Raw genomic sequence first — 119877 nt, forward strand, 5'->3', positions numbered from 1 at the left:
GCCTCATTCGCCCATCCCGCCCCACCCCTCCTACCCGCCCCTCCCACCTCCGTCGCCCCACACGCCCCTCAGCCCCCACTCTCCGGCCGCCCCCACTTCTCCGCTGCCCCAGCACATTCCCATGCATCAAGGGGGCCCTCAAGCCATGCCCTCCCAAGGGCCCCCCAACCCCAAACAGAAGCCCGTCAACAGAATCAGCACCGTCGTTTGAGGAAGGAGCAACGCTGCGTTGGGGGTTGATAGTTATAAATATATAAATAATAGAACCAGGGGCTCCTCCCAGTCCGCCCAGTTGCTGCCGAGGGGTAGGCCAGGGGGTCGGGAGGGTGTCTCGACTTCGGTGCCATCCCCCTTCCTCCTCCCTGCTCCATGCCCGCTCCTCTTTTCCTAGGATCAGGACTGAGAGGGGGCGTCTCTGAGACCGGCTCTGAAGGAAGAACTCCAGACCTGCGGCACCAGTTGTGATCTGAGGGTGGCATCAGTGTCAAATTTGGGCTGTGAAGCATAGGGGCCCCGCCCTCCTTTCTCCCCTCCCCACTGGAGAATGCAGTTGGGCTGTGCAGAGGCAGGATTTTGTTCGAGAACACGGACGCTGAACGCTCTCTTCAGCACGTGCTGGCGAAGGAATCTGTCTCCTGTACACGGTTTGCCATGTGGGCCGTAGACGGAAACGGTTTGGTGTAGGGTCAAAGTGCATAGAACCCCCAAGTTCGTATAAAGAGTAGACCATGTGCTTCCAGACCGCGTCCCTTCCCGCTGGAGGTGGGGACCTAAGGAGTGCCTCTCCCCACACGTAAAAAAGCAGATGATGGGGAGAAGACCACAGACCGGTTCCCTGAAGTGCTGGCGGTCCTGCATTCCTCCCACCCCCCTCTGATGCGGCAGGGCCCATGAACAGCCACCGCTTGCCAGCCGCTGTTTGTATGAAGCAGCACCTCCATGCTGCAGGCGTGTGTTACTTGGAGGTCTTGAACGGGTTGAGTGTCGTCGGCTGGAGTTTGCACCTTTGCCTGCTCGTGTTTTCCTGGGAACCCTCCAAGCATGAAAGAGGGGTCCCCTTCACTGCCAGCCATTTCTTCTGCTGTAGGAGTTGAACTGGACGCAAACATTTGTTCAGCTCTATAAAACCAAGGGCCCTGGACTAGGAGATGCAAGCCAAGTAGCAGGGAGTTCCTGTGGTTGACTCCCATGCACCTTGTTGACGTGACCGCTGTTGCTTTCTGGAGAGTGCCAAGGAGAGAGAGACTCGTTTTTTATTCCGAACAACTTTTCAAGTCTCCAGTTGCCCCTGTTTTAAGAGGAGCTTCTTTGTCCTAGAACTCAGGTAGCATGAATGTTGCAAACAAAGCCAGGGAGGGCAGAGGGATACTCTCCCCTCCCCTTTCTGAGCTGCGGGACAGGAGAAAGCCGGCGGGTTTTGGCCCTGCCCTGAACTCTTCAGTGGGCTGAATAGGAAGCACGTACTTCCTGGATCCCCCTGGAGCCGTGCGGCTGAAGCCGGGCTTGCTCTGCCATTAAGCATGGCCAATCGGGCCCTGTGTGAGCCACAACTCTGGCCCAGCCCCGTCCTCCCAGTGCCCATAGGCTGCCTGGTATCTTGGAGTTGCTGCAGATTTTTCTTTATTTTTTGAGTCAGTGGTCACTACGCTCTCCCATTGCTTGCAGGACTAAAGCTTGGCAGTGCACACTGTTTCCTGGGCTGTCCCTGGCCATTGCTTTGAATTGAGACCTGACGGGAAGGCCACCATCCTCGGAGAGGGGCAAAGGTGGCAACCAAATGCAGGTGTTTCTGCCCTGCTCAGACGCGGAGCATGCCCAGTGCATGGCAGGAGAGCAGGGCCCCTCTCCTCTCCCACACGCCAAGGGCTGCCGGGGCCAGTGACCTGCAGCTGCTGTTTTTCTCCCCTCCCCTTTTATCAGAAGGCATGGCACACATCTGGGCTCCAAGGGGGTCAGCATGGAGCGTATCCCTCCTCTGCCACCTACAGGCCCAGCTCCGTGCTGAACCAGCACTTGGTTCCTCCTGACAGCTTCCTACTCTCTCCCAGTCAGGTGGAACAGTTCCACGCAGCCACTGCCGTGGCCTGGCCCACTGTGCATTTGCTAGCCCCACTTGGCGGTCGAATTCCTGGAAGGTCTCAGGCGGCAGCAGAGCGCTGTGAGGGCTTAGGGCCAAACACAGATGTTGGACAGTCAAGGGTGGGGAAACACACCGGCTGTGAACAGCTCCTCACCAGCAGGGGGGAAGTCAAGGGTGCAAAGCAGCAGTTGGGGGAGAGGGATGCTTATTCGCTAACCCTTCTCTGCTCCTTCCGCCCTCGCAGACCCCCCCCCTCCAAATCCAGTCTCTCCTCCCCCCAGCTGGTTCTGTATTGTAGAAAAAAATGACTGGGAAGAGGGGGCATCAAGGGGAAAGGGAAGGGCTGTGAAGCCGCCAGCACGTGCAGCTGTCCTCCAGAAGCATTGCAGGGGAGCGTGGGCCTTCGCATGTGTTGCAAGGTTGCATGACACGGCGTGGGGAGAAAGACTCCCTTCTCCTTGCCTAGTGCTTGCCGGCTTTGATGGTTGTGCAGATGTTTGGCTTGAGTGTGAAGCCTTTGCCCAGGAGTTCCTATTCTGAATTGTCCCCCAAGGGGGGGTCCCCAAGACTTGGCATCTGCAGGCAGATCCTTGCGTCTTCAAAAGCCCCCCTCCCCCCGTGCTTTGTACAAGGGCAGACACCTGTGCAGGTTGTTCTCTTCACGCCTCTTACACATCTGGTGTTTGACTTTCTGGACGCCTCTAGCACGAGACCCCCCCCCCCCCCAGGAAAGTTCTTCTTTCGGAAGAGATTAGTTCCTCATCCTCTAATATAGTCTCCCCCACAAGGGTGGCAAGTGACACCTCTGCTTGCTGGTGCCACTTTGGCTGGGGTGGGGGGGCGAAGAGGCCACCCCTTTTTAATTTGCACAGTGTTTGTGAGTTGCTGCTCTTTGCATTAAGGAAAGGAGAACGGCAGGGGAGGGGGCTGGCCCTACGTATTCTTGCAAACGGGGAGGCGGCGGAGGGGCTGTCTCGTGCCCTCCTGGTTCTTATTCATAAAGGGCTATTCTTATTCCACTCCCCACCCACCCCACCTCTGCCCTGGGGTTTGCACTGAATCAATGAAGGAGGCTGTGTGTGTATTATCCCTTGCCTTCGATGACCCTCATCTTGTTCCTCAGCTGGGGAAAGAGGAGTGGTGGGTGGGATGGATCCAACCCCACATGCTCTTTTGTCGTCTTCAGGGGTGGGGAGCAGCTGCAAAGCCCCTTCCTCCTTTCCTCCTGGTTCCTGAGCTTAGATGCACTTTAATCCCCACCTCCCAATGCCTTTCCTTCTAGAAGAAGATGGGTTCTGGGGTCTCATGACCCGACTCAAGCCTGTGGGCTAAGGCAGGCCAAGCCTTCCCCTTCCCCACTCCAAAGATGTTCCCGTAGCTAACTAGCCAGCCCGCCCTCTCCTAGCTAGTCCGAGGCTGATTATGAAGAGGGCTCCTCAGCTGTGCTTCTCGGTCTCTGGGCGCAAGGCTGCTTAGCTAGGATTTTAAAAAAAAATAAGGAAGCAGTGCCCCATCATGTATTCTGAAATGGTGCTGTTGACTTTGGATGGAATGAATTATTTTAATGCTTAATTAAAGCAGTGCTTCCCAAACTACTACTAGTAGGAGATAATTATTTTAATTAAAGCTGGCGGTGCAAGCCAGTGCAGTGACTCATACAGAGTTGCGCCAGGGCCCTTCTGCATGGGGTTTGATTGGCTCATTGATTTCCCACTGCAGTGAGGACCTGTGAGGAGGCCGCTTCCTTCCGATCACCCAGTAGCTCTTCATTATTTAATAAATGTATTTCCCACATGGGCACACACAGGTTTCCCCGTGTCTTTCCCCGTGTGCCCTGCTCCCCCAGTTTTAGAAACAGCTGCTCTGAAGGGAGCAGGCCTACTGCACGGCAAGGTTTCTGTCCTCCAGATCTTGGTGGGGGTGGGGGATGCAAAACAAGGGTCCACTAATTGCCAGTCCAGGGAGTTCCCAGGGCCGCTGTTTCCATTGCCAAACTTCCAAGTTCTGTATCTCAGTTTCTCCACCCTCTGCTACCTGACTAGACTCCAAGCCTAAAAGGGAACCCGGGAGTCCTGTCTGTAGTAAGACGGTGATGGTTTCGCTGAAGCTACTCCGAGTTCCCCCTGCACTTGGCCCGGGATCCCCCCTCCCCGTCAGGTCTTCCCACCCTGTTGCCCCCCTCCCCCCAGCATGCACTTTGTCCCTGCCCTGCACTGCATATCCTGTGTTGGGTTCGTTGCTGTACAGAGATTCCCGTGTACATACTATATATTATAAATATCGGCCTCTGCAGGCAGGAGGAGGGGATGTCCCGCCCGTGTGTTTTCTGTGGCATGGGGGCCCCACCCACCTCGCCTCTTGGCACTCAGGGCTGGAAGTCTCCAGACTGGCTGTATTTTTGGTTCCTTACCTTCTCCCTCCCCCCAAAAAACTCTGCTCCACTTTGTATATAAGAAACTGTATATTTGATGCTTCATAAATTGACTAAATGTCCTTGCTGTGTGACGAAGTGGGTGTCTTGTGTGTTCTTTGGCTCCAGCGCTGGGTTCAGGGTGGGAGGTGCAAGGGTTGGGAAAGAGACCAGGTAGGAAAACACCACGTCCTTCAGCAGCTAGCCAGGGAAGGTGGGAGGCAAGCGCTTCCAGCTGCCAGTAGGAACTGCCGCAGAACCATTCTTTCTAATGCTAGGGGTTGGGGTTGGGTTTTTTTTTTTTGCGGGAGGGGGTTAGTACAAAGAATCATTTGGTCAGACAGCTCCCTGCCTCCCTCCCCTATCAGTAGGTTGCCAGACAGCTGTAGGTAACTCAGGCACTGCCGCTAGTCTCCCTTAGATTGCAAGGAGCTTCCCGGTTGTCGTTCGCCACAAAAATGTTCCCACCTGATTCGTAACGGCCCAGAGGTACGGAAGCAGAGAAGAACCCACTTTTATTACCTCCAGCAGCTCGCCTGAGATGTGAATCCCAAATTGGGGCTTGCATCCTAGCAGGCATTGGGGGCAAGCCTCCTTGAAACAGGCAGCAGAAAAGCACATGCCACGTGCCTCTGTGGGCATCGAACTTACCACTGGATTGCACCCTGGCGGCAGAGCCCTTCCGGGTAGGGCTGACACATACCGTGGGAGCAGGCGCCACAAAGGCCAGGAGAGGGGAGCCATTTACAGTCCCCCTTCCTCACGGAGCTCCAGGGTGGATTACCAGGCGTGGGGGTGAGCAGGCCTGGGGGGGGTGGGGAGCAGCTGGGATCCCACCTCTGCTTTTAGTGCAGATGAGATGAGAATTTGAGTGGATAGGGGGAGCTAAGTAATAGGGCAAAGATGCTCACCTAGCCCGCCCCAAAAGCACGTCCCACCTTAAAGGTGACACTTGGTCCTCATGCTTGGGGTTTACCATCCTTGTTCAACTAGTTCAGCCTGTCTCCCTGTGTCTGGGGAGGAAACTGCTGATCTTCACGACCCCACTGAGGACGTTCGGCCTTTTCTGGCTTCCTACAGCTTCACCTGTATAGGAACGCAGGACTCGATTTAGCTTCTCGGGCAGGGGTCAACGTCTAACTGCCGGAGGTGTGAAGATCCCTGTGCCTCGGCTCTGACAAGGGCTGCAGAACTTGGGAAATGCCTGAGGGATAAGTAAGTGTCTCTTACGGTGAAAACTTCCACACACCACACCTTGATGCTTCTTGCCACTCCCCGGGAACAGTAAAGCCAAGCCCTGCTACCCAGAAGTAAAATATGACGAGAGAGACACACCCCTTGAGTACGCTGCCATTGTGCAGGATTTGAGGGCCCAATGACCGAATTGTTAAATACTGACTGAGTGTTACAACAGTCCTGCCACCAACCACCAAAGGGACGACTGCACAGCAGCATGAGATTACTTGGATCGGATGTTGAAATCCTGCCCGATTCCCCAAGGTAATAGATGTGCGGCAACACGGGTATGTGGAACCAGACAATTTTATTCTGTGACATTTACAGGCCCAGTGCAGAAATGCATGCAGACAGGCGCACTGTGCTTTCCCCACTCACATCTAGGCAGCATAATTCAGTGGCACGATGGCACATGGCTCTTGAGTAAAGGTGAGAGCAGGGGCCCGTTTGAAGAAGGCGGCGGCCTGCATTGCACACTTTGCTCTGGACTCACCCAGGCAACTTTTGCCCACCCAGAGCACAGAAATGAAAACGCACAACTATTCACCTTTAGGTGCACTCACACACACACACACTCACCCAGCAGCTTCAGTACAGGCTACTCTGACATACACAGACAACAAATTATTTCACTTCTTCCACTATACAGCCCACGATCTGGGGCATTGGAAAAACTGGCCTAGCAAATCCCCCACCCTGGACTCAGGAGGGGAGAGCTGCCATGAACAAAACCGGGGCCCAAACCAGTAACCAAAGGATGCAGATTGGGGAGGGGGAGTTCAAACCATACAAGAACCGTTTTAATAGTTAACCAGCAAGGATGAAATGCACGAATGACCGGTCAGGGAGGAGGCAGGCCAGGGAAGCAACACTGGCTCCGGGTGGTGGTCCAAACACGGAGACTGGTTCTTGCTTCAGGTTGGAATGTGTATGGAATAGCCTCCCCCACCCCAGAGACCCAAGCCAGTTGTGGAAATGAGTGGCTGGCTCTGGCCCAGCCAGTCTTCTGAAATGTCGGACGTTCCTCACCACAGCTGAGTCTCCCGTATCTCAGAGATGGTCTGGCTGGCTTTCTGTAATGCCTGCAAGAGAATGGAGAGAAACCACCTAACTGATGTTTCTGAAATAATGAAGTTAGTCAGGTGTCTGGAGGCAAGAACGACTCTCGGAATAGACACAGCCAGTCAGGTGCTTCCTGCCCAGGCCACGATTCGTGATCACGAGGAGCCAGGACTGATTCGGACAGCAAGGGGATCTACTGCCGGCAGTGTTGATGGAGTACAGGGTTCCCCCCAAGGGGTGGATCCTGCCCGTCTAGAGTTGTGGCTTGGCTGGTAAACAGCAGTTCTTTCAACACCGGGAGAAGCAACAAACCAAGTCTTCTGCTACTGCCAAGCTAGAGACAAAAAGAAGGGCAGGGGAGGGGTCCCCTCCAAGCTCATCCGGCCCAACCTGGACGGCCCCTCCCCAGCCCCCTCACCTTCAGCATGTTGGCAGCCTCGTTGCGTTGCTGGGCCATGTCCTCGGACTCGGTCAGCAGCGTGTCCAAGAGCTGCTGTTTGTACAGCTGGCCCACCAGCTCGCTCTGAAGGTGGTCCTTGACGTAGTTCACCAGGAAGTGCATCACCGTCTTCGGGACACTGCAGGAGTGGAGCAGATGACTGTCCAACAAAACCCAGGTCTTGAACAGGGGCTAGGAGGCTTTCCTGCTAGGCCTCCGATTCCCCTTCCTCTCCACACATTCTTGTGCTAGGCCTTACCCCTACAGGAATGAAGCAGATTCATCCACAAGGAACAGGCTCGCCCCTCCCAGTGCCCCCACCACAGCTGGCCCTTCCTTCATGGGGAAGCAGCCAGGGTGGGGTGGCGGTCAGAGTATTAGACCAGGATCAGGGAGGCCCAGGTTTGAATCCCTGCTAGGCTATGGAAGCTTGCTGGGTGACCTTGGGCCAGTCATACACTAACCTACCTCACAGGGTGGTTGTGAGGATAAAATGAATGAAAGGAAACTGACATAAGCTGCTTTGGGTACCAACTTGGGAGAAAAGGCAGATGTATGTATAAGTAAATAAAGGTACGTGCCATCTTGCCTAAAGTATCTTCAGCTACAGGCCAAGAAACCCAACTCCTCTGCTCTTGGTTGTTAGTTGCATCCTTTGCTGATTACAATACTCGAGTGTCTATAAACCTCTGAAATGGTAGTAACTCACACATTCCTTCCCCTGCCCCACCCTGTTTATAGACGACAGCATCAGACCTGAAAGTTCCTGTAGATGGATAATTTGAATGCAGACACCCCCCCCTGCCCCCCTCATCCCGGCTCCCTTGGCCAACCCTGTTACCTGTCCTGGATGCTTTTCCGCACGATGAGGAAGTAGGACTTGATAAGACGCCGGATGACCTCACAGTCCCGCTGTTCCCGCTGACTCAGTTTCCGCGTGGCTGGCATGGGCTACGGCAAAGAGGGACGCCTGACGTGAGCCACCTCTGCCGGGGGGGGGGGGGGGGCGGCGCAAGGGCAGCACAGCAGCTACTCAAGGCCCTGCACTTTTTGCCAAGCTGTAATACTTCCCCTCCCTCTGCCTCGGCCACAAGGCCATCTGTCCTTGGCCACAGGGGCTGCTCGCACGTAGCTTTCGTTCCCACTAAAGAGTGTGAGCAGGCTAGAGCCAAAAAACCTTGCCCCCCCCTTCTGTGTTGCCATTCCTGCCCCTCCAGCTCTCACGTCTATGCCTCCGCCAAGCTGCTGGCTAGAGCTGCGTGCCTCCTTGGCCCACAAGCAGCACAAGAGGGACTCCCCTTCCTCACGGACACTCGTCTCTTCCCTGAGTTCTTCAGTACTCAGAGGACTTGGAGGGGAAAAGGGGGTAAGTTGTAACTACAAGTTTGTGGAGGCCTGGTTGGGAAGAAGGGAGCGCTGACTCTGGAAAGCTTCCACCCTGGAAATCTTGTTGGTCTCTAAGGTGCCACTGGACTCCAATCCTGCTGTTCCAGGAACCTGGCTCATTGATCAATTTCAAGTGTCGTGTCTGTTCTCCGGGGTCCACAGCGCAGCCCCCGGACTTGCTGGGAGGAAGAGACGGGAGGCAGCTGGGAGACAGCCGCCCAGTCTCCCCAGCAGACTCCCAGGGCCAGAACCTACCTACACAGGAGGGAGGGAAAGAAGCACCCAAGCCTCAGAGGGTCAGAAGGGGCAGGTGGAGGCCAGCTAGCCCCACCCTCCAGTGGAAGTCTAGGAGGCCAGGCAGGGAGAGTGGGGTCAACCCAGAGGGGGCCAGAGCAGAGGGAGAGGGAAGAGGCAGTGGGGACAGACAGACAGCAGCTGACCAAACGGAAACCTTACCAGCCAGGGAGGAGAAGCAGCCTCAGCAACTCAGCGGGGACAGGCAACCAGCAGCCAGGCAAACGGAAGCCTTACCAGCCAGGGGGGGGAAAGCAGCCTCAGCAACCCAGAGCCACGCCCCAGCCTGCAGCCCAGCTTGAAAGGAATAACCTAGCCCAGGGGAGGCCAGGAGCAAAGCAACACCAGGTGGAGCTGCCTGAGGCAATCTGGGGGAGAAGAGGGGCAGCCAGCCAAGGAGTCTCAGCTGGACCTGCCTTCAGCCGTCAGCCCAGCCAGAAAGGCTGGATAGCCAGCCAACAAGGCACAGGTGGACCGGCCCAGGGCTTCCAGCCAAACGAGCACAGGTGCAGCTGCCTAGGCCAGCTAGGGCCATGGTTAGGAGGCAGCAGGAGGGCGTGGCTGGCAGGTAGAGCGTGGCAAGGCTGAGGGGATAAAAGGGAAGCCCTCCCAGAGGGTGGGGTGATGGAGTGGAGGTGAGAAGGAGAGTTGACGAAGGAGGCGATGGCAGAGATCAAAGGGGGTGAGTGGCACAGGTTGAGCAGGCTGGTGAGTGGACTGAGAGGGAGTCTGGGTGAGGTATACCGCCCCTCCTTCCACAGAGCAGGGTCCTGCAGCATCCCTGGCGCCCCTTTGAAGTCAGAGCCAGGCCTGCCAGCACCCCACCCAGTGGCACCTGCAGCAAGCCCTGACATCTGTGCATTATATTATTTCTAATTTGAGTTTCTGTACCAGAGGGGGAAAGGCTCCACAGGGCCTTACCACCACTCAAGCACAACAACTTCAAGGGGAGGCTCAGCTCGTCACGACGCTTCCAAGTGTTGCATGAAGCAACTAACCTCTAACAGCCTCATATCTGTCACTATACTAAAGCGTCCAGTAGCACCTCTAAGACTAACCAACTGACATGCATCTGATGGAGAGCGCTGTGGTACAATAAAATTGGCTAGTCAAAAAAGTGCTACTGGACTCTTTACTATTTTGCAACGACAGACTAACGCGGCTCGCTCCTCTGCAACCATCACTGCCCCGCAAGCCATCTGGCATTCCAGCCTTCCCTCCTCCTCCTCCTCCTCCTCCTCCCCAGCTGACCGTGTCCAGCAGATTGACAGCGTGGGATCGGCTCGGGCTGGAATAGAGGGAGACCTGGGAGGAGGACCCTTTGGGCTTGTCGTCGGTGCCAGCCTCCTCCGCCTTCTCACTTTTCCACCGCCGGGCCCCGTCGGGAAGAGGTTCATTCTGTGCAAACACATTGAAAAACTGGCGGTGTGTCCACCTTCAGGGACAGAGGGCACCGCTTCTCACGCAGCTGGAGTGCGGGGGGGGGGCATACCTTGGAGTTGCTTACAGAGGCAGAGACCAAGGCTGTATCGATGAAGTCCGGGTGTTTCGTGTTGATGTAGGCCAGCTCAATCGCAACTAGGTTGTGGACCTAGGAGGAGGTGCAGGGCATCATGGAGCGGGCGCTCATCCTGAGCTAAGAAGGGGCACTCCCCCACCGCCAGATCTCGGGGCAGAGAGGCCAGCCTTCCTTACCATCTCATTCGTGATGGGCAGCCTCCGGCGAAGGACGGCCGTCACCACCTCCACAATGGCCTCGTGCAATTTGGGGAAGCGGAGCAGCTCCTGAGAGGGAAAGATGGAAGAGAAGAAGAAAGGCAGGGGACGTGGGATTGTTAACCTGGCCTTAACAGACTAGATGCCTCAATGGCCCTGATTGGGCAGAAAGGCAGGGCAAAAATGTTGTCAAAATAAACATAAATAAGGGAACACTCAGCCCCTTAGATATACACAAACACACTCACACACACAAATCAGCAGCAGCATCAAGCCACAGAGAAAGAGGAGGCATAAATGCTTTGATAAGCATAAAATAATGGCAAAGCTTATTTTAAAAAAGAAGGTTTTGTTCTTTCTCACGGTGCAGTGACTAGAATGTCAGGCCAGAGTCTGGGAGACTGAGTCCCCACTCTGCTGTGGAAGCTCGCTTGCTGGGTGACCCTAGGCTTGTCACCCTCGCTCTCCGCCTCACCTACCTCACAGGGTTGTTGTGAAGATAAAATGGAGGGGAGAAGGATGTTAAGTTGCTTTGGGTCCCCAAGGGGAGAAAGGTGGGGTATAAATTAAGTAAGTAAATAATATAAGAAGCTGACTAACTGAGGTTCCATTTGGCACCACTGCAATTCTTCAGTTACCTCAGTAGGTCAACACATCTTGCCCACAAGATATTGAAAATGTTGTTAAGTGTGAAATCTCCAAATGGAAAGCTTCACCGAGTCCATTAGCCAAAGAATAGCCTGTATATATCACCCAGGGCATCTCAACGGTGTCAGCTGTGAGACGCTGGCTTGGATATCATGGGCTGAAATGGCTTTGATGTCTCTGTTCGGAGAGCTGTCTGTACACATGAGTGGGAGATTTCCCCTCTCTCTCTTGCTAAACTCAATTGCCTGCTTCCATAATCTCAGTCTCCCTGCCAGCCACAGCTCATGGGTTTTCTCAACCGAGATCACATGGACCACGGGAGCCACACACAGCTGCATTAGACCAAGTCAGGCCATTGGCGCAACTACCTCGCTGAGAGATCTGCTCTAACTGACAGCAGCCCCCCAGGGCCCCAGGCAGAAAAACAGCCCTTACCTTCTGCCCCCTGAAATCCATCCCCTGCTTCCCAGCAGCCTTTCTGTGGAAATGCCAAGGACTGAAGCTGGCAGGGGTGCCTCCAGGGCCCTTTCTCCAGCCTTCTTCCAAGCTTACCCAGGTCAGGACGCACGGGCTCCCCTCTGAAGGCTTCTTACAACAGCCAGGGCTGCTGCCCAGTGCAAGGGGGGAGACTCGTTTCTCACAGCAGACGCGAAGAAGGGTGCCGAGTCTGCCCCCAGTAGCACATTCCAGGCACCGCTCAGAATGAACTATAGTCACTTCTAGAGGTGTGCACCCCAAAAATATTCGGGTTTCCTGCTTCGGGAAGCGGGAAAACAATCTGTAATAACCGGAATCCCGAAGCTTCCCGAAATGGGAAACCCGAATATTTTTTCGGATGCAAATCTCTATTTGCTACACAAGCCCCACGGAGAGGAATGAGGGATGCAAGCGCAATTCCCACTGAAGTCAGTCAGGAGGGCTGCCTGGGGCCCCGGGGTTCCTTGGGCTCCCCTTGCCCCATCAAGCCCCCGCCCAGCTCCCATTCACATCAATGAGACCTTCCCAGGGAAGGCGCGCCGTGCTTATTGGAGGTGGGGGTGCCGTTTGGTTACTCAAGCTCAGGTATTTATTTTATTTGTACCCCAAAGTGGCTTACGTCCTTCTCTTCTCCATTTTATTCTCACAAAACAACCACCCTGTGGTGTACATTAGGCTGAGAGCGTATGATTGGCCCAAGGTCACCCCGCGGGTTTCCCCAGCAGAGCGGGGATTCCAACCTGGGTCTCCCAGATCCTAATCTGACACTCTTAACGCCACGCTGGCTCTGGAAAAAAGTGGGAACTGGGCTGTGCCAGAAGTTGCATTTCCCAAAGAGCTGAACTCCTCCTCGCCCCTTCCCAGCTTCCCTACAAGCCTTCAGACAGGAAATTAAGCTGACAAACACTGCCCTCCACTCCCGCTGCTGTGGCAAAGGGGCTGGGCTGTGCAGTCTGCACAATCATGCTAGCTTTTCCAAAGCGGAATCACTCGCAAATGAAGAACATCAGGCCAGAACTCCCCTTCAGAAGCAAATGTCCTTCCCACGGAAAGCTAGCCTCGCCAGGACGTTTGCAGCAGTCCCCCTTTCTGTGTGCAGGGAGTTCCTTACGGAGAGCGACACTGAGATACGCCACCCCAAGCTGCCCTCTGAAGCTGTTCCTGCCACCCCGGGGTGGGGGCTAGCCATGGAGCCGGCGGGGCCGCACCTGCGTGTTGTAGGTGGAGCAGTGCTGGATGATGCGCTGCAGCTCCTCGTGCACCAGCTCCACGCAGCGCAGGCTGGGCTCCTCCAGGCGCTTGATCTGCCGCTTCACCAGCAGTTCAAAGGAGACTTCTGGGACAAAGAGGGCGGGACGGGGACCCTGCCGAGGAAGCAAGAAGCCGCCTCAGCAGCAGCAGGACGGACCCACACCCACAGCACAACCCAGCCCGTTCCAACCTCCAGCTCTGCTAACGGAAAGGACGCCTCGGGTGTGTTCCTGCTCTCGGCTTTTCAAGAGTCCGGCAAGTTTCGATGTGTGCACAGCAAAGATTCCAAGAGCTCCTGGGGGCTGCTCCGTTCTCTAAAGGAGAGCAGCCTCCACTACGTGGTCCTAAAGATCCCCCCCTTGGAAGGCAGGCCAGTATCCTTGTCCCCCAGTACAGCGGGGGCACCAAGGCTGAGAGAGAAGCTAGCTTGCCCCCCGCCCCCTGGAGTGTTTGTGGAGACTTGGAACCTGGGCCTGGCTGGCTCATGGCACCATCTCCTCACCCCCTTTGCAATAGCAGCTCTCAGAAAGAGGGCGCTGCTTCCCTGTGGCACGTGGGGCTCCAGTGGTTGACGGGGGCAGCAGAACAGAGGTGGAAAGCTAAGCTGCCGCCGCCTCCACCCCCCCCCCCCCCCCGCTGCACACACCACTTCCAGCTTCCCCGCCTCCCAGGCCCTGGGCAGACGCTTACTGTGGCATTCCGGATGGCCGTCAAGATGTCCAGCATTGTCAGGCCAGCCAGCGGATCGATGGACTCCAGCGTGCGGCCAAAGGTCTCGTGGAAGATGTAGCACATCCGGGCCCCTCCACACCTAGGCGGGAGGACAGGCAGTCGGCCCCAGAGAGATCCCGTGTCCCTTTCTCGCCCTGCCCTCGGCTGTGTTCCTACTTTCCTCCCCAACCCCCTCCCTGTAGGGAGAACTGCCACTCACAGCTCTGACGTCTCGATGTTGCGCGCTGTGCCCTCGATCGTATTACAGTATTCAGTGGCAAACTTGGTGATGATCTGAAGCAGGGTGGCGTTCTTGTCCTCAATGGGCTGCCCGTAGCTTTGCATCACCGACTGATACTGGGCCGTCAGCACGTTCACGCGGGTCTTCAGCTCGGGCAGGCAGTCCCGAATGTGGTGCATCAGCAGCCTGGAGGCAGGGAGAAGGGCAGCTTTCGCACAACTCTCCAAGGACATGCAGGCTTGGTCTGCACCCGCCTTTCCTTCAAGGCCTGGCGTGGAGGTGTCCCTCCTATTTTATTCTCACAAAACCCTGCGGGGGGGGGGGGGGAATCAGGCTGAGAGATGGGCCAGGGCCAGGGCCAAGAAAGATCTCGCATTGCTCAACACCACAGACAAAGGCAGCCAGGGCAGAGAGCGGCTGTCGGAACGGACACCGCTTGGCCGCACGGACCAGCAATCTGACTCGCAATGGCGCGTCAGATGAAGACGCCTAGAAGGCCACTACATGAGTCGCAGGGCTGAGCAGTAATCGGAACGTCAGTCTCCCCGGGGGTATTTCGTCGGCTCTACCACCCATTCTCCTTTCCCCCTTGCCAAGCAATTTCACAGATTAAAGGAACGGGGCAGGGGGGTTTATTTCCCCTGGAACGTGAGGCACAACAGCCCAGGAAAAGGAAGCCCATCAGAGTCCCCATCTCTGGCTAGTCTGAGAAGGGGAGAACAGAGGAGGAGCAAGCAGGGGATTTCTGACTTCACACCACCAAGCGTTTCTCTTCAGGAGCCAGGGCGGTTTGCCCTTGGAAAATTCTGCACTGATATTACCAAACATCATCTGAAAGGCAAGTTTCCAGTTCTGATGTTTGTGGAGTTTTTCAGAAAGCGCACCTGATAAAGATTTCAGTGCTGAGCACAAAATCAAGGATATCCTTTTAGAACAGAGGGCCCAAGCAAGAGACGTTGCCTGCCCCAGACATTCTGCGACCCCTTCCAAATCGCCAGCTCTCCCCAGCACTCATTCAGGGAACCTTTTTGTAACTCGCGAAGGGCCTTTCCTAGCATGGTCTCTCTCTCACCTATTGAGGGTCTTGGCCAGGTGCCGGGTGCCGTTTCGGTTGGCAAGGGACGGGTACCTCTTCTGCAGGAAACCCTGCTCATCTTGCAGGGACTCGCCGATGCTCTTGTTGCTGTTGATATCGTGTTGGCTCCTGAGGGAGGAGGCGGAGGGGGCAGGATAGCAGAATCAGCCAGGAGGGACAAGGACGCAACCGCCTCACAGACAGACAGGCTACCCCGGCCCCGCCACTGCTCCAGCTCTGCCGCTCGGTGCAATGTAGGTTTCCGCCCCCAAGAGATTCTGCAGTGGTGGGAGAGGGCTCTTGCCGCAGGCCCCTGGCCTGACTTCAGCTTCCTCTTCCCCGCTAACCCGGCACCAACCTGTTGACCACCCCAATGATGCCCAGCTTGACGGGAATAACACGGCCCATCAGCACATCCATGGCATCTGTCCCGGCGTCCATCAGGTCCAGCTTGGTGACAACAGCCAGCGTCCTCCGCCCTGCAGAGGAGAACCGTGGCTCTTCTCCCATCTCAGGCATCAACACTGCCTGACGGAGGGGAAGACCTTGGCCACACCACTTCCTGCTCTGCACCCCAGCCTGGGTGCTCCTTCCTGCTCATCCCTCCAGCTTCCACAAGCACACACACACACACCCCTCCAATGTTCATTTCATTCCCATCGTTATTCCTCTGCAGATCTCAGACAAAGAGCACATGCACACCTGTTCAGCACCATGCTGCTCTAACCACTACACCAGACTCCCTTTCCCTCACCTGGGCAATCTCCCTAGTGAAGATACCCGAGCTCCAGTGAGCCACCTCTCCCTGGGGACCAAACTGTGACCCCCCAACCTCCAGCACTGCCCCACCAGACCACAGTCCGCCTGTGCAGGCAACGCGCCGTACCGTCAGGGTCCACATCTCGGGCCAACTTGAGTGCTTCCGAGGTGGCCATGTCCGTGTTGGCGGCAGTCACAGCCAGGATCAGGCAGTTGGGGTTGGAAATATAGGAAAGGATCATATCCCGGACCTGGACCTCGATGTCAGGGGGCTGATCCCCAACAGGCACCTGCAAGACAAAGCACAGCCTGGAAGCACAAAGGGCCAGGGGAGAGGGGCACAGGAAGGAAAGCAGCTGGCCTGGGCTTTATGGCGAGGCTGAGGCTAGACGGGGATAAGCAGGGCTTAGGCTGCAGCAGCACTGCCCAAGTGCACCAAACACTGGCATTTATGTTCAATAGCAGCCTCTGATTGGCCTTTCTGTTTCAGCTAGGAGGTGCTGTGACAAATCAGAGCAGAGGCCAGAAGCAATCCTTGGTTTCTTGCCCCTGACTCTGAGAAGGAGCGCTCAGTCTAGCTGGCCAGAGTCATGGCTGGGAAGGAACACAAAGACCCGCAGGTTTTTCGGATTCAGTGGCTACCCAAGTGCCAGGAACCTGCGTGCCCCAGCTGCCCTACTCAAGCATAGGGAATGCCTCCCAGCCAAGGAATATTTGATGGACAGGTGGAAGGCAAATCCCTGGCAGAACGAACACTTGAAACATCAAGGCAAATGGTTCCAGAGGAGCATATATTCCCAACAATCCCATGACAGCACAAACACACAGGGACATAAAGAGGCAGAAACTTAAAAAGGCATCCAAGTTGAATTCTGGCATTCCCCGCCCAGAAGGCAGAGGATAAAACTCCATCTGCTCTTACTTATTTAAAACAGACCCACGCTGCCTTTCCACCCAAAACAGGGTACGCAAGGCAGCCAACAACAAACATTAAAATACCTTCTTAAATGTACTCACAAGGACAATACAAAACGTATAGACATATAAACACGCACACACAACCAGGAAGGCTAGCCAGTAAGAGTTTACCGGGGGGTACACCAAACCAAATAAAAAGTCTTCACCTCTAGGCAGCATAAGGAAGCTAAGCAGGTCTCAAAGGTCTTCACTACAGGTAGTTAAAGTTCTTTATTGAAAAGCTGCCAGTTTCATTCACTCACGCCATCTTTGCCAAGAATGGTGATTACAGGCCAGCATCAAACACATAAAGGCTTTCAAAGCACGGGCAGTTTCTAACCTCTCCCCCTTTCTCTAACGGTCAGCTAAGTGGGAAATAAGCAGGGATGATCTAGGCGCCTCTTCCTAGCGGAGGAGAGAGGATGCAGAAGAGTTCACTGGTAACAGTGGGGACGTGTTCCTCCCTTGCATAACATACAGCATGAGCACACAGCCAGCAGGCCACCCATAGCCAGCAGGCGAGGTAGGGCAGATGATGGTAAGCACCTGACAGGCGGGAGACAAGGACAGCAGGAGAGAGGCAAATCTCCCTGGGGAGGGAGTGCCCGCGTCTCAATGGCAGGACCAAGGCGGCCTTTTTTCTTGGGTTGCCAGCCATCTCGCCTCTGACGGCAGGGCACCCCCAAAGCAAGGCCTCTGAAGATTTTTATTAATTTATGCTATTTACGGTCTGCCCTTCTCACCTAGACACTAGGTGGGCTACACAGGGCAGGTTAATATGGTCAATGGCTGGAATGTTCGACAAACAATGCAACAGGGTCAGGAGGGCAGAAAAAACGAGCAGAGATCTGATACAGAGCTGGAAACGGTGCTGAAACAAAACATAAGCAAATTGGCACAACATATTACAAGGACCGGAGCGGACTGGTAGGTTCATATGGGAAGAGGAAGTCCCTAAGGTATGCTGGCCCCGAGCTGGACAGGGCTTTATAGCGCAACACCAGCACCCTGAATTGGGCGCCAGTGCAGAAGGAAAAAGACTGGAGTGACATGGTCCCTACGACCCACTCCAGCCAACACTCCAGCCACCACTACACCAACGGCAGCTTCCAGACAGTCTTCAAGGGCAGCCACACAGAGAGAGCACTACAGTAATCTAATCTAGATATGACCAGGGCATGCATCACAGTGGCAAGACCTTTCCTAACCAGGAAGGGCAGCACCTGGCTCACAAGCTGAAGCTAATGCAAGGCGGCACCAGCTGGCTCCCAAGAGAGGGCAGCCTGACCTTTGGTGGTGCCCCAAGATTGGCAAAGTGCCCCCCATTGCATAGGCACCCAAGGTCAGTGGGAAAGGGAGTGGGGGTTGTCATGCCCCGTCTCTGCCAGGATCAGGGGGGCCAAAAGGGTGCCTTGCTTGATGGCACCCAAAATTCTGGAACTGGCTTCGGCTCCGAACTGCTCCCCCCCCGCCCCGCCCCCGCCCTTAAAAGTCACCCAATGGGCATTTGGCTGAGCCCTTTCCAAATATCGTCGAACACTAAAGTCCACGTTTAGATCACGACCACGCAGCTGCAAGCACCATTAAAAAAAACCACGTTCTCAACGACGCAGGGCAAGTTCTGTGACTATAAAGCTTGAGGTGTTGGCTTTGGAACACCAGGCCCCCCAGATGCGATCCTCTCTTCCTAAGCTAACCTAGAGAGGTGGGATAAACCAGGTGGATTGGAAATTAAGAGACCAGTTGTCAGTCAAGTGGAAAAGTGAAGCCCCTCACCCACTGCTGCTTCCCCCCCCCATGCCTCTGCTACTGCCACTTTGTACATCAGCGGTAAACATGAGGTTGGACAGTCCACGTTTGCCTCCCACTGCAGGTTCCATCTTTGTTTAAAACATTCCTATTCTACCCATAATGGGTAGGATAATGGATAATGAATCCACGGGGAAGCAGATTCCCCAAATCTTGAGCAGCTTTCTAAAAGCAATCCGCACCAGCTAGGTCGGGGCAGGGAGTGCCCCACATGTGAGATCTCTCACCTTGGTAATCCCTGGTAGATCCACAAGAGTCAAGTTGAGCACGTGAGGGGAGTAGATCTTCAGGTAGAGGGGCTCCTGGCCAATTCCCTACAAGCAGAAAGCCCGGTGAGGGAAAGACTGTGCAGCAGTTGGATGCCTTCCGGAGGAACTGAGAGGGTTGAGGTCCATACCTTATTGGACCCAGTTGTCCTTTCCGTCTCAATTTCAATCTCCTGCCGAATCTCGCTGAAGTCTGTAAAGGTCTTGGAGGGTGGGGAAGGAGAGAGAGAGACACACGGAGACACCAACAGGCTGATCATTCAGTCCCTAGTGGGAAATGCAGCAATGCCCCAGCGCTTTCTAAGGGGGCTGGAGGATATGGCATCTCTTAACCCTTTCCTGCCTTGGCTCTCCCCCTGGTTTCCTGCAGAGACTGCTATGGAGCAAAACTGGAGCTCTGAAGCAGGCAGAGGAAAAGCAGGGGATGAAAAGTGGCAGCAAGAGGTACTGCCGCAGCCCCAGCTCAGAGGCCGAGCTCTACCCACGTTGTCTGAAAACTCAAGGGGGAAGAGAAGCTTCCAAGGGGGGCTCCAAGGAGAAAGCTCTTAATTAGAATTTAACTACTGCTTTAATTACATTGCCTAATTACATTGCCTAAACGCAGTGGACCCCTTTCTTTGGGCAGGATCCAGACTAAACTGTCAACTGTCCCCGATGCCTCCTTCCAGCAGCCAAGCCCCTCACATTGGGTCTCTGGTTCCCTTATCTGCCCGAAGCAGCATTTTGTGGAGATCGGCGGGTTGCAATGGGAGTGGGGGGAGACCAGAAACTCTATTTCACGGATTAAAAAGTTCATCTGGATCCAACTTTGTCACTATTGCTGGCAAACTGCTCAGCACAACAGGCAGCATCACCCCAGTCACCGCTGTTCTGAATGGCCCCCCCTCCCCCCTCCCTGTCTCCCCCCTCAGCCCTTAAACCCCCACTCTGCCCCCTTTTGTTCTTTGTACTGAAAATTCACTCCTTGCATCTGATGAGAATCCAGCCATGAAAGCAAAAGCTATAAGAAATCTTGCAGGTGCCGGAAAGCTTTTTCTGCTCTTGCACCAACAGACGAAAATGACTCTGCCTTTCCAGGATTTGTAACCCAGTGTCTCAATGTCTCTAAGAACTGCCACTACTCCAGGCTGACTTTTCTGTTCATCCAAGGCACTTTTGGGCAGTGGAAGAGATCACTCCTGCCTCCCTCCTCCCACCCACCCACCCCCCTCACCAACCCCATGATCTCCCCAACATGCTGCTGATGAGTTAGAGAAGATCTTTGGGAACCGCTCAAGAGGCAAACTGGGAGAGGGAATTAGTAGAAATTACCCCATCCCGTCCGTTAGCAGAATGTTTATTCTGGATCTAACCCACGGGGAGAAAGAAGAAATACCACGTATTGGGCAATGCTTCTCTGAATGGATGTTGCAGCACCCTGACTATTTATTTATAGGTTGCTTGTTTGAGTTCTTCCCTTTTTACTTAGAAGAACAAAGCTCAGGAAGAGAAAGATTGAGGAAGTACAGGCACGCCTGAAGTAATTTTTTTAAATAAAAAAGTGGAAATGATAGAGGAGGTGGAAGAGAAATGCATGCAAATGGGAAAGCCAGTTCAAAGGAACAAAGATGACTGCTTTTTCTGGGAGCCTTCCCCCGTGAGAAAAAGAGAAGAGTTCCGTGCATCCCTTGCGGCCACCTGCCCTTCCGCCAGACCCCACACAGAAGGGGATTTCCGTGGGCTCGTTCTCCAGACTTGCATTCCACTGTCTTTTGGGGGTTCAGAACTCCATGCCCAGGTCAGGAAAATGAAGCAACAGCAGGTCAAAGCGGATAAGGAGGCATGGCAAGGGGTGTGTGGCAGGGCCGCCTGCCCCTTCCCAACTGTCAGAGTGCCCCATGGAAGCTTTTCATGCTATCAAGGAGGGAAAACCAGCAGGCAGGGCAGGGCAGGGCGTGGGCCCCCTCTGACCCGCACAAGGCCCCCTCTCACCACTACCATGTGCCGTGCAAAAAGTCATTGCTGCTGCTGCAAGAGGGAGCTCCACTGCCCCCTCCCGGGTTATCGCCTATTGCCACTTTTCTCTCTCTCCAGTCACAGGCACTGAAGGGGCTGCAGCTGGAAACTGGGGAGGGTGGTACAAGTCTCAGACCCTGGGGTCCCAAGACTCAAGAGGGTGGGAATTCTCTCTCTCACCCACCCCCCACCCAGGGCTCTTCCTCGGCTGGCCTGAAGCCCCTGGAACATCGCTGCCTGTCCTGCCTTTGGGACGGGGCGAGCCCTTCCGACACCCCCCCCCCCCGCCAGTCCATACCTTGTGCTTGCAGTGCAGGAAGGTGGCCCATTCGTCAGCCTGGACGCCTGAAGCCAGAGAGAACAGGGACAGAAGTCAGCCAGAAACCCCTTCGAGACTCGCCCACCGTATCAGGGACAGTGCCACAGCCCCCAGAACAAGAGCCACCTCCTTGGACTAAAGGGACGGTGGGGACCTTCCTAAGCACGCCATCTGCCTAAAGCGGGAAATCCACTGGCCCACCCAATGGCACAGGGGCCGTCACCAACAATGATCCCAAAGCAACGGAACGGCAGCCTCCCAGATCTCTTCCATCTCCTCAACCTCTCCTCCATCTTCTCGCATCCCCTCGATACCTTCTGGTCTTAAAATACTCGTACTCGGAGGCCTTGCTACGTTACCCCAGACCTCTGTGAGTGACTGGAGTGATTCAGTCAGGCCAGAGCTCATGGGCCCATGCTCAGATACACACATTCAAGGCAAAAAAGTCCAGGGGCTAGCCCGGACACACCAAAACCAGCCCCAAGGCGGAGTCATGGCTCCCAATGAGCCCCTTCAGAAGCTGGGCCGGCAGCCCATGCAACCCAAACATCTAAGATACGTCCTGCCTTTGGAACTAATCTTACAGGAGACGTCCCTCCACCAGGATACGACAGAAGACAGCTGCGTTATGACTACAGAGGCTACGCCGCTATCTAGAAAATGTCAGCACACATCAAATCTGTACCAAATGTCAGGACAGGATGGGGCCGGCGTTCTGAAGGAGGCAGCACAGCCTTGATGCCAATCCATGACAGCTGCCTAAAAGGAGTGGCTGGACAAAGCAGTCATTTCAAAGCAAAAAAGCACTTCGTTTTGAAACTGAACTCTTCCCTTTTCCTATCCACTCCTGGTCCACTCTCCGGATCCGCAGGCAACATGACCATTTTGCCCCCGCCAAAGTCGGAACATGGAGACTGGCAGGGCTTTTTTTCTGGGGAAAGAGATGGTGGAACTCAGTGGGTTGCCCTCAGAAAAAATGGCCACATGGCTGGTGGCCCCGCCCCCTGATCTCCAGACAGAAGGGAGCTGAGATTGCCCTCCGTGCCGCTGTGCGGCATGGAGGGCAATCTCAACTCCCCTCTGTCTGGAGATCAGGGGGCGGGGCCACCAGCCATGTGGCCATTTTCAAGAAGTTCCGTAACTCCGGTCCACCGCGTTCCAGCTGAAAAAAAGCCCTGGAGACGGGGCTTTTTACTCTTCCGACCGTCCTTTGCACCCCAGCTTCAGTCCGTCACGCCATGCCACTTCTCCCTTCACAACCCTGTTGAAGTAAGTCCCTTCCTTTCTGCCCCCTCAGCAAATGAAATCTGGTTCATCTCTTGCTTTGGCTACTGCAACCTGTTTTGCTCTGATGGGTTCTTCTTGTTGCACTTTATCCTTTAGGTGCAGGAAACCTTTAAAAAATCCAGTTGCCTTCAAAAGCCAAAATGGGTTAAAGAGCTCATGGGCCACTTCTAACTTGCTTCGCAGCCCACCTTTCCTAAGAAGCCTTTGGCATAACCCTCCTACTGATACTCAACTTAAGAACACACAAGTGGAATTCGCATTTTAAAAATATCATAGACAAAATTACATACTTCCAAGAAGTACAACCCACACACACACACAATCACCCAAAACTATTCCATTTAATAAAGCACACATAAATCCAAGCACCAAATATGTGCTGTTCCCCAGTCAAACCTTCCCTCACTTTGTGGTCTCCCTTATGTCAGATTGGAAGCTCCTTGGGGCAGGGCCCCTTTCTTTTGTGCCCTAATGCCTCATGCAGATTGATAGTACGGTGAGCACCCACCACCATCATACATGCAAGTGTCTTTTTAGGCACTGTCTCTCCTGAGCAAATGGGAAGGGGCAGGGAGAACACTCTCTGCCGCCTGTGGATTTTATTTAGTGCACTTTCAACCTTGCTTTCTCAAAAGACCACATTCAAGCCTATTACCAGCATCAAAGTTTCATTTTCTTAAAAAGCTTGCTACCCAGAGTAATTGGGAGCATATTTCAAATCGATGTCTCTAACAGATTAACCCACTAAATGTTGCACTTGAGCCTACAAAGCACGAAATGTTTTCCCTTAGTTTGGGCCTGTTCTGCAAAAGCCATCAAGTATCCATTCAAATTCTACAGCAGATTGAGAAAAAAGAATGGCTTCAAGGCATATCAGTCTGACTAAGCCGCTCGTTCATGTCGCAGACCCAGGTTCAAACCGAAAGGGTCGCAGCTGCCCCAGGGCATTCCTGCCCACCTGGGAGAAGAGCACCCGTCCCCTGCTCTGCCCTCACCACTTTCTCCACTGGCTGTCCGCCTCCTCTCCTCCAGTGTCGGGACATGCACCAGTTGCAAGATGAGAGGTCGGCGCGTGACTATGCCCGAGCCACGTGGCAAGAAGTCCCGGCCGACGATGCTCTCCAGCACAGAGCTTTTCCCACTACTCTGTGGAGACACAAATTATAAGATACGGCTGGGGACAAGGGATGTAAAGAACTCTTCAGTTTCTATTTGTGCAAGGTTATAGAGGAAGGAGGATGAGTTATGTTGTACAGCAATCCCGATTTCTCTTTCCACTTTCTCAAGGCTCAGTCAAGATAACCTCGAGTACCTTACCTGCCTTCTGTCACAACTACCTGAAAGTATTCATAACACTTTGATCCAGGATAGGGAAGGTCACTTTTTCTCCTGCTCTTTCTCCCATGTCTATCACTGCAGCATGATTGGCAGGTACTAGGAGGTCATAAAGAGTCACCTGCTGATTTCTATAGAACAAGCAGGTATTAATAGCAGGTCAACAGAAACCAGCTATTTTCCCAGAAAGCAGGGAACCCTAGTTAACAGCAATCGCTATGATCAGTTGTCGAAGATGGTAAGGAAAAAGAGATCTCAAACAGAATTCTCAGCACCGTCACCAAACTGCAGTTCCCAAAACTATACTGGCTTCCCCCAAATAGATTAGGTATAAAGATGAAGCATATAATGTCTATGTACCTCAGTGAAGTGGCTTACCTCACTTTATGCAGAGAGAATATTCTGTTCAAAATTAGTATCAACAGACAAGACAAAGCAAACCAAACATTTTAAGGCCCCGCCTATACAGCATTTCAGCTAGGATGAATCTATATTATTCAAAAAGATCATCACTGCTTTCAGTGTTAATCTGCCCTCTCCACCCCAACTGCCTCCTCTTTCAAAATAGACATGGTTGGCTTCACCATTAACCAAAGATTCTTGGACCATCAATAAAGAATGAATGATCTCCAAGCTACACTAGAGGAAGCCACAGCTTCCAAAAATGGTCAGCTTACACCCACAAAAGGATGAGGGAATAGAAGTCATGAAGAACCTGCCATACACCCCACCTGTCTGCCCATTCTTCACTGGGCCTTCAGTGTTACACACGCTGATGGATAACATCATGTAGCATAGTTTCTGATAGGTAACTGTGCTGGTTTGCAGTAGATCAGTAGGATTTGAGTCCGGTAGCATCTCAAAGACCAACAAGATTTTCAGGGTGTAAGCTTTCAAGAGTCAAAGCTCCCTTCTTCAGATACGTAGGAGAAAGTGGCTCGTAAATTCTTACTTTCTCTTGATGCCTTGGCAACTCTGGTGAAGGGAGCTTTGACTCTTGAAAGCTTATACCGTGAAAATCTTGTTGGTCTCTAAAGTGCTACTGGACTCAAATCCAACATGTAGCATATTTTATGAGTTCAAAGCACTCTACATATATTATGAGAGTCAGTGTGGTGTACTGGTTACGGTGATAAGACTAAGGTCTGGGAGAGCCGGGTTCAACTCCTCACTCTGTCATAGAAGCTCACTGGGTGACTTTGGGCCAGTTACACACTCGCAGCCTAACCTACCTCACAGGGCTGTTGTGAGGATAAAAAGGAGGAGAGAATGATGTAATATACTTTGAGTCCCCATTGGGGAGATAAAAGGGATATAAACATAGTAAATAAAATCTCTCTAGAACCCTTCCAGCAACCCTGAAAAGTAAGTCAGTGTTATTCTCCCCAGAGTAGAGATGGAGGAGCAACCCAAGATCGCATCTTCACTGCCAAGCTGGTAATGAAACCAGGGATCCGCCAAGCTACAGCACTTGATCCACATGAAACTCGAGTGAGATGTGCTTCCACAGGGCCATGCACAGGATCACGCTGCACAACCCCAGTACAGCACACCATCCAGGACTGCTAGTGGGAGGCTGAGAGCCAGTTTGGTGTAGTGGTTAAGAGTGGCAGGACTCTCACCTGGAGAGCCAGGTTTGATTCCACACACCTCAGCTTGCTGTGACCTTGGGTCAGTCGCAGCTTCTCGGAGCTCTCTCAGCCCCACCCAGCTCACATGGCAATTGTCCTGGGGATAATATTAACACACTTTGTAAACTGCTCTGAGTGGGTGTTAAGTTGTCCTTAAGGGCAGAATATAAATTGAATGTTGTTAATTAGAGGTGCAAGAACTCACCTGGGAGCCAACCACGACAATCTGGGGCAGCTGGATGACTTCAGCCCCCACTGTGTTGAAGATCTCTTGTAGCTTGTTGATGACAGGGATGAGGGTCTCCATGATGGTGAAGAAACAACGTTGGGGGGGAGGGGACGAGAAAGGGGAGAAGTCCTGGGAGGAAAAGATGTCAAATCGGCAGCAGAAGATTACAAGCCAGCGGAACTCCCTGCTACTCCATCCCCAAGCAAAGCAGCCCTCCCCTCTCCCCCCCCCCGGAGGCCTCCTCCATTCCGCCTTACCCAAAACCTTTTCTTGCCCCCATAACTTCCCCGGAGTAAAAATAAAGCTCGCTCACCCCGCCAAGATTTACTGCAGACCCGGCTTCGACCCCATTCAGTCCTCAACCAGGAAACATCGCCTCCAGTCCGGCCCTCTATTTGTCCGCATCTTCTCGTCGCCGATTTTTATAAGTCATCGGCCTGTCCATCAGGCAAGGAGCAAGGCCTATTGGAGGAAAGATAATTTCGGGGCGGAGCTATCGTTTCATTGGCCGGTTCGCTCACCAATCTGATGAGAAAAGGGTTCGAATGGAAGCTTTTTTGAAACGGTCGACCATAGAGAGGAGGGGCAATAAGATAGATTGGCCTTAGCGACCAAATAGGGCCTTAGCAACCAAATTGGTCTTAGTAACTAAATCGAGCCTTTTGGGGAGGAGAGAAAACAAGGGTCTTGTGACAGCTGAACAAACAACAGAATTGTTGTCTGTCAGATGCAGGGTAGGCAAAGAGAAAGTATTTATTTATTTATTTATTTATTTATTTATTTATTTATTTATTTATTTATATCCTGCCCTCCCCACAAGCAGGCTTATGACAGGTCACAACAATATTAACCCATAAAAATTAAATTGCAAACAATGGGGTTGGCATTCAAAACATCCTGGAGGTGTTTTGCCATCTTCTGGGCATGGCGCAGGGGTCACTGGGGCAGTTGTGGGGAGGGGGTAGTTGTGAATGTCCTGCATTGTTCAGGGGGTTGCACCAGATGACCCTAGAGATCCCTTCCAGCCCTATGATTTTAAGTGCAGTTGCTGATATTCCATACCCACATTTAAGCACATGCTTCAATAAACTGCAAAATGCTGCAAGATTCCTTTTTGATATTTCTATGTAAAAATGTACTCAAAATTTCTTTTATAAAGTCCTTGTGCACATGGTTTATCTCTATCTCTTCCCCCAAATTTTATTCTGATGTTCCTACAGAGTTATTGCATTGCAGATAGTAAGGTTGCCAGTCTCCAGGTGGTAGCCGGAGATCTCCTGGAATTACAACTGATCTCCAGGTGACAGAAATCCGTTCCCCTGGAGAAAATGGCTGCTATGAAGGGTGAATTCTATGGCAGTGTACTCAGCTGAGGCCCCTCCCCTCCCCAAAGCCCACCCTCTCAAGGCTGCACCCCCAGAATCTCCAGGAATTTCCCAACCTGGACCTGGCAACCTTAGCAAATAGATATCCTGGTCTGGAAATTCATCTACCACTTTATTGTCTTGCCCATTCTCTAAGGAGCTCAAGCCTAGGTGACACACGTTCCCCTTTATTTTCATGTGAAGTAGGTTAGGCTGAGAATATATACACAGGTGAGCAGAGTTGGAGGAGGACAGAGAAATCAGCCAGGATGTAATGCAAAACAATCCACCCTTTGAGGGCGAACTGATCACTGTAGTCTGGAGATCAGTTCCAGCAGAACTCCAGGCTCTGCCTGAAGGCTGGTAACTTTAAGTGAGCATCACCACTGATGCTGTGGGAGGTGACAGGTATGGTTCTCCATCATTGCCTCCCATTCTTGCATAGCACCAGCCACATCTGCGGTGAACCCCTGGGTACTATGCCACTGACAGCCCTGCTGGAGCAGAGCCCAACTTGCCCCCATGATGTCTTGCCATGTACAACCCTTTATCAGCTCATCAAAATCTTTAATGGTAAATTTGGACAGGGTGGTAGTAGGCTTGCCAACTTCTAGGTGGTCCTGGAATACTGGAGGGATCCAGTAAAGAGGCACCCTGGGGGTACCTCTTTATAGTCAGACCTTCCAGGAGGTGGCTGGAGATCTCCTGGAATTACAACTGATCTCGGATGACAGAAAATGGCTGATTTGGGGGAAATGGCTCCTTTGGACAGTGGATTCTATGGGATTATAACCTGCTGAGCTCCTGCCCCTCCCCAGACTCCACTCTTCCCAAGCTTCACCCCCCAAAATTTCCAGGTACTTCCCTCCCCAGAGCTCCCAACCCTAGGTGGTACTCGGGGCAAAAAAAAATTGTCAGCCCCTGAACTAGTACATCTTCATTCTAATACTTTCAGTAACAATCAGAAAGAAATCATAAGCATAACACTTTTAAAAAGTTTGAGAGAAGCACAAGACAAAGTTGTGTTTGAAACATAAAACCCAATTCCCAGTTTAAATGTAATCTCAATCTATAGTGCCATGATTTATTTTCAAGTGTGTTTACGATTCAGATTTCATAGGCCCCAACACACACACACACCTTCTACAATGATTGCCAGTTTGCCACTAACATTTTGAAGCTCAAATTCTGGAAAAACAAGGTTTATGTTCCCATGAAAACAATACAACTGGAGGGAAGTAAGCAAGTGGCAACATCAACTCCCATCAATTTTATGGAAAATTCCAACCCACCTACCCTGTTCTCTTTCCAGTGATGTCACATACCATATCCAGTATTTAACATATCAGGAAGTCTCATCTGAAAGACGGAGACTTGCAAATCAAGAAGACGACTTGCCCAAGGGGACGGGTGGACAGGCATGTTTTATCTTGTTCAAGACTGATTTAGGTGAGGGAATGTGGAGTATTCTTGTTGGAAGGGAACTGCAGATGACACAAAACTGAGAGCAACAGGAAACATTAAGATAAGATTGAAATTAAAGACGTCCTCGGTCAACACAATCACTAATTCTATATAGGCTTTGTTAATACAAAAAATAGCAAGAACGAACTAGCTATTGTTATGTTTCTCAAGAAGATGTTTCAAATATGGATAATCTTGTTTGGTGTATGAAATAATAAAGATAATAAATTAGCCAAGAATTTGAAACAGAAAAAGTTCTGAAACCCTATAAATACGACAAGCTAATATGAAAAAAGCTTCTTTGGAGGGGCTCCCTGCCTGTGACCTTCATATCTTTGGACAAGATTTTTTTTGGGGGATTGTATCTATAAGGAAAGCATCCAGAAATATAAGGAATTAAATTAACAAGACTGGACTTACCTTTTCCCCTCTTTATAGAATGGTTATTGTCTTTATACATGGCTTTGTGACATCCTTATGGAATGCTCTGATATATACTTACCTGTTTGTATACATTTATTTATTAAGTATTTATTATTACTATATATATATGCACCTAGTCACTTTAAATTTAGATTGATTGATGATTTGATAAATTTGATCGATGATTTGATAAACGATGATCGATGATTTGATAAATTTGAATGGATTGTTATACACTGGATTCTCTGATACTGTTGTGTTTTGGTTTTGGGTTGTGGCTTGTCCACTTTATAGTTTGGTTCTCACCGTGAGATTGGCAACCCTTCTGAGTCAAGTTCTAGCTTTTTTTGTTTCGGAAGCCGGTTTGATTCAATGCAAAGGTTTAGTGGAGTCTGGAATGTGGAAATGGAAGCAAAGAGGATGCTTGGGTTTTTTTGAGTCTTCCAACCAGGAAATTGGGGGGGGGGGTCTGGACTGGGGAATAAGGAAGTGATGAATGTTTATTGCTGTGGGCTTCCTTATTGCTTTGCCTTAAAGACCACTTTGGCTTCCAAACAGGAACCATGTTTTGATTGCCTCTATGCTAATTGCATTCTGCCTTCTTGTGATTTATGCCCCCTCCCTTTTTTCTCTCTCTTTCCCCCTCCTCTTCTGTATCTGACCAGTTTTGATCAGGCATCTGATGAAGAGAACTTGATTCTTGAAAGCTTATGCTATAATAAAATTGGTTAGTCTTAAAGGTGCTACTGGACTCTTTTTGATTTTGCTACTACAGACTAACACGGCTAACTCCTCAGGATCATGCAGGGAAACTCACAAACACACTTCCCTCCGGGAGTTTTTGATGGACTGAAGGAATCAGAGGCCCCAGAGTAGACTTATATGGAGGGGGGCCTTGGAGCCCAAAACGGGCTCCCGGGGTCACCAAAACCATTTGCAAGCACCTACTTCCGCATACATATTTTTATATTGTATTTTTGCATATTTGCACACACTCTCTCAATGATCTTTCACTTTCAGGTTTTTTATACCGCAGTGTATTATCATCTCCACAATGAGAGTAGGGCTAGGGTTGCCAACTCTGGGTTGGGAAATTCCTGGAGATTTGAGGGTGGGCTTTGGAGAGGAAAGAGACCTCAGCGGGGTATATTGCTGTGGTGTCCACCCTTCAAAGCAGCCATTTTTCTCTGGGCGTATCAACATCTGTAGTCTGGTAATTAGCTGTAATTCCAGAATATCTCCCAGAAGTTAGCAACCCTTCTTGTACCTGAATGACCCAAGGTCACATAGTATATACAATACAGCATTTATTGCACATAATTTATTAAGCCCATCCCTCTTTATGCTTTCACTGATCTCCTGTTCCCATCGCCGGACATTCCCTCCCCTTCCCCTCCCCCCTCTCCTTGCAGTCTAAGACATCCCGCCCCCCACCATCATTTCCTCCAATGCTGTATTTTCATCGGCATCTTCAGCAATCTTGTAGGGAGGACATCTCTCACTGCTTTGTTATTAACGTTTCATTAAAATGGAGAGTGAACTTTTCTGCAAAGGAAACAAGGATGCCTTAATGCCTGTGGCTATAATTCATGAATTACTCCATCCACGGAACATTGTGCCAAGCTCCTGAAACGACAGTGTCTTCCTGGCACAATTTCACACGAGAACTCGTGCGAAATCGCACCAGGAAGATGCTGATGTTCCGGGAGCTTGGTGCGATGTTGTTCCAGGAGCTTGGCACGATATTCCATGGCCAGTAAGCAGTGTGAAAACGGCCTGTGACTCAGTGATAGACTCTGCTTGGCATGCAGGTCCTGGGTTCAATCCTTGGCATCTCCAGTGAAAAAGGACCAGGCAGGAGGTGATGTGAAAGATTTCTGCCTGAGACCCTGGAGAGCAGCTGCCAGTCTGGGTAGACAATCCTGACCTTGATGGGCTAAGGGTCTGACTTTACAGAAGACAGCTCCATTATTCACGTAAAGTTCCTCAACCACTGCGTGCATCCAAGAGAATGCCTTGCAATAAACCAGGGGTTGATGGATCACTCTTCTTGAAGATTGTTGCAGGTGGGTAGCTGTGCTGGAGCAAGATTCAGGTCCAGTAGCGCCTTAGGGACCAACTAGATTGCCAGGCAGTGAGCTTTTGAGAAAGTTCACCGCCTGGAAATCTAGTTGGTCTTTAAGGTGCTACCGGACCTGAATCTTGCCACTGTTCTTGAGGAGCTTCTGCTTTGCATGCAGGAGTTCTGCATTCAGTCTCCAGTTAAAAAAGATCAGGTGGCCACTGGCGTGCAATGCCTCTGATTGGACCCAACCTGAGCCACCCAGCTCTGGCTACCTAGACTGCCCCCAGGTGGCTTGTTCAAGTCCACTCCCTCCTTTAATCCCGGTTGAGGGGGGAGGAGACCCTTTATCTGCGAGGAAGAGGTCAGGGCTTAAAGGAGGAAGGCAATTCAGTTTAAGAAGGTTCATACTTACTTAAGGGAGGAGACAAGAAAAAGTTTGCCGATCTCCAGGTGGTGTCTGGAGATCTCCCGGAATTACAACTGATCTCCAGGCCCCAGAGATCAGTTCCCTTGGAGAAAATCGAGTCCAGTAGCACCTTTAAGACTAACCAACTTTACTGTAGCATAAGCTTTCGAGAATCACCGTTCTCTTCGTCAGATGCATGGAGGGCAAGAAGAAAATGGTCAGATATATAGGTGGAGAGGGGAGGGGGGAGTAGATGCAATCAGTAGCTTTTGATAATGGGGTCAGTTGGCTTCTGATAATGAAATCAGTTACTCCTGATAATGAGATAACCATTCATAGTCTCTATTCAATCCAAGCTTGACTGAATCAAATTTACATATGAATTCCAATTCAGCAGCTTCCCACTGGATTTTGTTTTTGAAATGCTTCTGTTGAACTACAGTGACCTTTAAGTCCTTGATGGAATGTCCTGGTAGATCGAACTGTTCTCCCACTGGTTTCTGGATGTTGCCATTTTTAATGTCAGATTTGTGTCCATTTATTCTTTTGCGCAGAGGCTGGCTGGTTTGTCCAATGTACAGAGCAGAAGGACATTGTTGGCACATGAGGGCATATATCACATTGGAGGATGAGCAGCTGTAAGAGCCAGAGACAGTGTAGTTGATGCCATTGGGTCCTGTAATTGTATTCCCTGGGTAGATATAGGGGCAGAGCTGGCATCTGGGTCTGTTGCAGGGCCTGGTACCTGTGCTGGTGACTCTGCTGGCCGATTCATGGTTGTAAGTGAGAAGTCGTTTCAGGTTGAGGGGCTGTCTGTAGGCAAGGAGAGGTCTTCCACCCAGGGCTTGTGAGAGTGAGGCATCATTTCCCAGGATGGGTTGTAGCTCACTGATGATACGTTGGATGGGTTTGAGCTGGGAATTCATATGTAAATTTGATTCAGTCAAACTTGGATTGAATAGTGACTATGAATGGTTATCTCATTATCAGGAGTAACTGATTTCATTATCAGAAGCCAACTGACCCCATTATCAGAAGCTACTGACTGCATCTACTCCCCCCTCCCCTCTCCACCTATATATCTGACCAGTTTCTTCTTACCCTCCATGCATCTGACGAAGAGAACTGTGCTTCTCGAAAGCTTATGCTACAGTAAAGTTGGTTAGTCTTAAAGGTGCTTCTGGACTCTCTTCGATTTTGCTACTACAGACACGGCTAACGCCTCTGGGTCTTGGAGAAAATGCCTGCTTTAGGGGATGGACTCCATGACATTATACTCTGGTGCTGCGCATCTGACGAAGCGAGCTCTGACTCGGGGACGTTTAGCCAGGAGTACATTTGGATAGCCTTGCAGGTGCCCCGGCCTCCCTCCTGGCTCTGATGCCACCAACGGCGGGCTGCCCCCATACATCGTATTCGCCCTGAGCTCCTTGGAGGAAGGCAGGGCTGGGTCACCCCAGTGGTGAGGACCGAGGCAGCCTTCGCTGCGGATGTGTGTCATGACTGACTGTACCCACTCACTGTCATCTGGGTGTTTTATGCTGTCAGGGGTGACTCCATTTTGTATGCCTCGGTATAGTCTTGTTGCTGACATTCCAATGAGTTCTCACTCGTTCCCAGGCGGCCGGGTGTTTACTAGTATTTCCTGCTGGTGTTATGTCTTCTCTCTCTCTCTGTAGCTGACAGCACAATAATGCAGACTGTTCTCACAACACCAGGTTGTTTGGAAAAGGGGAGGGGGGAATAGAGCAGGGGTAGAAGAGGCTTGTAATTTTCCTAGGGAACCATTCCGGTCAACTTTCTACCTGACCTGCTTAGGTCTTTCCTTACTCCTAAGCAGACGGTTGGATTTGATTATGGAAAGAACTGATTTCTGCATAAAAGTCATTTAACCAAGAACCGTGTCTGGCTACAATGAACCAGGGATCTGCCTGCTGTGGTCTGTCATCCAGAGCCTGACAATGCGGCTGAGCTGAAGCTTCCATACGTTGGCGAATGCACTTTCAATGCTCTTTAGTTTGGAACTGGGCTTTCGTGTGTGAATTCACTCCTAAAGCATTGCTGAAGTGCCTTGAAAGCACCTTGTCCAACACAGGCCATTTCCACACACATTGAATAAAGCACTATCAATGCACTTCAGCAATCCTTTGGAAGCGGATTTTTTTCTCCACGCATGGAAAAGCAGTTCCAAAGGGTCACTAAAGAGTATTGAAAGTGGCTCATCCGAAGTGCGCGGAAGCAGCCGCGGTGGAAAGGGCCGGTGTTTGCGCTGTCGGCGGCGCTTCCAGGGCGGGAGCCCCGCGGGGTGTCCGGGGCGGGGTTTCCGCGGCGCCTGGGCGGAGCAGGAGCAGGTAAAGGCGGCGGGCGCGGAGGCGCGACGAGGCCATGGGCGAGACCTTCCTGCGCTGCCCGCTGCGCACGCCGCGCGGCCGCTGCCTGGTGTCGCTGCCCCCGGGGGGCGAGTTCCTGGTGGGCACGCCCGAGCTGGTGGGCCGGCCCGGCGGTGAGTCCGGGAGCCCATGGGGGGGGGGCGGCGGGGGGGGGGAGAAGCCCTCGCGCGGGCCCCTTCCGACGTGCGCGGGCGGTTCCGTGCGCGCCCGCCTGCTGACGGGCTGGCGGCTCTCCGGCGCCTTCGAGGCGCGCGTCCCCACAGCGCCGGGGAGAGGGGCGGGCGGGGGGCGGCCGCGCGGGTCTGCGGCAGGCGGGCGGGATGCGGGGCCAGGCGCGCCTGGGACGAGCTTGGAGAGCCGAGGCTGGGGGCCGAGCCGGCCTCTAAGGCGCCGCCGCTGCCCGCTTAAGAGCCGAGTGGAGCGGAGGAGAGTCCGGCGACTGCTGCCGGCGGGAGACTTTGCGCGGGGGCCGGTCGCGGGGCCCCCGCCCACACACCGGCAAGGTTCTCGGAGCCCTGAAGCGCGCTGGAAAACACCGTCAGGTGTCGCCAAGCAACGCACTTTGGGGAGCTGCAAAGCTTCCCGCGTTATAGGAAAGCGCGAAGTGGCGGGTGTTCCCGGGCTTGGGTGGCCCAGGCGGGTCAGAAGCTCGGCAGGGTCGGTCCTGTTTTGCTTGGACGGGAGACCCCCAAGGGAGCCTGCGGCCAACCACCTCTGTTGGCCTTCTGCCTGGAAACCCCCTTGATGGGGTGGCCCTGAGTCGGCTGCGGCTCGAGGGCGCTTTGCCCCGCTGCCCTGCCTGATCCTCCCGGCCCTCCTGGCCTGTCCCGGGGGAGCCTCCCGCCCTGTCCCAAGGCTCATCGTGCGCCTCACTATGAGAATGGGGGTGTGGCAGTTGTGTCTCTGGATGGCATGTCGGAGAGCAGGCGGTGTCAGGGGCAAATCCTCGAAGCGGAGGGGAGTGCCAGCCCGCCCGCCCGCCAGCCACAGGTCCCGGCTTCCAGTGACCGAGAGAGGCGGCTCTGTGGCCGCCAGCCCGCAGCAGTCCCAGGGCCTCTGCCTGGCTTGGAGGGGGCTGGGGAGCAGACCTGGAGCCGGGGGAGCGGAGGTGTGCTAAGGAGACGGAAGATTTCTTCCGGGAGAGTAGTTAGAAATAAAACTTGCCTGAGGAGGGCTCTCTGCCTGTCATGTTCATTCCCATGCGCGCAATGTGTGAGTGCAACATGCGTAACAATTACGGGAGTGGGCCAAAAATAAGTTCCGCCTTCTGTACCGCCAGGGAAGGACAGATTATGTTCTGACCCTTCAAGGGAAGGAGGTGTGGCGGTCGGGGGTCTGCCTGGGAGCTGGCTGTGCAAAAAGCGACTCTGGATAAGCCGATCCAGTGTGGTGTTTTTGAAGAGCATTTACTTTGAGGTTCATGTTCGCCTGAACTCTTTTCTCTCTATGCCCCAATGTTTTAAGGAGAACCGGTAAGGGAAAAGCACTTTGCATCTGCTTAGGGGCAGCTTTGCTTATTTTTGTGTTCCAGGGTTATATAATATTCTGCAGACATCAAGGATGTACATGGTTGCACTTTTTCAAACAAAATTGAAAACACGGAATGCTGAAATTTTATTTTGTAAATCTGATAATGTTATCCAATGAGACTAACCGACTTTATTGAGGCATACGTTTTCAAGAACCACAGCTCTCTTCATCAGATGCAAGAGAGCTGTGGTTCTTGAAAGCTTATGCCTCAATAAAGTTGGTTCGTTTTAAAGATGCTACTGGACTTTTTACTATTTTGCAACTACAGACTAACACGGCTAACTCCTCTGGATCTGTTTTCCAGTGCCCATTCTTCTGTGCTTCAGGGAACCAGGTGATACCAGATTCAAGCCAGTCTTGATGTAATTTTAAATTCAGTTTAAAAAGGGAAGGGGGGAAAGGAGATAGTCACGAACTTATATATCTTTATGTTTAATTTTTAAAAGGCTTGTTTTTTTTATAAATGACTTTATTGTTTAATTTACATGCAGAATAGAAATTCAGTGTTCCCTGGCATTGACAAAAGATGCTGAGAACAAGAAGTCAATATTTTTTTACTGGACCTGTAAACTTGATCTGCAAGAACAGGAAATAAAATGTCATGTTTATATTCATTTCACCCATTAAAGGTTAGGAAAAATGTTATAAGATAACCTCTTGTAAAAACTGGAGATGCAGACTCGTGTATGCTGTCTGTTGATGTGGTGGTCTTGGCCAGTTGTGCTAAAATTCTGTGGAAAGTAATCGCACGTTAAGTTTTTAGCTGCTAAAAATCCCCCCCCCCTCAAGCTGTTCTGAATATGTAGGAAGTACTTAAATATGGATCCAACTCTTACCTTAGCAGCCAAAGTTTTAATAGTGAAGAACTGAAAATCTGTGGTAATGGATTCAAAGTTTGCCAGGTAACCAAACTTCTGAAGTTGGCCTTTTTTGGTCAATTTTTGCTACATTTGGCCCCATACATCTTTGGGTTTTCTTCCAAATTCCAGATGATTAACTCCCCCTTCAGACCTGAAAAAACAGTATTGAGTGTGATGGATGGATGGATGGATGTGCCTGCTCTAGGGAGCCTACATTCAGGTGGGATGTCTAATATGTCTGGGCAGCAGCATAAAGAGTGGACTGAATGGAAACACCTGGAGGGCTTGTCTGAGGCTTGGTTAGGGTTGCCAACTCCAGTGTGGGAAATTCCTGAACACGGGAAGGGCACAGTTTGGGGAAGGGAAGGAACTCGGCCAGTATGGGATGCCACGGAATCTGCCTTCTGCAGCGGCCCTTTCTACCGGGGGAACTGTGCCATGTAGTTTGGAGATCAATTGCGTTATGAACTCTGCAGTTGGAGCCTTCTGCCCACCCAAAGCTGAAACTTTCTTATCCACCAGCTCCTTCCCTGGCTATCTTTGGTGCCAAAACAGTTCCTTGCCAGTCCCATTTCTGCACCCCCTCCGACACAGGCAAATGGGAAGTGCCCTCAGTAGTAGCCACCAGCCAGTAAAAGCCACTGAGCAAGAAAACGCTGGCCCAATAGAAACTGTTTTTCAAAGGGAAGATCAGCAGTGGCAGGCCTGCTTCCTCAGAAGAAAATTTCAGCGGTGTGGAGGTGACTGGCATGATGCCAGCACCATCCTCTCTTGGGCCACGTTGCTGTGCCAAACCTAAGCCAAGTCTCTAGAGCAATGCTGCAGGGGCTGGGCTTGGATCTAGAACCTTGAACCTGCCCTCTCTGTGCATGTGTGCACATGTGTGCAGCTGGTGCCAGTAAGAACTGAATGGGCAGCACAGAACATGCCCTCCGAATCCCTTGCCACACATGGTAGGACATGTTGTAAAGTGTTCCATGAAGGCAGGAATTTGGGGGAAAAAAGGCTCCCCAGGAAGAAACAAATTTAAGTATTAAACTCATAAAGAGTCCAGTAGCACCTTTAAGACTAACCAATTTTATTGTAGCATTAAGCTTTCGAGAATCATGTTCTCTTCATCAGATGAAGAGAACGTGATTCTCGAAAGCTTAATGCTACAATAAAATTGGTTAGTCTTAAAGGTGCTACTGGACTCTTTGATTTTGCTACTACAGACTAACACGGCTAACTCCTCTGGATCTAAGTATTAAACGAAACCAATTCTTTTAGAGAGAGCTTCTCCTCTCTCGCGTGGCTTGACGTCGGGGAGCTCGTTCACCAGCTCCCTGCCACGGGAAGATCAAGGTCCCCGAGTCCATGCTGTGTCCTCCTTCAGCCTCTTGGCTGTTCTCTGGCTTGCTTAGATGGAAAATTTTGGCAGAGACAATTTATATATGCAGCTTTGGAGAGCATCAGGCTAGGAATCCCAGCCTGCCGTTTCCTAGGCACATTCACTACGATGATCATGGTTAGACTGCCTGTAACCAGCCCAAAGCTCCGGAAGGAGTTAATCTTGGTTAATGTTTGATCTGCCTTTGCTAGTCAATACAGGGAAGTATCCTGCGCGCTGCCAGAATGACTTCCTCGACAAGGTTAATAATTTAACTAGGATGAACCGGGATAGAACATGGACCTCAGCCAAAGGAACACAGGGGCAGAGGTACACAGGTGTGTATGGATTTGTGTGTGTGTGTGTGAGAGAGAGGTTGTGAAAGTGAAAAATGCCATAGAATCATAGAGCTTGAAGGAACTCCAAGGGCAATCTAGTCCAACCCCCTGCACAATGCAGGAGATTCACAGCTCCTGCCCACTCCCCCAGCGACTCCTGCTCAATGCCCAGAGGAAGGGAAAAGGCTGCAGGATCCCTGGCTAATCTGGCCTGGAGGGAAATTCCTTCCTGGCCCCAAAGTGGTGATTGGCATTACCCTGGGAATATAAGAAAGGGCCACGAGAGCTCAGTGCTCTCAGCCCTTCCTGCCCCACCTCTCACGCTCTGCCTGAATTCGTACTGACTAACAGAATTGGCATTGCTGACAGATTGCCATCTAGTCTCGGTTTAAAAATCCCCAAAGAAGAGAGCCCACCATGCCCCGAGGAAGCCCGTTCCACTGAGGAACTGCTCTAACTATCAGGAAGTTCTTTTAATATTTAGCTGAAAACTCCTTTGCTTTGATTTTAACATGTTGGTTCTGGTCTGATCCACTGGGGCAACAGAAAACAGCTCCACGCCATCCTCTTTGAGGCAGCCCTTCAAATGCTTAAAGAGGACTATCATATCACTTCTCAGGTCGTATCCTCTCCAGGCTAAACATTCCCAACTCCTTCAACCTTCCCTCACAGGACTTGGTCTCCAGAGCCCTCACCATTCTTGTTGTCCTCCTTTGGACGTGTTCCAGCTTGTCAACATCCTTCTTAAACTATGGTGCCCAAATTGAACACGGTACTCCAGATGAGGTCTAAGCAAAACGACAGAGTCACTTCACATTATCTGGACCCATACTTCTGTTGATTCAACCCCAAATCACATTTGCCTTTTTTGCTACTGCTTCACACTGCTGACTCATGTTCAGTGTATGATCAACTAAGACCCTTAGATCCTTTTCACATGTATGACTGCCAAGACAAGCCTCCCTCATCCTATAATTATGCCTTTGATTTTTCCCACCTAAATGTGGGGAAACTTCACATTCACCTCTGTTTAAATTCGTTTTGTTACTTTTAGCTCAGTTTTTCAGCCTGTCGTGATCATACTGTATACTGATTCTGTCTTCTTCTGTATTTGCTACCCTTCCCAATTTAGAATTGTCTGCATGTTTAATGAACATCCCTCTACTTCGTCCAAATTATTTATAAAAATGTTGAACAACACAAGGCCCAGGACATATCCCTGAGCTGCTCCGTCACTCTTCTCCAAGAGAATAAGGAATCATTTACAATCACTCTTGGGGTGCGATCTATCAAGCAGTTCCAAAAACCACCTAATACTGTAGGATCCAAACCCCATTTCACCAATTTGTCAACAAGAATATCTTGTGGGACCTTATTAAAAGCCTCACTGAGGTCAAGATAAACTCTGTCCACAGCATTTTCCTATTCAACCAAAGTAGTAAATACATTTTAAACGTTTACTCTGAGAGCAGAACCACAAGTGACAAAAGGCACAGATTGGACACTTGTCAGCTTCTCTCAAGTTTTGATGGGAAATGTAGGCAGCTTGGCGGAATGTTGGACAAGTGACCGTTGAAAAGTCCGTTGGGCAGCAGTCGGAGAGCGAAGCTGCGAGACCAGGATGCCTACATTTCCCATCAAAACTTTTTTTTTTTATAAATTTTTTTATTTTTCAAACTACAAAAACACTACACAACACTACACAAGACTATCACAAGGAAAGGGGAAAAGGGAAGGGGCGGAGGGAATGGGAAAAGAAAAGGGGGGGGGTAACCTACAAACACTAAACACTACACTTCAATGTTTTCCCTTCATACTGCCATAATACAAAAATAGCTCAATAGGATAATGATGGAGTGGTTAATCATACAGAATACACATTTCAAATTCAAATTAAACTTTCCTCCCCCTTCTGGGTCCCGGACGCAGTTCTCTCTGAGCAGCCGCCGCTGCGGTGCTCGTCTCCTCCCCCCCCCCCTCAGGCTTCTCCTTTTCTTCGTTCATGGTGCACTGGAATTCCGGGTTTTTATCCTCAAAATCCTTTAGTTGATCTTCTGATAGTATCTTATAGGCTTGATCTTTATGTCTAAACCATATTCCTTCCGGAAGTAACCATTTATACTTTATTCCATGGTCCCTCAGAAGAGCTGCGAACTTTTTATACTTAAAACGTCTTTTCCGGACTAGAAATGGAACGTCCTTCAAAATCTTGACTTTAAAACCCATAAAGTCCAAATCCGCCTTGTATGAGTTATATAGGATAGTGTCCCGAATCTTTTTAAATGAAAAGTCAATAATGATCTCGCGAGGCAGCTGTCGCTTTGTTGCATATTTTGAAGAAGCCCGACGGACCTCCAAAATGGCGCTTTTAACCTCTTCTTTAGTTGTCCTCGCGGGTATCGCCAGTAGTTCCGAGACCAAATCTCACAGATCCTCATTTTCCTCCTCTTTCACGTTTTGGAGACGCAAAATTTTCTGCGTTCGTTCCACCTGTAGCCCGATCAGCTGGTTCTCCACCAACTTCAGCTCTTTTTTCGTAGCCTTCACAAGTGACGCACTTTCCAAAGCAGACTTCTCTGCCCCCCCCCGCTGCTTCCTTGATGGTTTTCACTTCGCTTTCAATTAAGCCCACCCTTTGATCAGTTTCGTTCAGCTTGTCAACAAAGGGTTTTATGGCTTCCACCACCGCCCTGCGCACCAGTTCTTCGAGCGACTCTCCCCTCTGCAAGGTAGCCGAGATTGACTTACCAAGAGCGGGACTTTGCTTCTTTGCAGCCATTTTAGGGGGGGGGGGCGCCAGCCAAATTCTGGAACTCACCGAAGGGGAAGAGCGAGTCTTCTTCAGATCCTCCACTCCTTCACTCCTTCACATACGCTTGTAAAACAGAAGGGATTCGCTTGTTTACAGGCTTCCGCCTGTTTCTTTCATTTGCCGTTTCTCGTTGCCCGGCGGCACTCAAGGCGCCGCGCACGTCTGCCGGCCTCCATAGGGACAAACGGGCAATTCCCCCCCCCCCCGCATTGATTTCGGGGGGTTCTTCCCGCAGCGTCCCGGACCCTGCCTCCCTGCCTGGGAGTCCTGGGGGCTAATCCTTGCAGATCAGCCGCCCGGTCAGGGTGCCCGGTCGCTTCCTCCCGGACCCGCCGAGAGGAGCGTCCGGCATGGCTGAGAAAGCGAAACCGAATCATTTCCCATCAAAACTTGAGGGAAGCTGACAAGTGTCCAATCTGTGCCTTCTGTCACTTGTGGTTCTGCTCTGACATGACTTGTGTTTGGGGAATCCGTGCTGGCCCTTAGTAATTACAGCTGTCTTTTCTAAAGGACTGACTGATGGATGATTTGTTCTAGAAGCTTTCCCAGTGTGGACATCAATCACCGTGATTTTTCTTTTTCCCCTTCTTGAAGAGATGTTACCGTGTCCATGGTGTAAAGGGCCTGCCAAGCCATTCTCAAAAGGCTTCACTGAAGGCAGTAAAAGGTCTTTATTGAATAGCTGCCAGTATCATGGCCTTACCTTTGCCAGGAATGACAGTTACACGCCAAACATATATAGGTTTTCAAAGTGCAGACAACGTCTTCGCCTCCCCCCTTTTCAAAGCACGGGCAATTTCTAAACCTCTCCTCCACCCGTCCAACGGTCATTTAGCTCAGCGGGAAAGTATCTAAGCGAAAAACAGCAGGAATGATGTATCAGGTTTTCCAAGGTCGTGTAGGCGCTTCTTCCCACCCAGGAGAGAGACCCCCGTTGTAGTTCAGAGGAGCACAAAGGTTACAGAAAAGAACAACCACCTCCGTTGCATAGTTTCACATCGCAGGTCTGAGAGACAAGGCTAATGTCAGTTATGGTTTAACCATAATCCTAAGGCAAGGCATTGGAACAGCACGGTGTTGCTGGGCATGACAGGTGACGCACCCGACACATGGGTCTGAACGGTGGAAGCCAAGAACTTGAGAGCTGAACTCAGCCATTTAAAAATGCGGCAGTGCGGTGGGTCCACGCCTTTCCAAGCGCTGAAACAGCCTGAGGTGGGGCTGTTCTTGGCCCCAGAAAAGGTGCACGGGGAAAGTAAGATCCCTTGGCCTCACTGTGTTGTGGGACCAATCAAGATTTGGCCCTTGTGGCATTTTTAAATGGCCGAGTTCCACTCTAAAATGGTGTTAGTATCCACGGGTAGCCCTTCCAAGTCTTTCCTGGCAACCGGCAGGAGTTTTGGGGTGTGCAGGGAAGCACAGATCATGAGCACCCTTTCAGCCTTTTTGCCTGCACTCCGGCTCAGTGCACAATGACGTCACTTCTGTTCGTGCTGGAAGCAGCAGCATCGCACACCATGTGGGAGTGTACACCTGGCCATTTGCCTAGGCTGCTTGCCAATGGTGATTTTCAGGCAGCCTTGCCCCCCTGAACACCAGCGATGGACGGTAGAGAGGCAAGTTGACGGGAGTTTGCCTGCCACCGGCAGTCACCTGGCAACTCTGCCTATCAGCTGGACCCATTGATTCCCTAACGTCTAGTTTTGCCCTGAGCAGCCTGGCCGAACAAGCCGAGGGAGCTACTGCCAGAGGAAGACATGCTGAATTTGAGGCATAGACAATGTCAGGTTTAAAAGGCCCTCTAGCATTGTATTGTCGAAGGCTTTCACGGCCAGAGAATGATGGTTGTTGTGGGCTTTCCGGGCTGTATTGCCATGGTCTTGGCATTGTAGTTCCTGACGTTTCGCCAGCAGCTGTGGCTGGCATCTTCAGAGGTGTAGCACCAAAAGACAGAGATCTCTCAGTGTCACATCTCTCAGTGCCCTCTAGCGTTATTTTTAAAAAAGAGTATGTTCATGAAATAGAAGCACCTCATAATCTGAGGTGGGAGGGAAGGCGGCATGGAACAGCCCGATCTCATCCGATCTCGGAAGCTAAGCAGGGTCTGTACTTCAAGCGGGGGATCACCGAGGAAGACTCTGCAGAGGAAGGCAATCACAGCCCCCCCCCCCCCCCCGGCTTCTCACTTGCCTTGACAGCCCCCTTGCAAGGTTAGCCGTAAGTCGGTTGAGACCTGAGGGCACACACCCACACAAATGCAGCTCACTTAGTTTGTGCATAAATCCCCCGGGGAGAGGAGATCTCCACAGGTTTGCTGGGCTGGATTACTACTCCTTGACCTTCACTAAAGGTTAACTTCCTCTCTCCCTTCATGTTTCTCTGTGTAGAACAGGTCAAGCGTCACTAGGGAGTATAACAGAGGCCTGGGAGTTGGAGTGACGAGTTCTACTCACTCTTCAGGCTTTTCAGCAAGGCACGAGAAATTTCCAACGTTCTCTGACCTTTATAGCTTGTTCCCTCTTCCTTTTTTAAGCAAGGTGTGCTGGGTGAAGTGGTAGATTGATGTGGGATTTTTACTTTTATCTGTGTGAAGGATTAGGCTGGGAGTTGAATTAGGCCGGGAGTTGTCCTTGTCCTATCGGTGTGGGGAATCAAGGGGGTGGCTGTGGGGTTGCTGCCTCCAAGATGGGAAATTCTTGGAGATTTTGGAGGTGGAGTCTGGGGAGAGCAGAGTTTAGGAAGGGGAGGGGCCTCAGTGGGGTATAATGCCATTGAGTCCACCCTCCAAAGTTGCCGTTTCCTCCAAGGGAGCTGATCTTTGCAGTCTGGAGAACAATTGTAATTCCAGGGGATCTCCATGCCCCACCTGGAGGTTGGCAACTATGTTTGCCTAAAGCCTCAAGGAACGTGCTTTCCCCCAAACACTTCTTCAGTTACTTTTTTAACAATAATAACAATGTTCAGTTTATATACCACCCTTCAGGACAACTTAATGCCCACTCAGAGCGGTTTACAAAATGTGTTATTATTATCCTTACAATAATCACCCTGTGAGGTGGGTGGGACTGAGAGAGCTCTGAGAGAGCTGTGACTGACCCAAGGCCAGGAATGGAGAATCAAACCAGATTCTCCAGATTAGAGTCCTGCTGCTCTTAACCACTACGCCAAACTGGCTCTCGGTTTAATTGGGGTGTGTGTGGGTGTGTGTGTCTGCCAAGAGTTGTAGAGTAGGCTGCCCTGCTAGAACTTAAGTGAAACTAGAAGTGATTGTTTGTCCATGATCGGTGCCATTGTCCCTGCGACCAGAAGGAAAGATCCTGATACTCAGTCGAGCCAATGAGACGCAGTGGGGGCCAGTGACTCTTATGTGTGATCGGCTCTGTTCAGCTGACCTAGCCAGAGCTGCAGGCGGGTGTGTGGCCGGGATGGTCTTCCTCATAGGAAAGGAGAAGTCGGTCCCGGCAGTGTTGGGACAGCAGGAACAGCAGTGAGGAAATGCGGACGCAGCAATGGCGGCCTGCTGCTGGCTTGTGCTACCAAGGCTGACGTAGTTTTCGATTCTACGGCTGAAGCCCTTCCAACCTGTACCATTGTTTGAGAGTGTGTATCGGCCATAGGAAGATAGATCTTGGTGGCAAAGTTGCCCAGACTCTGGAGTGACCTGGGTTTGGGGTTTTAGCTGCCACCTCAGAGTCTCTTGGGGAAGGAGTTAAATTGCTCAGGGGGGAGTTGAAAATAAGGGGCAAGATATTTGCCACAGGGGTAATCTCCCCATTCTGTCATCTTTGTATAGGGTCAGTAGGGTTGCCAACTCCAGGTAGGGAAATTCCTGGAGATTTTGAGGGTGGACCCTGAGGAGGGCAAGGTTTGGAGAAGTGTGGGACGTCAGTGGGGTATAAGGCCATGCGGTCTCCCCTCCAAAGCGGCCATTTTCTGCAGGGGAACTGATCTCTTTTGTATGGAGATTATTCTGGGAGATCTTCAGGCTTCACCTGGAGGTGGCTGGCAACCAGAAGTCTCAGGCACTTTGATGTTCCTTTATTCAGAAGAAGTGTAATGTGCTGGTACCAAGAATAGAAAACCGTTCATCAGCTGCTATGGTGAAAGAAGTGCCCTGGGCAACTTCTTAAGAGTTTGTAAAATATTTTAAGATTGGACCTGGGTTGACCTGAAAGAAGCTGTCGGCCGTGCACATCTTGGAGGCGGTGCTGGTGTGGGTGTGCCTAAACTGGGGGGTGGCCCTCGTGCCACGGGCTGTGCCGTTTTTCTTATTGTCATGCCAGATTGTCTTGCAACCCAGTGACTAACTTTGGACACTTCCGTTGGTGGGCGGCAGTTGAAGATCAAAGGTCCCCCCCCGCCCCCCAGGATGATGGTTCAGAATTGGCCTCGGCTTCTCTGTGGCTCCTGTCACGTCCGCTTCCCCTGAAGCAAAGAGGTCACTGATTTTGCAGCTGGTTTATCCAGTTGAGGGTACCTCCAGGCCAAGATTTGGGGAAAACATTTGTATTTAAAGTTCCAATTTGTTCAGGGGTTTTTTTAACCCCTTCTCCACAGTGCAGTGCTGTATTAATTATTTAGAATATTTCTATGCTGCCTCTTCAGAGGGCAGTTTGCAGCAGCTTACAATTAAAAACCACATTATAAATGTTATTATATTTCACATGCATCCAAGATGCTTATTCACATGAAAACAGAGAAGCATTGAGCTGAAGGGTCCCCAGGAACCATCTAGTCCAGCCCCCTGCACAACGCAGGCAATTCATAGCTGTTCCCCCAGTGACCCCCGGCTCTATGCCCAGAGGAAGACAAAAAACCTCCAGGATCCCTGGCCATTATGGCCTGGAGGAAAATTCCTTCCTGTCCCCAAAGAGGCAATCGGCATTACCCTGGGCATATAAGAAAGGGCCACGAGACCCAAGCACGGGCTGATCCCTCTCCCAATCTGGGTACAAGCCAAGCCACGGGCAAACTGGGAGCAAGCATTTGAGCACGCGTCAAGGGAAGCCTGTTGAAGCCCCTTTTGTAAGGGCTGCGTCTATATTTCAGCCCTTTTGTGTGTTTGGTCTCTGTGGGAAAGGTGGAGCGACGGCCTCCGGGCCTTTCTGCCGTGGCTCGGCTCAAAGCGTGGCTCCTGCTTCAAGATGATTTGCTGATCAGGACTTTAAGGTCTCTGCACTACCCTCTCCACTCCTTTCCAGATCAAGGCTTCTGCATTCTGGTCCAGGAGATGGTTGCTGTGAGGCTTGGAGTAGCCAGTGGTACAGAGGGGGACTCGAGTCCTGCTGGGGATGAAAACCATTTCACAGGTGAGTGGGGAAGGCCAGAAAGTGGGTGTGTCAGGCGATGGACGACAGGATATGGTAGACAGGTCCCTGTACCATTGCAACAAGAAGTCTGAATAAATGGTTTTATTCAGAAATCCAATCATTTCCATATATTTGTCCATAGAATTACTCAGAGGCAAGAAAGCATCTCAGCAGTACATGCTTCCTTGATAGGAATAGAGACCTGAGGAAAGTACAACTCTAAACACCCACTTATTTCCCCCCTCCCAGCTAGACCACAGGTTTGCACGGGAAAGGGTCTGGGAATGCATGAAAGTAAACTGTAGCATTTCAGACAGTACAAGGTCACTTCCGTGAGCTTCAAAGAAAGGAGATAACACAGCTGGGTTCTCAGGCTGTTAGAAAAACGAAAGTGTTGGATAGAGCATTTGCAAAATGAAATGAAGGTACAGCATTCAACACATAGAACAATGGCATGGATGTAGGGATACAGACATGACGGGGTGGCTTACCTGTAGCTGCTGGTCTTCAGGTAGTCACATGTGCATTCACAGTGTGATGGGCTCTGTGCCTACACACACCTGTGATTCAGACACTTCTGGAGCTAGGTGTGAAAATCTCCCCCTTTTAGAGACATATTGACTGTTTTCACACATCTTACCTGCCGCCAGAACATCATGCAAAGCACCCGGAAGACAGCATCTTCTTACGCGAAATCATGCCAGGAAGAAACAATTTCGCACAAAACATCGGGATGACAGCGTCTTCCTGGCGCAATTTTGCGCAGGAAGACGCTGTATTACAGGTGTTTTGTGCGACGTTCTGGCAGCAGGTAAAACGTGTGAAAACGGGCATTGTCAGACTGCGCACGCATTCCGAATCATAGCTCTGCACAGGCACAAACCCTGTAAAGTGTGATATCGAGTCTACGAAGAAGTAACTTGTGTGGTCTGTTGTCACACTACAGAACACAAGGGACAGTGCCCAAAGCTAAACAGGTAAGTTAAACATTAAGACAACATTTCCATCCGGGAGAATGTGCTTCCCGGGGCAGCTATGGTGGCATTCAAGATAAGGTTGCTCAGGGATCTGTAGGGATTCTTTAAATGTTGGGGATATATTATCTCTAGTCAAAGTCTGTTTCTCTTCTCATTTTGATCGCTGCTATAAATCTCTGGATTTCATTTGTTTAAATAGATGCTTCTAGGCCTCGCTGTGGTAGAGTAAAACGTTAGTTTTCTTGCAAAATTCTGGAGAGTGAACTTCTGTTAGTTCTTCTTATCTCTTCGTTCCACTCAAGCCCACTTTGTGCTTTTCTTTCTTTCCGTAAATTTGTTGGCAGAGTGTGGGAGACGGTGTGGGGAGCAAAATTCAGAGTCCCAACTTTCTTGCCTCTGGAGCGGGGAAAGGAGCCTAGAACTGTTAATACAAATTCTGCAAGCAAACATAAAATTAAAAGTTTGCGTTGTTCAGTTGCACTGACTAACAAATTAATTCAAATGTTTTAGCTTGCAACAGGTTTTAAAGAGTCAAACATTAAAACTTCCAGAATGGTTGCAAAATTAACAGACGTCCAGCAGCCCCTTAAAGAGAAACAAGCTTTGTTCATACATGAACTTTCATAAGCTGGAGCTCTCTTCTTCAGATGCATTATGCGATGTACCTTGTCTTTAAGGTGCCACTGGACTTCTGTTGAACACATCAAAAGGTTCTTCTGCTGTTAGCATGCGGTATATATTTAGATTGTTGAACCCAAACCCATCAGCTGGTGGATCCCAGCTGAACATGGCTTCTGCTGATCGTAGAACTGCTGATCTGGCTTACATTTGCTTCATGCCTTTATGGTGGTGGGCTTTTGCTGCCGTCACCCTTCTGCTTCTTGGACCCCACCCTCTGCCTCCCAGCTAATCTTGCTCATCCCCCCTCTTCTCTTCCCCTCCGCAGTGTTTTTCATCCAGCGAGAGAAGGAAGAGCGCTGGAGCCTGGGAAGCCTGGAGTTCACTGCCCCAGCCTCGTCTGACTTGGCCATTCGCTGGGTCACAGCCTTAGAGATCTGGATCTACCACCATGGTCAGTTCCTTGACAGCCTGAGAGGAAGGGGGGTGGAATATCGGAGCCCTGTTTGCCAGAAGCCTCCATGGCTGGGCACGGTGGCCTTGCCAAAGGAAGGCAGCGTCTGCATGGGCAGGGTTTAATTTCAAAGAGGAGGATAGGACTCTGAATTCTGTGGGGGGGGGGGGGTGTGGCGTGGACTGTGGTTAGTGCTGAGGATAAGGTGGTGTGCCTGCACGCAAAGGCTCTCCCTGTGGCTTCAGCCAGTCCAGAGCTGAGCCTTCATGCCAAAAATGAGTTCTGGGGCTCAGCAGAAGTTTTAAATCCAATCATGCTCCTTCCCCGCACGTGTTCTAGGCAACGGTCTACCCTCCCTCTGTTCCAGGTGTCACAAGGCCCAAGAGCCTTCTTGTCTTCATCAATCCAGCTGGGGGACGCAAGAAGGCCGTGGAAACCTACCAAGGCCAGGTGGCCTCCCTTTTTGCCTTGGCCGGGATCCATGCCCACGTCATAGGTGAGCCCCAGTCTCCCCCCCCCCCCTCCATTCCTGCTGGCATGTTACCTGTCCTTTTGCTGGATCCTTCCTTTCCAAAGTTATGACCCTCCTTCCCCTTTCTCCCTCTGCTCCAGAGACCAGCCGAGCAAATGAGGCCCGCGACTACATTCTGCATCAAGACCTCTGCGGCTTTGATGGGTAAGGACCTCTGGACTGGGTGTGTTTGCATTGTGCTTCGAGGGGCTTCAGAACTCGAATTCAGCTCCCAGCTGGGAGGTTGAACGTTACACAGACACACACATCTGTTGTACCTACTCAGGTCGGTCTTGAATCCAAACCTCCACCTGCCAGGAGCGTGGCAGGAACTGGCTAGCAGAGCAAATTGCTTCAGGTGACCCAAACTAGTGAGCAAAGTTATATGTTGTAGTTGAAGGGGGACGAAAACTGTATCCAGTCATTTGGGCGTAGGAGAAAACTTCTGGGAATCCTCTGACACCTTAGAGACGAATAAAATATTGGGATTGCTGACTCAATGCGGGTGTTAACTAGTTTAGCAAAACTAATGAGTGGTCTCTTTGTTTGCCGTAAACAGATCTGAATTTTACACATGCTATTATCGCCTGCATTTCAAAGCCCCTTGATCCTCCTATTTCCCCCCCCCCCTCCAAGCAAGCTTCCACTCACAGCATTTGCCGAAGAGGGCTCCAGTCTATGAAGGCCTCTGCCGGAATAAAATGTTGTTAGTCTTTTAGGTGGCACAAGACGCCTGCTTAATTTTGCTACCCACCCAGCCCTGCCCAGGAGTGTCTACCTTTTAGCTGCCTTAAGCCTCCTTGCAAAGGAAAAGCGGCATTAAATATTTTTAAACGTCCATGTATGAAATAATTATAAAAAATTCAGTTATGCAGATGCAGCGATCAAATCCCATCTGTTGAAGGACAGTTTATTCTATTGGCTGAATCAAGAAGGAAACTTCACTTGCTGGTTCAGTCTGTGGATGGGCGGGTGACGGGATGTCTGCAGCTTTGATTGCTTCCTCATGGAAGAAAGTCATTTTGTATGTGTGTGTGTGTCTCACAGGGAGACAGTTTGGCTGGTCCCTTTTCCCTGGCGTGGGGGTCTTCTGTGTGCAGGCAGCTTCAGACCATGAAAGAGCATCAAAAGATGCAGCCTGAGGTAGTCTAGACTAGGGACATGTTGACCAGTTCACTTTGCTAACTGGTCATCCAGTTAGAATAGCTTGCTGGGTACAATTCCATGCTAATCAATATCCTGTTATCCATGAGAGCAGCCCCGTGTCCTCCAGAATGAAGCAGAGATGGGTGGCGGCAGCGAGGGGAACATCCCAAGATCATCCACACGTGGATAGGCAAGGGACGAAGTTGTCTCTGACCCTAGTGGGCTGCAAGGGAAGTTGTCTTGATGCCCAGTTGGGCCACCGCTGTTTAACCTGCCTCCTCCCCCCTCCCATGCCACACTCTACAGGCTGGTGAGTGTCGGAGGGGATGGCACCTTCAACGAGGTGATGCACGCCTTGATCGAGCGGACGCAGCGCAAGGCAGGGATCTCGGAAGAGGATACAGACACAGAGCTCTTGCCACCACACCTTCGTATTGGCATCATACCTGCAGGTGGGAGGAAAGATCTTGGAGGGGAGACAGATCGGGGATCTTCTTGTAATAATAATAATAACATTCGATTTATATACCGCCCTTCAGGACAACTTAATGCCCACTCAGAGCGGTTTACAAAGTGTTATTATTACCCCACAACAATCACCCTGTGAGGTGGGTGGGGCTAAGAGAGCTCAAGAGAACTGTGACTCGCCCAAGGTCACCCAGCTGGCTTTGCGGAGGAGTGGGGAATCAACCCGGCTCTCCAGATTAGGGTCCCGTGCTCTTAACCACTACACCAAACTGGCTCTCTTGTAGGCTAAGGACTGAACCTTTGTTTTAAAAAAAACCCTTTTTGTTCAATGCATACTTGATAAATAATAAATATTATTACTGTTATTTATGATAAAACATAGAGAAGATGGCTCTGACCTGGACAGCCCAGGTCAACCTGATCTCATCAGATCTCAAGAGCTAAGCAGGGTCGGCCTTGGTTAGTGATTGGATGGGAGACCTCCAACGAAGACCAGGGTTGCAGTGACAGGCAATGCCAAGCTGCGTCTTTTAGTCTCCTGCCATAAAACCCCCAGCAGGGGTCGCCATACGTCAGCTATGACTTGACAGCACTCTCCACTACCACCACAGAGAAGATGAAGGGAGAGGCGCCGTGGTGAAAACGGAGCCTTAGCCCTTCCAACGCCAGGAAGGGGAAAGGATGGGAGGGAGCTTCCTGCTGCTCCTTGGGGCCCCAGGAGTGAGCACCCACCGTCTCTTACTTCCTTACCCCAGGCTCTACGGACTGTGTCTGCTTTGCAACAGTGGGAACAAATGACCCCGTCACCTCCGCTCTGCACATCATTATAGGTACTCCTTGGCTGTTTCTTATCCCTACGGGAGGAGCTCTTTGGGACTTGGCTCTTGAATGAATAGGGCTATGGCGCTGGCTTCAGCTGAGGACTTGGGCTTGAGAGCAAAACCTTCCAGGATGTAGGTCATTTGAAGTGTGGGTGGGTGGGAGAGCTCCGTGTCCCACCCATCCAGCAAGAGACTTGGAAGATTTGAACCCAGCCAAGTGAGGCAGAGGTTGGACTGGCAGGGGGCAGAGGGGGGAAACATGAGCCTCTTCTGTTGACTCGCTGCAAGTGGTTTGAGAGGCTGGATTTTTTTTGCAAACAAGCCTGAAAGGTTGCCCCAGACAGAATGCCCGTGCTGTCCTTCCATTCTTGCTGAAGACGACGACTATTCTGTTCTCGCTTTTCCTGGTGAAATCCTGTTATTTTTTTCCCCTCGTGGAAAGTGTTGTGGGGGGAGAATAGCCCTGCCTCTGGGGAGGGGGAGTGCGCTTCTTAATCTCGGGGTCCTGAGCAGCCCTTCTCCATCCCCCCAGGGGACAGCCAGCCCCTGGACGTCTGCAGCATCCGGCATCATGGGAAGCTGCTCCGCTACTCCGTTTCCCTGGTGGGTTATGGATTTTACGGTGATGTTGTGAGCGCCAGTGAAAAGCACCGCTGGATGGGGCCAGTGCGCTACACCTATGCAGGTATGCCAGGGCTGGTGGAGGAGGAAGCAGCCGCGGTGAGCCACATAAGAGGAGTGGGATGTTCAGCGGGGGGGGCGGGGGGGCGGAGTAAAGATGTGGGCCAGCAGGCTAAAATTCCCTTGGCCGGACTTGAAAGGGGACTCCTTCACCTTGGCCCCGGAGACTGGGACAGGCGACAGGATGAAACCATCTGCCTTCTAACATGGGCATGTAATACTCTGTGCCCGGGCAAGCCACCTTATAACCCTTGGGTTGAAAAAATGTCCAGCCCTATTTAGGAGTGGCATCTCCATGTGCTGTATAACTGGGACCATATAATGGTCTGGGATCACCCAAAGCTGCAGCGCTGCTTGAGTTGAGGGGGTGGATCTCACAAACATTTTGGATCCGAGATGACTAGGAATCCCACAGACTTTCTTCCCTTTGGGGTCAAGATAGGATAATAAATAGAAGTTCTCCTATTACCTCCGTGATCTTTGAAAATCAAAGCCCCAAATCCTGTAAGATCTCAAATGGCGAGTTCGAAATAAGCATGCAAAATAAGCCTATTTTTGTGTTTTTTGCCTTTCCCCCCAAAGATTGCAAGATCAGTTCTCTCCACTGGTGTAAAAGCTCCCGCCGCCCAAACTGTGCTATGTTTCTTCTATACTGCTCCAAGATCATGTTAACTTTAATGGTCCTTTTATATTGGGGCGCCACAGTGTTTGATACTGTAGTCTTCTTTGTTTTTAAATAACTATATATGGTCAAAATACTTACTGTTCAGAAAAAAATGCATAATAAAATGTAATTTCAGTTTGCATTTTAGGAGCAGTGATGTGTGCATTCTAATCCATTTGGCAGTGGCTGCTGACCTCAGACTGGTCATCTGGTTTTGTAAGATAAAACCTAACCAGAATGTTAGACTTTGTCTGTCTATCAGTGAATTCTGTTGCACTGCTAACTGTTCAGGAGTGATTCCCATGAACTTGTCTGCTCTGTTAACCCAGAAATTTATTGCAATTTGATTTGATTTTCTTTTTGGTCAACAACTAAGCTTGTGGAAACAGAAGCATAAAAACGTCTGCTTATACATTCGTTACAACAAAATTGAATATAGAACATGTGTCAATCTAGGCCAGTTTCCTGTGGACAACCAAATGATTAAAGGAGACCCACAAACGGCATGATGGCAGCTGCCCTTTTCCCTCCTTGGAGGAAAGGTGCTCACAGACGCACTGCCTCTGAATATGGAGGTTCCATTTAGCTGCCATGCCTAATAGGTCTCTCAAAGGCTACCTTCCTTCCCCATCTCTATTAAGGCCATCTGATCCACTGGATAGATGCTTTTAACCATAAGCCGTGGGTATGAATTGGTCTATAAGCCTTTAAAAAAGAGATTTATTGAAATCTCTTCTCTTTCATGATCTATGATTTTGATTTGCATGTGTTTTTAGGCACACTACTTTAAAAGATTAAAATCGAGAGTCTCAAAATTCTGTGCCAGATCACGCATTTCCCCAAAACCCATTCATGCAGACGTGCTGCCTGTGACGAGGTTCTTCTTTAACTCTTGCCTCCAGGAGTCAAGGCCGTGCTGAGCAATCGTAGCTATGAAGGCACAGTGGAATTCCAAGTGGCAAGGCTGGAGGAGACCAGTCCACGGGACCAGACACGCTGCCGGTCAGGGTACGTGGAGGGAATAAGGCTCCACCCCCATAGCTAGTTGTGAGGATTGAGATAGTGTACGCAAGTCACAAAGAATCCGCTAGAGAACCTGTCTGTCTAAGAATCATTCTGTGGCAGCCCATTCCAAGCAACAACAGCATCAACCAGTAGAGATCCAGTGTAGCGCAAGGGTTAGGTGGTTGGTCTAGGATGCAGGAAACCCAGGTTCAAATCCTCGCTCTGCCATAGAGTTTTCTGGGTAACCTTGGGCCAGTCACTCTCAGCCAACTCTCTTCTCTCGGGGTTGTTGTGAGGGTAAAACTGAAGGAGAATATGTATATCCTTGGAAGAAGGGTGGAAATAAAATGTACTAAAATAAATAAGCACCTGCAACAATCAGAGTTAGAAAAAAAGATAGCAAAGAGTCCAGCAGCACCTTCAAGCCTAACCAACTTTATTGTAGTATAATCTTTCGAGAGCCACAGCTCTCTTCGTCAGATGCAACAATGGTCAGTTCGTCAGTTGCATCTCTCGAAAGCTTATGCTACAATAAAGTTGGTTAGGCTTAAAGGTGCTGCTGGATTCTCTGCTATTTTGCTACTGCAGACGAACACGGCTCACTCCTCTGGATCTATGATCATAGATTAAAAGACGACAGCTAAGATCATGGATGGGGAAAAGGCCAGCCTAACACTTCCCCCACCCCCCTTCCCAGGTGCCTGGTCTGTTCAGAGTCGAGCAAATACCTCCTGGCTGGAAACGAAGAAAAGCAGCTCTCGGAGTCAGAGGGATGCACAGGTAAGAGAGCACGGCATGGGACTGGCAGTCCCACTTGATGAGGCTTGGATCGCTTCCAGCCCGTAGAGACGCCAGCGTGCCAGGAAACAGCTGCAACTGTGTCACTCTGTATAATGTCTTGAAGGTGGGGAGTGGGGACAGAACTTCCACTGTAACCACTGGACACCACTTCTGTACTGGAAAACGTGTGTAAAATAATAATCTGATGATAGGCATGAATTCCATACGAGGGCACAGGCTGGAAAACTCAGATAAGTTGTTTTTAAAGCAGTGTTCTGCTCTTCACACTTTCAGATCCTCATAATAAGTAAAAAAATTTCTGATGCATGCTTTTTCCTGTAGCTTTAATTCTCAAAGAATTGTATTCCTAATGCAAGCTGGGCATAAGCACGGAAATAAACAGGAGCAGAGCCCCATTAAATGGGGATTGCATAGGAAAACTTTGTCAGTTTATCCTTTTGTTTCCAGGGATTAGTGGCACGTTAACGTTTTTAATAGGTGAACCTCCCTAAAGAGGCAAAGCTGTGGAAAGCGAAGGCCTGATGAGACTGGTGTGTATGCCACAATTCTGCAGGAAAAAGAATGCTTTATAAAAAGCAGGGCTCTAGCCCTCATGGCCATAACACTGGTGACGACGATAGTCACCATTTTATTAAATATACTATATAAAATGTTGTTTTTCACTATTTTAAGCGTACAAAGTGCTTCACGTCTCTTGCTGAAATCTTCCTTTATGGAGTCAATCTATCCCATGTTGGGGCTGTCTCTTTTCCTACTGCCTTCCACTTTTCTTAGCATTATAGTTTTTTCCAGTGAATCTTATCTTCTCATGATGTGACCAAAGTACAATATTAGCATAGCATTGCATTTCTGAGTCAATGCATTTTAAAAGGTTCTCTCTGCTCAAGATGGCACTGTAAATCATCCGTGCCGGGAGAGTGACTGAGGACGACTGCTAGGGGGAAGATACGTTGGAGTCTAAGCTAGAGGAAGGAATGCAAATAGTTCTTTAAAAGGCGAGAAATCAGTGCTGATCTGCCCCAGCAGATGGTGAATGGCAGCGAGTTCAAGGCCGTTTCCTAGCCATCAATGTGACTTCCATGAGCAGCGCCTGCCCCAAGAGCCCAGAGGGTTTATCCCCCTGCGCCCATCTGGCCGATGGAACTGCCGACCTCATCCTGGTGCATGAATGTTCCATGCTGTCTTTCCTGCGACACTTGACAAGGCACACCAACCGCTCAGACCAGGTATGAAAATTCGGCAGGCTCTCTCTTCTGCCCACTTCCTGGGCCTCTGTTGTACTGCAGTCAGATGATAAGAGTTCAGCCCTCAGAACGACTGGATAACGTTTGTAAGAAGTGGTGTGGTTCCCTTCTGTAGTAAGCACTGAACAAGACCGAGGTCTTGCACACATTCGGTTACAAAACCCTTTTCCTCAAATTTGCACAACCAAAGCGCAGAGTGAAAACTAAGCAACGCTCTAGAATGTACATATCTGTTTAGTCCGGCTCTGTGACCGAGGGAGGAGTCTGCGGGGGTTTTCTTATTCCAGAACTTCCGGTATACATTTTACAATGCGGGGTCTGAGTGGTTCAAGAGTGGCTGGCCGTTCAGATGCCTTGTCAGTCGAAGGCCACGGCCTGTGGAGTTCCTTTCAGTGCTGCAAGACTTCACTGATAAGACTGATTAAAAAACCAGGCGAACGTTTGGGCTTCTGAGAGGTCAGGGGTGTTCCTGCTTTTACAGAATGTTAAATGTACCCCCCGTAGTTCGACTTGCCCTTTGTGAGCGTGTACCGGGTCAAAGCCGTTCGTTTCACCACCTCAAAAGTGGAAGATTGCGAGGATGGAGAGCTGCCTGCACAGGCCCGGAAGGGGCTGTGCTGGGGGACCTGTCAAGGGGAATCCCCGCTCAGCTGCTGGACCTGCGACGGAGAGACCTTGAGCCACGCCGACGTCAGTATTCGGTAGGTTTTTTTGAATGGATGAGACAAAGCTTTGTGCACTTCGCTGAAGCAGCGGAGGCAGAAGAGAAGAAGCCATCCACCTAGTAGGATCTAGAAATCTGTGGAAGAGACTCCAAATACCAGGTGTATGACTTCTAAATCTCTACAGGAAGTGCTGCAGCCAGAAAAGGCACGGGCATTGGCAGCGGGACCTATTGAGCAAAAAGCGCTTAGGATACTTGCAGGGAACTCTGGGAAGTCCAGCACTGAAGTCATATAAGCAGACCAGGAACCCAAAGGTGGTCAGACTGTCCGAAGGTAGACTTGGGAACTGCAGAATGAGTTGGAGGCTCTTTAGAGTATATCTCATTAGAGTACAGCTGCTGTCCCATCCTGTCTGCTCCTACTGACTTCTCTCTCTTTCTCTACGCAGAGTCCATGGGCAGCTCATCCATCTCTTTGCCCGGGGCATTGAGCAGGCACCTCGCATGCTCTAGGAACCTCTACAAGGAGACGACAGCTAAAGTGTGAGCTCTGCCCCAGGATCTGTGAGGCTACAGACGCTGGAGAGCTACTGCCAGGCTAGCATGGCCTTTCCTGGGGGTATGTGTAACATCCCAGCTCCAGAAGGGACTCTAGGAGAGGCCCAGCCCCCTACTTGGATTTCCAAAGGCATCACTCCCAGGACTCCAGTGGGATGACGCACACTATACCCGTTGTGCAGGCCACAAACTCCAGTGTCTCCTACATGGCCGTTACAACCACACCACCTTGTGCACCTATCACCATGCTAAAGGGAAACCTACCCCTACTACCTGTTTCAAGGTAGATTTTAAGATTCTTGGGGTTTATAATATGCCGCAGAAGAAAAGACAAGTACCACAGACTCTTTCTAATAATTTACATTTACAGGAAAGCTTTATAGACAAGCCCAGAAATGGACTGGGCAGGAATGTAACGAATAATGCAGCAAAAGCCGAACTAGTGCAATTGACAGAGCAGCATGTATCGGCGGGAGGAGGCCCCCCCCTCCTTCCCAGCAGCCTCGTCCTCCTATAGGCAAGATCTACCCTCAGAGAGGCGCTGAGGTCAAAGGAGGAAGTGCTAGTCCATCTGGGGGGAGTGCTGTCTATGGAGCTGATCTAAGGAGGCACCTGCCAGGCAAGGCCCACAGTAAGGGCTGGGGAGGAGAAGCAGCAGCCTCAACCCCCAGAGTCTAGGCACCACGGAGGGAGCGCGCCAGTACCTATAACCCAACCAAGCAACTGCAGAAGGTGCTTCCCTGCTTCATATACGGTCCCTTGGGGAGGGGGGGGGGAGAAAAGGCTAGAGCAAGTGAGTCCCTCCACCAGCCTGGCCAGCTCAGCTTCTGCAGGGAGGAGTGGAACAGAGCCGCTGAAACGGTTCCCGGCAAGGCTCAGGGCAGCGCTCATAGCTTGTGAGGGTTCACCCAGCGGTAGGTGCCTTCGTACTGGAATCCAACCCTTTTCATCAGTTCGTCTGCCTCCGGAGGGCCCCGGCTGGAAAGAAAGAAACAAAGAGGCTTAGCACTTTTGCAAGTGTAGGCCCAGAGCAGAGAGACTCTCCTACGCAGATGGCTGCCTCTGCCCCAAGCAGGGATGATCCTTCAAGGTTTTTGCTGCGCCACTGATCGGCAGATGTGTTGCCAAGCCTCACCTGTTAAGTCACACACTCCTGCTTTTTTTCCCCTGCTGCTGCCGTGCTTCCTGCTTCTCCTCATACACACCGAGAGGACCAGCAGGGTGAAAAAGTGGAGGATTTGTGTAGCTACTGGCAAGCTCAGAGACACCCCCTGCCTTCTTCCTTTTTTCCTGGCCTAGCTTGTGCCTTCTGGCCCATCAGCTCACCAGTATCCTGTCCGTGCTTAAACTCCTCCCTCACCGCCAGGGAGATCCAGGGACTTCCTGCTATGTGCTTGCAACTGAGTGGGTCGAGTGATACCACTTGGGTGTTCAAAGCGGACTGGGATCAGGAGAGGCTGAAGAGCCAGCGCTCTGCACCAATCGAAACTTCTGTAATGCGGCATGCCTCCCCTCAGTTAACGTCCGCCGAGGAGTATAACAGCAGCACCGTATCACAGGGGACGAGGCACCAGCAGGATCCTGCCAGCTTTGTCCTCGGGACATTAAAGACGCCTCTTCCCAACAAGAAGCGTTAAACCATTCTCTCCGCAAGAGGGACTAATATTGGGGGGCGGGGGGGGGGGTATACAATTTGCCTATTCTATTGTAAACCACTTTGAGCAACAAGAAGAAGCAGAATAGAATGAAATATATTAAAGAATAAAGTTTATGATGCTGCTGTTTTTAAAATTTCAATAAATTTTAATGGATGTTATTGTGTTCTACGTTAGACAAGCTGGACAAACACCATCCTAAAACAGGTTAGAACAAGCTGTTTGAAAGGGCAGGGAAATGCATCCCTAGATCTGTGTGCACACCTGCATTAAGGACTGGCCAGCACAGAATCCCGCTGGCTACCAGGTTTTCACGGAAGCTGTTTCTGAGAGTGTGCGTGTGTGTATTGTGTCTGTGCCCCTCCCCCACTCATCCATGAATGCTTTCCTTCCAAACTCACCTTCCATAGCGATAGGGAATAGGTTTGGTCTTCTCAGCCTCGATCTTGTGGAGCAATCGAGTGAAAATGCGCCAGGCCTCACGGAGCTCATCACTGCGGGAAAGAGGACAGCATTAGCCTGCCTCTGACACAGCACGTGAAAAGAGAGGGCTGCTGCCAGGACAGGGAGGGCTGAAATACTCAAGAGCTTCTGACTAGTTCTTTCCCTGCCTCAACCTGCAGGAGCAATTCGCAGCGCAATCCTAAAAACACTTTCCCGGAGGTAAACCCCACTGAACAGACCTGAGTAGGATTTTAAGTAGACTTGCCTCAGATTGCACTTAAGGACTTAGGACATAAGGGGACTTCTGCAATCATACATCATGTGCTTTTTAAAATAAGGTCAGCGTGATTAAAATAGACTGAGGAGCCTGCCATTCGAAGAAGCAAAGTTGTGTCGGAGAAAGAATCATAGCCACCAGCCCCTGCCAAGGCTTACATGTTTCCCCATCTTCTAACCTTTTGACAATTCCAGGGGCAGCAGTGAATGCCCAGGGAAAAAGCCAGAACAGTTTCAATACCCCTCCCTCCTTGAACTTGAGAAACTGGAAGTTTGGGGGAACAAGTTTGGGGCATGCAATATTTTCAAGGATGCATTTGTTTAAATGCAATTTTTTCCAAAATTAAAAAATACCTCGCTGTTTTCAGTTATACTGTGTTTTTATACAGATTGGCTTTTTAAATTTTCAACTTATTTTTTCTTACCTCTCAAAATACATGTGGTTACGGAAGTACAGGTGCAGCAGTTTGTGGCTATTTCTGTTTAGTGCTGATGTATTTACAGTTTTGTTTGTAGAAAAACTATGGCATTTTTATTTTTAAATTTCATCCACATGCTAAATGGTATATGCTGTTACAACATTTTATTTTGTTAAAGGAGTAGAATAACTTCAGGCTTGTTGAGTAAAATGTGTCTCAATTCCCTCAAAAATTTCAGGGTTGGGTGGGAGGGCTACTTGTTTTTCCTATGGTTTCAACGTTGTTAGAAATCTTACATTTCTGTAAACGAAATTTACAGAGGGCTTTGTGGACTCCAGCCTACTTTTATCAGATGCATGAAGCGTGCCCTCTGTTGGCAGATATATACACACACACTGGCATTCCACTCATACCCGCCCGGTTCTCATCTTCAGTTCCTGGTCCAAGGTCCTGAGCACATACCTACGAACAAAGTGCATCTGGCTCCCACAGAAGACATCCAGGATGAGGCGCTCATAGGCATCTGGGAGCTTCACACCCTGCGGAGAGGAGAAGGGAGCAGCAGCCATCAAGTGACCTATAGGCCTCTGGGGATACATGCTGTTCCACCCTTTGCAGTTGTCACTGAAAGGGAAGACTTGGCTGGAAGGTCACTGCCTGGAACTGCATATATAGAATCAGGGCTTTTTTTCAGCAGGAACGCAGTGGAACAGAGTTCCAGCACCTCTTGAAAATGGTCACATGGCTGGTGGCTCTGCCCCCTGATCTCCAGACAGAGGGGAGTTGAGATTGCCCTCAACTCCCCTCTGTCTGGAGATCAGGGGGCGGGGCCACCAGCCATGTGACCATTTTCTCTGAGGGCAACCCACTGAGTTCCACCACCTCTTTCCCCAGAAAAAAAGCCCTGTATAGAATTAAGTATGCCTGAGAATCGAAGGCATCGTCCATTACTTGATAAATGCCTGTTACTTAACAGTTACAAAAACGAAGCCAGGATTTGCAAGTGTTGGGGATCGTCCCAAATCAAACACTGTATAGGTAGAATGTCTGAAGACGGTTCAACCAGTAAGGGCCAAATGAGAGACTGGAGATCTTTGATGATTGCCTTTCTCTAAGCTTCTCCTAACAGTAGCTACACAAAGGAAGTGATCAAATTGGATCAAGAATGTAACGAACAGGTGAGAAGGAATTAATTGTTTTCCTCATGCCAGGTACTATAAATAACGCCTGAAGCTGCTGTTTGTCCTAGCAGAAAAAATATGGGAAAGACTGTATTTGTGTGTGTGCGCATGCGCGCATGTACATAGGAAAAATGAATCCATGGAAAAATGTGATCCTCTCTTCTCCCACGGATCTAATTAATTTCCACCTTTATCATGACGGCGGTTAATAGAAAACTGGAGAAAAGAAGATCCAACTATAAATCTTCAATGACTTGTCTCACTTGGCCCTATATGTCAATCAAGGATGAACTGGCACCTGTGAATTGGCCTTAAGTGTGCTGAGAACAATCCAGGGAAACTCTCACCAACCGAAATTTCTTTTTCTTCACTTAAAAAGTACCTTCAAGTATACTCTAGGAATTACTTTTGCATCGTGTTAAACTGGTAACATCAAGGGACTGATACAGTTTAAATACTTAATGAAGATTTACGTAATGTCATAGGCTTTGACTTAGTACACAAGAAAACATAAGGGGGAGGGGAATACTCCTATTTCAAAACTGTAACTGCTTTCACCAAGAGTTTTATACACTGTCTGTCCAGACAGACATCTCTGATACGTTTTTATCTATGCCACAAACACTTTTGTTTGCTGTTTCTTTTCCAGGCCTCCTCAGCTCAGTTCCTCAGCTGTATTTTTTTTTCTTTTAAAGTCCTGTATTTAACACCAAACGCTCTTTTTCTCAAAGAGAAACGTTTGGAAATAGGCCAGCGGTGGTTTTACTTTTCAGTCAGCGGAGGGAAGGAAGAGGGAACCAAAAAATAACTTTCCTTTGTCATCATTTCCCTCAAAGTTTCTGACAGGTGACAAGTATTCAAGGGTAGAGAAGCACAGGCACATCTGGCTGCTCTCCTAATCGTCACCTGTTCCTATCGTTCTGTGTCCTACAGGCTTATATTCATACCTCAACATTCTGCAGCTACACGAACAGATTCAGAACTAGGCCTTACGCAGAAATAAGAATCTTAGCCCTTAGCGCAGGACTAGCTGTTTACTTGGCACAGATCGCAAAGGACTCTCTGCACCTTGTAACGGTTGCCGTAAGTGAGGTCGAGCTCTGACTCCTCCGGGTTGAAGAACATGCCAGGTTTCTTGGTCATCATCTTGGTGTAGACAGCCTCATTGGGCTGCACGCGGATCACCAGTTCATTGCGCTTGCACTGCCTCTGGAAGATGTCACCTGGCACATCGCGGAATTGCAGCCGCACCTCCGCCTTGCGTTCGTTCAGAGCTTTGCCACAACGCAAGATAAATGGCACTCCTAGGCGTGGAGAATTAGAAAAGGAAGGAGAGAGAAAGACGGTCCCTTCCCCCTCCCCTACAACAGCAGGGGCAGCGCCTGTGCCTGTGCCTGGATGCCGCCCCCCCTCCCCCTACTGCTGTACTCACCGTCCCACCTCTCGTTGTCCACGTAGACCACGGCAGCAGCAAAGGTGGGGGTGGTGGAGCCAGATGGGACCGTGGGGTCATCCAGGTAGCCCTTCTGAGCTTCCCCTTTGCCTGCTGGATCTCCCATGTACTGGCCCAGCACCACATTCTCAGGCTGCACTTCTGAGATGCACTTGAGCACCTTCACCTAGTAAGAACAAGTGGGCAGTGGGCGAGATCTTTACATGGCACCGTGACAGCAAAGCTACATATTATAGCTGGGATCTGCGCTCGTATCCTCTTCGCAAAGGGCTCCCTGATCTTGTTGAGAGAGTGGGCACTTCTGGGATGTTGAGAGAGGGTAGGAAGTGCCATCACAAAATGGCTGCCATTACAGGACACTGGGAGTCTCCAAGCCAAATATCACCCTGTATTTGAGGCAGCAATTTCTGATGGTGTGTTCCCTGCAGAACTCAAAAGCGTATACATCCTGCTATCTTCTGAAGCATTTCCTGACCAAATGAGGAAAGCCGGGATTGATTCTTTTCTTTGTGGATAAGAGGCTTTGTCAAAGAAGCATCGTGAAATGCACTAGAGAGGGGCACGATGGTTCCCACAGGCGCCTCCACGTTGGTGATCCCTTAAGAACCGCCTTAGAAGCAAAAGGGGTGGGGAGAGGAGACAGGCACTGGGAAGCGAAGGCAAATTTGGCTTTCATCTCATGGCATTTCCCTAATTAGTGGGACTCAGTGAAGAGCACAGGGGCTATACTGGCCCGGCATTTCTCTTCGAGAAGCAACTTAACGCAGCAGGGAAAAGCAGCTTCGTCGGCCTGTGTTTCAGGCTAATGAGCAGGAGAAGAAGAAAGTTCCTGAAAGGGAGCTGGAAACTGGGTCTCAGCCCAAATAGCTTACACCTGGCCAATTCAGAAGTGCTCAGCCTATTTCTTAAAAGGAAGTAATGTGACAAACACTGCACATGTAACCATGTGTGATAATGCAGAATCAGTTTTCAACTGGTCCAGGGTTTCCACAGCATGTACATAAGGCAAGACACGTACTGATGGCACACACATACCAGGACGTGATATTCACACAGAAAATTAACATTGGCTAAAGAAGCCCTTGTACACAAAGGGGGACCAAAGGAAATGCTGCACTCCCCAACAGCTGGCCCCGTCCTGACAACACGGGTACTTGGGTACGCGGTCAATATGGTGGAATCGGCATCTCCGCTCTGTGTGTGACCAGTGCTTTTCCTGGTTTTATTGAGAACCACAAAGGGCTGCCCGGAGTCTGAGGTGAGTAAAGCAGGAGAGCTCTTGTGCAGAGCAGTCCTGGACAGTAGGCCACTCACTCCCATTGGCGGCTGGGAAACGCAGGATGAGAAATGGTCACTTGGCCCAGTACATTCAGCCAGGATTGGAACCCAGCTCCCCTCGCTCCTGGGCCAATGATCCATTGATCCAGACTTGCTCCTACCTTCTCATCTCGCACGTCGTCCGAGTTGGTTGAGGCCGGTTTCTCCATAGCCACCAGGCAGAGCATCTGGAGGAGGTGGTTCTGCATCACGTCCCTGCAAAGAGACGGGAGAAGGTCCCTGTGAAGCACGGCAGAGGTCACTCCCGATAACCGGGCACGCAGGCCCCACTCCTCTGGGCTCCTGCTACTGGGCCGTCGTTTTCCGTCTGTGTCATCTGCTGCCAGCGCCATGCCCACGCAGACCATCCCTGTGACCTGGGGCGTACGCAATGTTGAGAACGGTCAGGGCAGAAAAGGGCACCTGAGGGCAGGTGGGCAGAGAAAAGGGCCCCAAAGAGGTAGAAAGTACAAGAAAAGAAGCAGCAGGAGCGCCCCCTGTTGTCTTAACCCTGGTGATGGTGGAGAGTGCCCTCAAGTCACAGCCGACTCATGACGACCCCTGGTGGGGCTTTCATGGCAAGAGACGAACAGAGGTGGTTTGCCATCGCCTGGCTTTGCAGCCCTGGTCTTTGTTGGAGGTCTCCCATCCATTTACTAACCAAGCATCTGAGATCTGACAAGATCAGGCTCACCTGGGCTATCCAGGTCAGGGCTGTCATAACCCTAAACTAAGGTTAATATGAGGTAGGGTCTAATTATATTTTTCTCTTAAGCACTATAGTAAACTAACTGGATGCTCTTTTTAAAATCTGTAGTATAGAGAAATACTGTGAAAGCAGATTAAAGAGTGATAGCCTCTCTTCACGTGACTGAGGACTGTGAATTACAGACTGGTATCTCCCAGCACCTGTGGGGATATATCCAAAAGACTGATCAGATGAAGAACGGCTTTGCAATGGCACGGAGGAAAATCGGTGGGCACAGGAGTTAATCCCCTCCTTCGCACCACTTCTCCTTTAAACCAGCCTCTAGGCCCTGCATTGTCTGGGGATCAGCAGAGCTTACTTTAAATCTCTGAGCAAAATTTCTAGGGGCGGGGGGGAGTGCTGCCCTGTCCTGCATGTTGGAGTATAGCAATGTCTTGTGTACAAAGAAGAGGAGGAGGAGGAGATCCTCCAGGTGATAGAAAGCTTGAGCTAGAGAGGACAGTTGGGGGAGTACCTTCTTTCTAATAAGGGTTTTCTCTTAGCTGTTTGCAAAATGCTACTCTCCACACCTTTCTCAATTATCAAGGCAGCTAGTTTATTTTTTTCTTATCCAGTTTGTTAGTTCTATTAATAAAGCTTTTGTTACCCTTAATCAGTTCAGTGTCCTGACTGCTGTACAGGAATTCTTCAGTGGTCCTTGCCGTTTCCCATGATAAGCAAACTCAAAACAAATTATGCAAAATAAGTTTTCTATTTGAGAGGAATGTTGTTTTGTTTGAAGGAGTGTGACTGCCTATCTAAAATGGTCCAGTCCTGTCTCATCAGCTGTTTTGGGGGAAAGTCTTTGTCGGGACCCCAAGCCCACAGGTATTGTTCACAGCACTGGTGAAGCACTAATAATTTTTATGCACACCAAGAAGCAGCCAGACTCCTCTCCCAGCTACCTCTCACCGAATAATGCCAAACTCACCGAATAATGCCAAACTCATCAAAGTAGCCACCACGGCCCTCCGTGCCAAACGGCTCTTTGAAGGTCAGAATGACGCAGGCTACATTGTCCCGGTTCCAGACAGGGCCAAAGATCCGGTTCCCAAACCTGCAAAGGAAATAGCAGATGGCCTGGGTCAGATGTAGCAGAGTGCAGGCACAACGATTGGACAGCAAAATGAAAGGGTCCCTGTTTTTGATTAATTGTTCTCCGCCCAAGGATGCTCTTGGCAACCCTTCAATTAAAAGCTAGTCCCTTCCCTTGCCACTTCCCAAGTTCCCTCTCCTACCTGAGCACCATCAGGTTCTGAACCATCTCCTTGCCCAGGTAGTGGTCAATGCGGTAGATCTGGTCTTCTCTGAAAAGGGCTGAGATGTGATCTGACAACCTGTTGGAGCTTTCCAAGTCCTTGCCAAAAGGCTTCTCTACGATGATACGATTCCAGCCACTGAGGACAGGTGGGGAAGGGGCAAGCATCAGTTTGTGAGTGGGCATTAAATCAAGTGCGGGCAAGGCCAAGTGACACAGACAAGCTCTCTCCTGTTCAAGGCTGTGCATATTCTGCAACACCCAAATTCTGGACTCAGTAATAATAATAATAACAACAACAGCAACAACAACATTCGATTTATATACCACCTTTCAGGACAACTTAATGCCCACTCAGAGCGGTTTACAAAGTATGTTATTATCTGTGAGGTGGGTGGAGCTGAGAGAGCTCTGAGAAGCTGTGACTGAGCCAAGGTCACCCAGCTGGCTTCAAGTGGAGCAGTGGGGAATCAAACCCGGTTCTCCAGATTAGAGTCCCTTCGCTCTCTTAAGCACTACACCAAACTGGCTCTGAGCAGCGTTGCTTAAGTTCATTTTACAAAGTTTATTCTGTTTTTCAAAGAGCTATGCAGAGCACTGAAATCTCACTTCTTGATCACTGTAAACCTCGTTTGGTTCCTCTCTGCCTTCTGCATTCACAGGTGTTGCCTGGCAGGTTTTCAGCCCTAAGGGCTTATACATATAAAACACATCGCCTCACAAAATTACTGTGGGACATTGGCAAAAAAATGTGTCCCCAAACTATGCACTTTAGATGAATTCCCTAGGCAAACCATATTCTCCCAGCTCAGCCCTCTATTTGGGGCTAACGCCATCCTAACTTCTCAGATATTTAAGTATTACAAGATAAAGTTGGTGAAGCACTTTGAATATTCTAAAGCAATAGACAAATACTATTTTCGTATTAGTGAGATTCTCAGGAAGTGGATTTCTGTTCCAGATAACACATCTCGTTTTTACTCAATGGGTACAACAGCTTTGCTGTTACTCCCTCAATCCCCAAGCTGCCATCCAAAGAGGCTTACTTGAAGCGTAGTTGCGAGTAACCTAAGTTATCAACTCATTTCAGTGGCCTGTCGGTGTAAGTACTGCACTATGAGAGATGCCTCCTCCTGTAAAGCTTGCTCAGCAGACGCTCCCATTAGTTTATAAGCGGGCATTAGGTCAAGCGTTGGTCTGCAGTAAAAGGGCAAGGGAGCAGTAGCACCTTAAAGACCAGCAAGATTGCCACAGCATAAACTTTTGAGTCAAAACTGCCCCTGTCGGGGCTTATGCCCCAGAAATCCTTTGGGTCTTTAAGATGCTACGGGACTTGAATCCTGCTCTTTCATGAACACGTCTCGCTCTCGGGAACCCCTGCTGTGACTTCCAGGAGTGCTCTGCTTCCACATTATACTGTTTGGAGAGGCTATTGCACCACTGACTGATGCGAGCAAACTTAAGAACTGACTCTTAATATAAGAATTAGCTTCAGGCTCCCACACATCAACAGAATGAGCCACTTGAGCCTGTTTGAGTGTAACTAGCGCAAAAGAAACAAGAAAGCTCGACTAGCAGTACTTGCTCCTGCTCCATGCGGGGAGTTTGGGGGTGGGGACAAATTAGAAGGAAAAAGGAAGGAAGTAGATCTGTGGAGACCCAGGGTCTGCTTAGGAAAGAATCACTAGGTATTAAGAACAAGGCGGTCTGTCAACAATCACTGCCGATCAACACAATGAGGTATGACGCACACACTAATTCCTAGACCCAGCACAAAGATACAAGAACCAGAAAAACCTCATACCTCTCCCTATATGAACTCTCTGCACATCTTCATAAAGGCTCACTTCATACTCAACCATTTCACACATTAAAGAGGAGCAAACTCGGGGTCTGCCATAGTACACAGTCAATGGGGCTAACCATGGTTCCCTGAGAATTACAGTTGTGTGATCCAGGGTTTGCGAACCTGCATTTACACCGTGCAGCCAAGCATGCAATATGTGGCACAGTAGAGAATCACAGCGGCAGTGGATTCCGTAAGAATTCACTCCACGCAACACAAGCAGAGAAAGGGGGACTGGGGAAGGCTCACCGACCTGCTCTCTCCTCATTTTTGTAATTCTGTTTTTTCCTGTTCCTTCTTACATTCCCTCTCCTCCCTCTTCCATTTTTGCAGATTGGATGTATGCTCTTGAGGCGGGGTGGTGGTGTTGCTTAGATGGCCTCCCTACAATAAATCCTCCCCGCCCTTCTTATGTGCAGTTACATGGCATCAGTCTTAATCACACTTAATCCTAACCAGGTTCTCTCTTAACCAAGATGTCTTAGCTACTCTTTCCACTAGCCATGTAGATCAACACCTACTACTCACTGCCAGTTCTCAAACACAACCTCCCACCAGAGCCAAACTTACACAGTACTCATGCAGGTCTCCCGGATGTTCTGGGTGACATTCTCGTAGACGCTGGGGGGCAAAGCCAAGTAAAAGAGCCGGTTGGCTTTCTCGCCGTTGTGCAGGGAGTTCAGGTGAGTGTTGAGCTGTTCAAAGGAGGCCCGGTCATCATACTGTCCTTGGATGTAGGAGTTGCGGGCAAAGAACTCATCCAGCTTCTGTTGTTCCTCAGGTGTGGCCTGGAACAATGTTGGTATTTGTTATCTGTCAGGGAGAAAGACTGCTTGCATCCTCTACACATCTCCCACTAAGGCAGCGGCTGCTTTCTACTCCACCATCAGCCAAGCAGAGGGGATCAGCCATGCTGTCAACTTCCTGGAGGCTACTGCAACAAGCTCAAGGGCATGAGCAACATCTAGAGGTCATCATGAAGGCTGTGAGGACAGTCTCACCTTTAGGTATGGCTGGCTTTGTTTGCGGATGTCAGCAACGGTGAGCTGGGACCGGGCATAACCCACCACATATGTCTCGTCTGGAAGCAGCCCATCTCGGAACAGCCACCTGCACAGGAGATCAGACTGGCTGTCAAGTGAGAACAGGCAAATGAGAAAGAGTGGAAGCCTCGTGGATAGCAGAACAGTACTCACCAAGTGGTTGGATAGATCTTCTTCTTGGCTAGATCACCCTGAAAATGCGAGGGGGGGGAACATTCCATCACTACTAGGAAAGAAAAACGTGCGCTGAGAGGCAAAGGCCGAACTGGCATTTCATCGAGGCTAGAATTCCGATGATCCCAAAACAGAATCATTCTGATACTCCTCTTTCCACAAAACCAGACAGCCCTATTTATCTGGATTACATTCAAAAAGGCTCAAGAGACACAAAGAACCTTTTGTTCCAGACCCAAACACATTATCGCTGGTCTAACAGAATTATATGATTATATAAACAACTCCAGGCAGGGCTTTTTTTCTGGGGAAAGAGGTGGTGGAACTCAGTGGGTTGCCCTCGGAGAAAATGGTCACATGGCTGGAGGCCCCGCCCCCTGATCTCCAGACAGAGGGGAGTTGAGATGGCCCTCTGCGCCACTTGGTGGCGCAGAGGGCCATCTCAACTCCCCTCTGTCTGGAGATCAGGGGGTGGGGCCACCAGCCCATGTGACCATTTTCAAGAGGTGCCGGAACTCCATTCCACCGCGTTCCAGCTGAAAAAAAGCCCTGACTCCATGCAACACAATGACATTACTGATTGCCACTGAATGTAATGAATAACAAGATAACCAACAGCCTATCCTCAGTTCCGTTCACTCCTCTTCCATCATGAATATGCATCTCTGCTCCAACCATAGTGTCTGCTGCGTCACGGCATTGTAACCTTCCCTACATCTTCCGCTTCCCAATGGGAAATACTGGGGGTAATAAGAGTGGAATAAAAGGGGGAGCATATCTGTGCTCTCCTATTCATGCTCCCACATTCTGCAGAGTTCCATGTCCCCCTTTATTCCCAAACTTTCATGAAGATCTGGCTGTGCTTTGCACAGCAATATGTTTGGAGACATTGGGAAAGATGAGAGACTGACACCACGCACACGTTCCAGTTGAATTCTGCTCCCTTGTTCTTGCAAATGAGAGTCGGGCCAGTCAATTTATTTGGACTGGAGCAATGCCTGCATTCCATTGCCCCACCCATCTGTGGCACAGCTCCCTTCTTCCCACAGCCCAGGCTTCTTCTGTGACTGGCAGTGTCACTCTTTATGCAAGGCTCCAGGCACGTGCTTCATCCCTTCAATGGGCAGCAGGCAGGAACTCTGCTTCCATCCAGTGCTATGCCTGACCACAAACACGCCTAGTCATGCTGTGTTAGCTAAGCTGGAAGCCACACCTGTGGACTCTCAGCCCAGCTTCTCACACCACCAGGACAAATGGGAGTCAGCAACGGATCAGCTGCCCCGTTACTAAGCAGCAGAGCATGCTGAATTAATCAGGAGGAGGAGGAGGAGGGAAGTCCTGCCTGCCTCTGTTATGAAAGGGCTGACGGGCAGCTGAGGCCAACATAAATTTTGAAAGGAAAACAGTCTTCATAAGGGGAATTCTGGGCAGGGGAGTCAACAAACAAAGAATCCACCCACCCCTCCATTCCGTTGCCGGGGAAGGGGCTGGGTGGGAATTAAAAACTGAGTATCACCGAGTTGCTTGGCTTATTTTAGGTTGTTTATTGTCATTTCTCTGTCTCATACAACACTTGGAGTACTGCTGGTTAACGTTACAGATCGCCATCTCCCTCTCTCTTTAAATGTTTTTGGAAGCCGACCTTTCGGGCAGAGGCGCTCACTTAACCTTGTATGATTTGACACTGGATCGCCAGAGGTCTTTACCCTTCTACAAAAGCAGCTGGGTGGGAAGAATATCAAGCAGGGCTGCCCCCCCTCCCCAGATAATCCACCCCAAGTTGCTATTAGTGCCAGTAGGGGGGAAAGGGGGAGACGGGCTTTTCTGCCTGTCCACCAGAGCTGATGGCCGCCTGATATCTCTTGGAGAACGGAGAAATGGGGTAATCACGAAGGGAGAAAGGAACAACCACCCCCAGTCCAGCACTAGGGCCCCAATTAAAAAAATTTAAAGACACACGGTCATGGGTTGCTAGCAACTCATCTAGTTGCACCCTTCGTTGTTCCTAATCAAAACAAACGGTAGGTATCCACAATTGCTCACAGTCATCCCTTTTACCCCTTTCTCCACATTTCCTTCCTGCTTAATGAATAAAATTCACATTGTCAACATCTCTAGGCAGGGCTTGATTTGTTTATACTACTCTGTAAAGTGCCATGTACATTAATGATGCTACATTTTAAAATAAAACAATGAAATTATAATAGGTTAGCCATCAGGTTGTGTGTCTGTGTATAGGGTGAGAACGTGGATGTGGAAGATTACGTGAGGAGCAGTGCCGCTAGCACATGCTCAGGGTGGTGTGTTTCCCAGAGACTTCCACACTGAATGGCTTTCTGCAGCTGATGTACAAAGGGCGCACAGTCTGCAGGAAGCTATATTGAACCATTCTAAGAAGACTCTTAGTAATTCTAAGCGTCCCAGGAGTACCAGCATTAAAATGCTACAACAGATGTCTCCAGAGTATAAGGAGAAAGACATTCTGTCCTTTAGGACAGAACCTTGTAAGACACCAGTGAAGCTCTGTAGGCAGCTTTTCAAAAGCTACAGGAGATTCTACACTATTCTGGCATTGGAGTCAACAATTCTAAATGTAAAGATTCTTATATGAACATTACGAATACACAGATGTGTTAGGTAGTAGACATTTAATAGCTACACCGCAGACTGCTGTTGAGGATTTCAGGGTGTTCAGGTACTAGTTAAAGGCTAGACACACTCCAGGTGGGGTTTTTCCATGAGTGCAAAACCTCTCCACTGGCTAGATGTCCCGTTCTTCAGTTCACAGTGCGGGTTCTTACCTCTGCAACCCAGGTCCCGAATATCTGGAGCGCTGCCCCTCCCTGCCTGAGCCTTCCTGTCGGCCGGGTTCCTTGCATAAGTTTTGAGTGTCCAAAAGAAAACGTGGCCCGCTTCGGTGCGAGCACGTGCCTTTTGGGTCATGATACTGACCTTATAGAATGGGATGCCTGAGGAGTTTAAGTGGGGCCTGACCCAACCGTAGAAGGCTCTATAGTACCTGTGCCTCTCTCCTCAGAATACTTAACCTTTTAAATAAAGGACTGAACTATCAGTATCCTTTTGAAGCCGAGCCAGTCCAAGGCATTTTGGTGTGTTCTTGGAAAATCCAAATAGCGCATCCCTCTGGTTAATTAATACGGGGCACAACCCATTATAAAGTTCTCCTGCATTAGCCACCCCTCATTGAAATGAACAATAGCTGTGCAAAAGCACAACAGTCCTCTTTGAAATGAAGGGGGTGTGTAAAGGAGTGTTGCTGTGCTCTTGCACAGCTCCTGTTGGTTTCAAAGGGGGGCTCGTGCACAGAGTTAATAGCCTCCCACCAGCCGGATCTGTCAGTCTTCCATTCTGCTGTACTTAATGGTCTCCTAAACCCATCACTATCTCATCTTCCCTAACAGCATGAACTGAAGTACCACCCTCCTCAGATCACCCTCTGGCACAGAAAGGGACTCTTAGGGGACACATCCAAAGAACAGCTTTCTGTGATCACAGTCAGGGCTGCAGCATCCAAATGGGAACGCGCATATCTCACAGAAAGTCAGCACTGTGGCGCACTGGTCAGCCATGAGCCAAAGCATCCCACACGACTGGATGGCAGGGATCTGAAATGTTGGGAAAGCTAAGCAAATCCTCACTATTGCAGTGATCTGGTTGTGAAGCCAGGATTAACTTCTCCCATGTTATACTGGGCAACACCCAATCCTCTTTGTCTGTTAAAAGAGCTTTGCTTTATGCTTTAGATACCCACACACAGTCGGTGCCTTCCCTGCATTTATGACAGTGACACCCCTTCCCTTCAAAAGTCTTCTGCCTTACATTCTATGAACATTGTTCTAGGTGTACATGGAAATACAGATTCTTGGCTTACTATTCAACCTTTCCTCGCCTTCTCTAAGAAACATCCTAAAATGGTTACGCTCTCCCCTTCTTGTCCTGTTTAACCTTCCTTTCTCAACACAGACTAAAAATAGTATCCAAATTTTTAAAAATTAAAAACCACAAAACATTAAAATCCAATTCACACAGTAAGAGACCATACACTTTTGCCATAAAATCTACTAATGTGGAAAGGCTCTTTCCACCGATGGCACCGTAATGCCAACAATGTGGGGGTCTTCCTAATAAAGTTTGGATTCACGCGGCTTTTCCACTTGCCTACAAATCACAATCATTCCCCTGTGCCCTCACCGAAGGTGGAGTGACCTGTAGAAACCCCCGGCTTTCCAGCCTCCAGCCAGGGCTGGAAGCTTTTTATCTAATGCAAACATTGATAAATCAGGCACCATGTAGTGAACTGGGTTGAAAAGGTGTGAAACATCCAGGGCACATGAGGCTTGCAGCTAGACGGGCTGCGTGCTTCTTTCTAGGTTCACTTGCGATCTCACACCGAAGGTCGGGAGCTCTAATCCCTGCAGAAAGAATCTAACAGAGGAGCTTCAGCATCTTAGCCCGTGAGATGCTCTCTTGGCATTGCTTCCAAGTGAAAAAAGGCTGGTCCTGGAGTACAGGAGCTACCAGAGTGATAAGCTTTAATTGGTATAGTTGCTTTAATCAAACAGCAGGAGCTACAAGTTCAGCACACACTTTGGGGGAATGTTAGCCTTGTTTAGTTTTTATGAACCAAAGGGAGAGAACCCTGAGCTCCTGGAAGGAAGGTTGGGACAAAAATGTATTAAATAATTTTTTTTTTAGTAGGGATGCCTTCTTTATTTCCATCCTCATTATATGTAGCAGAATTGGGGACTTTTCACCCCTACCACCACCTTGCCCAAAGAGTACATTGTGTATTCTTCCAGTTATGGACTACAACTGGGAGCCTGTTCGTAAGCCGGGAATAAACAAAGGAGGGCTTCTACTTTCCCTTTTTGCAGGAGCACCACAACTGTGACTCAGCAAAAGCTGGTGCTCCCTTTTTCTCCTAAGCAAGGAACAAGGCCACACACTGGATGGTTCCAACCAGCCTCAGGCCACAAAGCACCCAAGATCAAAGACAAGTAGTCAGTTTTGACAGCAGCTCTGTGCAATTAATTCACCAATGTTTAAGTAGCAGCTCATGGTGGGAGAGAAGGAATATCTGACTGAAAGCTGGAGCTTTGCTCTGGTATTACCAATATCTGTAAGCTCTCTACCTCCACCGAGCATTGGCGTAGCCATTATCAAACTAAAGAGTACCCTACATCTCTGCAAGTTGGCAGCCCCACCCCTTAGCCTTTGGCCATTCCATTTAGCATCACCTCCTCCCATCTTTAGATATAGAAACATAGAGAGCTGGAAGGGACTCCAAGGGTCTAGTCCAACCTCAAGCACAAAATGCAGGAAATCCACAGCGATCTCTCCCTCTTCACCTCCCCCAGTGACCCCCGGCTCTATGCCCAGAGGAAGGCAAAAAACCTCCAGCATCTCTGGCCAATATGGCCTGGAGGAAAATTCCTTCCTGACCCCAAACTGGCAAGTGGCATTACCCTGGGCATGTAAAAAGGGGCCATGAGAGCCTCATACTGGCTCATCCCTCCACGTCCTCCCTCTCCCAATCTGTACATTCATACTGAGTCACAGAACCATCAAAGCTGTCAGGTGGCCATCTAGCCTCTTCTTAAATACCTCCAAGGAAGACGCGCTCATACCTAACATATACCTAATAATTAGATATGATGCATTATTATAAAATAAAAGTGCCCCTGAGCACGTGAGGAGAGCGTTTTCCTCTTCACTAGCAATTGCAGTCCATCCTGTTTACGTAGAATTAGAACAGGGCTTCCTCCCAGAAACTCCAGCACCTTTAATATTAATCTCTGCCCAGACCTTTCTCGATAGCCTTCTGAGGACACGGGTCAAAGCATTTCTAAAATTTTAGTCACTACAATTGTGTTCCCACAATACATCTTAAACTGATACTCCATAATCTGACTGTACCTGCTCACCTGCATACCATTTCCAATGTAAAAAGCCTCCCAATACATGTATGCCCTGCTACATTGTACTTCAACACAAATCCAAAGATACGAAAGAGACGCAGCAAATTACTCCAAGTACGTCCTGCAAGTACTTACTTTCGTGAAGGTGCTAGGTTATTGTTACTTTTCCTATAATTTCTTCCCCACCAAAATAAACACTTGCACTTTATGCAGAGTATAAATTTTGCAACTATATGCACAACAGCAAACAAGCCCCCCTGGGGAGCCAGTGCCATAGGCTGATCTTGACTGGCACCTGATTACTGACACATTGCTAAATCCAAAATATGTTGGGATTAGCTACCTGCCCCTTTGAGCATGCTCTCCAACACTGCCACCCCTCCATTAAAAGGGATGTTGATTACACACCATGCAGTAATCACTGTGCTGAGTTACACAACTGTGCACTCTAACTGAAGGAGAAGCTTTCACAATCAATAGAAACACAAGCCACTATCTGCTGCAGTGTAACTTGGCTGCTCCATCTGTTTGCACCACATCAGTATCCTGTCCTCTCACACAGATCTGTTATCATTCGGAGCCCCACCTCTGGACAGAAGATGGTAGGCAGGGTACCACACTGAGGAAAGGGATGCTTGAGTAGGACAGAAAGGATTTGACAATGCAACTGTAGTAACAAGGGAAAAACTTGGGAGCTCAGATCAATCTCTAGAATTACAGGCTGAGTAGACTATACAAAACAGAAGATGAATGCTCCCCAGTACGCCACTGCAACTCTCATACAGTTATAATAACTTGCGCCAGGGCTGGACTACATGCCATATAGGATACAAGGCTATGGCTGAAAAGAGCACCTCCATGTCAAGGTCTCTCCCTCCCCTCTATAATATGAAAGATTATTTGCTGGTGTCACTGCATCATCATGAATGCCAACCTCATTTCTTCAGGGTACAACTTGATGAAGACACAAGAGGCAGATGATGTTACAGGGCAATGAGAGATAAGCCAACGTGGCAGCAGCCCATGTCCTGGGGAGTTCTCTTCTTAATTGCGCGTATACTGGGTCCAGCCCCTTCCAGTTTCCAAAAGAAGAAAAATAATGTTTTTTCCTGCAATCACGTTGCAAACAATCTCCATTCCCATCTTTACAAGTAACAATTACGAAGCAAGGTTCAGGCGGGTAGCCGCGTTGGTCTGCAGTAGAAGAGCAAGATTCAAGTCTGGTGGCACCTTAAAGACCAACCAGATTTTCAGGGTATAAGCTTTTGAGAGTCAGAGCTCCCTTTGTCAGATACGAGGAATGGAGCTCCCGGTATATCCCACTCAGTGTCGTAAAGAAGAGAGTTAGGATGCAAAGGTACAATAGTACAATCCTGCTTGATTAGAAATTAGCATCTGTAGTGAGGTAAGAATCCTATGTCTCTGTTCAGACACAAGGGGCGTGCGTGTCTCCGTTCAGATGCAAGGGGTCCACTGAATTTGTGAATGAACTCAAGTTCAGCGATCTCATGTAATAACCTCCCCTTCTATCTTCTCTGATTGAGGACTGCTGTCAGGTCAGCAGCGGAACATCCTGAAAGATTAAAATATTCTCCCACTATTTTTGAGTGTTGTGATTTTTAATGTCAAATTTATGCCCACGTCTTCTATTTCAAAGCAAGCAAGACATCTGTGTTTGAAACACAGCACAAGTTTTCAGATCATACAGAATTCCTCCCCAGGCTGCCTGATTAGGAAGAAGGAGGGGGGGGGAAAGGAAGAAGTGGAAGGCAGTAATTGTTCTTACATCTAGTCATTGTGATTTAATTGCTTGCATCCTCCACGCTAATTACTCTGTTTACATTTTATGGCAACTTAGTCGGGTTTTTTTACCCATCAACTTTGCCTGCCCACCCCTTTCTACAGTTTTTGTATTTGTTATTGCTTAATTGGTACATACTGTTTTCATTTTTGACTTTACTGAATACAATTCACCATTAATGTTTTAAACAGATAAACTATTAAAATTTAAATGTCGCCTAACAACAAACCTGTGGTCCTTTTCACCGTCTCACACAAAATGTATTTAGCTTCACCTCCCCGTCCTGTACTTAAGTTGTGCCCCTGTCCTGCTTAAGTATCCACAGCACCACCTCTTTGCCAGCCAAGTTCTCCTCTGATTAGGCCTGCCACTTTGAGAAACTTCTTGCTCCATTTAAACTTTGTTTTAATTGTAAAAAGCCACATCAAGACACTTGCTGTATCAGGCTCAGGTCTTGTATATACCCGAACTTGGCCTAGAGAGAAGAAACTCACCGAAGCCCCTAAGATGATGAAGATGTGGGTATCTGACTGGAGAAAGTCATTCCCCTGGCACAGCTCTTCCCGTAGCATCCCACAGACGTCCTGAAGACTCAGCTCCTCTTGTGCAAGCCGACGATTCATAATGGCAGTGTTGTTCCCTGAGGAGAAAAGGATTTGGTCAGGTGAGGCTATGTGGGCAGAAACCTGTCTCCTCCCACCCCCTTGCCGTCCCCTCCCCACCCTGTAGCGAGTGATGCCCAGGTTAGCTGCTCTTCCAACTCCTTGCTTCTATCCATGGCATGAGCCATGCCAGTAGGTACTCGGGATATAAGTTTCAACTTGCCGCACCGAAGTTCATCGCAGTTCATACCAGCCAGTTTTGACAGAAAGGCCTTTTCTTTCTGCGGATTACACTATGCAAGTATTGACAAAATACCTCTAGAGCTCTCTGAAGTTGAGACTGCCAAACTCCACCTACTCAGATTCTCTACTTCTAGACGGGTCCAAAACTATGGGAAAAGCAGACTGAAAATGAAACAAGATTTGGCAAGAGAAAGGAGAACCAGGAAAGGAGACCTTTTGTGTGTGCTTGTGGTCTATTGATAGCCTATTGTCAGACACGGCAATCCCAGGGAACGGGTGTTTGGGGTCTATAAATTACATGTCGTACCCGGAATCCAGCCTCAAGGTCTGCTATTTAAACAGGAAGATCAACTAACATGGAGGAAGAGGAACAATTAAATGTTGCACTTTCATGTTGCTTTCCTTCCAAAAATCGCTTCTTTTACTTCCTCCTGTTATTCCGCCCCCCGCAACCAGCTCAAGCAAAAACAACTGCACGAGGGGGGTGTTTATCAGCACCAAATCATCACAAATTACTGTTCTTTCCCCATGTGTCTCCCCCATGGAACTACAGCCCCCACAGCCGCAAATTACAGGACTGCACATAAACAAAACAGTCCTCAGAACCAAAACTAGTATCTTTAATTGGGGCAGCTTCTGGAATATACAAGATTCCAGTTTGCACGTGGTTCTTCTTAATTCTATAATCTGTGGTGTGGATCCTTGAGGGAATGAAAAGAGCAGCCCCACAAACCATGCGGTGGAGAAGGACAAAGGGATCAGCCCCCTCTGTCCACGTGTCTCAGGAGCAGTTTGGCGGTTTTACTGCACTGGGCAGAAGAGGGAGGTTGGACTAGTGGGCAGAACCAAGAAAGAACTCAGGTTTATTATGCGAGGTGGAGGGCACAATCCCACCCCCACCCGGGAGAAGGAAAAGATAACTTTATGCCCCGTCTCCACCACTGTACTTTTGCACCTCTGCCTCACCCACCCCAGGTCCTTCTCTGGACCCACAAGCCAGTGATGAAAGTCCAAGGTTTGTGCCAACAAGGGGAGATATACCCCAATACCCGGGGGAGAGGGTCCCCTTGTACTAAGGCAGTCTCAACTACGGTTGCCAACCCCCAGATGAGGCCTGGAGATCGCCTGGAATTACAACTGCTCTCCAATTTCTTGTGGCCCCTCGTTGCCATCTTCTGGGCATGGAGCAGGGGTCACTGGGGGGGTGGGGAGGATAGTTGTGAATGTCCTGCATTGGGCAGGGGGTGGACTAGATGACCCTGGAGATCCCTTCCAAGCCTATGATTCTACGGGTTTTCCCTGGAGCTTCAGAGGGCATGGTAGTAAGGCGAACCCCCTCCCCAAATTGCCCACTCCACGGGCTCCACCACCAAATCTTCAGGGATCCCCCCCCGCCCGGGAGCTGGCAAGCCTAGCCCTGATCCCCTCCCCCCTCCACAGCCCAACCCCCCCCGGCTCTCCTCATCCCGACCCCGTCGCTTCCCCCCCCCCCCCCGCGGCGAGGCCCTCTTTGCCTTTCTCGGCGCCCCTCCGCACCTGCTTCCGCTCCCGGCTGCTTCGCGTCCCGCTGCTGCTGCTGCTGCTGCTGCCGCCGCCCGCGGCCCCCTCCCCTCTCGCGCGCGCGGCTCCCGCTTCCCCGCCCCCATCTTTCCCCAGGGGCTGACAGCCCGCCCCGCCCTCCTGGCCCGCCTCCGCCGGCGGCGCGAGCCAATCGCCGCTGCGAATGTCGGCCTGGGAGAAGCGAGGAGCCAATGGGAAGCACCCGAGACCGTCTTCCCCCTCCTCCCCCTCGCCGGCGATGTTTTCCCCTCAGTTCCTCCTCGCTGGTTGCTGAGGCGCCCGGAGAAGGCGCGAGTGTAGGGCGGTTCTCCCCGCAGGCTCTGGCTCGACAGCACCTGCCCCGGCTGGGAAGCCTGCGGGTCTCTACGGAGCCCACCCCCTGCCCTGCTGTGGGAGGCCTCTCAAGCGCTGCCCCTCCCAATTCATGTTCGTCCGTCTGTAGAAGCAGAAAAGAGCAAGAGCCCAGGAGCCCCTCCGAGGCTCGCAAAATGGGTGTTAGGGTGGCAGAGACCCGAAGGCGAGGAGCTGAAGAGACCCGAAGAGACCTGAAGGCGACGAGCCGGGGCTCACGAAAGCGCCCGCCCTACCGCCAGTGTTGGTCTCAGAGGTGCTCCTGGACTCTCGCTCTTCCCTGCTGCTACAGACGGACTGAAGGGGCCAGCTGTGGCTCACAGAAGCTCATCGCCTGTCACTCATTTCATTCGTCTCACCGGCCCTACTGGGCTCTTGCTCTTTTCCTCTGTAAAAATTAAAAAGCCTCCAGGCTTTCGAGGCGCAGAAACTTTCCTCTTCGCAGAGCATCCAAAGCGCCGCGGATCCCGGTCGGTTCTCCTGCCAGGCATTTATGCCGCAATAAAGCGGGTTAGCCTTAAAGGTGCTACTGGGCTCTTTTTGATTTTGCTACCACAGACTAACGCGGCTCACTCCTCGGCATCTCCTGCCAAACACGGCCGCCTTTCCTGCTCATCCAGACCCCAGGACGGGGGTCTCAACTGGCCCCTGCCCCCCGCTGGGTCCACCCAGGGGCCCACAGATGTCCAAAGGAAGAGAACCTGCCTACGCCTCATTCCAGGCGGGGCAACCCGGTGGCTGCTGATCCCAGGCCGAATTACATAACAGCCTTTAAAATAAATAAATAAAAGTGCTGGGAAAGGGTCGCAGCGCCGCTCAGGTGACCACGGGGCAACGAAAGCGACTGAACCGGACAGGCAACTCAAAACGTTTTTCAACGAGGCTGAAAAGGAGCCCTCTTGAGAGACTGGGCAGGTCAATTTACCCGTTTCAGGAAATGTTCACCAAAGGCGGGGATTTGCATGCAAAGATCCCACACACACCTCTATTAAGATAAGAATCAAGAGCCAACAAATCCTGCAGCTGAGTTACTTCTCAGAAATGCAAAGCCGTATTTTGAGATTGTTTTTCAGCTTCTCCAGGATCCATTTTTAGAAGCTCCAGCGACTCTCTTGCCCCCCCCACCGTCCACTGCTGTCCAGTCCTCCTCCCCCTCCCCATACATAATTCTCCTCAACTCATTGCTAATGCCAGCTCTTTCGCAATGTGGAGAAGTGCCTTAGCATGATTTCCCCAACACAGCTGGGCAGCAGAAAAGGAGCTTTATAACTTATGGACCATGAAAGACCCTGACAGGAAGCTGATTCATTTGAAAGATGGTGCGAGAGAAGAGTTTTATGGATGGCCAAAGAGACAAAAAGTGGGTTCTAGAGCAAATCAAGCCTGAATTCTCCCTAGAAGTGAAAACGACTACACTGAGGCTATCCTACTGTTGTTCATATCACCAGAAGACAAGACTCACCGGAAAAGACAATAATGCTAGGGAACCGGGAAGGCAGTAGGAAAAAGAGGAAGACCCAACATGAGACAGCTTGACTCAATAAAGGAAGCCAAGCCCTTCAGGATTGCAAGACCTAGGCAAGCCTGTTAATGATAGGACGTTTTGGAGATCATTAATTCATAGCGTCGCCGTAAGTCAGAGGCAACTTGATGGCACATAACACCCACCCACAACCTATTTACAGACTGAGCCGCACCCTTCTCAGTCTATTGAAATCAATGGGCTTAGAAGGATGTGACTCTGTTTAGGATTGCACTGTAAGAGACAGAGGCACAGAACAGGGGACAGCTTCTGAGGAGGGTGGTGGGTAGACAGAATTTAAGAAACAACCTCTACGTATGAAGACCATTCAGCGAACTTTCCACACGTATTTGTGGACCATACAGCAGGAAGCTATTGGCCTCTCTCACTCTCTCCATTTATCTTTTGCAACACCTGAACCATCCTGTTGAACCGCTTATTCCTCTTTCCATTTGAAATGTGGCTTGTGGCCTGCAGAACATTTTGGTGCCCTGAGCAGAGAACCCCCTTGCAGCTCCGGCTGTCAATGAGGCATGACCAGGGAAACTTACTGTAGGATCCAGCAGTGCAGTCAGGTAATTGCAGACTCTGGATTTAATGGTTTTACAGGGACCTTCTTTAGACGGCCACGCGTTCTTCAAATGCAAACCACAGACTGGACATTCAACAGGGTTGCCTCACCTGTTCTCAGCATGTCCAGAGATAACAGCACATGGCAATACTGGGTTCTATATGCACATTTACTCAGAAGTAAATTCCACTGTGGCCAATCTGTTTTGTTAGCCACGGCCCATTTTTGCTCCTCCCCACCCCTGCTGAACCTGTAAACCAGGGCCCTGGAGTCTGACATCCAGTTTTTTGCAATTACTTTCTGTGGTTTGTGAACACAGGCTTTGCAGCAGCTGAGAAAATTCTGCCCCAGTCTTGCAAACAGCCTTATGGTGAAGGAGGGAATGACAGGCGTGGTGCTTGTTAATGGTTCTGATGCACTTGCTATGGTTCGTCTGTCTGGGTCTTGATAGTCTTCATAGTGGCTGTTTGCTGGCACTGAAAAGTAACAATAATGTACCTATAAGAACAGGTGAGCTCATTGGTTTTGGCCTTCTGGATCCTAGCAACAGAGGAGGTACTGTTGAAACCAAAACTGGAATAAACTTATCAGCCCACCAAAGAGAAAAGACACCCTCCACCATGCCTGGAGACAGCTCTTCTCCCTTCCAAAAGGACGGGAGCAACAGCAACCCAAGTATCCCTCTATCATGCTTGGACCAAGACTTCACTATAAAGCTGCATCTGGACTGATATTTGTATCTATTTTTAACTGTTGAAAACCATTTTGAGGGCCAGCTTTGCTTGTTTGAAAAGCTGAGTAAAAATGTAACAAGTAAACATTACATAATTAAAAGATCTCACACTTCACCCAAAGGCAACATGTTGTTGTCAGCTCCAAAATTGGCAGGAACCTATAGAATCCTTAGCAGACAGGGACCGGCATACTTACGGGACTGCCTCTCGCTATATGTGCCCCAGAGAGCGCTGAGATCAGCTGATGAATATCTGCTAATGGTCTCGGGCTGGCCTCGACCAGAGTCCGAGCATTTTCGGTCCTGGCTCCGACCTGGTGGAACTCTGTATCAGTGGATACGCAGGCCCAACAAGATCTTCTATCTTTTCGGCGGGCCTGCAAGACTGAGATGTTGCACCAGGCATACGGTTGAGGCCAGCCTGGTAGTCATCCAGAAAGCCTCCCAGCCGGCCTCTCGCCAGGGGGGCCACCTGACCGTCTGTCCCCTCTACGTGAGTTACAATGCAAACTGAACGGCCGGTTCCCCCATCTTCTTCCCATCCCCTGTGTATGACTGGCAGGGGTGGGTTGTCGGGTTACTGTCTGGGGGTGGTTTTTATGGAAATGCTGTGATTTTATTGTAAATTATATGTTTTTATTGCTGAAACCCGCCCAGAACCCACTTGTGGGGTGGGCAGGACAGAAGCCTAATCAATCAATCAAACCTGGAAATCAGAATTATCATGTCTTTCTCTAACAGGTACACATCATGAAGAAATTTAAATGGTAGAGTTTTCTTAGAAGTTTCTTAGAATATTTTGGAAAGCAGCATTTGTTGAATTACTGTTTGTTGTGCAAAAAGTCTGCCAGAAAAAATAGACAACTCTATCCTTACTTCTATATGTGCAAATTGTATATCTAAAAACTAGTTCCTCAAAATGTGTCATACTCTAATCTGTGGAGGAAAAATACGATAAAAATGTGATAAACACTCATATCACAGGTCATGAGTAATCCACAGATAGCAAACAAGCCAGCCAAATTCACAGGGATACAGGGAAACAGCTTTTTACCTACTGGAGAGTTGCCATGGTGACTATGTGGCTACCTAGTATGGTAAATTAGATTTCCTGCATTGTTCTGGAAAATAACTTGGCACATCCTATAAAAGGTGAGCCGTATTGGTGACAACTCACCTTTTATCCTGGTGCGCCTCCAGAGGGGGTGCTGCTGTGGGGGGGGGGGGGGAAGGCCAGGCGAGGCAGCCCATCCCTCCAGAGGTGCTCCGTTTTCTAGAGCCCTTTTTAAAAAAATGGGCTTGGTTGCTAGTTTTATTATAAAGCAAGTAAAAACTGTGGTAAAGTAATTGGTAACAGATTCCTCATAATCCACTCCAAGGAACAGAACACTAGTAGAGCTATGCAGACGGAAGATGGCAGGGACTGGCTCTCTCCTCTGTATCTTCCAAACTAAATAGCTGCAGTTTGGGACTCAATTGAGAAGAGGGGGGGGATCAGATGCTGATATCATTGGAGACGAGGGGTCAGTCTTTCCTGACAAGTTTAAAGGCAAGCCTGTGTCCTGTCGAGTGACCTGGGCAAAGGGAAAAGACACAATGCACCTGCATCTCCCCACCCATGTATTTTTACTTGAAAGCGGAACCTGAGAGAGGTTCACCTACAGCAAAATATCCTTCACACCCTTCAAATGCTATTATCAGATACCGTATGGTAGCAGCATATTAAAGCACAAGGGACCGATGTCATAAATGTATGTATGCAGCATTTATCATAGTAAATTGAAGGTAAATTCATTAATAACCATAAACAGAAATCTTACGGTACCAAAAAGACTAAAACAATTTTATCCCAGAATAAGCTTCTGCAGACTAGAGCCCTTTTGCTCAGCTATTCCTCCTGTGCAATTAATAACTATGAAAGCAGATCCACTAAGCGTGCACAGGATTGCAGGCAACTAAGGTGGCCAACCTCAGGTGAGGCAATATTTTGGTCAAAACGTGTGTAATAATATAATATCCTTCTACTACAATTGAGCAATGGTTTGTTCATATCACAACCAGAGCCTGTGGAGAAATCACATTACTAATCCATTATCACAATGTCCCTTTCAGGTAAGTATCAATCATCTGTCGATTTCAATAATTGTCTCTTTGATATGTTTTTCTGTTTTTAGGCAGGATTTCCGCTGATATCCAACGATGGGTGAGTATGCTCCAGGAGGAAAAATCCCCAAATCTCCTGGGCAGTTGGCAATATGTTCCAGGAGGAAAAATTCCCAAATCTCCTGGGCAGTTGGCAACGGGTGCGCCAGCTCTTTAGACAGCCCATTTCACAGTTGCTTTTTCAAGCCAAGAATTCTGCTGCTCCATTCTTCCTGGTCTTTTTATGTGAGACAATGGTGCTTCTCTATGCCATTTTCTCTGACTCAGAGAATGGAGCAGTAGAATTCTTAGCTTGAAAAAGCAACTGTGAAACAGGCTGTTTAAAGAGCTGGCGCACCCGTTTCCAACTGCCCAGGAGATTTGGGAATTTTTCCTCCTGGAGCATACTCACTCATCATTGGATATCAGCGGAAATCCTGCCTAAAAACAGAAAAACATATCAAAGAGACAATTATTGAAATCGACAGATGATTGATACTTGCCTGAAAGGGACATTGTGATAATGGATTAGTAATGTGATTTCTCCACAGGCTCTGGTTGTGATATGAACAAATCATTGCTCAATTGTAGTAGAAAGATATTACATTATTACACACGTTTTGACCAAAATATTGCCACACTTGGTTTGACCTACAAATTGTATTTATTTATACTGAGACCATCTTCATTATTGTATTAGTGGTCTCTTAGGAATTTCCTCCTTTGTTCAGTGTGTATTTGGGACCACTTTCCCTCATTGTTATTATACAACCTCAGGTGAGGCCTGGGGTTCTCCCAGAACGACAACTGATCTCCATAATTAAGGTTGCCAGCCATTTGCTAGCAACCTCTGGGAACTTTTGGTGGTGATTTGGGAAATTCCTAGTGTTGTGGTGACATCACTTCTGGGGACGTACCTGGAAGTGACATTGAAGAGTCACCACTATTCCTCTCATTTTGGTCCCGTTGCTACAGCAAGCAGCAGCCCAGAGGTGGGAGGTCTCTTGTCACAGTGGAAGACTGGGCCACCCTATCTAGACAACAGAGACAATTTCTCCTGCAGGAAAGGGCAGCTTTGGAGGGCGGACTCTATGATATACCGTAGAGTCTAGAATGGCTACAGAAGATAGATGTTCTACTGCTTCTGCTGTTATACCATAGGGACTAGGATAACTGAAGGTCAGAGCTTGGTTGGGGATTGAGAGATGAATAGGACTGGTGTTGGTTAGTATCCTATGGGTCTTCAGAGTAGACTTTTCTCCTTAATAGTAAGACAAACCTAAAGAGATAACAGCCAGTTATACTAGCACAAATAGTTAGGATCAAAGGGTTAGTATAACACACACATACACATGCATGCCGCTGTAAGGTGGGAGAAAAGGCAGGCAGAAATTATATGAGGTGGGAGATTTACACTGAAAAAAAATTAATTTTGATGGGGGGGAAAGGCCTTTACAGGAAGGGGAGGAATTGAAGAGGCTGAACTTTAACTTGAATGACATCACACACCAGTAGGCTTCCTTCCCTCTCCAAACTCTGCCCTCCCCTGGGCACCGCCTCCAAATCTCCAGGAATTTCCCCAAGGTAGAATTGGCCACCTGGAAAAGACAGCCCAGAAGTGATGTAGAAATGAATGCATTTATGTTGCTAGCCTTAAACCAGAAATTATACCAAGTGAATTTAACAGTGCAATCTTATTTACAGTTACTCTGGTCTAAGCCCAATGACTTCAGTGGGTTTTCAGACTGGTGTATTGTTAAAGATTGAAATTGTTAAAGATTTTCTATTCCTTGGCTCAATCATCAACCAAAAGGGAGACTGCAACCAGGAAATCAGGAGATTGAGACTTGGAAGAGCAGCCATAAAGGAACTAGAAAAGCTCCTTAAGAACAAAGATGTCTCTTTAGGGACCAAGATCAAGATAATCCACACCATGTATGTATGTGAAAGTTGGACACTGAAGAAAGGCAGTGAAGAAAACTGATTCATTTGAAATGTGGTCTTGTAGGACAGTTTTACAGATACAACAGACTGCCCAAAAGACAAAGAAGAGGGTTTTAAATCAAGCTAAAATGCTGAAACTAAGGCTATCATAGTTTGATCACACCGTGAGAAGACAAAACTCACCGGAAAAGACCATTTTGCTAGGAAACATTGAAGGCGGTATGAAAAGAGGAAGACCTAACATGAGACAGCTTGGCTCAATAAAGGAAGTCCAGGCTTTCTGTTTGCAAGGCCTGAGCAAGGCTGTCAGAGGTAGGATGTTTTGAAGTCATTAATTAAAGGATTTCCATAAGTCGGAAACAACTTGCACATAACAGACAGAAGTAACAGGGTTGCATTGCAAACGTGGTAACAATTCTATAATCTTTTCCCTTCTCAGGCTTCGTCCCAGCAAGTTGTGTTTTGGGAAGCCAATAGGAAACGCTAGTCCTTTTAGCTATAGCCAATGCAACCACGTATTTTGGGCCATGACAACCAACCACAAGCCACGTTGCATTTGCTCAAGCCTCGCTCGTACTGAAAAGTTGAGTTTTAGAATAACACGCTATGGTAATGCTTCCAGTGCAAGCAAAAATAAAGTCGTCGGTATGAAGTTGACAATATTCCTGCAACGTGCTCAGGGGCACAACATTTGGTTTGTGCGCGGACCGCCTATCCCCGGCATCTACTACCCACCCTGCGCTCATCCGGCTGCAGATGAGTTGTGCCCGTTTCATGCCGCGTGCAGACGCGTCGCGCTTTCCGCTCCTTCACAGCGACTCGCGCATCAGAGCAGAACTTGGAGGCGTGGCGGCACGTCGCTCCCGGCGCTTTCCCCCCTCCCTCTGTGCCCAGAGCTGATTTCTCTTCTACCGCCCTCATAGTCAGAAAAGCGTCTCCTAAGCGCAGCTGAGGACAGTTACTCCAGTGCAACTGCTACTCTGCACGCAGACCACATTTCCTGGGATTTCTTTGTGGCACCGTTTGTTTGTCTTTTGGATAGAGCAGCCGAATGGACATATTCAGGCGGTTTGCAAGCAGCTTCCCCCGCCTTTGCATGCTTTCCCAAAATCGGGCACCGTCTCCTTGAGTGTAAAAGTTATTATCTGTTTGCATTAAAAAAAATTACCCTGCAAACGCTTCCTGCTCGGGGAAGACTAACCTAATATTACTAGCCGTAGGCAAGAAGTTTGCAACTCCCCTGCAAGGCAGCCCGGTGGAGGCAGGAGGGAGCCTCCGGATCGTTTACGACAACCCTGCAAAGTGGACCAGTCTCGGCCCCCACCCCTCGCCGCTGCCTCCGCCGTCACATCCGCCCGGTTTGTTCCTTTCGTTTCTGCGAGTCGCTTTCTCTTTCTGGATGTCATTTCCGGATCGGGCCAAAACAACAGACGAGGAAGGAGGAAGCCGCCAGCGCAGGAGGGATCGGGGCGCCTGGAGTTCGGGCCGCCGAGGGGTGGTTTGATCTCCTTTTTTCCTGGTTGCAGAACTCGGGTTTTCTTGGGGAGGGGCGGAGTGGGGAGTTTTCTTTAGTGGTGGGACCCAGGCGTCCGACCCCCGGCTGGGGGAGCCAGCGCACACGTGCTTGAGAGCGAGGGAGGGTCGGACGCCTGGGTCCGTCGAAGTGAGACCCACCTGCTCAGTTTTAGTAGGAAAGACGAGCTTTGCCGGCTCAGACCCTCCATCCTGTTTCCAACAGGGGACGGCCACGGCCTTTTGCTAGGCTCCAAGTGTGTGTGTGTGGGGGGTGGTGTGTGGGTGTTTCTCCCTTTCCCAATATCTGGTCTTGTAGGGTTGCCAACCTCCAGGTGGAGCTTGGAGCTCCCCCGGCATTACAACCGATCTCAGTTCCCCTGGAGGAAATGGCAGCTTGGGAGGGGAGGTTCTGTGGCATCCTTCCCAGGCCCCACCCTCTCCAAGCTCCTGCCTCCCCATCTCCAGGAATTTCTCAAGGCAGAACTGGTAGTCCTTTGAGCGTTCTGCCTTTGGCCATGGAGGCTCTATTTGTTGCCTAGTTAAGAATTGCTTGCAGGGATGAGCGCAGAAGTTGATTTAGGCCCATAAAAGCCATCTAAATGCTTCAGGGAAACATAAGCAAGGCATGAAGGAAATGGTCCTTCTCTGTCGTTTCTCCTCACTCTTGGCATATTCAGTGGTATACTGCTGCCAGACAAGGAGGTTCTATTTCGCTGAGATAGGAAATAGCCATCAGTAGCGCTACATTTCTATGCCTGCCCTCTCCTTCCAAGCTGCTGCCCAGAAAACGGGACCCAAGCATACAAAAGGGGTTCAGTTTGAACTCAAGGATCCATGCCATGCTTTCATGCCCCTTCTAGACTTAGTTGTCGCTCAGGTGGTAAACTTGTCTCGGTGCGTTTCATGTTTCAGCATTTCCTTAACTCTGTGTTGGATTGCTGTTGGCTTCAAATCTTCGCAAATTACATTGTTTATTGAAATGTCCTTGAAACTGAATGTACTAACTCAAACTGTGTAATCCACCTTGAGTGTCAGCGAGAAAAGCAGACTATAAATAACAGAAATAAATTTCAGATTACAGGTGGAGGCACACACAATGAAATGTACTCCATTTAACCGTGAAACATCCATGCACTTAGAAAGCTAGTAACTCAGGAAAAAGGCTTCTGCATGCTGGCCTTCTTCCCAACAGGTTTTCTATGAGCCAGATGTTTTTTAAAAAATTCTATTTATGTCACCCCCCCCCCCTGTAATGGATGCGTGTGCACTATTGAATGGATTCCTGTGGGTTTTCAGAATCCCTGTTCTAATCACTGTTTCCATTCTCAGGGCCGGGTTGGATGTGTGCAGCCCAAAAGGGCTGGAGCAGTACCATGGTGCAGCCGGGCAGCAGTGACTGCAGCATGATGGGAGACGATTCCTCCCTGAGCAGAGGTGCCACCCCCCACCTGCCGGCTGAACTGGCAGGACATGAGGTGGTCCAGCACTTCCTGGCTGAGAACAGAGACCTCAAAGGTGAGCAGGGACAGAGCAAAACGCTGGGTGGGAGAAACCCTGGCAGAGTACTGAAATGCTTGGGTGAAGGTTTGCTCTTGGGGCATTACCATGTTGGGTCTGGTTATTTTGGGGCTCAGCATCAAGCTGGGTGCCTCTCATAGCAATGTAGATTCTGGTCCCGGTCTTACCTCTGTGGAAGTTCAGGAGGACCTGATAAATTGTGAGGTAAACCCGTCCAAGGAGAGACAAGAGGCGTCTTATTACTGGATGTGGTAAGAAGGGGTTCAAGCTGAGGGAGCTGAAGAGGGATTAATTCCTGGGATGGTTCCTGTGTTTGTTCAAACAGAAAATATAAAAAGATCCCAGTAGCACCTTTAGGACTAACCAACTTTATGGTAGCATAAGCTTTCGAGAACCACAGCTCTCTTCATCAGATGCATCTGACAAAGAGAGTTGTGGTTCTCGAAAGCCTATGCCACCATAAAGATGGTTAGTCTTAAAGGTGCTACTGGACGCTTTACTATTTTGTTACTACAGACTACCACGGCTAACTCCTCGGGATCTATGACAAACAGAAAATGGTTGTCCTCCTAACAGAACCATTTTTGTAAAACTAAAAACTTTGCTGTACTTTTTTAAAAAGCTTCCAAGACTATCTGATGTGGTCTGACGACACTTCCTGGTGCATCTCAGAACTGTCCTTTGCCCTTTTCTGGAAGAGATTTAAATCATGACCAGTAGTAAGAATGAGAGGAGAGCAAGTTGAATCAGAGGCACAAATTGCTGCCCTTTCAGTGCCTCTTTCAGGCACAAGTGATTGAATATGAGGATTTCCCTCCGGGCCCTCTCTCTCTGCAGAGATGCAGGACGGCAGTGAAAAATGCAGGCACTCAGAAGGGCCTCAAATGGGTCCTGTACCGTATGGGATGCCCCAGGGATGGTGACACTAAAATCCTGAGGCAGTCAGATGCAGAGCTTCATCTTCTATGCCTCTTGACTAAAATAGACATGGGTGTAGCGGTGCTTAGGACTGCACTGTTACAGAAGCAGCGAGATCTGAATCCGAGATCTGAATCCTTAAAGACCAACACGATTTCCGGGCTCTACGCTTTCAAGAGTCAGAGCTCCCTTCGTCAGGTGCTTCTGGGCTTCAGTCTTGCTCTTCTACCGCAGACCAACTGACTACCCACCAGAAGCTGTTAGCGAAGGCCATAGATAGCCTTTGTACAGACCTTTGTGCAGAGTTTCACCGCTGAAATCAGTGTTACAGCAAGCTAAGCGGTCTGTGTAGGACCGAAAACCTTGCTTAGTTCACCTTTCCACCCTAACAAAAAAGTCATAAATACAAAGACACCTGTCAATCAAGAACAAAGGCCATACCTCTTGTAGTCTCTTGTAAGGACTAGCATTCAAGAGTTTGTATGCTATGGTGTTCTAGTTTGATTAGCCCTTATAAAAGGTATTGTGCGATTTTTTTTTTGGGAGGGATTTTGCTTTGGAGCAGTATGGACCATGTGAAATACCAACCAATCAATTAAAAAAACCGCAATAAAAAACTCACCCAAAAGATCAATAAAAACAAGAAGCAAAGGAATAATTAGGAGCTAAAACAGTAGAGGAATGCAATAAAAGAGAGCAAAACGGGCAATGAAAAACTAAATTCTAAAAAAAGAATAGCAGATAAAAGATCAGTTTTTAGCAGCCTTCTGGAATAGACACATTTTCTCCGTGAAGGCATAATCTGGGCTCGTGGGGGCCTTGTTTTGCTTCAGATGGTTGTAGTGTTTCCAGACTGGTACAGCTTTTTTATTTGGGCATGTTTACCCATTCTTCCCTAGGGGACCCAAAGCAGCTTACAAAAATATCTCTTAAAATGCCGGGGAAGTGCATTTCTGTCACCCTTGGTAGGAGGGATTCATCCTGGTATTGGATCCCTTCCAGATTTTCTCTGGTGAACAGAGAGACTGAGAAATGGGCAGGTTTTCTGTGTTTCTAATTCTGCGGCACTTCACAACTGTTCACCTCTAGAAAGTTATGTTGTCAGTTTAAGTACTAGGGAAATAGAAATCCAGATGCAGCTTCCACAGGGTTTGTTTGTTTTTTGGGAAAATGGGAATGGTTCTATCCCCCCCCCCCCCCCCCGAATTTGACACCGGAAGTTGCCGCAGTGAAGAAGTTAATGCTGATGCCGCTAATGGGAATAGCACAGGTCTATAAAATAGTCTCGTTATCAATCTCAGGGTAATAGTTGGTAGAGAGAGTCGAAAGTAAGTCACCACCACCCTCTCATATCTAAACTCAACAGCTCAGAGAGGTTATAAATCAAGACTGAGTCAGTCTGCACACCTTGTCCTCTTCTGCATGCTGCTTGCAGGAGGGACGAATGGATTAATGGGTCATTATTATTGACTAGTATGGTCCTAACCTTGTGATTCACATATTCTGATCCTAGGCATGTTATACTTTGAAGTACGTACTAGAGTTCAGTGGCATTTAGTTCTCTGTAGCCTATACTCTATACTTCTCTATACTATAGTTCTTTACACTCTATAGTTCTCTAGAGTTCAGTGGCATTTAGTTCTCTGTAGCCTATACTCTATACTTCTCTATACTATAGTTCTTTACACTCTAGAGAGTTCAGTGGCATTTAGTTCTCTGTAGCCTATACTCTATACTTCTCTATTCTATAGTTCTTTACACTCTAGAGAGTTCAGTGGCATTTAGTTCTCTGTAGCCTATACTCTATACTTCTCTATTCTATAGTTCTTTACACTCTCTAGAGTTCAGTGGCGTTTAGTTCTCTGTAGCCTATACTCTATACTTCTCTATACTATAGTTCTTTACACTCTCTAGAGTTCAGTGGCGTTTAGTTCTCTGTAGCCTATACTCTATACTTCTCTATACTATAGTTCTTTACACTCTCTATAGAGTTCAGTGGCGTTTAGTTCTCTGTAGCCTATACTCTATACTTCTCTATACTATAGTTCTTTACACTCTCTAGAGTTCAGTGGCGTTTAGTTCTCTGTAGCCTATACTCTATACTTCTCTATACTATAGTTCTTTACACTCTAGAGAGTTCAGTGGCATTTAGTTCTCTGTAGCCTATACTCTATACTTCTCTATACTATAGTTCTTTACACTCTAGAGAGTCCAGTGGCATTTAGTTCTCTGTAGCCTATACTCTATACTTCTCTATTCTATAGTTCTTTACACTCTAGAGAGTTCAGTGGCATTTAGTTCTCTGTAGCCTATACTCTATACTTCTCTATTCTATAGTTCTTTACACTCTCTAGAGTTCAGTGGCATTTAGTTCTCTGTAGCCTATACTCTATACTTCTCTATTCTATAGTTCTTTACACTCTAGAGAGTTCAGTGGCATTTAGTTCTCTGTAGCCTATACTCTATACTTCTCTATTCTATAGTTCTTTACACTCTCTATAGAGTTCAGTGGCGTTTAGTTCTCTGTAGCCTATACTCTATACTTCTCTATACTATAGTTCTTTACACTCTCTAGAGTTCAGTGGCGTTTAGCTCTCTGTAGCCTATACTCTATACTTCTCTATACTATAGTTCTTTACACTCTCTAGAGTTCAGTGGCGTTTAGCTCTCTGTAGCCTATACTCTATGCTTCTCTATACTATAGTTCTTTACACTCTCTAGAGTTCAGTGGCGTTTAGTTCTCTGTAGCCTATACTCTATACTTCTCTATACTATAGTTCTTTACACTCTCTAGAGTTCAGTGGCGTTTAGTTCTCTGTAGCCTATACTCTATGCTTCTCTATACTATAGTTCTTTACACTCTCTAGAGTTCAGTGGCGTTTAGTTCTCTGTAGCCTATACTCTATGCTTCTCTATACTATAGTTCTTTACACTCTCTAGAGTTCAGTGGCGTTTAGTTCTCTGTAGCCTATACTCTATGCTTCTCTATACTATAGTTCTTTACACTCTCTAGAGTTCAGTGGCGTTTAGTTCTCTGTAGCCTATACTCTATACTTCACTATACTATAGTTCTTTACACTCTCTAGAGTTCAGTGGCGTTTAGTTCTCTGTAGCCTATACTCTATACTTCTCTATACTATAGTTCTTTACACTCTAGAGAGTTCAGTGGCGTTTCGCTCTCTGTAGCCTATACTCTATACTTCTCTATACTATAGTTCTTTACACTCTAGAGAGTTCAGTGGCGTTTCGCTCTCTGTAGCCTATACTCTATACTTCTCTATACTATAGTTCTTTACACTCTAGAGAGTTCAGTGGCGTTTCGCTCTCTGTAGCCTATACTCTATACTTCTCTATACTATAGTTCTTTACACTCTAGAGAGTTCAGTGGCGTTTCGCTCTCTGTAGCCTATACTCTATACTTCTCTATACTATAGTTCTTTACACTCTAGAGAGTTCAGTGGCGTTTCGCTCTCTGTAGCCTATACTCTATACTTCTCTATACTATAGTTCTTTACACTCTAGAGAGTTCAGTGGCGTTTCGCTCTCTGTAGCCTATACTCTATACTTCTCTATACTATAGTTCTTTACACTCTAGAGAGTTCAGTGGCGTTTCGCTCTCTGTAGCCTATACTCTATACTTCTCTATACTATAGTTCTTTACACTCTAGAGAGTTCAGTGGCGTTTAGCTCTCTGTAGCCTGTATTCTATACTTCTCTATACTATAGTTCTTTACACTCTAGAGAGTTCAGTGGCGTTTAGCTCTCTGTAGCCTATACTCTATACTTCTCTATACTATAGTTCTTTACACTCTAGAGAGTTCAGTGGCGTTTAGCTCTCTGTAGCCTATACTCTATACTTCTCTATACTATAGTTCTTTACACTCTAGAGAGTTCAATGGTGTTTAGCTCTCTGTAGCCTGTACTCTATACTTCTCTATACTATAGTTCTTTACACTCTAGAGAGTTCAGTGGCGTTTAGTTCTCTGTAGCCTGTACTCTATACTTCTCTATACTATAGTTCTTTACACTCTAGAGAGTTCAGTGGCGTTTAGTTCTCTGTAGCCTGTACTCTATACTTCTCTATACTATAGTTCTTTACACTCTAGAGAGTTCAGTGGCGTTTAGCTCTCTGTAGCCTATACTCTATACTTCTCTATACTATAGTTCTTTACACTCTAGAGAGTTCAGTGGCGTTTAGCTCTCTGTAGCCTATACTCTATACTTCTCTATACTATAGTTCTTTACACTCTAGAGAGTTCAGTGGCGTTTAGCTCTCTGTAGCCTGTACTCTATACTTCTCTATACTATAGTTCTTTACACTCTAGAGAGTTCAGTGGCGTTTAGCTCTCTGTAGCCTGTACTCTATACTTCTCTATACTATAGTTCTTTACACTCTAGAGAGTTCAGTGGCGTTTAGCTCTCTGTAGCCTGTACTCTATACTTCTCTATACTATAGTTCTTTACACTCTAGAGAGTTCAGTGGCGTTTAGCTCTCTGTAGCCTGTACTCTATACTTCTCTATACTATAGTTCTTTACACTCTAGAGAGTTCACTGGCGTTTAGCTCTCTGTAGCCTATACTCTATACTTCTCTATACTATAGTTCTTTACACTCTATAGAGTTCAGTGGCGTTTAGTTCTCTGTAGCCTATACTCTATACTTCTCTATACTATAGTTCTTTACACTCTAGAGAGTTCAGTGGCGTTTAGTTCTCTGTAGCCTGTACTCTATACTTCTCTATACTATAGTTCTTTACACTCTAGAGAGTTCAGTGGCGTTTAGTTCTCTGTAGCCTATACTCTATACTTCTCTATACTATAGTTCTTTACACTCTAGAGAGTTCAGTGGCGTTTAGCTCTCTGTAGCCTATGGCACAAGAGAATGTTGTTATGCCTCTCAGAGAAATGAATTCTCAAAGCAGGAAGCTGCAGTCTTCTTGCTGCATAAAGGGAGACCTTGGTAGGGGGACGCAGGTGTCCATGCTGTTCCCTAAACAAATGGAGTGCCAGGACCCTGGTTCCCATGGAGGCCCAGGTGTATTGACACCCCCCCCCCCGGTCTGTTCTCTGAGTAGAAGCCATCCGGCAAAGTAACCACATGCTACGGGGGCGCTACCAGGAGTTCCTGCAGTTCCAGGCTTCCCACAAGGAGGAAAAGGATTTCCTCATGCGCAAATTCCAGGAGGCTCGGATCGTCGTGGAGAGCTTGCAGTTGGAGCGTGCGGAGCTGAGGATGCAGCTGGAGCAGGCCGTGCAGGAGCTGGGGCCGCTGAAGAGCCAACAGGTGACCGGGCGGGGTCTTTCCTGCAGCCCGCCTCTCCCTTGCTCCTCTGTAGGTGTCACGACGTGTCCCCCTGGATTAAGGGAGGTGCGCATCGGAATCAGGAACTTGGGGGGCTATCAGAGAGAGCCTGAAACGAGATGCGTTTTGCTTTCCTGTCCACAGACTACTTCCCGGCCATCTCTTCCAGACCTGGGGGCCTCTGGAGCACAGGAAGAGCCAGACACTGTGACCCTTACTCAAGAGGAGGCCATACTTGCTCTGGTGAGATTTGTGCTTCCATCTCAGTAGATAGATAAAATGTGAGTCCATCATAGGCCTTCAGAAAAAGCTCCGAAAGCTGTGTCTCGCTCTGTCTTCCCCGAGGAGCCCTTGAAATTTGGGTGTAGTTGCTGGTTCAGAGATTCCCTCTCTGGCCTGGTTCAGACACTGATTTTTTTAAAAACAGGTTGGAAAGCGGTGCACACTGGGTCAGACTGGATAAGTTATCTCATGTAGATCAACGTCGGATTTTTATGATTGTGTTGTAATTCCTGGAGAATGTGGTATTTGTGCATGAAAATAATGCAAATGAGAAGAGTCGTATCTTTGTATTTGTAAGGAAGGTCTGGTTTCAGCATGCCGCATTTGGTGACAGAAGGGCCCTAAGAAGACTGAGTAGTGAAGGAGATAGATAACAGCTAGAAAATGGGGCAGGGGGCGGGGGTGAGATGGGAGGAGGGCATCGTGTGCAGGGAAGCCAAGACGCAGAGTAAGAAAGGGATAGCCGATCTGTTGTTTTATTATTTTGGGGAGGGGTGGTGGTCGTAGATGTACCCTGACCTGGATAGCCCAGGTGAGCCTGATCTTGTAAGATCTCAGAAGCTAAGCAGGGTCGGCCTTGGTTAGTAATTGGATGGGAGACCTCCAAGGAAGACCAGGGTTGCAGAGGCAGGCAGTAGCAAACCAGCTCTGATAGTCTTTTGCCATTAAAACCCCACCAGGGGTCGCCCATAAGTCAGCTATTACTTGAGGGCACTCTCCACCATCGGTAGTAGATGTGCTAAGACTTTGTTAGCCGGTTTAGTTCCGGCTGATGTGGCATTTCTGTAATTATAACAAGTTGTAATTCTTTTTGCCTCTGCCTCTTCCCCCTGTTTAAATACTCTGTTAGAACCCTGAACTGTTTTGCTTGGATTAAAGTTTGGGGTTTTTTTGCATCCTGAAATTCTCACCCTCTCAAGAGCGTCTTGAGGTCATAATGTGAGCTAATCAGATGTTTCTGACTGGGAATCAGACACACGTACCATTAATCGCAAGTTGTAGGCTTGTGAGGAATTGTAGTGGGGAGGTGATAGTCGATCGGGAAATTGGCTTTTGACCCAAGTCTCCTCTCCAGGGTACGATTTATTTTTTATTTATTTTATTTGGCTTATATCCTGCCCTTCCCACAAGCGGGCTCAGGGCAGCTTCCAACAAGAATATACAATTCAAACATACAATAAAACCTCATAATCAGATAACATGAAAAGAATTCAGCTGCCACTAAACAATCAGGCTACTGTAAAACACCATAAGCCACAGGCACCGCCATAATGTAAATCCAGGCAGCTGCAGAGAGAGGGCGTAGCGGTCAGAAAGAGGGACAAAGTGCTGGCTTCTAATCAAAGGCCCAGCAGAACATCTCCGTCTTGCAGGCCCTGTGGAACTGTAAAAGGTCCTGCAGGGCTCAGATCTCCATTGGGAGAATGTTCCACCAGGCCGGGGCCAGGGCAGAGAAATCTCTGGCCAGCCGGATGTCCCTCGGGCTGGCGACCACCAGAAGCTGCTTATCCACAGAGCGCAAGACCCTGCGGGGGACATAGTAAAAGAGGCGGTCCCATAGGTATGGAGTCCCAGTCCATGAAGGGCTTTAAACACTAGAACCAGTACCTCGAACTGGATCTCGAACTCAACCAAGAGCCCGTGCAGCTGGTGTATCACGGGGTAGATGTGCGCCTCACATGGCGTCCTGGTAAGGATGCAGGCCGCTGCACTCTGGACCAGTTGCAACGTTCGGGTCAAGCCCACAGGCAGCCCAGCATAGAGCAAGTTGCAGTAGTCCAGCCTAGAGGTGACTGAATTATTACTGAAGCTAGGTCCTGGGATGAGAGAGAGGGTGACAATTGCCTGGCCGTAGTAGTTTCAGCACCGCCTCCCCCCCCCCCCATGGCTGACTGATGCTCAGCTGTTCCTAGTAGACGGTGCTCAGTCCCCAGGGGGAAGGGGATTAATCTTCATAAACGTATAGTCTTGATATTTTTTCTGTATACCTGAAAAGACGCTGAGAAGATTGTGTGTCCCTAGTTCACAGCCTCAAGAATGCAGAGTGCTGAAAATGTCTTCTGCACCCCCACCTGCCAGTTTTCAGGGGCTTCCCCCCCTCATTTGGCGTTTTAGCGAATTCTCAACAGCTCTCTCTCTCTTTCTCCAAGTGTGCTTATTCCTCAATTGGGGAGCAGGATTTCTTTCTTTAATTTACGTTATATTTTTCATCAAACCTGCCCCCCACAAAAGTAGGTAGAAACTCCTCCTCTTATCTGTGGTTGGACTGGATTTGTGGCTTTTGTGATTGGCAGAAATCTCTTTACTATTAAATATAGAAATCATTTGGAATATGAGTTCTTAGAAATCTGAAAACAGGCTACGGGTTGCCTTTATTTCCTTTGTCCTTCACAGGTAGAGTAAGTTTGTATTTGGATGTTGAAGAAATGTGAAAGAGCTCCTAACCTAGAAGTTGTTGCCTTCTTTTCCTGGGATGTGAGCCGTTCCTTGTCACTTAGGAGTTGCTGATTACGGAACCACTTATTTTGAATTCGGGATTAAGTTTCAGAACAGCTTGAGACAGTTACATTCAGTTTTCAGTTCTGGTCAATGAATAATACCTCTCTGTGATCTGATTTTGGATTCAGGTTCAGTTTCATTCCCCCATTGTCCAAGTAACCATTGATCAAAAATTCTGGTTCTGCTGTTTTGAAATGGGTTGCCGAGCGGTTGAGGTCCAGTGGGACTGGCTTGTTCTCAACTTCCCCCTTTCTTTTCCCTTTTCTTGTGCCTCACCAGGTCCCTGAAATGCAGACACAGCCGAAGGAGGGTCCGGAGGAAGATTTGAAGGCACTCCAAGAAGCCAACCAGGCCCTACAGGAGGAGAAGCTAGCCCTGCAAGCCGAGATCTGCATGCTGAAACAGGCAGGGGATATCTCGGTACCCACAGCAGAGTCTGAAATAAAGATCAAAGTAAGAGTTTGGTGCAGAGGGGACAATGTGTGTTGCATCAAGGGTAAACGAGGGATAGAACTCCAGTGGAGTTCTGAAAAGTCTTTCAGAAAAGGGGAGCAACAGCGAGCTGACAGTGTTGACCTCATGATGTCACCCAACTTCCTTCCCAGGAGAATGGTCTTCCAGTAGAGCGCCCCCTGGAGCTGGAGTCCCTGCAGGGTGCGGGGGATGACAGGTAAGAGCCCCTTGCTTCAAGGCCAAGCCACATGTGCTTACTGTAAACTACATAATAATAATAATAATAATAATAACAACATTTGATTTATATACCGCCCTTCAGGACAACTTAACACCCACTCAGATCAGTTTACAAAGTGTTATTATTACCCCACAACAATCACCCTGTGAAGTGGGTGGGGCTGAGAGAGCTCCAGAGAACTGTGACTCGCCCAAGGTCACCCAGCTGGCTTCGTGGAGGAGTGGGGAATCAAACCCGGCTCTCCAGATTAGAGTCCCGTGCTCTCAACCACTACACCAAACTGGCTCTCATGTGCTTAAGGCATTTAGAAACGGAAGCGGACATCAAAGGATGTGCCCTGGACTGGTTTAAATCATTTCTCATGGAGTGGACTCAAAAGGGTTGCCGTCAGAGATCAGCTATCTCCAGAATGGGAACTATCTTGTGGGATTCCACAGGACGCAATCCTATCTCCCATGTTATTCAACCTCTACGTAAAGCCTTTAGGAGAACTCATTCGCAGCTATGGAGTTGGGTGTCATCGATATGCAGACGACATCCAACTATATCTCACTATCCAGGTCCCCACAGGATGCAGTAGAAATCTTAGATTGCTGCCTGACAGCCATGGTGAAATGGTCGAAAAACAACAAATTGAAATTGAACCCAGACAAGACTGAAGTGATGCTTGTTGGGAAGGCAGAGATCTTGAAGGACACTGTGTGCCCCACTTTCGATGGAGTTCTTCTGACCCTCGCAGGCTCAGTTAAGAGCCATGGGGTTATACTGGACCCAGCGCTACTACTAGAAAAACAAGTTAAGGCAGCTGCAAAAAATGCCTCCTACAACCTCACTCTAGCCTGGAAGATGGCTTCTTACCTCGACACGGCCGACCTGGCCACCTGGATCCATGCTATGGTAGCATCAAAACTTGACTATTGCAATGCACTATACACGGGTCTCCCATCTAAGTTAACTAGGAGGCTCCAATGGGTGCAAAATGCTGCAGCTCGACTGTTAGCAGGAGCGAGCAGGAGCATGAACATCACTCCTATCCTACAGTCGCTCCATTGGCTACCTATCAGTTACTGTGCTCAATTCAAGGTATTGGTTATTACATACAAAGTTCTTCATAGCTTTGGCCCGGCATACCTACAGGACCGCCTCCCTCCCTATGTTTCTCCACGGCAGCTTCGCTCATCAGTAAACTGCTCTGAGTGAGTGTTAAGTCATCCTGAAGGGCAGTATATAAATTGAATGTTTTCAGCTAAGAGGTGGTCGGGTGTTATGAGAGGTTTATAAAGTGATGTACAGTGTGAAGAAAGCATTTCCCCTCATAATTCTAGAACATGGGGCTACCCAGTGGAGTTGATGGGCAGCCAACGCAGGGATAGACAAAGGAAGTACTTCTTTGCTTATGGATTTCACTTCATTTAAAGCTTAAATGGCTTTAAAATGAGATTAGACAGAAATATGGAGCCTGGTCCCCTTCTCGATGAACATCTTAGCGTGGTATGTACACGTGTACATACCATGTTAAGATGTTCACTTTCTAATGCTGGTGAACACTGTCCGACTTAAAATACTTTAAGCTGGCTATCTTGTTTCTCTGACATGGCTTCTTGGCTTGCAAAGTTCTTACCATTCGGCTGAGGAAAGGAGCCAAATTCCATGCTGTGCATGGAAGCAGAGCCCCCTCTCACATGCTGGTGAAGAATAGTGAACAGAGAGGTGTTCACAGTGTATCAGGCAGCCATCCGTTAGGCCTTAGGGAGAACTGATGAGAAGTTGTGAACTCAAGGGTTCCAAGTTCAATTCTCTTGGGAACAGCGGAGGTTCACAAGTGCATGGAATTAGCAAGCCAGCCCATTCTTTCCCCAAAGCAGGCCAGAACTGGGTCTGCAGAGACTTACAACGTGAACCAGAGTTGAGAAAATCTTAAGGATTTGAAGGCTCAGTGGCAGTTTATTCTTACAGTGTTGTGCCATTTATTTGGCTACCAATTAATGCATTTTTAGACATGGAGAAATGGAGTCACTTCTCGGGCGTGGGGGTTGTAGTGGATTTCCCCCCTGCTTTACTGAGCCTCAAAACAAGACTTGTTGGCCTGTAGGTTTCCCTGTTACAGGAGGCAAATCCAGGAGCACCGAGAGCAGGCACTGCAAACCAAGTTTTGGGAATTCTACCTGGCCACAGTTTGTCCTGTCTTTGCAGAAAGAGTCACGGCGGGGACCAAGCTCAGCAGCTGGACCAGAAGCTGAAGGAGGCGGAGGAGGAGTAAGTCGAAACTGATAGGTCCGTTCGCCCCTCAGATAGGTCCAGCTGAGCAAACAGAACCTTGGCAGACATACTGGGAGTTGGAGGTTGTATCTGCATTTTTTTTTAAAAAAAAGAAATAAAATAGGGATGCTGGCAAATGGGGCACTCTGAGGGAGGGAGGGAGGGAGGGAGGGAGCAGGCCTGCTGGATGTCCTGTGGCGGCAGCTGTAGGAAGTGCCAATGCCATCACAGTTGAGCCGCAAACAGTTCATAGTTGGCATAAAGGAACAAGCAGAAAAGATGCCCGTTTCTTATGAAAATGGCAGAAACCTATTTCTGGGTTGTACCACTGTAGCTTAGAGCTTACATATTGAATGCTCCTACACACGTAAAACAGATTTGTTCAGGCGGTCATTTTTACAAAGGGAATAGCAGTGTGGCGGAAGGGAGTTGTGTAAGAGGACACTTCTGTATGAAGAACAGGGCTCCAGTTTCCATTTCCTGTGAACATTTTTAGGCAGTTCTATTTTTAATACCCTCCTACACTACATTATATATTATACCACTTATTTCATTCTTCTCCAATGATCTAATTTTATTTTATTGCACTATTTATTGGCTGATGGTGTAGTCAGGTTTTATTGCATGAATTATACCTTTATTATATAATTCTGTAATTTGCCTGGACTCTTAATGAGAAAGGCAGAAATGAGAAATGAAGTAAAAAAAATACATTTGGAAAATAGGGTTCCCAGTCCCCCTGTGGGGGGCAGGCATTCCCCTGCTCCAAGGCTCTGCCCCCTGCCACCTCTTACCTGGCCAGCTGTGGGGAGGGGGGGGGAGGTGCAGGGAACGGGCCTGGAAAGTTCTGGAGCATGCTTACGATTGGACAATTTTAAGAGTCTTAAGATACCAAGATTCCCTGGAAAAGTCAATAATGCAAGGCAAAGTGGAAGGTAGTAAGAAAAAAGGATGGCTTGACTCAATCAAAGCAGCTACAGCCTCCAGTTTGCAGGACCTGAGCAAGTTTGTTAATGATAGGACGTTCTGGAGATCTTTCATTCATAGGGTCGCCGTAGGTCAGAGGCGACTTGACGGCACATAACACACACACACGAGGGGGGCCTTCCCTTCATTGTCATGCCAGGAATTATGTCATTTCCAGCATGACAGCAAAGAGTACGAAGCGTGTGCACTTCACACACACATGGCAATCCCCCCCCCCGTATGCGCCTCCCTTCCACGGCTCCTCCACCCCCTGGTTTGGACCCTGGGGTACCTGGCAACCCTAGCGGAAAACAAGCTTACCAGACCTTGAACCATTCTGCCTGACATCTGGATTCTTTCTGCTGGGAATTCTTTTGCACAGAGGAACAGTCAATCCATTTGGGCTTCTTTTGGCAGTTTAAATTGGTTCAGCTCAACTACCGTTTTATAATCTCCATAATGTGCATTAAGGTCTGTTCTGTCCAGTCTAGTCATGTGCTGACACCGTTGTGGGGAGAAGTTAGCGTTAACAGTGATTTCACTAGATCCAGAGGAGTTAGCCGTGTTAGTCTGTAGTAGCAAAATCAAAAAGAGTCCAGTAGCACCTTTAAGACTAACCAATTTTATTATAGCATAAGCTTTCGAGAATCAAGTTCTCTTCGTCAGATGCCTGATCAAAACTGGGCAGATACAGAAGAGGAGGGGGAAAGAGAGAGAAAAAAGGGAGGGGGCATAAATCACAAGAAGGCAGAATGCAATTAGCATGGAGGCTATCAAAACATTCCTTTGCTTGGAAATGTAAACATTTCCTTTTGGTGTGCAGTCAGTTTGTAGCAGTGAAGGTATCCAATTCCTATGTAGTATAAGCCTTCGATGACCACAGCTCTCCCTGCCAGCTGCATCTGACAAAGAGAACTGTGGTCCCCGAAAGCCCACACCAGGCGTCACTGGGCTCCCCCAGATCACGCCTCTGTAAAGAGAATCTGTTACCTGTGGTAATGTGATAACCATTCATAGTCTCTATTCAGTCCCCGCTTGACAGAGTCAAATTTGCATATGAATTCCAATTCAGCAGCCTCCCGTTGGATTTTGTTTTTGAAAGGTTTCTGTTGAACCACAGCGACCTTTAAGTCTTTGGTGGAATGTCCTGGTAGATTGAAGTGTTCTCCCACTGGTTTCTGGACGTTTCCATTTCTAATGTCAGATTTGTGTCCATTTATTCTTTTGCGTAGAGGTTGGCTGGTTTGTCCAATGTACAGAGCAGAGGGACATTGTTGGCACATGAGGGCATATATCAGGTTGGAGGATGAGCAGCTGTAAGAGCCAGAGACAGTGTAGTTGATGCCATTGGGTCCTGTAATTGTATTCCCTGGGTAGATATAGGGGCAGAGCTGGCATCTGGGTCTGTTGCAGGGCTTGGTACCTGTGCTGGTGACTCTGCTGGCCGATTCATGATTGTAAGTGAGAAGTCGTTTAAGATTGGGGGGCTGTCTGTAGGCAAGGAAAGGTCTTCCACCCAGGGCTTCTGAGAGAGAGGTATCATTTTCCAGGATGGGTTGTAGCTCACTGATGATACGTTGGATGGGTTTGAGCTGGGAGCTATAGGTGACAACCAGTGGTGTTCTGTTGTTAGTTCCTTTAGGTTTGTCCTGGAGCAGACTGTTTCTGGGTACTAGTCTGGCCCTGTTAATTTGTTTCTTCACTTCATTTGGTGGGTACTGTAGTCCCAAAAATGCTTGTTGTAAATCTCTTAAGTGTGAGTCTCGGTCGAGAGCATTGGAGCAGATACGGTTGTAACGTAAGGCTTGGCTGTAGACAATAGACCGAGTGGTATGTTTAGGGTGGAAGCTGGAGGCATGTAGATATGAGTACCGGTCTGTTGGTTTCCGGTATAAGGTGGTATTTATTCGTCCATTATGTAGTTGTACAGTGGTGTCCAGGAAGTGTACCTGTTGTGTAGAGTGGTCCAGGCTTAAGTTGATAGTAGGGTGAAAGTTATTGAAGTCCTGATGAAATCTCTCAAGGGCTTCCTTCCCATGGGTCCAAATGATGAAGATGTCATCCAGGAATCTTAAGTATAGTAGTGGTTCCAGTGGATGGGAGCTGAGGAAGCGTTGCTCTAAGTCCGCCATGAATATGTTAGCATATTGTGGTGCCATGCGTGTGCCCATGGCACTGTTAACGCAGTGATGCAGAATAATGGGGGTGGGGGAATGGCAGAGGAGTGGCAGAGTTGTCTTTGGACCCTCAGAACAGGGAAATGAACGACACTACAAGAAGAGTTCAGGTTGGCAAGGTGGAAACTGGTGTGCAGTAGAGTAGGATAGCAGGTGGATTGCCCATGATTGGGTAAGTCTTGGAACGTTTGTGGATAAGTTTCTACCTAACTTAATAACTGATACGATTTGGCTATCATGATTGGCTACTGAGCAGTAGAATTTGTAGCGGGTGTGACATTGGGTTAGGACAGCAGCATGCCTGTGTTTGCCATTCATGCTATCATTCCCAAACCACAGGAGAGCAGCCCTTTGTCAACAGCTTACATCAGCCCAGGAGGAGCTGGCCCGCTTGGCGACACGGCAGCAAGAGACCCAGCAGCAGTTGCAGGTAAATGCCCTGACCAGTCCCCCAATCTGGGGGGTGAAAACAGGCAGGCTCCTGTCCTTCGGAGGTACTGACCTGTGAGGCTTTCTCCCATCACAGCAGGTTGGCGAGGACAAGGCCTCCCTCAAAGCCCAGGTGACTTCTCTGCTGGGGGAGCTGCAAGAGAGCCAGAGCCGCCTGGAGTCCAGCACGCAGGAGAAGAAGGAGCTTGAGAAAAGGTGAAGGCTCTGCTGGAGGCTTGGGCTGTTGGGCTGGCCCCTAGCTGGGAGGCCTGTTTCCCCAGTGATGTAGCCATTAGGGAACAATGAAGTGGGACTGCTGTGTGAGGCAGGAAAAGGCACAGCCTTTCCCCCTCCAGGCATACTGGCTTCAAACTGGAAGCGGTCATGTAGTAATCCAAAGGGCACCTGAAGAGCAGGCAGATGTGCTCTGTCGCCTGTTGTAGAACAACAGGCTGTCCTGAATGCTCTCCTGGACCCTGGCAAAGGAGCTTGTTTTGAAGGGGGAGAAACAGGCTTGACCCATCCTGGGAGAGGCTGGCTACACACAGAGAAGGGCTTCTCATTCTCTCCAAGGCACTAAATGAAAAGATTCTTAATGGTGAATTGGGGATGATTGACAGTCCTTTCCGGAGTTCCACAACAGCGTGACCAAAAGCATGGCAGAAAGATGCTGAAGAGTTGGAGATTGCTCTTTGATATTTCTGTCAGTCACTTGTGACGTGGAAGAGGCAAGCAGATTTCTTCTTCAGGAAAGCAATTGTGATGGAACAGAGGAAGAAACTGCCAATTGGTAACTGGGCATCGAAAGCAGCATACTTCTCCCATGAAGCCCCAGAAGAGGGCAGTTGCTTCCGACTCTATGGCAGAGACGACTATAGAAGGTGCACAGCAGATTTGCTGAACCCAGTAACGTCCCACTGTGTTTCTGTCCAAGTAGTACAGTAACATCATGACAGAGAGACACGGAACATCCCGATACAGGCCAAGCTCTCCTTCCCTTTTGGATTCCTTTCTTGGCTGCAGTACAGAGTGTGTATTTGCCCGGGGGTGCAGAAGGAATTTTTTCCTTTGGAAGCTCTTCAGGCAGAGTGGTGCTTCTGCAAGAAAATGGGAGGGGCCGCAAATAACAATCAAAACAACTGTTTTCAGTGCCACGAGATTTAAGAATTAATTTCCATCAACGCCTTGCACCGATTAAGTGAATTCTCATTACAGCCAGGATTTTCGGCCGGGGGTGGGTGGGGTGGGATTGGTTCACCTGCCTTATAGTATCGTGTTGGTAGTACTGGCATGGTACATACTGGGGAGGGGCGAGATTCTGCATAGATGAGGATTTCTTAGCTAGCAGGCAAAGTTTTCATCATCTTTGTTTCCGTCAGGGTCCGTGGGGCTGGCGAGCGACTGCAGCACCTGGAACGGGAGGCAGAGGCCCGCGGCAAACAGCACAGCGTTCAGGTGGATCAGCTGCGGCTGAAGGTGCAAGACCTGGAAAGTGCCTTGCGAGTGGAGCGGCAGAGTGCCACGGAGGAGAAGTGAGTAGAGGTGGAGCTCAGGAAAGAGCAGGCACTCCTGGCGAATGCAGCCCAGCGCCAGCTGTGCGGTCAGTTTTGGCCACTGGATGCGGTCTTCTCTCTCCTGTACAGGAAGAAACTCGCCCAGCTCCAGGGGGCTTACCACCAACTCTTCCAGGAGTATGATGCCCACATCAAAGCCAGCATGGAGAATGAGAAACGAAGCAAGGTAGGCGAAAGCATACAAGTTGTAAAGGAGAATCTTGGTGGTGTGGGAGGTAGATACGAGCAGCAGCGGATTGGCCATCCAGCCCTTGCCCGATTCAGGTGTTAGGGGCAGGGAGGCATAGAATGAAGTATCACTTGCTACTTCTTTCAGTAAGAGATTATCAGTGTGCAGCTGTTTGGCTGGCTTTGGAGGTGAATGGCGGTCTGAAGGTCTTCCTCGCTTTTTCCTTCCCATTTGACAGTCTCTTAATTCCAGGGGAGTCAGAGGTATTCAGCTCTTGAGTCTCTGAGGAAGGCAACTGCTTCGTTAGCCAAGCCAGCTGCTCAGTCAAAGATTCAGATGTCGTAATGACATTAGAAACAAAAAGCTTCAATTATCATTGTAGCCAGATAAAGAGGAATTTAAACTTCCAAGTTAATTAAAAGGCATTTAAAAGCTGGAGAGCAACTCATAGGGCTGTTTGCTCCTCGCCGTCTTGCCTTGGTTCCCCCCTTTGGGGCAAGGGAAGAAGTGGCTGGGTTGGCTTTTTCTCTCTCTTGGGTGTGTGTGTGTGTGTGTGTAATTTCCCACAGCCGTGTTTTTCCTCCCAGTCTGCCTCTGTACATGAGTGTGACTGTGCTGGACACGTGCCTCATTTCCCCCCTGCCGACTGCTGTCTCTGGCCCCCTTCCCAGGTCTTGGATCTGCAGGCTGCTGAACTGTCAGAGCAGCTGCAGCAAGCCGAGGAGGCCCTGGTGGTCAAGCAGGAACTCATCGACAAGCTGAAGGAGGAGGCCGAGCAGCACAAAGCCATCATGGAAACGGTGCCCGTGCTGAAGGCACAGGTGAGCGTACAGGGAGCGAAGCGTGACCGAGAGTAGCGGCCATCACTAGAAACGGGTTGGGGGTGGGGGTCAGCCTCTGAAGAACGCGTGTCAGTAGCACCGCTTAAGAAGTGACTGCCTCCCTTGGCCACCACGTTCAGGCAGAAATCTACAAGACGGACTTCTTGGCCGAACGCCAGGCCCGCGAGAAGCTCCACGAACAGCGAGAGGCCCTGCTGGAGCAGCTGGCACAACTGCAGCGCGACTGTGAGAAGCTGAAAGCCGACTCGGAGGGAGCCAGCAGGTGAGCGGCTGGATGGAACATGAGAGGCAGGCCGATGCCCTGATCATGGGGGTGTTTTTTTACTGTCGTCGCACTGTGAATTCAGTAGCGCCCCTGAGTAGATGGGGGCAGCTTTTGCCTTTGTTATCCACTGGAGTGACATTTGTTAGCAAAGGCAGAGGTGTGATTGTTTGGACTACCTAACCCTGCAAGATTAAACTTCTCTTTACCATCTTGCTGCATCTGCAAGCAAGAACTCAAGCAGCCGTCAATAGCAAAAAAAAAGTCATTGCCCAGGCCTGGTAGGGTTAATTTTTTTAAAGTTATAGCGTCATTGTTTCACAAGTGCAGAGACAGAACCTGTCACACCTTTATCCCAGTCTTCCTCCAAAGAGCTCTAGACAGCATACAGTTCTGTCATCCACTTTATCCTGAGATTTAGGTTAGGCGCTCTGTGTGTGTGTGTGTGTGTGTGAGAGAGAGACCCATGGCGGAGTGGGAGCCCAGGTCACCCAAGTCCTAGTCTAACACTGGCCCGAGTAAGTTATGCCAATTATTAGTTAGATATGCAAGTAGCTTGATTAAAGCATCGTTTGTTGTTCTAACAAAGTCGGTGTTTTACAAACACGTGAATTGACTGTTAAATGCCTAACCCTGGACGGTAGTTTGCAGTGCTGACTTTCTGCCTCTGCCAGATGAGCCCAACTCACCAGCCTGTTTCTGAATCATTCCGACCCCGTCACAGTGGCAGATACTGACACAATCTGTGAAGGCCGTTACTCGTACTTTGAATCCTTGCCCATCCCAGCTAATAAAACCTTGCGAAGATCACATAAAGGAGTCTTTGATGCCCATCATAAATCAGTCACTAACTCAAGATACTTTCCCTCGACCCCTCAAAGAGGCAGCCATCCCAACTACTTAAAAACTGTGCTTAGACAAAAACGATGTAGCCAGTTATCGTCCAGTCTCTAATCTGACCCCTATCAAGTGGTTGATAGAAGTAGCAGACCAGCTCCAGGCCTTCTTGGACAACACTGGTGCTTTGGACCCATTTCAGTCTGATTTTAGGGCAGGCTATGGGACAGAAACAGCCCTAATGACTCGTTGATGACCTCCACTTAAAATGTGGAGGAAGGCCAGGCTTCACTAGTGCTCCTCCTGGATCTGTCTGCAGCCTTCAACGCTGTAGACCATGCCATCCTGTTGAGCGTTTAGGGGCAGAAGCAGGTATTGGGATGTGCCTTGGACTGGTTTAGATCGTTCCTCATGGGACAGACTCAAAGGGCTGCTATTGGAAACCAAACCAGAGTGGGAATTATCTTGTTGGGTTCCACAAGGCACAGTCTTATCCCCCATGTTATTCAACCTCTATGTAAAGCCTTTAGGAGAACTCATTCATAGCTATGGAATAAGATGCCATCACTATGCAGATGATACCCAGCTCTCTATCTTGTTAGCCAAATCCCCTGGTGATACACTAGAGGTACCGAGTTGCTGCTTGACAGCTGTTGTCAGTTGCTGAAAGCAAACAAATTGAAACTGAACCCAGGTAAGACGGAGGTGACGCTGGTTGGAAAAGCAGAGATCTTGAAGGACATCATGCTTCTGATCTTTGACTGTGTTCAGTTGACCCTGGCCAACTCAGTTAAGAGCCTAGGGGTTATACGAGACCCAGCACTGCTGCTAGAGAAGCAAGTAAATTCAACTGCAAAAAAGGCCCGTCTTGACACAGCCAATCTGGCCACTTGGATTCATGGCACAACAACTTCAAGATGAGACTGCTGTAATGCACTTAGGCCTCCACTCAAAGTCAACTCAGATTTGCTATAGCTTGTTTCCATTCAAGAGCTAAATGGAGCATGCCTATCACTCCCCTTCTGCAGTCACTCCATTGGCCTCCCATCAGTTACGGGGCTCAGTTCAAGGCCGTGATTATCACGTCCAAAGCCCGCCACGGCCCCTCCTGTGTGACCGTCTCTCCCCCTATGCTGCACCAAAACAGTTGCGCTTATCTGGTCAGGGCCGTCTGGAGGTACCACTCTGCGGTTGGGCAAAATCAACAGATGCCCACAGGTGCTCTCTGCGGTAGCCCCCACCTTACAGAATGGCCTGCCTGAGGTGGTCAGGAAAGCTCCCCCTCCCCTGCTTTCCGCAGACTGCAAAACTGAATTATTCAGAGTGCTTTCTGCCCAGATTACAGGACTGTATCATAACAAATAGCCCAGAGGTCCTTGGTAGGGATGGAGACTAAATGCTGCACTATTGGGTACTGTCTGCTGATGTAGATGTGCCTCCTAGCAAGTTTCCATGCTGCTAAATATACCATGGAAATTAGTTATGCTTTGTTTCAGGTGGATTTCATCTCTGTGCTCGGCTTTATTGCTTGTTTAAAAATCTTCTGCCACCATTTTGTATCTGCTTTCCTGAACGTCCTAGCTATTGCACTTTTACTTTAATTGTTGTAATCGGTCTTGGATCTCGGCAAGAAAGGCGGACTAGAAATAAAAATGGAGCAGCAGTACCTTATAAGCTGTGCTGTTGGCAGACACTGGAGTGCTCTCTCCTCCCCACAGGGCTCTGATGGAGGAGATGAGGAATCGTCATGCAGAGATGCGCCCCCCACCTTCTCAGCAACGTGAGTACTGGAACCACCTTAGTTAGCCAAGGGGCATCGAGACGTAAATCAAAACCTTAGCAAGTGGAAAGGTGCTCAACAAACCTGGGAGAACGAGGGGCTCTGGTCCCACTGTTTATCCACGTGTTCATGGTACTATCTCTAGTAGTAGACAGTACTGCTGTGACCCATGTAGAGCCATGTTTGCAATCACCAGCAACTAAAAGAGCCACATTACTTCCATCCCTAGCATGAGGTCTGCACTTCTGGGAGGCTCCCCGCTTACCCGTTTCTCTGGTGGCAGCCATTTCAAGCTGGGAACCAACTGCCACTGACAAGTGCCAGTGGGCAAAGGCCTTGACCGTTCCTGAAACATGGGTCAAGTGCCACATTGGGGAACGCTGCTCAGCAGAGCCACTTTCTATTACTGATCTAGGACATTTTCATCCTGCCTTTATAAACTCAGGACAGGGTCCATGGCACTCCCTTCCCCGTCTTCAGGCTCTCTGAGCCTCAGCCATGAGGCTTAGAGAGTGACTGAACTGCAGTCACTCAGTGAGTTTTATGGTAAAATGGGGATTTGAACCCTGGCTGTAGTCCCGCAGTCTCACCACTGTGCCTTACTGGTGGAAGATCTGAAGGGCCTTAAGAATGGATCGAGGCAGTCTGTAGGGAGCTGAAGTAGTTCAACCAGACCTTGTTTGTGGAGGTAGCATGACCCAGAGAGCAAGGACCATGGAATGTTTAAACGATCGCTACCTCAGCCTCTTTCAGAGCAAAGGTACGATGTATGGACACCGTCATTGCTTGGCTGAAATCTGTGTGTGGGAGGTAGTTGGAAGTTTGAGCTCAGCATGTTAACCAGTTCTCATTCTTGCCCTTCCAGCTTACATGATGGGTGTTGCCCCGTTCCACCCACAGCTTACCCCGGGGCCAAGGCAGAGCATTGTCGAAGAGCAGCCAGTCTACTGTTGTCCCAAGTGCCAGTACAAGGCTCCAGACATGGACACGCTACAAATCCATATCATGGACTGCATCCTGTGACAGCAATGAAGGAAGAGTTCCAGCCTGTGATTTGTGCTTTCGCTGCGTTACCTTAATTGGAGCCAGCAGTTCATCAGCTGCTACAAGTTGACCTTGGATGATTTGCTCCCCGCCCCCCTCCAAATTAATTTTTCTTCTCCTACACTTGTGGCTGAGCCTGCTGCTGTCCTTTAGGGCTCAGCTGCACTAGCAGCTGTGGGGAGAAGGGTTTTGCACTGTTCCTAGTTCATTATGGACAACGTTGTGGTCTGCTGTAGAGCAAGGGCGATGCCGTCACTGGTGGGGGCTGGGTTCATTCAGGGTAAACAAGCACTGACGGGGACTCTCATCTTAGGTGTGGTAAGAGAAATTCCCTCTTCCTACCTCCCATGTACCTTCCAGATCACAAGAACCACCTTCTAGCGGACCCTATAAGTGCCTTAAACATTTCCTCAGCCCAACTGCGATGAGGCAGAAAATGCATAGAAAATACAAAGGGGCACAGACTTTTCCCTCTGCTTTCTGAGAGCTGCTAGTTCTGGTGAGTTACCAACATTTCCGCAGCCACTAGAGAGCCACTGTATGATGCTTACCTACAGCTAATTAAAGCAAACTTCAAAACCACCCTTTTGCATTTCTGCCAGCCACCCTTCTTTTATGCCGCCACTCCAGCCTTCCAGCAAAGTTCCACACTAGCTGTAGAAATCAGCCTTTATTAACTCAGTCACCAATAATTTACAACCCAAGGAACAATCCATGAAGCTGAGCTTGGTGCTGCTCCTCTAGGGTTCCTCTGCTCCTCCACGCCCATGCTTGGGTTTTAAGGGAGGAGCTTCATTAAGAGAGGAGAGGCCACGGGCCCAACCAAATGGCTTTATTAGTCACCCACCCTTCTTTTTGGACCAGCTGCTCAGTCTGACCAAAAACTGGGAGAGCTTAATAACAAACAGAACTATTCCAATAAATAATTCAAGTTACTGCCATCTCCGAATCAATAGAAATTTACCTGCTGACAGAGAATGGCTTCGAAACCAATTACGTGATGACATTTGAGCAGATGGCAGGGAGGATCCAGCCACTGCTTTTGCTCAGGCAAAATGAAGACCGAGGCCCCCAAGGATCACTGTGCTGCAGACAGCGAAATGCACACTGACCCAGAGCCTTGCTCCACTGCCCTTAGCAGCTTAGAGCCTACAGGGGATAGAAGAAACCCATTTTTCCACCTCAGGAGGCAGCTTCAGGGCTGGCACTAGAATTGTTATCCTGAGGGGAGGCAGTAGCACCCCGGGGTGTTACTTCGATAATACGAGGCTTGTCAATGATGCGAGCGGTCTGGTTGCCTTTCTCTACAATGCCAATGATCCAGGCTTGATGTCCCTCTCCGTATTTGGGGGATTTGATCTCTGCACAGAAGCGGGCGGCCTGCTCCCGAGGTAGACAGATCAGCAGCCCCCCTGCAATGGAAACAGTGCCACAAATTAAGGCCTCAGGAAAACAGAGACTGCTGCCAACTCTCTTTCAAGGGCGGCCCTGGCTGCTCGTCTTACCAGATGTCTCCGGGGATGTCCCCTGCAGGAGCCTAGACCGTGTGCCACTTGCTTTGCTGATAGCAGCCATCTTGGCAATAATGGGAAGATTGTGGATGACAAAGGATACTTCACTGCGCTGCTGCTTGGCCAAGTTCTGTGCGTGGCCCAGGATCCCAAAGCCTGTGATGTCCGTAGCAGCGTGAGCATTGAAGGTGTGCATCAAGCTGGCAGCTGCAAGAGGAGAACATCTACAGGCACAAATCCTCATACAGCAGCTACTCTGCTCACTGGCAAGTATTCTGCCTCTTAACTGTCGTCTGCCACATCACTGAAGTGATGAGAGCTAGCCATTGGGGCACATTTCCCCCATTAGTACTGGGCCCAAAGTCAAGTGTCTACAAGACAGCAGCAACAGTGGGTTGAATCCTGTTGATCTGGTCTGCTCACTGAAGCTCTTTTCCCTGGCAGAAGAAATCATCCCTTCAGGCAAGATGCCCAACCCATTACTTTAAAATACTTTCATCTTTAAGGGAAACTCCAAAGTCAGAAGTGGACTCATGGACTATTTTATTATTTTTCTTGGGCAGTATCTTAGCTCTGTCTTGCCAGCAAGGTCCAGTTCAAGGGCCAGGCCCTTACCTGTTCTGTTCAGCATGGCCATACTAAACATGGCTTCCTGGTAGGCTAGCTCAACATCTTCTTTGGACACCACCAGCTTAATCTTATTCCACCTTTCTGGCTGTAACAGAAACAAAGGGGGGGGGGGGAAGACATCCCCTTCTAGGATCAGAGGCCTCTTGCCTCATGTCAAATCAGTTTAGTACAACATGACAAGCTCCAAAGAAACCACTCCTTCATGCAATGTGGCTTAGCAGCCGCACCGTAACATTCCTGTACTTCCCCCCCAACTTACCACTTGGGTATCAAGCAAAAAGCATAGGTTTTCAGGGTGTTATTCCACAATTACCTTAAATATTATCTCATCTTAGGCACATTACACTAATCCGATGATGTTTTCCTCTGCTTAATAAACTTCACTACAATATATTCTGCGAGAGTTAAGTTCTCCCACAGATGTGCAAACTTACGTTATCTAGCCACTGGTGAGCATTCACGGCCACCTGCGTTCCCAGCGGCTTGGTCAGGACAAGGACATCCCCTGGAATTGCACTGTCTGGCCTGAAATCAAGAAAGCGAGTCCAAAGCTCAGCACCTTACACAGGTTTCCCAGACTCTCCACCAGGCAGCTTGCAACTAGGCATCTTCAAAACGTTCTTTAAGCCACTACAACCTTCTCAAACACTTGAAAACTGACGTGACAGCCTATGGAATGATATTGCATATAAATATTCTAATGAAATAAACATTGTCTACCCTGGAACAAAGATGAAGATTCACTATCACCCACCCCTGCTCCTTATCTTTCAAAGATCACAGGAGAAATCACTCCCTCAATGCTGTTCCTCTAGTAAGTTGATTGTCAGCAACTAAGGATCCCACAACGTGGCCGTCTGTACCTGTTAGCAGAATTCTATCACCAACGACCCCTCGCATCCCTGCCCATGAGACCCCGATACTCACATGATGAACTCATTGGGCTGACACACGACTGTTGCAACTCCTCCAACAATAATCCAAGGATTCAAGACTGTCTGCCCACCAGTTACTGAGGTACCACCATCCTCTGCAGCATCACGGAAGCCCTTGATTATCAGCGGCATGATTTTGTCCCGCTCCTGGGTGAAGGGCACAATAAAGAATTCAGGAAATTACTATGCTTCTGAGGCTTCTTGTGGCAAATAGGGTGCTGTGTCTCTAATATTAACGGCAATTTCCTGCCTACATATTTCACAGCTCAGAATTACAAGTTATGCTTGGCCACAAATGGTCATTTTAGACAATGGTTTGCAACAGACAGGCAAATGAGAACTAAAAACCAACAACCATGGTAGGAGATGGAATTGAAAGCCATGGTTTGTGCTATGTGAGGTCTGTGCTGGCAAACCAGTTGTCATTTGCTCTGCCCCTGAACGTCACTGTATCTATAGACCGCAGACAGAAAACTAACATAGACAAGTCACTCTGCTATGGCTTGTCCAATGATTTAGAAGCACAAACTATGGTTTGGAATTATGTCTAAACTGAGCTGTGGAGTTACTGTTGGTGAATTTGAGGACAACCATCCAAACAAATCCTAGAGGGAAACAATGTTTTTAGACACGTTTTAGAATGTGCAGAGCTTTAACACAGCCCATCTTTGCCATCATTTCAATAGAGATTTTCATGTAAATAGTATGTATAAAATACTCATTTTTCAAAATCGTCAAAGGACGAGTTTTGATTAAAAGTACAATGATCCAGGGCACTTCTCACCTCTTCAGTCATTTTCTGGCTCACACTCAGCAGCATAAGCATATTGTCACACTCTGTAATGCCCATGGCGTAGAGGTCACTCAGCACGTTGGCACAGGCAATGCGGCCCTAGATCAGACATATATGCAGCAACAGGCACTGAATCAGAAGGAAAATGACACACAAGGCAATTGTATTCATGAGCCTCACATTCCAAAACTGCTCCTCACAGCTAAAACATTTAATTTTCCTGAAAGCCACAATTCACTCACTTTTGGCCAACTGAGTCCCCACTCCCAACTTACCATCATATAGGGATCCTCCACCAGTGGATAAAAGAAGTCTGTGGTCTGTACAAGGGAAAGACCCCCATGCCTCAAAGGGATGACACAGGAGTCCATTCCAATGCCTGTGGAGAGAAGATGTCATATTTCATAGCAATCTAGAAACACATCTCTGCCCCACTCGTCAGAAAAGTCAAGGTTTGGCCTACATGTGACAGAATGTAGTGAGTGCCACTGTGGCAGAATAAACCTACAGGCAGGGGATCAGAATTTACATAGCATTTTAGGGTTTTATATAATTATCACTGCTGTTGCAATTATTATAATGTCAAGGAAGTCAATATTATTGACATATGTAAAAAGGAGTGAGAGGAGACAGACTTAAAGACTACCTAGGGAGCTTGTAAAAGAAACAAGATTTGAACTAGGAAACTAGTTTGGTGTAGTGGTTAAGTGCAGCAGAACTCTAACCTGGAGAATCTGGTTTGATTCCCCATCCCTCTGCTTGAAGCGAGCTGGGTGACCCTGGGTCAGTCACAGCTCTCTCAGCCTCACCAACCTCACAGGGGGATTGTCCTGATGATAACACACTCTGAAACCGCTCTGAGTGTGGCATTAAGTAGTCTTGAAGGGCGATATATAAATCATTATTATATAAATCAAATGATATATAGTACCCAGGCTCATAGCCAAACCATACTTTACTCTCCAACAAATTCCAAGCAAGGCATTTAGAAAATGTATATAATACAATCTGTTTAGAGATCTGCTCAAGGCAGCTTTACAGACAACACTGTCAAATCATAACATCAATGTAAATGGTATAAATAACGAGCCAAGGTCATAAAGCAGCCTGAGATTATATTCCTAAGAGAGTCTTCAAGCTAGAATCATAAAAACAGCAAAAGAACCGGGGAGGGGGGACTACTTAGGCAGCAGGCAAGCTTCAAGGGGGAGGGATTTCCAGACGTAAGGGGCCACCACTGAAAAAGCCCTGCCACAACATACACCACCTGTGCAGACAGCAGGACTGGGCAGTACAGTTGATGGGCCTTCGAGTACTCCCCCCTCCCCAAACTACAGAAATCTACCGGCGCAGAGAAAGAGAGCGAAGCTAGCACGTTTATCTGGGATGTGCTACTTTTCTACCCGGCAGGATTTTTTTTAAATCGGGGGTGCGGGAAGAGAATGCAAGAATGGCGCGTCGGGGCCTGCCCCGTACTGCGCAGGCCAGGGCCCTCTCCGCACCCAGCAAGGCCCCTCTGATCCCCGAAGGCCCTCGCCAGCCCTCACCGAGAATAGGGGCTGGGCCTCCGGCGGCCGCCTCCCCTTCGCCGATCAGCCCCGCGCTGGGCCCGGCGAGTCCCTCCAGGAGCCTGAGCAGCGTCTCCTGAGGGACTTTACAGCCTCAGCCCCGCAGCTCCCCGAAGCCGGTGAGCCTCCAGCCCGGGCTGAGGCCGAGCGCCTCGGGCTCGAAGGGCCTGTAGCCAGGGGGCCCGGGCGGCGCCGGAGCGGGACTGGGCGCGGCGGCCGTCGCCAGGGGCGGGTGAGCGGCGGACGGCGAACCAGCTAGCGCCGCCATGTTGGCTTCGAGAGTGACTGACTTCCGGCCTCCCCACTTGTGTCGGCCGGAAGCTCTCGCGAGAGCCTGAGAAAAGGGCCGACCGCTCGACCTCAACCCTAAGATCTCGCGAGAAGTGGAGAGGGGTAGTCTCGACCATGATATTTGGGAGGGGGGAGTAGTTGATGGACATTCAGTTATGTTGGAGGCGGGACTTCCTGGTTAAGTTTTGGCGCCATTTTTTTCCTCCACAGGAGGGTGGCCGATGTGAGGGGGGCGAAATGTGAAAATCGGTGGCTTTCTCCTGGCTGGGCCCTGAAACAGAGTCGATGCTCTTTCCTGGCGCTGCTTCGACGGTGAAATCCTCGGCAGAGTTACTCCATTCTAAACCCATTGATTTCAGTGGGCTTAGACGAGTAAATCTGTTTAGGATTTCACTGTTCGTGTGAGGGAGATTTTTTTTTTAAGTTAACCTTTAAAAAAATACTCTGCCAGGGCAAAATCGAACCCCCCTATTGAAATAGCTGTCCTGAGCCACTGCTGGGCGGCTGTAGTGAAATGGCTAAGAGTGAAGAAACTGACACGGAAGCCTGAGGCCTCCAAGGATATTTTGCTTCCCACAGGCAGCTGCGTGTGTGTTATGTGCCACCAAGTCGCTTCTGACCTATGGCGACCCTATGAATGAAAGACCTCCAAAACATCCTATCATTGACAGACTTGCTCAAATCTTACAAACTGGAGGAAGTGGCTTCTTTTATTGAGTCCAGCCACCTCGTTTTAGGTCTTCCTCTTTTCTTACTGCCTTCCACTTTTCCTAGCAGTATTGACTTTTCCAGAGAACCTTGTCTTCTCATGATGTGACCAAAGTACGATAGCTTTAGTCTTGTCATTTTAGCTTCTAAGGAGAATTCAGGCTTGATTTGATCTCAAACCCTCTTATTTGTCTTTTTGACCATCCATGGTATCTGCAAAACTCTTGTCCAGCATCACATTTCAAATGAATCAATTTTCTTCCTGTCAGCTTTCCTCATTGTCCAACTTTCACAGCCATACATAGTAATGTATTACTGTGTTTGGATTATCTGGATCTTGGTCTGCAGTGAGACATCTTTTATGTTTAAGGATCTTTCCTAGTTCCCGCCTCTCCCAAGTCTCATTCTTCTGATTTCTTTATTGCATTCTCCTTTTCGTTTGCTAATTGAGTCAAGGAATAGAAGTTCATGAACAATTTCAATTTCTTCATTGTCACCTTTTAAATTGTGTAATTCCTCAGTAGTCATTACTTTTGTCTTCTTGATATTCAGCTATAACCGTGCTTTGGCACTTCCTCCTTTGACCTTCATCAGTAGTTGTTTCAAATCTTAACTATTCTCTTCCAGTAACTTTGTGCCATCTGCTTATCTCAAATTGTTAATGTTCCTTCCACCAATTTTCACTCCACCCTCTTCTAAATCTAATCCATCATTCTTTATGGTTTGCTCCACCTAGAGATTGAACAGGAGGGAGATAATATGCATCCTTGTCTGACACCCTTGCCAGTTGGAAACCATTCTGTTTCCCCATATTCTGTCCTAACAGTAGCCTCTTATCCAGAGTACCATCTTGAAGTTAACTTTGAAGTAAGAGAAACCCAGGCCGCCATTTCCTAATGAGGGTGTGTTACAAAAAAGCTCTAATCTGTTTGACCTGAAGAACTCCACAGCAAATACTACAGTCACTTAACAAATGCCATTAATTACATCTATATGAGACATTACAGAGATTTGTAAATAAATAATTAGTTCCTCATCTTCATAAAGAAAACTGTTGGATGGGGCAGTGTAGAAGAGTAGAGAATCTCAAGTTTATTGTAAGAAAGGAGAAGCTACTCTGACCCCAGAGTGTGATATCTGAGGCATCAGAACAGTCTGTAAGATAACTTGTGCGAGTACACCCTATTGTGTTTTGAACCCAGATGTTCCCACAACTGTTCCAAGTTATTTTAGTTGCAACGTCTAGATAGTGAGAATCAAGAACCTCGTTTGCTTCTGTGCATCAAGGAAGACGAAGCATTTCAATTCCCAGTTTATGCATAAGGCAGGTCTACTGAGAATGTCAGTGTGACAGCAAGGTTGCACAGCAAAGTTGGAGTAAGGTGCCACCAATATCCCGATGTAATTAGCTCTATTCCTCCTTAACAGCTGAGTCAGGTGGATCTGTGCAGTCCATAACAGGTACCTGGAGAAGGTAGGATGCATGAGGGCCAATGAACTGAAGTGCAATCCGGACAAAATGAGCTTCTGTTAGTCAATGGAGAAGCTGCTCAGGGACTGCAGAGCCAGCCTATGTTGAGGTCTCCCGTGTGGCACGTAGTGCCTTTTACCAGCTTTGGCTGGTTCACCAGCTATGAGTCATTCTTCCAAAAATGTGATCTGGCCACAGTGATCCATGCTCTGATTGCATCCAGGTTAGATTACTGTGACGTGCTTTCCGTGGGGCTACCTTTGAAAACAGTTCTGGAAACTCCAGTTTTTTTCCAAAATGCAGCAGCCAGGCTATGGCCAGGGATAGGATACAAGGGTGAAAGATCTGTACTCGCTGCCGATTTGTTTCCTTGCACAGTTCAAAGTGCAGTGACATTCAAGGAATTCCCCAGATATCTGTAGTAAAACCCATAAAGATTATGCCTCCCACCCGTAACATCAGTGAGTACCACAGAATTTTTAGAAAGATAAATTGTATAGGTCACACATCCCCCAAAATGGCGTCAAGAGATAATTTGACTTTGTTGGGGGAAAGGTGGTCTTAGAAATATTTTAATAAATAACTAATTAATTATAGCATAATTATAAAGGTATTTTCATAATGAAAATCTCTAACTCAGGGCCAACTTCTGTTAGAAAGTGATTTCTATTTAGACCTGCATCTGATACTGTCCCATCCTCCTCCTCTACAACAAATTATTTCTGTACATCATCTCGCTGTTTCCTCTGAACTGAGCAGGCTGTCCCCTCCCTCCCACCCCTCCAGCGGACACTTTATTCTGTCAGCCATTGGACTCTCATATTCAACACAGAGGGAATTAAAAATACATTAAAAGGAGCCTGTTGGTGTAAAGGATGGAATGTTTAGGACTGCGGCGGTCTTGGTTCAGACCATACCATGAAGCGTGGTGGGCCATCTCTCTCTCAGCCTAGCCTACTTGGCAAGGTTGCTGGGAGAGGGAGGGAGAGGATGGCCAAGTGTACTGCATTGCTTTTCTCAAGGAACAAGAGGGATTATAATGTTAGCAAGAAATCAGATAAACATTGGAAAGCGTTTTTGTACAATAGGAAAATTGCTTATTTATTTGCTTCATATTTTTCCTACCC

At 49.0% G+C, this 119877-nt stretch overlaps 5 protein-coding genes across 9 annotated transcripts; 2 read left to right on the forward strand and 3 right to left on the reverse strand.

The window, feature by feature from the left end:
* Nucleotides 1-6451: 6451 nt before the first annotated feature.
* On the reverse strand, nucleotides 6452-25734 carry LOC129346108 (dynamin-1-like protein). Of its 2 annotated transcripts, XM_055003396.1 has the most exons (17): nucleotides 25590-25734; nucleotides 23414-23564; nucleotides 21111-21157; nucleotides 18949-19020; nucleotides 18779-18865; nucleotides 15913-16075; nucleotides 15385-15505; nucleotides 15024-15155; nucleotides 13931-14137; nucleotides 13690-13810; nucleotides 12957-13112; nucleotides 10603-10692; nucleotides 10400-10498; nucleotides 10159-10305; nucleotides 8069-8178; nucleotides 7207-7366; nucleotides 6452-6808 (listed from the first exon to the last, which is right to left on the reverse strand). In XM_055003396.1, the coding sequence occupies exons 1-17, from the start codon at nucleotides 25689-25691 to the stop codon at nucleotides 6752-6754; spliced, it is 2022 nt and encodes a 673-aa protein (XP_054859371.1). In that variant the 5' UTR covers nucleotides 25692-25734; the 3' UTR covers nucleotides 6452-6751. The 2 variants fall into 2 exon arrangements, with proteins under 2 accessions (XP_054859371.1, XP_054859370.1); XM_055003395.1 differs by lacking the exon at nucleotides 25590-25734 and having other exon boundaries at nucleotides 18949-19010; nucleotides 23414-23454.
* A 7976-nt stretch (nucleotides 25735-33710) lies between these two features.
* Nucleotides 33711-56925, forward strand: LOC129346156 (ceramide kinase-like). Its single transcript, XM_055003457.1, has 13 exons — nucleotides 33711-33838; nucleotides 45836-45943; nucleotides 47867-47992; nucleotides 48360-48488; nucleotides 48605-48668; nucleotides 49956-50101; nucleotides 50873-50947; nucleotides 51471-51623; nucleotides 53186-53291; nucleotides 53986-54068; nucleotides 55116-55315; nucleotides 55838-56034; nucleotides 56447-56925. Exons 1-13 carry the CDS (start codon nucleotides 33721-33723, stop codon nucleotides 56508-56510), a joined length of 1569 nt encoding a protein of 522 aa, XP_054859432.1. The 5' UTR covers nucleotides 33711-33720; the 3' UTR covers nucleotides 56511-56925.
* Nucleotides 56901-80391, reverse strand: G6PD (glucose-6-phosphate dehydrogenase). Of its 2 annotated transcripts, none has more exons than XM_055003456.1 (13): nucleotides 80328-80391; nucleotides 76604-76749; nucleotides 68349-68386; nucleotides 68154-68262; nucleotides 67723-67940; nucleotides 65287-65445; nucleotides 64980-65105; nucleotides 63423-63516; nucleotides 61963-62149; nucleotides 61599-61834; nucleotides 59812-59888; nucleotides 58612-58704; nucleotides 56901-57533 (listed from the first exon to the last, which is right to left on the reverse strand). In XM_055003456.1, exons 2-13 carry the CDS (start codon nucleotides 76730-76732, stop codon nucleotides 57443-57445), a joined length of 1557 nt encoding a protein of 518 aa, XP_054859431.1. In that variant the 5' UTR covers nucleotides 76733-76749; nucleotides 80328-80391; the 3' UTR covers nucleotides 56901-57442. The 2 variants fall into 2 exon arrangements, with proteins under 2 accessions (XP_054859431.1, XP_054859430.1); XM_055003455.1 differs by lacking the exon at nucleotides 80328-80391 and adding an exon at nucleotides 78491-78569.
* A 6800-nt stretch (nucleotides 80392-87191) lies between these two features.
* On the forward strand, nucleotides 87192-111418 carry IKBKG (inhibitor of nuclear factor kappa B kinase regulatory subunit gamma). Of its 3 annotated transcripts, none has more exons than XR_008598670.1 (15): nucleotides 87192-87272; nucleotides 88622-88807; nucleotides 94803-95059; nucleotides 95174-95272; nucleotides 98090-98263; nucleotides 98416-98480; nucleotides 100698-100760; nucleotides 104246-104336; nucleotides 104433-104551; nucleotides 105715-105867; nucleotides 105979-106075; nucleotides 106750-106899; nucleotides 107044-107182; nucleotides 109738-109799; nucleotides 110665-110723. XR_008598670.1 is itself a non-coding variant. In XM_055003224.1 (15 exons), exons 2-15 carry the CDS (start codon nucleotides 88633-88635, stop codon nucleotides 110820-110822), a joined length of 1806 nt encoding a protein of 601 aa, XP_054859199.1. In that variant the 5' UTR covers nucleotides 87192-87272; nucleotides 88622-88632; the 3' UTR covers nucleotides 110823-111418. The 3 variants fall into 3 exon arrangements, 2 of the variants coding, with proteins under 2 accessions (XP_054859199.1, XP_054859200.1); XM_055003224.1 differs by having other exon boundaries at nucleotides 107040-107182; nucleotides 110665-111418; XM_055003225.1 differs by having other exon boundaries at nucleotides 94803-95011; nucleotides 107040-107182; nucleotides 110665-111418.
* Nucleotides 111419-111498: 80 nt separating this feature from the next.
* SEPHS2 (selenophosphate synthetase 2) lies at nucleotides 111499-116570 on the reverse strand. Its single transcript, XM_055003226.1, has 8 exons — nucleotides 116260-116570; nucleotides 114988-115091; nucleotides 114704-114811; nucleotides 113912-114066; nucleotides 113419-113509; nucleotides 112970-113069; nucleotides 112349-112561; nucleotides 111499-112255 (listed from the first exon to the last, which is right to left on the reverse strand). The coding sequence occupies exons 1-8, from the start codon at nucleotides 116546-116548 to the stop codon at nucleotides 112026-112028; spliced, it is 1290 nt and encodes a 429-aa protein (XP_054859201.1). The 5' UTR covers nucleotides 116549-116570; the 3' UTR covers nucleotides 111499-112025.
* Between the last annotated feature and the right edge of the window lie 3307 nt (nucleotides 116571-119877).

Source organism: Eublepharis macularius, chromosome 19 (assembly GCF_028583425.1).
Source record: "Eublepharis macularius isolate TG4126 chromosome 19, MPM_Emac_v1.0, whole genome shotgun sequence".
NCBI classification, from domain to species: Eukaryota; Metazoa; Chordata; class Lepidosauria; order Squamata; family Eublepharidae; genus Eublepharis; species Eublepharis macularius.

Coding starts and splice junctions, on each gene's coding strand:
- LOC129346108 (XM_055003396.1), bottom strand. CDS start 25,691: ATGGAGACCCTCATCCCTGTCATCAACAAGCTACAAGAGATCTTCAAC. Junction 15,506..15,912: donor CCGAGATGTGGACCCTGACG/GTACGGCGCGTT, acceptor TCTCCTCTGCAG/GGCGGAGGACGCTGGCTGTT. Junction 7,367..8,068: donor CGGAAAAGCATCCAGGACAG/GTAACAGGGTTG, acceptor CCACTCCTGCAG/TGTCCCGAAGACGGTGATGC.
- G6PD (XM_055003456.1), bottom strand. CDS start 76,732: ATGAATCGTCGGCTTGCACAAGAGGAGCTGAGTCTTCAGGACGTCTGT. Junction 63,517..64,979: donor GATGAGTTTGGCATTATTCG/GTGAGTTTGGCA, acceptor GTCTCTTTGCAG/GGACGTGATGCAGAACCACC. Junction 62,150..63,422: donor ACGACGTGCGAGATGAGAAG/GTAGGAGCAAGT, acceptor TGTTCTTACTAG/GTGAAGGTGCTCAAGTGCAT.
- LOC129346156 (XM_055003457.1), top strand. CDS start 33,721: ATGGGCGAGACCTTCCTGCGCTGCCCGCTGCGCACGCCGCGCGGCCGC. Junction 48,489..48,604: donor GATCCATGCCCACGTCATAG/GTGAGCCCCAGT, acceptor CCTCTGCTCCAG/AGACCAGCCGAGCAAATGAG. Junction 50,948..51,470: donor CGCTCTGCACATCATTATAG/GTACTCCTTGGC, acceptor CCATCCCCCCAG/GGGACAGCCAGCCCCTGGAC.
- IKBKG (XM_055003224.1), top strand. CDS start 88,633: ATGTGTGCAGCCCAAAAGGGCTGGAGCAGTACCATGGTGCAGCCGGGC. Junction 100,761..104,245: donor CTGAAGGAGGCGGAGGAGGA/GTAAGTCGAAAC, acceptor CCCAAACCACAG/GAGAGCAGCCCTTTGTCAAC. Junction 109,800..110,664: donor CCCCCCACCTTCTCAGCAAC/GTGAGTACTGGA, acceptor TTGCCCTTCCAG/CTTACATGATGGGTGTTGCC.